The following is a 144,179-nucleotide window of genomic DNA, read 5'->3' as shown; positions in this document are numbered from 1 at the left end:
TAATAATAATAATATAAAATTTATTATTTTCCTTTTTTGTAATAAACAGAGATAATGATATCCTCACTGCGATCTCCCGTACTGAGGATTTCCTTTACATATAATTAAAATTTTGTGGTATGGATAATATGAAGTATATATAAATATGTATTATAAAAATGATGACGTGCTTAATAGCAATTTTCTGATTTTTCGACCAACAAAATAAACGTCATGTCTTCATGCTTCGTCACGCCGTTTCACAGAAAAAAAAGTCACACAAATCTGTTTTGGCATACACTGTTCGCTTCATGCATATTATATATCAAAATTTATATGTAGGTATATGGCCAATAAATGTGTTTTTCATAGTCTTCACAAAACCGGTTTATACAAATATAATTGTACGAGACAATATACCGTCCGTACAATGACTGTAGATACGAAGGTAGCTGGGTACACTTTTTAGCGTTTTCAGTCTTGGTAGATGCTGTAGAGGTTTTGTGGTAGAGTTTAAAGCCACGATCAGAGAGGAATTTATTTCCAGATCTGAACTGACGAAAAGAATTTATTACTGGCAATAACTGAATTTACTACTGAATGAAACACTTGAAAATATTTCTTGAGACTTTGGAGACTTGAAGATGGTTCTTCAGGAGAGAGGATTCTCTTTCAGAGGTAGTTGTTGAACTGACTTTGTATGGAATTCGGTTCTCTATTTATAGAACGTTTTCAAATCGAACCCTCTCGGAGGCGTTCTATCCTCTTTCGTGAGGAGTAAAGTGGTTAGGTATTTTTCCTCTCTGCAATTATCTTGTTGAGAGGAAAGTTATATTTTAATATGATACCTTTAACCAAGTCAGTTCAATCTACCAAAACCGTCTCCCCCAGTCTCGTTTATTTATTGTTTAATAAATTATACAAATTTTCATATTGGGTTTGAAGTTAAATATCTTTGGTTTGAACATTTCCCAAAGAGTAACAAACATATTTAGGTATGATTTTTCATGTCATTATATTAGCATATAATTATTTCTTCATGTTGATATTTATTCCGTGGTTGAATCTTCCATAATTTTCCTGTAAATTGAGCTTGATGTTATCACAAATAGTTGCATTGAATTTCGTTATCAGTGTTTGATAAGAACCTCAAAGAGATATGCCGTGCTGTGATTGGTCGAAAGTTCGGCGGCCATCATGGAATTTCTTCCGGGTGGTAGAGAGGGGGTCCACGTAAATACTGGCTTGCTTCCTAGGCGGAGGTCACTTCGTAGGTTGCTAGCTCCGAGTGAGGTGGTGGATGGTTATTTTTAGATGTGTTTCATGTTCTGCTATTATATTGCTATGTAATTATCTTGATTAATCACATATAATACATCATTTGATTGAGTTATTTTGATGTAAAGATTTCCAAATGTGTCGGCGACACGGTATCAAGCGGTTTCGGGGTTTGAGTGTTCTTGTGATTTTGGCGTAAAGGAGATAGAGAGACCATGAGATTGGTTGATTGATTGGGTTGAGAGCTTATGACTAGTTTGTATTTTCTGGTGGTTTGGCAAGTTTGGTTCTACGGCGGATTGGGACACTGTCAGCACAGAAAATAGACCAAGTTGAAAAGAAGATTTGTGAGGTGGCAAAAACCGACGCTATTTGGTGCCGCAAGGCGCCCGAGGCAATCGGTCCTGCCGACTTTCAAGTCGGCTTTAAGGATCTAACTGAGACTTGCGATTGTTGCGAACATTAAAAAATATTTGCGATTAGCCTGATTCTCTGGCGGATTAACAAGATCGGTTCCACGGCGGATTGGGACACTGTTAACACAGAGAATAGGAAAAATCAAAAGGAAGACCTGAATGGTGACAAACCGACGCTAACTGGAGCCGTAAGGCGCTAGGTGCAATCGGTCACTGCCGACATTCAGATCGGCCCAAATTATAATCTTACTGCATTTATTTCAGATATCCCCCCTACCCCTCCCACGTACGGCAAAATACTCATAAATATCGAATAATGACCGGTCACGCTAAGAGAGCCTTCTTGGACGCCTCAATCAAGGAACGCAGGAGCAAATGCACCAAGATCCTACCGACGATATTCCCGGAGGGAGCCACAGGCTATAGGATAAACATATTGACAAACAGGCCAGAATTTACATTCGCAACGTTGGGGGCCACTAGCGCCGGATCACGCTCTCCGTGGAGGCCAGGCACCAGCGCCGCCTCAAGATCACCGTCGAGGCCCGGCACCAGCGCCGGATCTCAAGCATCAAGACCAACGTCACCAATGGAGGTACAATGGACCAGGGCTACGGCCTCCAAGCGCCCTCATTCCCCTCCGAAGCCAGTATTTCGGCTGGTGCACCCGAACAAGTACGAAACGCTACACGAGGTAAGCGAGCCGAGCCATGAGACAGCGCCGCCAGCCCAAAAGAGACGCCCGACGCCACCAGGACCAGTGGCGTCCACCAGCCGTGAGCAAACGACAACGAGCACACTCAGAAAGAGTACTAGAGTGCCTCCAATTATCATGACAATTGGATCCATGACACATGGACAAATTACCAACGAAGTTCAGAAGCATAAAGGAAATGCCCACTTCAACTTCCGCTACAACAAAGGTGGCAAAATTAGCGTTGTGGTGAGCTCCGTAGAAGCCCACAAACAGCTGTCAACAGCTCTACGAGGCGAGGAAAGGTCTTTTCACACCTTTACCACCGAAGCTGACAAAGTCAAAAAGACCGTCATCAGGGGACTTCCGGATATGACTTCAGACGAAATTATGGAAGACCTGGAGGCCCAAGGCTTCCCTGCAAGGACAGTCGTCAGAATGACCACCCCGGGATTGGAATACCCGCTATACCTGGCCCACTTTGGCCAGGAAACAAATATGGGACACCTGAGAGCCGCAGTGGTCTACCTGTGCCATTGCAGGATCTCAATGCGTAAATACCGGAGCAACCACCTCCAATACGGCACACAGTGCCACAGGTGCCAAAATTTCGGACATGGGTCCAGAAATTGCGCCCACGTAGCCCGCTGCGTAAAATGTGAAGGAGCTCACGCCACACCGGAGTGCCCCAAAACGAATAGAGAAGAGCCGGCCGTCTGCTGCAATTGCGGTGGAGCACATCCCGCTAACTACAGTGAATGCCCCAACAGGGTGGCATATGTAGCTGCTCTCCAACGCAGACAGGAGTACACCAACGCCCAGAGGCGCAAAAAGGCAGAGCCTCGTGTACAGATACCCGCGGCCCGAGTAGACGGCCGGTCCTGGGCTGACGTAGCGGGCCGAAACAACCACCAGCAACAGGCTCCTGAACCTCAGGAACCACGAAGGGCCCCACCGCCCACACCGGAACAACGCCAAGCGCCTAACACACAACGCCAAGCGCCAAACACCGGAAACTCCTCTGATGACGAGGACATAATGTCATTACTCCGCAACCTCATCAGAGTACGCGGAAGACTGGCTTCTTGCTCATCCAAAGGAGAAAAGCTGATCATTCTCATGGAACTTCTCACCGACACCATCAATGGATAAAGAGGGCCCAGTGGTAAAAATCCTAATGTGGAATGCTTGGAGCATCCGAGCCAAGATAGAGGAATTAACTGAGCTCACTACCAGCTTACAGACTGACATTGTCCTACTCTGCGAAACGTACCTCAAAGAAGATGACCGACTCAGAGTGCCAGGATTCGACGTACACAGAAATGACAGATCCTCTACAACATCGACTCGTAAAGGAGGCGGAACTGCTATACTCACTCGCCAGGGTCTCCGGATAACGAGGATACCCACGCCAGTACTAGAGAATATGGAAGCCACCGTAATCAGGATGGAGATAAATAACCAGATGCACACTATTGTCTCGGCGTACTGCCCTTCAAACAAAAAAAACATCACGAGAGGCGATCTTAACAAACTACTGGCACTAGGTACGAGAGTACTCATAGCAGGTGATCTAAACTCCAAACATAGGTACTGGAATAATTTCAGAGCAAATAAGAACGGCAAAATCCTATATAATCACATGGAAAATCACGAATATAGATTACTCGCACCGGACAGGCCAACACGTTACGATAAAAGAAGCAAATATCCTTCAACTCTCGACATTGCACTGGCAAAAAATATTACAAATATTTCTCCCCTGATTACACAGGATAAACTAACTTCCGACCACCTACCTGTGAGCTTTTCGATAGGCGGAAGTCACGTGAGAATAACAAGGACTCAACTTGATTACAAAAACGCCGATTGGAATGGGTTCAAGAAATTTATTAATGAAAAAATTTATCTAACATCCGAGACACTATCAACTACGGAGGGCATAGAAAAAGCCGTGTCAATCCTCACAAAATGTATTCAAGAAGCTCGAGATAAATTCATCAAGAATAAGAAAATTGAACCCTTCCAAGTAGAGCTCACACCTCACATAAAATTCCTGATCACAGAAAAAAATAGACTACGCAGGATTTACCACAGTACCCGAGAGGCATGCTTCAAAGTAGCAGTAAATTCTCTCGGAAGGGAAATAAAGGAAGAAATTGCAACGTTGAAAAATACTCTGTGGTCAAAGAAAGTCGAATCTCTCAGTACTCAGGACAACTCAATATGGCGAATGTCCAAGGCCCTGCGACATCAAGATAACAGCATACCGCCCCTGAAGTGGCCAAACTCTCCGGTCCTGGCACTCTCAGATGAGGAAAAAGCAAATTTATTGGCAGACGGATTCGAAAAAGCATTTTCGACAACAGACGGGATGGAAGACCCGGAAACAAACACCCTGGTTGCAGAAACGGTAGAAGAACTAAACCAAAAAACGCAGACCAATACGGAGGATATAAAACTTTGCACCCCGAGAGAAGTGGCCCTTATCATAAAGTGCCTCAAACCAAATAAGGCCCCAGGCGAAGATCAAATAAATAATATCCTGCTAAAACACCTACCGCAGAGAGCAATAATTTATATTGTAAAATTATTCAACGCCTGCCTTCTACTCGGCCACTTCCCGACATCATGGAAAAATGCGTCAGTCCTACCGTTTCACAAGCCAAACAAAGATCGATCGAATCCGTCAAATTATCGACCTATCAGCTTATTACCAACACTGAGCAAAGTCCTTGAGCAAATCGTCATAAACAGGTACCTACCTCACCACGAGCAAAATAAGACCCTTCCTGACGAACAATTCGGTTTTCGAAAAAAGCATTCTACAACCCACCAACTTACGCGAGTCGCAGAACAAATTATTAGAGGATTTAATAATAAACGATACACCCAATGGCGCTATTGGACCTCGAAAAAGCCTTTGACACGGTGTGGATAGAAGGCCTCATATACAAAATGTATATTACCAACACGCCAACTTACATCATAAGAATTGCGCAATCGTACCTAGAAAACCGAACCTTCACGGTCAAAGTGGGCGATGCTACATCAACAAGACGAAATATACCTAAAGGAGTCCCGCAGGGAAGTTTACTCGGACCGCACTTTTTCAATCTGTATACCTACGATATACCTCCGCTAAATGAGAAATGTAACAAGGCAATTTATGCGGACGATGTGGGAGTCTACGCTACCTCAAGAAAGCCTGAAATGGCAGTGAAATACGTACAGAGAGGCCTCGACACGCTCACCGAATACTACAAAAAATGGCGGCTGAAACTAAACGAGACTAAAACTGAAGCGATAACATTCACGCGAAAACTCAAAAATAACATCCCGCAAGCCAAAATTCTCATGGGTGGAAAGCAACTAGATTGGAAATCCGAAGTCAAGTACCTGGGACTCACAATGGACTCAAAACTAAATTGGAAAGCTCACATCGCCATAGCAACGGCGAAAACACAAAAAGCAATAGGATCGATAAGCCCAATATTCAACAGAAAGAGCTCGCTAGCTAAAAGGAAGAAAATTCATCTGTACCTCAGCCTAATACGCCCTGCGCTAACATACGCTTTACCGGTTTGGAGTAACATTGCACACACTACATTCAACAAACTTCAAGTTACTCAAAACAAATGCATAAAAATTGCCTACAACACACCACGATACACAAACCTAAAAAGAATACACGAACGAGAAGATATACCTACATTACAGGAGCACGCATACCAACTCACATCACGATTCTACAACACTCTGAACCCGGATAATCCGTTAATTAAAGCGCTGGGTAATTATAACTCGCCAGCGGATCTCGCATTTAACTACAAACATAGGATGCCCAAACACCTAATCATGAAGTTCCATGAGAATGACGACAGCGCCAGTGAAGAATTAGAAGAAGAAGATGATAATTATTAGCGCAAAGTATCCTTTTTAACATAACAAAATGTTTTTATCCCACACGTTTTTTCCCTCAAATGCTTTTTCTCACTGCAGGTAGATGTACAGACCACCGAAGTGAAAAGGACGCAGCCAAATTATGAAAAAATGAAATATTTACATTCAGTAATTCACAAAGGTAAAACAGCGTAAAAAGTTCAGAACTTATTGTTTTTCTTTTTCTTGTCATTTGTATGAGGTTTTTTACCAGTTAAGAATTTTTCCTCATAAAACTCATTAATGTAATATAAAATCAGTCAAGTAAATACAACCATCTGATGGTGATAGTAATAAGGCCAAATGAGCCGCAGTACTAGTCAGCTAGAAACATGAAGGGTATTGTTATAAGCCCTAGCTAGTTAGAGGATTACGAAAGAATCCATAAAATCAAAAAAAAAAAAATTTTGGCGTAAATATGAATTCTCTTTAAATATTCTGGAGGTCTGGATACGTATGATACAATAATATTACCGAGATGATTACTTCTATTAAAAAATCGGTTGTACATGAGTGAACTCAAAATTTCTTTGAATTTAAGTGTCATATTCAAAATTGGAACTGCTTGTGTGAAGAACATTTTAGCTAACCGTGTAATGGGTACGTACCCATAACCCACATTATATTTGGAAAGAAAATTATTTAAATTAATTTTTCAAAGTTGGAATTATCTATGCTATTGAATTAATCTTAGATAGGCAGTCGAACTACAAATTTACTGAAATTAGATAGCTTTGCTTAAACTCAAACACGGTATTGTAATAATATTGTATAAGTCTTTACTTGAAAAGTTATTATAAAAACATAAGATTGTTCATTTTAATAGTAGATCTATTTTTATGGAAAGCATATATTTTTTTAAAGTTTTTAGATATAAATATTATTTAACAATGTTCCAAAACAAAACCGGTGACCGATTTTCATGTTTCGAATTTCGAAGATGATCCACCCCATCACTAACTAAACAGCTGACCAGAACTAAAACAAAATGGCCAACTTTACGTCATCATTCGTAAAAATTAAAAATGATGACTTAAATTCTTTGATGAAGCCCGTTGTTTTTCTTGAATAATGATTAATAATAAATACTTCTACGATATTTACATAAATATAAATCAAACACTGCAAAAACAAATGCAAAAACACTCACTTTTAAAACACTTTCGGGTGAATTTGAAAGACATTCACTTTTAACATACTATTATTGTACGATTATTTCATCAAAAGCAACCAAAAAGAACACACACAAGTCGTTCATATATTGAATTATATTAAAACAAGAGCTTACATTGACATTTTGTAGAAATAATCACCAAAAACACAATTTTATCACGGATCTGTTGCTTTAATGGTCAACGGAATAATTCAGCCAATTTATAATCATGCGCTTTGACATTTTTTTCCTTTAAATCGAGTATAAATATTCAAAAAGCAATAAGGAACATCATTTTGTTCTCTTTCAGACATGATGTGTGATTTCCCTTGATGTGATGTTTTACGAAAACGGCGATATAGAAATCGGCCAAATATTTTGAATGGCTTTGAAAAAAATGGCAAACGTCGGTTCCTTTAGCAAAAATAAATGTCTCCTGGATATCGACGAGTGGTACAAAGAATATCTCACATTATCTACTTGTTTTACGTATGAGGAGCAAAACGAGGCTGCCGGTTTTGGCTCAGTGTCATTGTCGCGAATTCAATTTGGGAGGCGGGTTTAGGAGCTGTCCCGGGAACCATATAGTCTCTGAAGGAAATTATTTTCCTTGCGGCATCCTGTGTGTGATTGGTGTAAAAAAAAAACAAAATTCACTTTAATTAACGGAAATGAAGTATTTTACAGGAAACGAGGATAATTCTTCTTTTCAAACCAAAATTGCTTGATATTTCAATGGTATTTTTATCATAATATTTGTACTAGCATTTGGGCCAAGCCAGGGGATAAAATTAGTAATCATTGAAAAAACATGAAACTATATATGAAAAAAGTCTAATTTTCACTTGTATTTTAATCGGTTACCTTCGGTAAATATTCGTTAAATGTTCAAGTATTCAATAACACTCAATTATGCTATGTATTATCACATGAACATAATAAATGGTTCATATAAAATAGCGTTTTATTTATAACGGAGTCAATTTCAGATGTACAACCAAACTGTTATCATGTTGGCTAATCTTTCAGTGGTTCTGGGATTTTTGGTTGCGGTGAGAAAAATATTTAAATACTCGCTGTCCGGAAACTACTGGTACGAGCGGGAAACGGGTGAACTTGTATGACAAAGTACTCAAAACAATTTTTGAACATTTCGATTACTTACCTTATTTCGTCGGGTTAAGAAATTATTAGAGCGGATGTCTACGCTTTAACGCATTAAAAAAGACAATAAAAAGTTCATGGTATCAATGTAGCAAACCGAATATTTTGAATTTAACCAACAAAATCCATCTTCGGACTCGAATTACTCTGAAACGAAAGTACAAAACCATAAAAAGAGTACCACTAAATCAACCCCAGATGTGATGTACATTTACCAGTTTCGTGCTTGTACAAATAGTTTCGGGACATCGTGTTTATTAGTTAATTAATTGGTTTATAACTCTTCAACGAAAACGGGTAGTTTTGTGTTTCTGGTTTAGAGTGATGCTGTTTAAAATCCTTGCGTTAAACATCTGAACGAATAACATAACTCAATTAGAATAAATTTGAAACATTATGTAGTGTACATGTGTTGTTTCTGCTATCGTGGTACGAGAACACGCCGTCAGATGGAATGCAGGAAAACACTTCTTCTTCTTGACATATAAATTTATTAATTCACAATATAATTGCAGAGGATCTTATTTTCCTCTGCTAAAACTTAAACTGAAAGAAATAAAGGTCTAGTTTCCTTTATTCTTCAGTTTTCCCTAGGTTTACATAAACCTAGTAATTATCTCACGACTGACTGCCTAGGTACGCATGTACCTACCAGTTATAGCAACACTCTAATACTGGTCTTTTTCTGGGAGGTATCTGTATTTAAACTAAATTCTGAAGGACATTTTACCAAAATAAAGATGTTCCACCCGCTCGTTAGCAAACAACATTCTTAACATAAAATAAAATGCACTAAACTATTCTTAATGATACAAACGTGACTTAAACAATACAAATATTTTAAAGGGATTATTTTAAGGGACATGAAACTTTATTTGGGGTTTTTATTACTATGGGACAGGGGTGGGAAAGGTATTGGCAAATATTTTTAGGCATAATGGTTTAACTAGGGTGATCATAAAATATAAAGCGAACAGCCCTATTTGAAAGCTGCCGCCGCTTGCAGTAAAATGTCACTAATTCTTAAATCATAAATGATACACAAACAAGACAATATCTTTATAAAAATACCAGGCCAAAGAATTGTTTTATTGTAGGGTCGAATCTGCAAATGTGGGAAGCTACACTATCTTTAAAAATACGAACTGTGAGAATTGGCCTGAAGGTTAAATTTTACTGAGCAATATGTAATAGTCGCATTCTGGAAGATACATACCTCCTCCCGTGAAGTACTTCACAAAATAGGCTAAGAATGCGACTGTTATCTTTATTAGGTACCTACTGCATGTCTACGAAAATTACCAGTTAAATTTATTAAAATGTCTAAAATACAAATATTTATGCTGCTTTTAAAACTAGAAATTCCGTGGAATATGTAAATCTTATGACTAAAAATTGTGTATTAGGTAATGTCTTAAAACTAGAAATTCCGTTAAAAATGTATATCTTATGACTAAAAATTGTGTAGTAGGTAATGTCTTAAAACTAGAAATTCCGTAAAAAATGTATATCTTACTGACTGACTAAATGGTTGTAGTAGGTAATTTCGCATTCACCTCCACCCTTAAACCCGCCTTGAGCATGTATGTATGTAATATCTTGTATTAATTTCTTCGCACTTTCTAATGAATTTACACTATCTAAATAGTCGTCCATGTAATGTTTTGTTTTTATTGCTTCGACGGCCTGGCAATACTGAAATAAAAATTGATCCGTGTTTTTATTTTTTACGAATTGCGCCGAACAAGGTGATGATTTTGCGCCAAAAATTATAAGAAGGGAAGAAACCGCGTCACGCGCCTCTCCTTTTAACGCTTTTTGTAATGTATATAAACTTTTGCTGTCAGATACTTTTAAGAAGTCTGTGGTATGATGGAATATTAATTTGAACGCAATCCATTCAATTGGATTGCCGTTAAATGTGGGAAGATCATTAACTTTGGGCCTGGTATTATATAAAGACATTGCCTTACCAATTGATTCCGCGAGACGGTCTTCAGTTATAGCAGGTGTTGGTCCCTGGAATCGGCCCTGCGACTCTGGCCACTGTTGCCCGTCGCATTGCTCTGCTAAGTTGAATGGCTGCTCTGATGTAGGCAGCTCCCAGCAGCTACTGCTTGGCTGCTGATGCTGCGTCGATTGCAGCTGAAGAGATTGCCCTACCAAGGGCGGCTGATGGGATGTTCCTCTGGGTGGGAATAGCTCGTACCGCCCGCCCTGCTGATGCTGCTCCAACCGCTGTCCCAAGTGCAGCGGAAGAGCCTGCTCTACCCGAGGTTCCATTTGCGACGGGAGAGTCTGCCCTGCCAAGGGCTGCTGCTCTGAGGATCCTTTTGGTGGGAGTAATGCGTGCCGCCCACCCTTGTGCTGCTCCAACCCCTGTTCCAATTGCAGCGGATGAGCCTGCTCTACCCGAGGTTCCATTTGCGACGGGAGAGTCTGCCCTGCCAAGGGCTGTTGCTGTGCAGTTCTTGTGGGCGGTTGTAGTGATAACCGCCCATCATGGAGCAGTTCCTGTTGCTGCTCCATTTGAACTCGAAGAGGCTGTTCATCGTGATCTCCAAGTTCTGATGATGAACTGTGATGTGACTGGTCCACCCAGTCATTGACTCTATCCTCGAGAGTCCGTTGCGAAGTCCTTGATGCAGCTTCTAAAACGAGCGCCGCATGTTGCTCCTCTGCTTCCAAGACTGACATTGCTGCAGTCATCTTTGCTTCGGAAGCCTTTGCTTCGGAAGCCTTTGCTTCCGCGGCCATCTTTGCTTCAGCCATCTCCGTAAGTAGGCGGGCCTTTTGTCTCGTGATGTGCACCTTGGTTGCTGAAGCTTTTATTTGAGCCTCCATCCAGCTGCTGCTGGTTCCCGCCTTGCTGCCGGAGACAGATGACGTCTTTGAGTGTTGTCCCGCTTCCATGATGCTGCTGTTCCCGATGCGGCTCGAAGGACCATATGTTTCTGCTATCGTGGTACGAGAACACGCCGTCAGATGGAATGCAGGAAAACACTTCTTCTTCTTGACATATAAATTTATTAATTCACAATATAATTGCAGAGGATCTTATTTTCCTCTGCTAAAACTTAAACTGAAAGAAATAAAGGTCTAGTTTCCTTTATTCTTCAGTTTTCCCTAGGTTTACATAAACCTAGTAATTATCTCACGACTGACTGCCTAGGTACGCATGTACCTACCAGTTATAGCAACACTCTAATACTGGTCTTTTTCTGGGAGGTATCTGTATTTAAACTAAATTCTGAAGGACATTTTACCAAAATAAAGATGTTCCACCCGCTCGTTGGCAAACAACATTCTTAACATAAAATAAAGGACTTTTTCTGGGAGGTATCTGTATTTAAACTAAATTCTGAAGGACATTTTACCAAAATAAAGATGTTCCACCCGCTCGTTGGCAAACAACATTCTTAACATAAAATAAAATGCACTAAACTATTCTTAATGATACAAACGTGACTTAAACAATACAAATATTTTAAAGGGATTATTTTAAGGGACATGAAACTTTATTTGGGGTTTTTATTACTATGGGACAGGGGTGGGAAAGGTATTGGCAAATATTTTTAGGCATAATGGTTTAACTAGGGTGATCATAAAATATAAAGCGAACAGCCCTATTTGAAAGCTGCCGCCGCTTGCAGTAAAATGTCACTAATTCTTAAATCATAAATGATACACAAACAAGACAATATCTTTATAAAAATACCAGGCCAAAGAATTGTTTTATTGTAGGGTCGAATCTGCAAATGTGGGAAGCTACACTATCTTTAAAAATACGAACTGTGAGAATTGGCCTGAAGGTTAAATTTTACTGAGCAATATGTAATAGTCGCATTCTGGAAGATACATGTGTATTGCTTATTACAAAGTCCTATTTAGCAGTTAGGGCAAAGCACTACATAGTAGGGTATTATTATTAATATTGGTATCAATTACCCTACTATGTAGTGCTATCGACAAGAAATCATTGCAGCTGTCATCCCATACAATGATATATTTGATTTACGTAATTAAAAATTAAAATGCTAAAATTAAAAATTTCGCAAAAGCAGGCAGATTCCTTTTATAGTAATTAAGGTAAATCAGGAGGTTTTATTTAAAAATATTTCGTATAATCCGTGTCCACCGATTTCGAATATTTACCCTTAGTAGTACATAGTTATGCAAAATCATGTGTGTTTGGTTTGAAAATTTGTTCTCTTGAAAATATTTTATGATTTAAATGATTTAAACAAATACTGTGAATAGAATACATATTGGCCTTTAAAATAATCGATAAATTTTTTGATAAGCTCTTTTTTAAGCCCAGCAAAGAATAAAATATCACACCTATTATAACTGCTTTTAAGTTTAAAATCTCCTACTTACGAACCAATCTTTGGTTACGGTTTCATTATGTAATGTGGCAAATTAGGTTTTTAGAAAATCATCGGAGAACATTGAATTATTTGTGCATAAACATCGCAAAATTCCAAAAAAAGAACGCAAGATTACATCCTATTCAACAAGATTTCAATAATTGCAACCATTACTTTGGCTGATTTCAGATGTCACTTGGGCAAGTTCCGGATTGCAAGAAGATTCCTAAGATGGTGAGTGCTTTCAAATTTATATTTTACGCGAAATCCTGAATTTAAAATATCAGGGTATCGAAACCTAAAACTGTACCTTCACGAACATTCACTTCAATCGTTAATAGGAGAAATAAAAGTATTTATTCACATATTTGTGGAAGCCCTTTATATTCCACTTTTACATAAAATTATTTTTTTTTACATGAAATTATTTATACTTAACTTCTTTATTATTGTGGACTAAGGTATATTCAGGATGCACCTACCCACTAGTTGCGTGGCGTGTCAGATCGGGAGAGGCTGGTTTGGTAGCTCCAACTGGTCTCTCGACCCATTGCCTGCGCCTCAGTGAGAGTGATGTATTAACATGTCCGTCACTCCTGGATACACTGATCCCTAGATTCCTCCACATAATATATTGTACCATTCCACATCTAAATACTAGTAGTGTTGCTGAGCCGTTCTTAGCATTGCATTGGGATATCTACTAAGCAATTTGTTTCTAATCTATTGAACAATAATATGCTATCTAATTTTATAAAATATTCCTTATAAATTTGATATGAGGCGTTTCTTTTATACAATTCTGTGATAGTTGGTAAATTACATTCATAATAATGCCATACTGCAATAGGGACTGTATTAATGCATAATAAACAATTTTTATAGTTTTATTGTTTTATAGGTATGTTGCGCATGTAATAGAAGCTATAGTTTTCCTATTATTTCCACAGTGAGATTGCCATGGTCTTTTTATTTAACATTTTTGTCTATTAAGATTCTAAGATATTTTACACTAGATTCACATGTAATGTTGATTATACAATTTTTAGAATGAATGGTTATTAATAATTACATTTTTTGGCACATCTTCTTTTAGATAGAGATTATGATAATACGTTTTTTTTTCTGTGCAGAGTGTTAATAGATTGATAACAAACCATTTTTCGATAACCTCCATGTCTTGATGGGCTGCATTGGTAATCTCGTTCCATGCCTTTTTTCGATAATTATTGCAGTGTCGTCACCAAAAGATATATGTTTACTATGAAGTGATAGTCTAAATATTTGATTAACATAAATTATAAATAAAATTGGTCCAATGACACTCCCTTGCGGAATACCAAATTCCATAATTTCATCTTTACTTCATCTGTGTGTTATTTAATTTAACCTTTTGACCTATTTGAGTTTTTGTACAATTTTGTAAAGTTCGGCGAGTATTTTTTCAATTTTTATTTTGAGTTCACTTTGAATGTCTTGATTGGTAGAACATTAGAATTATTGAAATTGAAGTTAAACGTTCTTAGATCCCTCTTTATTCGTGAGTTTTTCTTTTTTTATTGTATGTTTACTTTGGGTAAAAATATTTTTAGAGAGAAAGGTGCTGCGCATATTTCTTGGAGCTTGGCAATAATATCGACGAAGGGGATTGCACCCTTCAACGTAAACCAGGAGTTGACCGTATGCAGGATGAGGTAAGTACGAGTACAAGGACCTGTACAAATGTTACAATAATACAATAATATGTATGAGATACACATTTATTAAAAACACTTTTGATAATTCGACCTTCAAATTATTTATTTTTGGTGCACAACCGTTATTTAATTTAATTTCTTGATTTATAAATTGGACGTTAGCTAAAAAGTGCTGACACTTGAATAAACGAAATTTGATCTTACTTATCAAGATTAGCCAAAAAATTTAAGTAAATTAGAATATTTTTTTGTACTTTATTTCTTGAATTGAATTCTTGTCACATCTCAGTTTCAGCATCTTTCAGTTTTCAAAATGACAGTTAAAATAATTTGCTGTTAATTGTTATTTATCACATGTTGGTATTCTTGCCCCAATCAGTTTCAATTTTAAAATTGACTGTTTCAATCAAAATCGGTAGTCACAGAATTTCACCACAATTTTATTGTATTTTGCACACGTAGAAAACGGATCCGAATAAATTGACTAGAGTTTTAATAATTAATTAATTAATTAAATGAATATTTTTTCAATTTGGGAGGCGGGTTTCGGTAACAATTTTTTGGATAACCAACAACTCTGTCATAGGCCACCCCAAGTGGTTCGCTATTTTTGCCAACTTAGCAGGGGTGCCTGGATTCATCAGGTGAGGTGTGTTCAGGATGCGCCTGCCCACCAGCTGCGTGGCGTGCCAGATCGGACAGGCTGGTTTGGTGAGACCTTTCGACCTCACTAACTAGTCTCTCTTGACCCATCGCCTTGCGCTGCAGCGGGAGGAATAGATTTATACGCTAATTGATCCTAAGATTCCTACCCACCCTTCATATCTTTTTCTTTGCCAGAACTTCTTCCACTAACTTTCATTCAAAAAGAATTCCACACAGCATCCCTAAAGATGACACAGGCCCTTTAGAAATTATTTTCCTCGAGATCTCTTGTGTGGCGTAAACGTATTTTTTTATTTTATGCAACATAATGGCTTTCTGAAATATTTGATATGATCGTGTGAACGAATAAAAATTTCACTTTTACTTAGGATTTTCATGAACCAAAACTAAAAACAGTTTGTATAATTATGGTGTTTTTTCAGTGTAATTTCACAACCTGTATTATGAAGAGGAAGAACTATGTACTTTCTGACAACACGATCAACATAGCAGCCCTCCCAAATTTCGTTAAACAAAACTTGACAGATTATGCCCCAGATATAGAGACACATTTGGAAAAATGCTACACCGTTACTAAAATGTCAACGTGCGCACCACGGGATTTCCTTTTCTGCGTGGGGAATGTATTGATGAAGGTAAATCTATACCATTGATTTCATTTTAATATAATCAGATTGTTCAGGAACTATTTATTAGAAAACACCTCTGTCACAGGTCGACCCAAGTGGTTCGCTACGTTTGGTGATTTAACAGAGTTGCCCCGGTTTATCGGGTGAGTTGTGTTCAGGATGCGCCTGCACACCAGATGCATGGCGTGCCAGATCGGGAGAGTCTGGTTTGGTAGCTTTGGTCTCTCGATGCATCGCCTTGCGCCGCAGTGTGAGGATATATGCAAATGTCCGTCACTCCTGGACACACTGATCCCTAGATTCCTATCCAACCCTCATACCCTTTACCTTCCCAGAACGTCCTGTCCTTCATTTCCTTTAAAAATACCCTTCACACTATGACAAAATATGACATAGGCTCTGAAGGATTTATTTCCTGTAAGTGGTTAGTGTAAAAAAAACAGTTTGCGATATTTGCGAACAGAATGATTCCGTTGATTTGTATTTCAGAGTTCTATCAATATGTGTGTGGATTTGTTCGTATGATATGGTAAAGATGTGTACATTTTGTTGATTTCTTAATAATCTAACTTAATGTCTGTTTCTTCTTTGTGAATTAATTTTAATTTTATAGGAATGCCCTTCTGCCTTGTGGGAGAAATCTGAAGTTTGCAGAGTTCTCAAAAACTACTTCAATGACTGCCCAAACCATGCATTTTTTATATAGTTTGAAATATTTATTTTATGAAAATCTTCGAATGTTCAATAAAGCCCATGAATTGAAAGAAGTTTTTCTTAAACCGTGTTCCAAAGTTAATATTTCCTACTAAAACTTACCTAGTTTAATTTTCCTCCTTCAAAAGTTGCAGTTTTGATTAGTTCATTTTTCACTCAACTCCGGATAAAATTATGCCAAACCTTTTTTAGTTTTCGGCGACTATTATTTACAAATGAGAAGATTTATTTGTTTAAAACCACTTAATTTCATTTAAAACAAAAATAAAAGTTCAAAACCAATTAATTTTGGTTACCGTTATCCGGACAATACACGTATAAAACTAAAATTACAGTACAGAGAAAGCTTATAAGCTAAACAAAAGAGAAAGAGAAACCATATAAGAGAAGGAGACAGCATCAGAGAATGGTTGGTAGAGGGGAAGAAAAAGGGTAGAGGAAGGGTGTGGGTTACATGGGGAGAAAGGGAAAAAAAGGTTGACATGTTTAAATAAAATGTAGTTGTGTTGAACAAATAACTTTTTTCGTTTGTATAATGTGTTTACTTTCTTCGATAATTTTCTATTTTTATTTTTTTCACTTCTACTTTTCTTTCTTTGAAGACCTCATGCAGCTAGTTTATTCTTGTTACTATATAATGACGAAATGCGAAAATATAAGAATTTTTGCGAACACGTGTTCCAAAATCCTCATAACACATTCGTGTTTTACTAATAGTTTGTATCCTGCAGTCCCGTTTTTAACGGGGATACGAATAATTTGACTTGATTTTTAATAAATTAGCAATATTTGATAATCAGTAAGTTTTCTTTTTTGAATTTAAAAAAAAAAATTATATTAACCCAGCATTGGAGGCTCTGAGGAAAATAATTTTCCTCAGAGCCTATGTCTTCTTTTGGGATGTTGTGTGGAGGGTTTTTTTAAAGGAAGGAAAGAAAGGAAGTTCTGGGAAGGTAAAGGGAATGAGGGTTAGATAGGAATCTAGGGATCAGTGTTTCTAGGGTAAGGCGATGAGGGACTAGTTACAGAGGTCAAAGGGTCTCTCCAAACCAGCCTCTTCCGATCTGGGACGCCACACACACGGTGGGCAGGCGCATCCTGAGCACACCTCACCCAATGAACCCGGGCACCCCTACTAAATCACCAAACATGGCTAATCACTAGTGGTGACCTATGGCAGAGGTGTTGGTTGCACAATAAACAGTTCCCCGGGCGGCCTCTTGCCTCCCAAATTGAGAGTATTTATTAGAAGTTGAAAAGCAAAATCAGGATATTTCTTTAATTTATCAAAAAGAATAAATTAATAAAAAATATAATAGTAAAAATATGGAATTACCACAATTTAAAATAAAGCAATCAAGTAATATCATTGAGAAACATTTTCTTAATAAAAAATATAATAGTAATAATATGGAATCACCACAATTTAAAATAAAGCAATCAAATAATATCATTAAGAAACATTTTCTTAACAAAAAATATAATAGTAAAAATATGGAATCACCACAATTTAAAATATAGCAATCAAATAATATCATTGAGAAACATTTTCTTAATAAAAAATATAATAGTAAAAATATGGAATCACCACAATTTAAAATAAAGCAATCAAATAATATCATTGAGAAACATTTTCTTAATAAAAAATATAATAGTAATAATATGGAATCACCACAATTTAAAATACAGCAATCAAATAATATCATTGAGAAACATTTTCAATTTTAAAAATAAATTAATACAAATTCGCAACCCAGTGTGCTTATTAAATTTTTCTGAAACCCTTTGGAAGTCAGCGTTGCGATTTTGACTTGCAGGTATTAGTAAAAAGTAGAGGTGTTTTTCACTGCCAACCGAGTACACAGGATTTTTCTCACACATTTAAGTGAATATGTGATGTTAGATGTTTCATACAAAATATTGTTTGCCTTATGAAATGTATGGAATATATCTAGTTCGCTCTTGAGATATTAATATATTTTGAATATTATGTCTAGGAATCTAGGGATCAGTTTGTCCAGGAGTGACGGATATATGAAGATATCCCTGCCACTGCGGCGCAAGGCGATGGGCCGAGAGACCAGTAAGAGAGGTTAAAGGGTCTCCCCAACCAGTCTCTCACTAGAAAATAAAATAGAAGCAAAACGGTGACGGCTCAGTGTCACTATTCGTTCAACTTAATTAACGGAAATGGTGCATTTTACACGAAAAACTTTTTTACGGACGAAAATTGCACGATATTATTTCAATTTTTTTATCTATATTCAATGGCGGTTCGTAGCAAATGTCATTGGGAGTTAGAGAGAGAAAAACATTCTCTCAGATAATATTCAATGGCGGTTCGTAGCACATGTCATTGGGAGTTAGAGAGAGAAAAACATTCTCTAGGATAATATTCAAGAGCGGTTCTTAGCAAATCTCATTGGGAGTTAGAGAGAGAAAAACATTCTCCAGGATAATATTCAATGGCGGTTCTTAGCACATCTCATTGGGAGTTAGAGAGAGAAAAACATTCTCCAGGATAATATTCAAGAGCGGTTCTTAGCAAATCTCATTGGGAGTTAGAGAGAGAAAAACATTCTCTCAGATAATATTCAATTCCGTTTCGTAGCACATCTCATTGGGAGTCAGAGAATGAAAAAATTAGAACCTATGTCGTGTTTTCGATGTTATATAACATGTATTTTACCCTAGATATAAAGGAATTTCATCACATCATTGCACAGGAGATTAGCCACTTTAAATTACACAAATTACAGTTCGGCGAGTCAGTAAAACATTTTTCAGCTAACGAATAACTGTTAATTTCAATAGCTGTTGTTATTTGGCAGGTGGGTTTGGTACCGCCGCCCCGGGAAGCATTTATTTACCCCTTTACCTATTCAAATAGTCTCTCACTCCGTCACTTCTGGACACACTGATAGAGAGATAGAGGAAGTTCTTTTTCCTCAAAAGAACTTCCTCTACATCCTTTTCTTAAAAAGACCCTCCACACAGCACCTCCAAAGATGAAATAGGCCCTGAGTTAAATTATTTTTCTCAAGGCCTCCTGTGTGGGAATGATGTTATTTTTTAACAAAAAGTAGCATATTGTTTTCATAATTATTACATAAAAAACGATAGTCAAATTAAAAAAAAGTGTAAATTGTATTTAAAAATCTCTCGCTGTGCACACAGTATCTACAATCACCTAGTAAAATCCAAAGGTTTGAAGATATTCCGCTCTGGCGCTAGTAGTATGTTTTGTATGAACTATTTCTTAGAGCAGAAAGTCCCATAGTCGCTGATACTTATAACGCACATATGGGATTCATTTCGGACTCGCTCTTAGGCAGTATAATTCACAAGGGAGGATTTTTTAACACGAAATTAGTATGGTAAGCTGTTTAAAGGGTGTTAAAATTATAATACAAGTATTTTTATTTATTCAATTCATTTTTATTATTTTTTTTAAACTAGCTAAACACAGGAGGTGCAGGGGAAAATAATTCCCCTCGGGGACTATATCATCTTGTAGAGGGTCTTTTTAGGAAAAGAAGGGGAAAGGAAAAGGAAGGAAACGATACGATGGTTGGATAGGAATCTGGGAATCAGAGTGTCCGGGAGTGAAGGTTGCATTAAGACGTTACCGGGCGTTGATTTTTCCATACAAACGTAGTCCCCATTTATCTTTCTGGATTTTAACCCTAGAGCAAATATTTTTTTAACATAAAATAGATGTCGGCGACTTGCGTGTCGGTACGTTTTGTTTTTTTTTTTGATAAATTGCTTCTTATAGAAGTTATGACTTTCCAAAAATCAATAAAATTGCCTGATTTAAACGCAGTCAAAAGACGTTCAGTCTACAAACTAGACAATATATTTTGAAAAAAAGCAAAACGGTCCGACATAGAATAGTTTCTTTTTATGTAGTTGGTAAAAAAAATTGAAAATTGGTTAACTTTTGGAGGAGAAAAATGGGGAATACAAGATTTTGAAGATTTCATTTAGGTATTAGTAGAGCGAGCTGCATGTGTCCCTTTCGCTCAGTATTCAGGAGGTAAGGGTCGGGGGGACATGGTTTAGATAAATACGTATGTATTTGTGCGAAGTGATGTCACGTAGTCATAAATCGATATTCTAGTGTTGTTTTGTCCCGAGTAATCGATGTTTTTTTATTATTTTTTCCGTTTGGTCACTTTTGTGTTTGTTTGGTGAAGTATTCCGATATTCTTACTTGAATTTCATATGTTTACGTAAAATAATATCTGTAAAAAAAACATCCGTTACGGCCAGACCGACTCCGAGGTGATTTCGTTCCGTATTGCCAATATGGATACAAAACACTCAAATGGATAATTTTTTTAAAAATAACTTTTGGTTGACTAGCATAATATTATAATTCTTCAATAACCTATAATGTATATTGTTATTTTATTTATTTAACTTCTATTTCGACAAATAAATATACAGCAAAGTGATGTAGCGTAGTATATCGAATTGTGTCGGTGCACTAGTGTTGTCTTTTCCCGAGTTATTGATATATTTTATTAGTTTTTTTTTTAGTGACTTATTTCGAGTATACCATACTTGCCGATATTACTAAAATTGGACCAAATTCAACTTGTATACGTCAAGTATACAAATTGATTCAATAATTTTCAATTTGGGAGGTGGTTATGGGTACCGCCGCCCCGGGAACCATTTATTGGATAACCTCTGTCATAGGTCACCCCAAGTGGTTCGCTACGTTTGGTGACTTGAGCAGGGGTACCCGGGTTCATGGGGGTGAGGATTGTCCGGGTCTTGGCGATATATGCATCGGTCCGCCAGTTGTGTGGCAGGCCGGATCGGGAGACCAATCTAAACGCACGCTCAAGTCGCGACGAGACTGAAGATGAGTTAGCAGCAAGAAGCCACCTGACTATTGTATGTGCGCGCTCAAGTTGAGACGCGACTTATTTGGACGAGTATTATAACAAAACCCGATACAGAATTTGGTGGTAACACGGACATGTACCTAGCATGAAAGTAAAAAAATCCTCAACTTACAATGAATAAAGAATTTTTTTTTAAATATATATTTTTAAAAAGATGCCATTTGCGTGGTGATCTGTTATAACAAAACACAGTAGGAAAAGTTGCGCCGTTTAGTCATGACATTTTCTATTATTATCGAGTTACATGGATATTTAAATACTAGTTCATTTTTACTCATGATCCGATTTTCAGAACCCCGACATGTCTGGAGGTAGAGTGGAAATAAATGTAGGTTTCCTCCACACCACCCGATTTGCAGTGTGATTTGCAGATTGGCAAGGGTGTTATGGCTTTCATGTCATTTTCAAAATTTCAACGAATGGCATTGGCGTTGGCTCTATTAACAAAACACAATAATAAGATTCGTAAAACAAAATAGTCAACAAAAAATTGCAATATTATATCGAAAATTGGTCACTTGCGATGTTTATGTGGTAAAAATTGGTCATTTTAGCCAAATAAACATCGCAAGGGAATTAAAACCTGTTGATTTCAGGAATTTTACTAAAATAATAAATATTTTATTTTAATACTTTTCCCTGTCTAAAAACAACTTGAATGGTTTAGTTAAGTTTTGATAAACAAAAAAGATAACTATCTGTCCAAACAAGTATTTCATATTATTTTTAATTGATTAATTTAGCAAAACGACACAAATTAATTTTAAAAAATTTACTTGCGCACGCCGCGACCTGCGGATTCGTAGCCAAGAGCCTTACCCTTCAACCACGGAGGCAGTTCAAATGTACGCACCTACATATTTTAGTAGGTACCCGATATGGGTAGTAAGATTTTTTTTAATTTTTAAAAGAAAGACAAACATTCCCTGGTTACGAATAACCTAACATTTGAAAAACTACTACCACCACACTAAGCGGAAGGTATTGCTTGTGTTGTGATGGAGAACTTAGCCAGCCGAAGAATCGAACATGGGACGCCCGGGTGGGACCCAAACGCGATGCCCACTCAGCCACTGACCGGTCAAGTAATTAAGAGCAATACAATTAATTAGTAGTACATTATTTTGATGTATCTCACAAGGTTTAGACAGCGTTAGCAATTTAAGCGCCCGAAAAAATATTTTAAATCACTTGATTACACAATGACTTTCCTCTACTTTTTATAAATATAATACATATTTATAAATTACGTGTGTAAACCTTTCGGAAGAAAATCTATAAATGATAATGAAAATCCTATCAAAATCCATTTCGTAGTTTAGAAGAAAACAAAAACTAAGCACACAAACAGACAGACGCTGATACTTTGTTCGATACTATTTAGAGATTTTAGTAAGACCCAGTAAGTGCCCAGTAAACAAAAACATTATATGCCGAGACAAAAGGAGAAATAAGTCGGAAAAATAACCACAAACACCAGATATACCTACATGACGAAGAACGGAAGACGGGAGATGCGGGGCGGGAAGACGAGCGTAACATGCACACACTCTTAGTTGGGTGGGTACCTACACATCGATAGCGCGCTCGCTGAGCAGAGTGAAATAGCAAGTGATTTTTAAAATACCTATTGTTCAAATTTCTCAGCGCCTGGGTTTCCTCTTAATCCATCCCTCCCATTGCGGTGATCTGAAAAGGTTTCGATGGCAGAGGTACACGTACCAGTCTCCCAAATTATATAATTTTCTTATCTATTCTTATGGGTGTTTACTACACAAACGCATTCCAGGGAAAACCGCCACTATATTCAAAAGTAATTTTAACTCCCGAAATGAGTTTTATAAACTCACTGGGAATAATACATTATTACTTTGTTATCATTTTGTAATGTATTATTTGTAATAAAAAAATCAAAAAAAGCTTTTAAAAATGACGCCATATTTTTATATCATATTTTAAATAAGTGTTAAAAATATTGTTGATACTCGGGCGAAGCCATAGGCAAACATAATCATTAAAATCAACATTAATCTTTCCATATAAAAGCTAAATTTGCCCTTGTATTTTTGCAACTTAAAATAACATTTACCTACCGGTACGTGGTAAACTGTGAATATGTCATACAATACGTACAATCATTAAATATACTAGTAAATTGTTGATATAAAATAGCGTTTTATTTTCTCTTCTATTAGGTCACAATCACACTGCTGGGATGTTGTCTAAAATCTCACTCCTTTTGGGGATTTTTGTTGCGGTGAGAATTTTATAACATATATTTTATTCAAATTTATTCGAATACCCTTTGAAAGTTATACCCGTCAAAGTTATACTCATTGAAGAAGTAGAATATTTAAAAATTGAAAAGAAATGTGAAACAGAACAAGACGCAGAAAATATAAAAGGTATCGGTGGCAAATGGAAATTGAACCTCAGATCTCTGTCTTACAGGAACAAGGCCTTAAAGCACTCGGCCATTGAGACCTGATTATTTTACGTCAGTTTTGACTAATGACATATCTGAATCTCAGAATTACCAATATTTTAGCAGCTAATTTTTCCCATGATTTTGGCTGCTACCTTTTTATATGATTACAAAGTTCTACGCGAATTTATAATTTTTCATGTTTAGTTTTCATTTATTAATATTATCTTCTTAAAATAATAATATGTTAAATTAGATTAGTTAAATAATTTGATTACAACCATTTTACAACACTAAAATCAACGGGTGGTTTTATGCGTGTCGTACAGAAAGAATGTGAAAACGTCCTAGAAGTTGAAAGGTCGTGTTTATTAAATTAATTTATTTACTCCCGGTAAGGCTCCGTAGTAAACATTCAAAAAGAAGAACAAGACAATTAAGAAAATTTTGAAATTATTCAATAAAACACGACTCGTTTAAAATAGAGCAAAAATCTGCAGAGGAATGCCTCAGTTGCATTTATAATTGATTTTATTTATTTTGTAGTTCATTTATGCAGATTGATTATTATCTTTTTACATTCATTGGCATCTTACTAAATATAGAAAACGCAAGGTAAGTAAATGTTCGTTATTGCAACTATTACATTGTCTGTTCAAACTACTTTTATTTACAGTTTGTTTTGCATTGATTTACTTTGAATAGGACAGTAGAGCGTGTGGAGCGCGCAGGTATATTAAATTAATTATTATTTAGCAACTCTGTGCATCGCATAGTAAACAGAAATAATGCATCAATGTGATACCTTGGTATACTCAATGAATACATTTTAATTATATCTTTCAAATGACCCGTAACAAAGATGTTTTAAGAATATTGTTCTGAATTGCTTCGATTTTGGAAACGTGATATTTATAAATGGAGACTATATAAAAGACAAGCGAATCCGACATTTTTTTGTTTTCCATCTTCTCAATATTTAAAAAGTCAGCATGCATATGATTGCGCTCGCAAAACTTGAAAAGTAGTCAACCGACATCGCTGAAAAATTCTAAGTTTCTTCTTATTATAGCCAGAAGTGTTCAAAGAGGGGTTTGAATGGTAGGAGATGTCGGGGACGCCCGAGGAATACTTAACGCATTATGTCTGCACTCGAATGAGATACGGAGTCGAATTAAAGTAGCGTTCAAAGATGGTTTGAAAGGAAGATATGTAAATACGAATGTTAGAGGGAGCGCGCTAATATTAAAAAAAAACTATAATAATAAAGCGAAAATGGGAAAAATATGTAATAAAGCACGACTCGTTTGAAATAGAACAAAAATCTCTCAACAAATTCTTTAGTTGCATTTAAAGAAACACTGTGAATTTTTTCATGCCAATAACATATTAAATAACAGAAAAAACGTGTTTTTAATAATTTTCTTAGCTTACTTTGCGGTTTTTTTTCTATGGAGGGAATTTCATATAATTAGCGTTTCGGCAAAACAAATGTATAGATATTATCTTAAAAAATAACACATATTTTTTTGGAACTTAAAAACTTAAATAGTCGGTAGAAATTGGGTATGCAAGAGGTTAATAACAATAGCGAAGTATTGCGACGTCCACTAGTAGAATATAAACTTAAAACGAATAAATCTTAGTTCTTAAAAATGGTTATTTTCCAGGCTGGATTATTTCATCTAATTCAACAAATTTCTTACAAATAATCACGAAGTTATGTTGGTTGATTTCAGGCGTCACTTGGACAAGCTCTGGATTGCAAGACGGGACCTATGACGGTGAGTACTTTTTCAAAAAATGTGTTTTATTTTTTTTACGCGAGAAATGTAGCATCCAAAATATATGGGTATTGAATCTACACTCTTTGATTTTGGTCAAATGACCGCTGGGAAAACCGTTCTAAATAATAACGTATCATAGATGAATAAAAAATACAGGTTGTTTTTAATTTATTTGTTTAATTTATTATTTTTTTATGTTTTCTATAAAACGCACTAATAAATTTCAGAGAAGATTACAAATTTGAGGTACATGTAAGTACAAAAAAGTCACGGGGCAGATTTACTATTTTGTGACATGCGTCAGATATTTGCTGAGTCTGTGAGTGAAGTTGAAAATGTAGAGTTGCTCGTCGCTCTGTTGTTGATTCCATAGAAAAGTCTGTTCTCACGGTTAAAATATATAAACATAAATTCTACGAAATAAAATCAATTTAAACTTCAAAGTAGTAATAAAAAAATCATTCACGTTATTTTTTTTTTTCAAAACGTGTTTACTCGCTTGTACCTAGATTACGTGCAGTTGGCAACATTGTAGATGTGTTCAACTGCAAGGACTATTGTTACAAGAAGGCTATAATAATATATCTCCTAAGCAATTACAATTAATGTTAGCATAATAATATTCTTCTGCATGGGTTCTATATAATTTTAAAGGAAAATTATACTTTTGAATACTGTTCCACTGAATTATTATGTACATGTTTGTAAATGCACAAATAGGCGTATAATATATTTACATAAATAAATATACACTGAAGATATAGATTGATGGAAGTCTGTTGTATGTATGATAACTTAATTCTGGTGATATTAATCAAAACTATTTCAAAGATATATTATTCAAATAACAACGGAATTAACTGAGTATTTTTCGTCAAGATTCGTAGAGATGATTTATTACATTCTTATATTCACCTTCACACTAGAGCTTTTGATGTTATACATTCTTATATTCACCTTCACACTAGAGCTTTTGATGTTATACATTCTTATATTCACCTTCACACTAGAGCTTTTGATGTTATACATTCTTATATTCACCTTCACACTAGAGCTTTTGATGTTATACTTTCTTATATTCACCTTCATACTAGAGCTTTTGATGTTATACATTTTTATATTCACCTTCACACTAGAGCTTTTGATGTTATACATTCTTATATTCACCTTCATACTAGAGCTTTTGATGTTATACATTCTTATATTCAACTTCACACTAGAGCTTTTGATGTTATACATTCTTATATTCACCTTCACACAAGAGCTTTTGATGTTATACATTCTTATATTCACCTACTAGAGCTTTTGATGTTATACATTCTTATATTCACCTTCACACTAGAGCTTTTGATGTTATACATTCTTATATTCACCTTCATACTAGAGCTTTTGATGTTATACATTCTTATATTCACCTACACAGTAGAGCTTTTGATGTTATACATTCTTATATTCACCTTCACACTAGAGCTTTTGATGTTATACATTTTTATATTCACCTTCACACTAGCACTAGAGCTTTTGATGTTATACATTCTTATATTCACCTTCACACTAGAGCTTTTGATGTTATACATTCTTATATTCACCTTCACACTAGAGCTTTTGATGTTATACATTCTTATATTCACCTTCATACTAGAGCTTTTGATGTTATACATTCTTATATTCACCTTCACACTAGAGCTTTTGATGTTATACATTCTTATATTCACCTTCATACTAGAGCTTTTGATGTTATACATTCTTATATTCACCTTCATACTAGAGCTTTTGATGTTATACATTCTTATATTCACCTTCACACTAGAGCTTTTGATGTCATACATTCTTCTATTCACCTTCATACTAGAGCTTTTGACTACATGATTAAAATTTATTTGGCGTAATAATCTTTTCAGGATAAAAAATGCTGCGCAAATTTCCCCGATTATGGCAGTAGCGATGGCCCAGAGGAATGTATCGATATCTTTACAATTGGAATTAACCCAATGCAAGCTTTAGTAAGTACCTATGAAGACAATACATAGAAAAATATGGTTATTAATTATTATTCGAACTACAAATTATATTTTTATTGTTGCAGAAAAAATGTCGGTAATCTGGTTGAAAATGTGATTACTGGCCTTTAACGAATGAATTAACAGGTTTCCTGATAAACTTTTGGTAATTCACGAATGTATCACCATGTTGACACGAGTACGACATGTATTTCGACTTCGTGATAGTATATTCGTGATTTGTTAAAAATATATTAGAAAACCTGTTAATTCATTTGTTAAAGGCCTGCAATCTCGTTTATAACCGGATTACAAATAGTTTAAAAAGAGATTATTTAACTCTTCAGGTTTTAAAATAATTTATCAACAAGTCCCAACGACGTGGTGAAATTTCACGGATTTTCCGAATGCTCCCGAAGTATCTAAAATGTGCAATTGCTAATTTTTAAAGTTGTCTGTAAAAGAAATACCATTTGAGAAACTAGAAAAAAAAATATATATTTAATTTTTTTTTTTATTATTTTTTTTTCTATTTTCGTAGAAAGCAATCACTTTGTGGTTTAACATTTTAATGAAATAAAAACTATATTTTTTGTTTAAAACCACGAATTTTTATTAATTTAAGACCGAACGGTTTCGTAGCGAAACCGGTCGGTCTTAAAATTAATACAAATTCGTGGTTTTAAACAAAAAATATTGTTATTATTTCATTAGAAAAAATTATTTTATTTTTGAAATAAACATTGATAGTTATAAAAAATATTTTTATAATATCAAACATGAAAATTTTAACAAAAAAACTTACCGAGACATTTTGACTCGGGACGTGAATAATTTTGTAAGAATTCAATAATTTGAATAACATATTCTTTTTTTGTGGCTAATTAGTAAAAAAACTGTCACTTCGCTTTGTATGGCATTTATAAAATAATTTAAAAAATATTTTAACTTTCAACTGTCCATGAAAAAATCCTGCCGATTCGTAATCATGCACTTTGACATTTTTTTTATTTTATCCATGTAATTCTGTATAAATATTTGAAACACACTGAAAAGAATAATTATTTATCTTTCCAATGACGAACAAATCACCTATCTATGGACGCCCCGATCAGATCTGTCCTTCAGAGGCTCTAATGAAACATGATGTTTGTGGCTAGTAATGTCCTTCCGAGGCCTGAAAGGTTAATACATTAGCAATACTATTTTTTCTCCGCTTATTATGACTTTTATTAACTTTTCCAGTGCGACCGTATTACCTGCATCATGAAGCAGAACGACCACCTAATTTCTGACAGTAAGATCGACAGGGCAACCTTCACAAAATTCGCTAAAAAAAACTTTACACACTTCGCCCCGAATATGGAGATGGACACATCTTTCGAGAAATGCTACAGCGATACTCAAATGTCGACTTGTACACCACAGGCATTTCTTTACTGCGTAATGACCACATTAATGAAGGTAATAAGAATAAGGAATCTGAGTGAAAAATATTATGGCTTAAAAACATATATAGACAGCTTACTCTAAGGTCAACAGATCTAGATGTTAGTAATCGTCTAATCGAACTTTCTAGGTTAAATCGAGCCGTTTACTATGGTCGCTCTTTTCGTGTAACAGGCCCGCTCATCTGGAATAAACTTCCCTCAGTTCTTACTAAGTCCAGAATTTTGCTGAATTTAAACGGGCTTTAAAAACAAAATTATTTAAAAAATCTTACCATTCATAAATCCTTACTTCTTTTCAATATTTTTTATTAATAATCCATATTCTAAAACTTCCGGAAATTGTTTGGTTTTGGTTGCCTCCTTGTTGTACCTTTTTAAAATATCTGCTCAGAAGATTCTCATTTCAAAGCACAAAATGCCTCGTGTGTTATATTATGTTTTAGTGTTTAATGTTCTTGTTTGTCCTGTCCTGCTGTTATTCTTATTGATTACTTATAGTTATGTCATCACTTTGTATAAAAATTATGTTTAGTGTTACAAGATTAGATCTCTATTGGGTAAGGCACACTGTAGAAATAATTTTAAGAACATGACCACTAATACTAAATTACCATTCTTAAGTTTGTTATAGTAAAGCACACTTGAAGTGAAATGAAACTAACTGCGCTATATAAATGCCATGTTATTATTATTATATGTATATTATTCATATAGATCAACAAACTTAATTTGGGAAGCGGGTTTAGGAACTGCCGACCGAGAATTATCAAGTGGTTTACTTAAGTGGGTCCCCGGGTTCTTAGGGGTGAGGTTTTACCGGGTCTTGGCAGCGGATTTGTCTGCCCATGATATGCAGGATCGGGAAAGACTGGTTGAGGGAGACTTTTTGACCTCTCCAGTAGGATTTTTAACATTGCCTTGCATCGCAGTGGGAGGGATGAATTCATACGTTCGTCACTCCTGGACACACCGACCCTCAGATTCCGATCCATTCCTGATACCATTGTCCTTCCCAGAACTTTTTTGTCTTCTCCAACTAGTTTTTCTTGACCCATGGCCTTGCGCCGCAGCGGGAGGGATAGATTCATACGTCCGTCTCTCCTGGACACACTGATCCTATGATTCCTACCCACATCTCTTACCCAGAACGTCCTTACCAGATCGTCTTCTGCTTCCTTTCTTAAAAAGGCCAAGCACACAGCATCCTCAAAGATTATATAGGCCCGTATAAGAATTATTTTCGTAATTAAAAAAACGATGATCGGAATATGTATGTTTTATTCTGTTTAAATTAATATATCGTCTTTAAACGCTTTATTTCGTATTATTCACCGTAATTTGTCGGTTATTACAGGTTCTGACAGTTATTACACCGCTACCTCACGGGTCGGTCGGCCGCGTGCTTTAAAATGTAGACAATTTAATAGAAAGCTGCGCTGCGTAGACTCGCACAAAGGTTACCACTGTGGTGTACAAATTATTTGAAAAGAAACCAAATTTTTTTGGAAATCTAATTGAATATTTAAAATTAAGATTTTTTTATTTCATACCGACCCGAGAGGGATTGATCATGATGTCTGCAAACATGTTCATGAAAATCCGAATATTTTTGCATTTCGTCATGATAATGATGAAGTGCGAAAATATTTGGATTATTTTCATGAACACGCATTTCGACATTACGCTTCTTTATTAGTAATTTTCTAAAAGTTTATCAGGAAACCTGTTAATTAAATCGTAAGGCCTGCAATCCACTTTGAAACCGGAATTACCAATAATTTGAATAGATCCTTAATAAATTTTCAATATTAATATTTTTCCGTGCCATATTAAATGGAAGACGTCTTTGGGAATCTGGTGAGGAGGCACGAAATGAAAGATGTTGTGAAGGTCACAGTGTTTTATTTATGTCAGGTTGCCGTATATGAGATGACTTGAGGACCGATGATGAAGACTCCGGATACAGGCGGTGAAGTGTTGGTAAATGTGCGGGTCAGTGAGTCGACGCCCCTCCCGCTGACTCGTTGACGTATCAGGTACTGGTGAAGGCCATGGGCCTTCCGGGTGCTCCAGTGCTGAACTGGGAAGCTGAAATGTGCAGTGGACCTGGTCGGCGGTTGTGCGGGAGATGCATGGACCAGCGAGGATGCCGCGTGCTCTAGGTGCGTGGATGTAGCGCTGGTCAGATGTGCTGGAACCAGGGCGCTGTGTGATCCGATGTAGCGCTGGCCAGGAATGCTGGGGCCAGGGCGCTGTGATCCCGATGGAGTCCATGATTGAACCGTGCAAAGCCGGGTATATCGTCTTGCGCGCAGTGGAGGTGCGCGAGTTGTCACTGACTGACTGCTCGCTGCGTCGGGCCTATTTATATAGCCCAGCCGGTGGCGGTAGTAAGTACGCGAGAGTCAGTCTGGGTGCTTCTAGTACTTTTGTTGGCGCTGAAATTATGCCTAAGCAATGGGCTAGAACCTTCACAACATCTTTCATTTCACCAGATCCCCAAAGTGGAGGCCCCGACGAGATTGTTCTAGATGAATCTCGTAGCATCGCCACACTTCTATCACATAAAGAGTAGTGTCTGTGGCGGCACGGCGTGGCTTTCTTTTTTATACAAATCAATAGTTTTATTCCGAAATTGACGAAATTTTGTACATGATCTTCTTGTCTACATGAGATTTCTAAAGACCACTCCCATCCCCCTTTCACGCCTCTTAAAGACTGATATTGATTCTTTTTGATAAAATTTTGTAAACTTTGTGTTCAAAATAAGAGTAAAATTATTGTCTACATCTGATTCAGAAAACCCTTCGTAAAGTTCGCCCGGTTCTTTAGCACAGCTGGTTCTAATACAACATATATACATATAATTTTTTAATACTTATAAATTTGCTTTCATAGTGTCTGAAGGTAAGTACCCTAATAATGAAATTATTTTTACTTTTTAGGAATGCCCTTCAGCCTCATGGGTCAACACTGAAGAATGCAAAACTCTCAAAACCTACCTCGACAATTGCCCAAACGCTGCAATTCGTGAAAATTAGTATGACAGAACATTCAAAATACCTCTGTTTAAGTCTGTTTTATTGCGCTACAATCCTAAATATTTTCAATAAAACCCATTTAGGACGGGATGTTTTACAGATTTTTAACAATTCATCAAATTTCAAAGTTAAATTTTATAAAACAAAGGTAAAGTAGGTAATATCATATTTGTAATATTTAATATAGTAAACGTGAATAAAATAAAGAATTAAACAGTAGGCTTATATATAAATATGAATGAAATCATTGATGATATATAATGAGGAAAAAAAATATAAAATAGGTACAATGAATTGATTATACACAATTATGACTAAAAAAAAAATACGAAAAAGACAAAATACATAAAGAAACCATAATTATAACAAATAAATACAAACATACAAATGTGATCATTGAATGCCCTGAAGATACCTCTAAATAAACAAACATAACGAAATAGTAAAAATGATAAGTGATTCGGAGTGTTGTAATTTCTGGACACCACAAGGCACGATTTTGGGACCACCTTTGTTTGTATTGTATTGTAATTTTATTTTATTGCCTTTAGGAATCAAACAGTTATTTAGAAGATAATTACATCGTAAAATAAAAACATGTCAATAGTTAATTACCAATAATTATCTAAATATACAAACAAATAATTATTATATAAATTTACTCATCAATACTTGGTCGATGTATGTACTGCAATATAAATAAAAATAGATAAAATATTTTAAAAAATAAAGACAAGTACGTAATTGTATGGAGAAACCGTTTCGTGCCACATATCGAATATGAATAAACTAACTCACCAAACATAGCGAATCACTTTGGGTAACTTGTGGCAGAGATGCTGGTTATCCAATTAGTGGTACTAAGGGTGGTGGTCCCAAATTAAAATGACAGAAACTAACTAACGTCAAACAAAAAAAAACATGCTTAGTGCCATTTTATGCAGAACGTATAAAAAAATATTAAAAAACACCCTACGAGTCTACGAAATAGACATTTTAATATTCACACTATACCAAACAATCAATGTGATTCATTATCTACTAACATTGAGAGCAACACTTCACAATTACATTGGCATCACAATGAACCAACGCTCAATGGTCACCACATTAAACCATAAAATATTATTTTTTCATTCTCCAGTACATACACAATTCATATTATACTTTGTCATACCTTGATATAAAATACAGGATTATTTTAACTGCTGCTCAATTTTAGTTGAACAATCAAACTGCTAACATGTTGGCAAAACTTTCGGTGCTTTTGGGATTTTTCGTTGCGGTGAGAATAAAAAAGTCATTATTTAGTTTATAACTCAATCTTTGGGGAGTTTTGTGCTCATAGAATTAATAGAGAGAATGGCAAGAAAAATATTTTTCTTTATTTGAAAGAATAAAGTTATTTTTATATCAGCTAAAAAATAAAATAGGCACATATTTTAGTGTTAAATTAATACCAATATTTATTTATGTACAGAGTTGGCATTTAAATAAGATTACAATACACCTAGTAACAGTGGCTTATTGATTATTTAAATAATATTAAGTGCCCATGTGCGTAGTAAATAAAATAATCGTATTTAGGACAAGTAGGTACCTGGAAAATACAAAGAAACAATATTGTAATAAAAAATTGATCAGGATTTAAATGCACACAATATAATTGAAATACGTCTCTTCAAAAAATATAATTTCAACCAGTGGGTAAGAAAAACATAAAAAAATATTATTTATAGCGTACCTACGCATAATGAATAGCAGGGCCGGCCTTGAGCCAAGCGGCACCTGTCGCTAGTAAAAACCTCGAGGGCACTGTATTAGGTGTTTAGGTATTTTCAGTTCCTTGGGTCCTTGGCAAGTCGGCGCCCGGAGCGGACTGCTTCAATACAATACACCAGCAGGACCGACCCTCATGAATAATGAAGTTGAACCTTACCAAGGATCTTAATTTATCATACCAAATTGTTTCATAAATATTTTCCTTTTCATATCTACGTCTTGCATGAAAACGAAAATGTCAGAAAATACCAATAAGTCAAAAATTTCCAATAGAATACCCATAGAAATTAAAGAACGTGCGTTATTTCTGGAATAAATTATTTGGCTGATAGGTATTGAATATAATTGCAATCAAATGTCCTTGATAATTTTCGTAACCAAATTATATATCTAACGTAACTATTGAGATCTTCATACTATAAATATAATAATAATAAAAAATATTACCATTTGTTATTTCGGCTACTGGCATTATACCTAGCTCTCTCATTCAAAATTTAGGCGTATTAGATCTATCAAAAAATCTATATATAAAAATGCAAAAATCAGTCATTTTAAATACATATAGGATAACGAATGATTTTTTAAATATTTATTTCGAGGGATCAGTAGGATTTATAGGCCTTGTTTGCTTATATAATGCACTTGCATAATATTGATTGACTAGATGATCATTTGTGGAAAAGTTTGTGGAAGGGTTTAGTTTTTTTTTTTTTTTTTTTTTTTTTTTTTTTTTTTTTTTTTTTTTTTTTATATATACAATAATATTATTATTGGGTTTATAAAAACAGTTTATTTTTAAACAAGTTTTGCCAACAAGTTCTTTTAAAAATAAAAAAAATAAAAAAAAGGGTTTAGTTTTTCCTATCTGGAAGATTTAACCCGGACATAAAGTCTGAAATTTGGATGATTTGTACTGCACCGTTTTTGTGCAAAATCACCTCAAATATCTGTACATTTAAATAATCATATTATTACATCTAACATCACGTAGGTACTATACAACCGTTATGATACAAATTATTTTGTCAATTGTGTCATTTGTGAATCATTTTCGAGAGCGGATGTGTTTGTCCAATTCAACAATATTCCACAAAATAATTACTTAATTACTTTTCACCTATTTACTCATTTAATAGGTGTCGTTCGGGCAAGCGCTGGATTGCAAGATGCCTCCGCCGACCGTAAGTTGGTTTTAATGTTTGCAATTGTGTGTTTTACTTGCTGTACATCCTCTGTGTGTCGAAAGCTTAAAGCACGCCCTAACAATATGTGTGCTTAAAATATTAATTTCAATTAAACTATTATATGTTCAAAGAAAAATGTTTCAAAAAATCGTTAGTATTTTTAAATAATTTTACCATGGTTGCACATCCTAAGATTTCTTTCAATTGGTTTGATTTTATTTTCAGAGAGCAATATGCTGTGCGAATCTTCCAGATTATAATAGCAACGATGCTGCAGGGGAGTGCCTGGTCCAATATAAAGCAGGAGTTGAACCTTTTCAACCATCAGTAAGTACAAATCTTGAAGCAATAAATATAACAGACCTTCAAGGTACAACGATAATTTTTCTTAAAGCCTTGTATTTAATGAGAAAAAAAATTTTGTACTTTGGGCTCCTGATCTCGCTGTTTGTCTCCAGTCCTCGGTCCTTTCCGCCCTGCTTCAATTCTCTTCCACCTACTCTATTTATCCTTTCCATTTACCCTTTCCATGCATACTGTTCATCCTTTCCACGCAGTCTATTTACCCTTTTCATGCATGCTGCTCATCCTTTCCATGGAATTACGCATGCTACCACGCAGTTTATTCACCCTTTCCATGCATACTGTTCATCCATTCCATGGAATTACGCATGCTATCACGCAGTCTATTCACCCTTTCCATGCACACTGTTCATCCTTTCCATGGAATTACGCATGCTACCACGCAGTCTATTCACCCTTTCCATGCATACTGTTCATCCATTCCATGGAATTACGCATGCTATCACGCAGTCTATTCACCCTTTCCATGCATACTGTTCATCCATTCCATGGAATTACGCATGCTATCACGAAGTCTATTCACCCTTTCCATGCACACTGTTCATCCTTTCCATGGAATTATGCATGATATCACGCAGTCTATTCACCATTTCCATGTATACTGTTCATCCTTTCCATGGAATTATACATGATATCACGCAGTCTATTCACCCTTTCCATGTATACTGTTCATCCTTTCCACACAATCCATTCCATGATATTTACCTTTTCAACAACAAATCTATCCGCCTCTTCCAAAGCTCCGGAAACCAGCTTGGTCATAATTTTTGGTGTCTCATCTTCTGGCATTCTTTTAGCATATTTTGTATTGTTTGGCCGGTCGCAATATTAAGAATCTACTAAATCAGTGTAACCGCCTGATTGCTTTGCCTCCAAAGCGTAGGTTTCTTCATATTTTGATAAATACGGTGCCTCAACAATGCACTACTCATATAGATATTAGTCAGCATATTTTTCAGCATAAAACATTCTGATTGCAGGCTTCCAGGAACCAACGTGGGTTCTTATAAACCACAAAACAGTAAACACTGTAGAATAATATATTATAGTGTTTATTCGTTTTTCCAGTGTGACCACATTACCTGTATAATGAAGAGGAACGACCACATCATTTCTGACAACAAGATTGACAAGGCGGCTTTCACAAAATTTGCTCAACAAAACTTGACACAATTCGCCCCGAATATAGAGATGTCCTTGGAGAAATGTTACGCTGATACTGAAATATCTAAGTGCACACCACAAGCGTTTCTTTACTGTGTAATGACTATGTTGATGAAGGTAACTAGATAATTGATTTTATTTTTAAACTAATCAGAAATCTTGACTAATCGACTGCTAAAATAATATCTTTAAAAATATTATACAATAGATAAGTGAGTATTTTTCACACGATCAGTTCCAATTTTGAAAATCACACTAAAATTCATAGCAAATTCGAGTTTATTGAACCAGAGTTACGCTGGACACACAACCGAAGTTCTTTCTATCAAAGTTAAAATAATGTATTTTAGAATCAAATTTTGGAGCCTAATAATTTAGGACGGTTATTAAATAAAAAAAGTTTTATTTTACTCTTTTTATTTTTTTACTTGGTCGCTACAGCAAGCACTTAAATGATTTTTTTTAAATATTAACACGTTTAATCGCATTTAAAATTTTATTTAATTATTTATTTTTTTCAAGGATTGCCCTTCTGCTTCTTGGTCCAAAACTGAAGAATGCACAAATCTCAAAACCTACTACGATAACTGTCCAAATGCTGCGATTCTTACTTTCTAGTTGGAAAAAACGGCTCAAGTAAAAATTTATTTTTGAAATGGATGTTCAATAAAGCCTTTGAAGTGTTTTCATTGTTTTAATCAGTTTTGTTTCAAATAAAGGTGTTTTCCCCTCCAACCAAATTCTTAGTCATCTTCTCATTTGAAAATACAATCGTAGTATTTCTTGTATTAGCAATTTACTAAATGCGTATTTTATTGCTTTATTTTTATGTAGATGATACCAAATTGTTATATATACGTTAAAAAAATTGGTATATAATTGGTTTGACTATTGTAATCCCGATGAACTCATGACATCGGCAGTATAATAAACAGCGATAGTACTTACTATCTTAACACTTAACACGTTTTCAAGGCTGAAAAGAGTAACATATTTATAATCATATTTAGTGTAATAATTTAGAATAGTAAATCATCTTCATTACTACTAGATTTTTGGCAGGATGTGTGCAGTATAGTATTTCTTGGTATTTTCACAATATTACAAAAGATTATAATATAAAAAAGTATACAAAGTTCATAAACAGTCATCCAATAACGTAATGACGGGTTTTAAACAAATTGTTCATTCAATAAAAACTTTTGTTACATATTGTCAAAAAAGCGGAAACCGGTGGATATACTTCACAATGAGCATAAAAAATTACTTTTTTTTTTTTTGTTTAATTTTTTTAAGCAACTAAAGGGTTGAAAAAATTTAGAGTCAGGTCTAAAAACTACTTTTTTTAAATTTTACCTAAAAATTTCCAAGCTTCCGATGAATTAAATTCATTTGGAAATCAACTCGGAAATTAATTTCTGAAAAAATATTATTTGGTTGATAATTACAGTTATTATTTTAATTAGATCACTTCCGCAATTATTGACGTGCTTGGAGCAAATATATGTTTTTGTATATTTATCTAGTAACTAAGGAGATACATTTGGTTAACGGTCGTTAATTGTAATTGCTAAAATAATTCATTAAGGAGAAGCTTAATGCCAAATCACTATTTTGATTAATCTTTATAACGAATTGGTGTACATTATGAATACCAAAAAGTATGCTTTAGATAAATCAAAGGTTTTTCTATCGCTTCGTTTGAGTGGAATACAAATAAAAAAATTAATTACTCAGTAAAAAATATAAATGCAAAACAACTGAAAAAAATATTTTTTCAATAGAAATGTATGAACATATAAAGGAAACAACTTTTAAAAAATACATTATTATAGCTAAGATTATCTGTGACAGTTTCACTTAATTAACTTTTTGCTTTCTCATAAAATTATTTACAAAATAAATAAAAACCAGCTTTGTGCTTGAAATCGAACGTTTCTAGACTCAGTTTGTCAAGCGATTTTAATGCCTATTACTATTATATAAGGTATACCAAGAATTTACACATTTTTGGCTTTTAGCTTTTCTTAAATATTTTATACCTCGAAATCTGAGCAGGGGCAAGGTAGGTATATTGTAGTCCTGGGTCGATCGTGAATGACCCGATCATCAAAATCCGCTCTCAAGCATCCCTTTGGATCTTTTTAGCTAGCGGGTTATTTTTTTCGTTAGCACCCGGGTCTCGCGACCCACTCTAGCGACCTACTCTCGTAAGCTTATCTAACAATTTCACATTTATAAAAAAGTTACAGTACCCACTACGTACATAACTCAAACCAAAGTGAAGGTAGCGTAGGTAATAGTTTCGGGTCATACTTGACCTATGATAAAATAGAGTATTTTAGAGAGAGAAATATGCACATATTATTTAAATAACCCAAACTAAGAAACCAATAAGCTCCAAGTTTTTGTTGTTGTTAATTTATAAATGTTTATTTATTGTACGAATTAAGTTAAAAATAAGTGTTACTTCTATTAATTGTGGTTATTTTTTTATTGACATATTTTTTTGTGTTTTTGGTAATAATTGCGGGAATTGTACCAAGCTATGGAAAATTAGGATAAGAAATGCACTATATTAACAACATTAATTCAAAATTGTTTGAATTTAAAACAAAAGCATATTGTCAATATAAAAAAGGCAGACATTAAAAAAAAATAACCTTGGTCAATTTGTGCTGTGCTCTATGTAATAAAAATTACAGTAATAAGGTTTGGGTAATGTTTATAGTGATTCGCGGTTATAACCGTTACTTGCTAAACGGTTATAACGAATTACGAGTATAAATAGTATCGGTTATAAATTGTAGTTATTATAACTAGTAGCTGTTATGACGAGTAACGGATATAACGAACAATTTTAGTTGGTCACAATTGTAAATAAAATCTGAACGATTATATCAACTGGCTCAATCAGTCATCAATACCGAATCTTACGTCAAGACTCTGCACGTGGGAAGATCCAAGTTCCTTTTCGCAGAGGAAAATGGCCTTTTGGTTGCAGTCCACAACGGTCAGATTCCCGTTCCTCAGCATGCCGCCGCACTGAACGCCGGGGCCAATAGCTGCAGGCTGCCCGGGGGCCCAGACCTCGAATCCAGCCTTAGCCAAGCTATTTCCTGAAAGCAAAGAAATATAGAAACATAGATAATACATACATTTTGTGATGTAGAGATATACATATACATAGGGCTTCCTTGAAGTGATTTTATCACACAACTGTGAAAGATTGATTGGAACCCTGTGAAGAAGTTTTACGCTTAACTGTGCTTTCCACATAGATTATGAGACCAGAATATGCCCAATGGGCGATCGAAAATTACATGAAAGTTTAATGTAATACTGATAAAGTGAGCTCCTTTTACATATTAAAATATGTAACAGAATCATAAAACGAAATAGAAACTAATATAATAATCACTCAAATTACATTACCTGCGCTACCTTCATTTAAGGTTTAAGCAAACTGCTGCTATAGATAACGCTTACAACTATAAATGGAGTCACATCAATAGTATCCCCAAAATTGCTGCCCAAATCATGCATATTATTGCTTAGTGAGTGTGTCTGATAGTTGGTTGTGTACGTGCAATAATCAAATGGTAAGTAAAAATAATAATGGTTAATACAACAATACAACCAGATATGAAATAATTCTTCGGTTGGATATTTAAAAATGATGTGGAAAAGAGGATTTAACCAGTGTGTTCGACGCATTAGACTTGGCCGGCCTAAGTCTGAGTTTCCTCTGATTAAGATTGTTCCCGAATCCCTGATTAAGTTGGTGCCAGCCGGTTCAGTTCCTTGTACACATTTTTCAGTATACTCTGTATACTGGATTACTTACTTACCATTAATAGTGACAAATCCTTCCCCGCTCTTCAACAAATCCTTGTAGCCGAGATGAATCACTTCTTTATTGAAGTCTCCCCAGAGAGTGCTGGCTTCGTGAACTTTCAAGATATTCACTACGATTTCCGTTTCAGCGGGGCTATTGAGGACGACGAGATTGGCTCCTTCCAGATCACATAACCTCCGGGCTTGGTTCCAGATTCTGGGTCGGGTGTGCACTTTGTAACAACGGTCCGCGTCTATGGAGTAGAAGTATTCTGGAAAGAGATACATTTTTGTCTGTGTTATATATTGGGTACCTAACATCAATTCCGGAGGCAAATCAAAAGAAATAAATAAATAATTTTTGATTTCAAATCGAGAATGAGAACGTTGGAAACGAAAAAGGTTTTTCAGATAATGACGACCAATTAAAGGATACGATTATTTTTTGGAATCTTACTGGCCAAATGAGTAATCAACTGAGAGTTATTGTCAACAAATACTCAAAATGTAGATGTATATGGCTAATCACAACCTTTCTCTGGTTAATCGAAAATGATCAATTCTCTTTCGTTACATTGTGCGATAATACATTACACATTTCACCCTCCGAAAGTTGAAAGAGTTAGGATTTGTTGTTTCAGAGAATTCATCAAATTTCAAAGTTGATTTTCTTGTTTTGTTAAGGTTTTATTCAAGTAATTATTTCAGTTTTGTGAAACAACTGGCCAATACTGAAACAAAAACTGAACTTGAATAGAATCTTCACAAAACTTGAAAATCAATTTCAAAATTTTATGAATTGTTCAAAGTCTCCGAAACAACCCATCATTAGACTATGAAATATTGACTCATCTACACAATTAAATATTCATCCGTATCAATCATCAAACTTCTAGCCACAATTCTATCACTTGTTTAAGTATTTCGAAAAAATATTAGAGTGTTAAAGTCTTCAACAACCAACTATTACAACCACTGCTGCTGAAATCTTTTTTTTTATTAGAGGTCAGGTAGTTCTATTTGATGAAAAGCCATTCCTTACCCATGTCAAAGGTTTCGCAACCAGCATTGCTGGTCACACTGGCAACATGTTTTACGCAAACAAATTTCCGCCGAGTGTCACAATCGTAGGCGCTGTAGTCTCCATTCCTTAACATTCCAACGCAGCTTTTCTTGACTGGTCCGCTGTTTTCGAAGGCGAGTGCTGTTTTCGATCCTAGAAACATAATATCCACACCGATAAACTAAGTTATTCTCACAAAATATTGTTGCTTCTGTTATATCATAGTTATATTTTATGAACTAAGTCATTAGTTTTTTACAATAGATTCACATTTTGTATGGTGGTGTATCAGAGGGGAAATATAGGTCTTCGAGCCAGACTAGGGTCTTACGAGTTGCGCTGTGGACCACATCTATTCCGGCGGGGAATTAATGGAGCAGGCTACATGTTCGAAGACCAAGCAAAGAGCCAAACAAAAAAAAATCTGACATTAGTTCTAAAATAATAAACAATAAACACGTCGGCGATTTACATCGTATTATCTAATTGATTACAATCTTTGTTACTGTCTACTATACATGTAACTCCATTTATTACAAATGGACTCACTACTAAATATAGATTTTGAACCGCCCAATATTGAAGAACATGTATTTAAAAATACACAAGATTTCAAAGCATTTCACAACAAATAACTCGCTAAATATAATCTCCAAAAATATTAGGAGCATTCGTAAGAACTTCGACAGCTTTACAGTTCTTTTACAAGACCTCGACTCCCATTTTGACATTATAATTTTAAGTGAATGCTGGACAGATGACTTTTACACCTAAATCAACTTACCTGGATATTCGACATTCCATACTACTACCAAACTAAACCAACATGACGGGATAGTTATCTTCGTTACAGAATCGCTAGATCCCTTTATTTCTGAAATAAACCTAACGGAAGCAAATTGCACTAGGATCTGATCTATCTATTTTTGTGATTTATAGACCTCCACGCTTTAAAAATCTCACACCTTTTCCAACATCCCTTCAAAAACTTCTGGATGATAATTCACAACATCAACACACAACAACTCATTTTAGCCCGATATTTGAACATAAACATTCTCAATTACAATCCGAAAACCAATGAATGTCTTAGTCTCTTAAGTCATTATGGCCTCAAGTCAAATATAAATTCTGTCACAAGAACTTCCCTTGAGTCCAATTCATGCATTGATCATATTTTTGCTAAAACCAAAAAAATAACCATTTCATCCATTATTTATACTACGGTCACCGATCACTACACTACATCAATCGGCATTCGATCTAACATTGAAAAAAATTGACAAAAATGCCTATAAACACCACACACCACGTCATGGACTTCAAATCACTTAGGACAGAAATAAGTCATGAATCCTGGTTCACAACACTAAAAAAAGACCCGAACAAAGCTCTTAATGCTTTCTTACTAACTCTAGAAATATATATTACCAAACACACCACATCAAAAACTCACAAAAACAACGCTCACAAAACATTAAAACTTAAACCATGGATCACAACAGGGCTAGTAAAGAGTATTCACAATAGAAACACGACGCATATGAGAATAAACAAAAACCCATACGACAGTAAACTAAAACATGATTATTTATTAAATAGAAATCTCTGTAACAAATTAATTAAGCAAGCTAAATTCAAATTTTACAGGAATGAAATAGAAAATGCCAGAAAGGATCCAAAAAAACCTGGAAAGTCATTAATGAAGCAGCTTTTTTAAAAACCAAAAAAAATTACAATATTAATAAACTGTCAATTAATGGTGAAATACTTGAAACAAAAAACGATACACACAAAAGGGCTAATTATATTAATTCTCATTTATCCAACGTAGGCCCAAAACTAGCAAACAAAATCCTTATCATTAACCACACTACAGTACAACTATCATCCAATCACAGCCCAACCAAACAACCAATTCACTCGTTTAATATATATAAACTTAACAAAAAAGAAATTTCTGAACATATTTTATCTCTCAAACCACATTGCGCTCCGGGTCCTGACAAAATCTCAAACCAAATATTGATTAATCTGTATGAATATATTTAATATATTACCACATGTAGGAGATACATATATTCAATCAAAGTTTCAGATAAGGGATTGTTCCGGATAAACTAAAAATTGCCATTATAACGTCAATCCACAAATCTGGGGACAAAACTCTAATTGCTAACTAGAGACCTATCTCACTTTTAAATTCACTATCGAAAGTTCTGGAAAAAACAATGAAAAAAGACTATTAATCTACCTTATTAAACATAACTTACTCTCAGATTGTCAATTCGGTTTTCGAGCTAAAACGAGTACGGAACAGGCTATCTCTGAATTAAATAATTACATTGTTAAAAACACAGATGAAGGATCCAAGGTGATCGGAGTCTTTCTAGATCTTGCTAAGACTTTTGATACTATCTCTCATGACATTATGTACGAGAAACTAAAAAAACTTGGTATCAACGGACCGCCCTTCGACTGGTTCATTAGCTATATTAAAAACAGAAAACAAATAATTGAACTGAATAAATGTTATAGTGATCTGGAAGAACTCAAGTATGATGTCCTTTAAGGTAGCGTCCTTGGTCCCCTTCTATTTCTCATTTACATAATCGAACTTACTAAGATTAAAATGGCATCTATCGACTATAAGATAATCAGTTACGCAGATGATACGGTAATTTTAGTCAAAGGTCCATGTTGGGAAAAGGCCTTCAAAAATGCGGAAACTGGTATGTCAGAAATAAAAAATTGGCTCGACAAAAACTTACTTACCTTAAACATCTCCAAAACAAAATACCTAACTTTTAGCAAAACCATCACTGGGCAACCAAAAACCCTTCCGCTTTTATACCTACACCCATATACTCCCTCAAACCACCTCATCGAAAAAATAGAACATACTGACAACATCAAGTATCTAGGCCTAACAGTGGACCATAAATTTCACTGGGAACTTCACTTTAACTTCCGCATAAAGAAAATCCGTAAATTATCATTTATTTTTAAAACGATAAGAAACATCATGTCACAAAAACAAATAAAAAATGTTTATTTCGTGCTATGTCAAAGCCTTTTAACGTTCGGTTTATCAGCCTGGAGTTGAGCCGCTGACAAGTTTTTTAAGTCCCTCAACACAACTCATAAAACATTAATTAGGATTATGTTCAAAAAATCATATATGCATCCAACGGAAAATCGCCTTATTAAAATATAATATAATATACTAGATATTAGGAAACTATTTATTAAAAAGATCATTCAAATAAACTGCATAAAATCCTCACCATGCCACGTAACTCACTTACATAACACAAAGGCAAAATCACAGAATCAACTTAAAGTACAAAAAATTAATTCAACCTTTGCCAAAAAGCACAAATCCTTCCTAGCACCTTTCATCTTCAACACATTCCTAAAAGAAACCACTTATTGCAACACTCATAAACACCCAAAAAGTTTACTTAAACATTTCAACACATGGTTACTACACAAAAAAGGGCATGCATCAGCAAGTTACTAGCGATCCCTTTTCAGTCTAATTCTTATTCTTTATTTACATAAATGTGTTATTTACATTTATAGAGATTTACTCTTTCTTATTAAAACTGCTTATGTTTTACACATACCTAGTTTATCAATTGTAATGGTAAAGTTTGTTGGGGTGTAAAAAGTAATGTAGGTACATTCCAATGTATACAAAAACGGTAGAGCGAAGACCTCAATCTCATGATTGTGGGATTAATTTCCTGTCAAGTAAGTTGGGTGATCAGAAATAATAAGAGTAAATTCTTAACAGAAATTATATTGAAACCATCAAAAGTTACAACAAAGGAGTACAAAATAATAATCATGTAACAATAGGAATAAAAGTAAGGCACATACCAGATGGACTCCTGAACCAAACTAAACTAACTTTACGTGGTCGAGGAACGAAGGAATAACAACGAGTGGCGAACGAAAACTTGTTGTCGGTAGCGGGGAACGGACCCGGGACGAAGGCCAGGACATCCTTCTCTTAGTGGACACGGGAGGACGCAACTCCTACAACGGGCGCCTGCAGGAACATCAGGCCTGCAGCACGAGGCAAGCAACCAGACTCTTCTTACGGAGCCAGGACATCCTTCTCTTAGTGGAACGGGAGGACGCAACTCCTACAACGCGTGCCTGCAGGGACATCAGGTCTGCAGCACGTGGTAACCGACCAGACTCGTCTTACAGACTTCGGGAACAGCAATCCGTTCCTTCGCGACGCGGGGATACTCAGCCATCAACTACTAGCTATAGCTAGGACCGATCCATTTACGGTTTCAGTTCCGAAACACGAGTATACAAATATGACCAACGGCCAACACTGGATGAAAAGCGGGATTCCATAATCCCCACTAGAAATAATAACCAACACGAACTATTCGTGAAAGGATAAACACCCCGCGCCCTTTTTGAAAGAAAATAATAACTTCTATTCACATGATTAACTCAGATTAAAACCCCTTAAAAGGCGAGTGACTGGATCCACGACCCACTGGCCAAGCAGGACGGGGAGGAAGTGACCATAAACAAATCTTTCCTTCCTTCCTTAAAATTATTGCCAAAGTTCAAAAAAAAAACACCATAGACAAAATAACCCCAATTAAGCAAGAACTTCACTTGTCACAAAATATTTATGTGACACAATACCTAATACTGTTGTTTAAACTATTTTTTGATATGTTATTATTATTACGGAGATTAAGAATTCTCCTGAAAATCTGTGAAGAATTTGCTCACGAAACCAATATGATCTATAATAAAAAACAGCACTGTTGGTCATAAAACACGGGGAAGGCCCAAAAAACATTCCCCCAGTCTTTTTGAATGGTGAGATTCTGAAAACAGTAGAAACCACAAAATATTTAAAAGACATATAATCAACAACAAGTTAACGGATGATGAAGATATTGACAGGCAGAGGCGTGTACTGAGTATAAAATGTAACATGCTCAGTAGAAGATTTCGGCTCTGTAGTCCACGAGTGAAAAGGACGCTCTTCTTAGCCTTTGCACCACCCTGTACACATGCGAGCTCTGGACTAATTTCAAGAAAAGAACAATGGAAAGGCTTCGGGTGCAATATAACAACGCTTACCGATTGATGTTCGGACTCCCCAGGCACTGCAGTGCCTCCTCAATGTTTACAGAAGGGCGAGTTCCAGGATTTACAGCTCTGTTAAGAACTAGGATTGCAGGACTGAGGGAAAGGATAAACCATTCCAGAAACATTATTATCATAGAATCCCGTCTGACTTCAGGATAGAGCATTGAAGACCATTGGAGAAAGATACTTGATCCCACAATCTTAGATCCGATGGATTCCCGTGCTTCTCTGCTTTAATTTAATTTTTTAATATCTTTTTATTTATTTTAATATATGTAAATACTATTTGTACTTATATCCTCTATGGGATGTGTGGGATTGCACTAACCTCCCCACATCCTGGAATAAAGAATTTATTATTATTATTATTATGAGATTTAGACGCTACCATTTATGTAAATTTAAAGTTCCTACGAAATTCCTGTTTTTATGTAACTATATATGGAATGCTCCATGTATATATTTGTATAACTGTATGTGTATGTGTAAGCATATATATGTACCCGCCAACAGAAATCTTCTAGTGAGGCGGGTTACTTTCATGTTTGTAATTTTGACTATGGCATTGGAATAAACGCCCGGGTTGCCGGCAATTAAAAATAAATAAAAAAAATTACATACCATTGGCCATCCTGAATTTTCCGTCGGCCTTGGGGTCGTGAATGCCAAGCCAGACGTTGGCGGCGTCGCTCATGTGTCTCACTATGCCCAGCATTTCAGCCTCGCTGGAAGGGATGGCTAGCTCTGCACCCTCGCCCTCGCAGTGGAATACAGCGGCCTTCCATACCTTGGCCTCGGGGCCCTCCTTGTAGTAATATTTCGTCCGAATGTCATATGTATAGTCATTTCGGAATGAGGCGCCCCGGGATCGTAGATCTGGAAAGCAGAAATAAGTGGTAAAATTTATTTTCGAATAAATTAGTTAACTTCCGAATACATTTGTGATTTTGAAAATGTTTTCCTAGTCAAATATTAGTGACTCCTGGTTTGAGTACATCTTTTAGAGGGAGACATATTAAATTCCATGCTACGAAACTGTATGATTTTCTACCAAATCGTTGAGAAACGTGTAATTTAATTTCTCCATAAAATAAGCTGCATTATGCGTTACTCTAGAAATTTCCAAAGGAAGTTTCAATACTTTGAATTTTAACAATACCGATAGAATAATTAGCAATACTTTATTAAACTAGTGGACCATAATGTCTTTCTTGGGCGTCTAAAACTTCTTCCACCATTCACTATTGTATACCACAATGTTTCTGTTAAGAAACTACATTACATCGAATTTAATTCGACTCTGTATCTCTTTCCAGTGCAGAGATATTGTGTAAAATATTCCTCGGGCGTCACCGACTTCTTTTTCTATTCAAACTACTTTCTAAATACTCCTGGTACTAATAAGAAAAAACATTGAAATTCTTCGACTATTGCAAGCACGAAGCTAAGTCGGCTAAATTTACATATTAATTATATAATTTATACATTAGGATAGGTGTTGACTTTATCAATATTACATACCTTGACCAATGACGACGGCAATGGTTATAAAAAACAAGAAGAGCGCAACTTGTCCTTTCATTTTTATGGAAGGAATTAACTTTTAAACTATACTGGACAATTTTTCACAAAATTGTTTCTTCAAGAGCAATAATATTATCTACTTAAAAATGCTATCAAATCCAGGGAAGCTAAACCCTTGGCGCTAATCCATTTGGAGGAATGCAGTCATCTAGCGAGTTTCAGCTCGATCGGATGTCGGGAAGTGGGTTATTTTTTGAGATTTGCATTCATTAATTCATTCATTCATTCATTCATTCAGTCATTAATTAATTCATTCATTTATACATTAATTCATTTTTCATTCATTCATTCATTCATTCACGGAAAAAATCAAAATTCAAATAGATTTATTGAAAAACAGATTTAAATGGCTATTTCTTGTTTTACACAACAACATAAAGTTGTAGTTGAATTCGGCTAAATAAATAAACGCATTGTTCACAATCTCTGAACAAAGTAGGTTATTTGATAAACTATAACCTATTCAATAATAATGTAGCGTCACACAGTGGGCTGAAAATCGCCTTTCATAGACAAAGAGACTTGAATGTTCAAGGGTATTTTTTTTGGCTAGAAATGGATTCTGCTGATCATTACTATGCTATAAAATTTCGTATGAAGCAATTGCGTGTACAAATGAAGGAGTTATCATTTTTTTTAAGAAAAATTTGTAGGGCACTGACATTAAAAATGAGGCTATCTCTTGAATCACAAGGTTGGCCATTCTATCCTTACACACAGATATACTACTATTTATTTGTATTTTTTTGACATACTTCGTATTGTGGCGCAACTTGCGATTTTTTTTTTTTAAATATTCATGTTGAAAAAATTTTTTTTTATGTTGATGATTATTTTAATGCTTAAATGCTTTTCATATGAGTATGCTTTGTCTAGTTTACAATATTTTATTTACACTGGAAGCCTAAAAGCATTTAAGCATTAAAATGAATCATCAACATTAAAAAGTGTTTTTTTCAACTTTGAGGATATAATATATATATATATATATATATATATATATATATATATATATCCCGCTACATTTGTTGCGTCCGACCCCTAAAAACTCCATAGCATTGCAGCGTCCACCGACTTACAGCGTCCGATATACGGACGCTACAATGTTGGCCAGAACGATTCTTACCCCATGTAGAATCGTATGGCAAAAATTTTTGTGGAAGCAAAAAATGTCTCAGAATGTCTGGAAACGAATATTGAACGTTTGACATTTTGCCGACAGGTTCGCTACACGATGTATATATCGAGCAGTGTATGTTTTTATTCATTTCTACGATCTTGCCGCGTCCACGAAGTAATACAATTTTCGATACATAACGACGATCATGCTGCGTCTACGCATTACATCGTTAGTATTGCGTCCTCAAGACCGATTACGAGTAGATATTATTTTATATACATAACGACGGTCGTGCTGCGTCCACGCATTACGTCGATAGTACTGCGTCCCCGTAGCCGCTCATGAGAATATACTATTTTTAACTCATAATGACAATCATGATGCTTCCATGCATCACGTCGATAGTATTGCGTCCCAGTGAACGATCACAAGTAGATATTATTTTGAATATACAACGACGGTCATGCTGCATCCACGAATTACTTTGATAGTATTGCGTCCCCCTGGCCGATCACGTTGAAATATTATTATGAATACATAACGACGGTCTTGCTGCGTCTACGCATTACGTCGATAGTACTGCGTCCTCGTGGCCATTCGGAGTACATTGTTAAATATTATTTGAGCGTTTGGTTGAGTAAATCATCAGATTTGGCAACATTTGGTTAATTTACAACGATGCCGCTTGATACTCAGAACTAAGAATCGTCTTGCGTGGTTTTTAATGCATAACGACGATTTTGCTGCGTCCACGCATTATTTCGATAGTACTGCGTCCCCATGGCCATTCACGAGTACATTTTTATAAATTATTTGAGCGTTTGGTTGAGTAAATCATCAGATTTGGCAACGTTGGGTTAATTTACAACGATGCCGCTTGACACTAAGAACTAAGAAGCATCCTGCGTAGTTTTTAATGCATAACGACGATCGTGATGCGTTTACGCATTAAGTTGGTAGTATTGCGTCCGTTGTTGTTTTTTTTAAAAGAAAAAGCGTTTTTTTTTTGGGAGCGAAACCCGGTCGGCACAAAGTATAAAAAATAAAATTTGTGTTTACAAAGTTATTGTTTTATTTTACATTAAATATTGTTGTCAATTAAACAAACAATTTATAAGTTCCCGAATATTATCTGAATATAAAATAAATCTTATAGAATAAAATAAAAACCTCAAGATATGAATTGAAATCTAGCAAGAATATCGTAACACAAATTGTGAGGATTATTATTAATATATTTATAGAATTATAACTATATATTTTATCACACCTTCATAAATGCAATGAAAACTTTAACTTAAATGAAATCAACAAAAAATCAAAATATAGAAGAATACGTATGTGAAACATACAGCGAATGCACTAAAATCTAGAACAATATAATAAATCTACTAACAATCTTGCACTTAAACATAAGGAGTATAATTTGAAACATGGACGAACTTCTGGTATACCTATGTATTTAACATTATGTCCACAACCAGATTTTTTAATACTATCCGAGGCACACTCGCATGCAATACATAAAAATATACCAAGTATTCCAAACTACAAACAATATGTCACAAATTATCACAAAAATAAAAGTAGTGGAATTGTAGTCTATGCTAAAGAAAAATTTACTGATATCAATGTTAACGAAACACCAATATGTAACGCAAACTGTTTGTCAATTAATGAATCTAAATAATTAGCCAATTAATATAATCGCATGTATCGAATACATAGCTCTATTATACCCTTATAGTCCAGTAGGTACCCAAGCGATTCCCTCAGAAACTTGATCAGGGTGCTTAGGCTGTGAACATCTTGGAATAATTATCGATAATAACATCAAATGGAAAAGTCAAATAAACTCCACAGTAGACAGAATGAGAAAACTCATCTTTATGTTTTTTAGACTAAAAATACTCGTACATTAAGAACTTCAATTACATAAAGATTTATTTGATAAAAATAATATTCCATAATTAATTTAAAGCTAAATAATTATTTATATTGGAGGACTAACCGTACCACTAGTTTGAACTACAACAGCAAAACATCATTATTTATTTAACGGTATAAAATTATTCAATAAATTACTCCTGGATATATCTGAGGAAAATTATGACAGTTACAAAAAAAAACAATTTAAAATTCTCTAATACCACCTAATAAATTTTCTTATTGTTTTAAATTATTTATTTATTTATTTTATTTCAGGGAAATCAACAATGTGGTTCATTTATACACGTGTAATTTACCTAACTGAGAAACCAATTGCAGATTTCCGCAATATTATATTCTATTATGTATGTAAAAATATAAAAACTATACTTACAAGAACTAAAAAATATTAAATTTATCGAAGAAAGCAAACACTTAGTGGCTTGACATTATACAAAATGAAACAAATACTTTGTTTTAAACCATTTTATTTTTATTTTTATTTCGTCGACCGGTTTGGATTGAACCCAAATATTGTATAAAATAAATATAAAGTGGTTTAAAACATAGTATTGTTTCATTTTGTAAAAAATATAACGTTATTCAAGATGGAGATTATTATAACACGATATTATTTTAACTGGAGATTATTATAACAGGAGATTATTAAAACAGAAGATTATTATAACGTAATACTACATAATATATGTCATTACATAAAATAATAACATTTTATGCACTTTGGTACACGTTTAATACATTTTTAATATAGTTTTTGTATTTATTTTGGTTACATTGAAGATAGAATCAGAGAGAATGTTATTATACATATGTTGAACATATTCTTCTAAGACAAGCATTTTTATTTTACTAAATTACATGAGCGTGTGTGCCGTGTAGGTACTTTCAAATCAATTCTGCTTAATAAACTCCACATATTATGTTTCTGCTTATCATTCCTTGGTATTATTTATAACTAACCTGTTTTTATTACTTTTATTGTATTTTCTTGTAAGGCTATTAATAGTTTTGTAATAATATTTGAATATATTGTTGTCCTCTCCTAAGCACAAGCATCTTACTTATCAGAAAATTGATTTAAATATTATTTAATATTATGTTGTAAATATTGTAACACTAAAGATGTTAAGAAATAAAAATAAAAAAAATATTTTTATTTTGAACTTAATGGTATTAATAAGTTTAACTCATTAATTAAAATATTGCAATTTGAGGTTGAACTAATTAAATTAAATATAAAAACAGATATTATTATATTGAATACGTAACGACAGAAGTTCTGCGTCGATGGTATTGTATCCTCGTGACCAATCACGAGTAGATATTATTTTGTATACATAACGACGGCCGTGCTGCGTCCACGCATTTCGTCGATAGTATTGCGTCTCCATGGCCGTTGGCGAATTTGTACATTTTTTATGTATTTTTTGAGTCCTTGGTGAAGCAAAACGCCAGATTTGGCAACATTCAGTTCATTTACAACGTTGCCACTTAGCACTCAGAACTAAAAAGCGCCTTGCGCGGGTGGACATTTTTGTAAGATGGTTTACAGTGGACGGTAAATTGATATCCCGACCTAAAAATGTCCGACCGCCCTCTGCAATGGAGCGAACTGGCGCGTTATGAAATGATACATTTTTACTAAGGATATCGTTGTAAAAAAAATTGTCGCACGCCTGCGCCCAGTAGGTACGTTTGTATACAAGGTGCAACAAGATATTCATTCAAACTTCTCACTATCAATAGACAGTTTGTTGTCAGGTCTGGTGTGTTTCTGGATGTCAAAAAAATAAAACATATATTTTTTATATACCGCACAAGAGTCTCAATTGCTCCCGTCTGGAACAGCGAGACTGTGGCATCCCCAATCTGAGTACTAGGGTGAAGGTATTGGGGAGGGGAAGAAGATGAGGAAGAGAAATGTAGAAAAGTACCTGGCTATTTATATCTGGTCACCAAACACGGCAAAAGCTTGGAAATAACGTTTCCATTCGGAATGGTGGTCACACACCAGGGCGATACTGAGAGTATATTTCACTCTGGAACGTGCTGCAAACACACTTTACATTATGTTTAATGTATGAATTGTGAAATAACACAAACAAATAAAAATTTATTTGCGCACGCCGGGTTTGACCGTCAAATTACGGGCTTCGGATTGCGAGTCGAGAGTCTTATCTCTCAATCACAGATGCTGTAATTAATTAATTAATTCACTATGAACGTGAAAACTTCACTAGAAAAGTAAGAAATATTTTGTGTTGTTTATTTATTTGTTAATTTATTTATTACACCTAATAGACTTTTACATTCTAGTTTAATAGTTGAGTATCGCAGTTATTACAAATTCTTCAAAATTAAAACAATAGAGAAAACAAAATAGAATGAAAAAAAAATGTTACAACAAAAGCGTATAATAAAATAAGATACATTGGTAAAAATGATAAGAAGTCTCACATAAGTAGATATTCAAAATAAAGAAAAGATTGCAAAAATTATAGATGTCTATTTGTCTCGATATATAAAAGAATTAAAATAAACAATATTTATATTGATTATTTTTAAGGTGAAATATATCTCCCATATCAGAATAAGTCATGTAATCCTAAGGGGTTTTATAATATAAGGGGCATAACAACGGCCTAAATTTACCTTTTGAAACTCTCAAAACAAATCCAAGAGTCTTAAGGGCCTTATATACGGAAGACGTAAAAATTAAATCGACCTTCAAAACGCCATGTAACAAACAAATAATATACACTCGGACGCAAGAATATATTATTCAGTATGGACGTGAAACCTTTATTAGAATAGTCAGCAATATACGGCAGATGTAACAATTAAATTAGAGTGAACGGACGTGAAACCTATATTAAAAGGAACCTTCAATATACAAAAAATATACACCCGGACGTGAGTATGTACGTGACGCTAGAAATGTATGAAAGTGTAATAAACATCAAAACCTGCATTATTATGAATATTAAAAAAATATGATATTAGCGATTATCGTGAGTAAAACAAAGTGCAATATTCACAAAAACAATCTAAAAAAAAGAACTAGAAGTGCTGGACGCCCAAAGACGGATTTACGCACGGACGCAATAAATATAGTGGGACCTATATATATATATATATAAATAAAATATATATAAGTCAAATAAATAATATATATATAAGTCAAATCAATGTGAAGGTAGCGTAGGTAATAGTTTCGGGTCATACACGACCTATGATTAAAGAGAGTATTTTCGAGAGATAAATATGCACATATTAATAATCCATACTAAGAAACCAATAAGCTCCAATTTTTTTTTGTTTTTGTTAATTCATAAATGGTTATTTCTTGTACGAATTAAGTTGAAAATAAGTGTTACTTCAATTTATTGTGGTTATTTTTTTATTGGCATATTTTTTGTGATTTTGATAATAATTGCGGGTACTGAACAAAGCTATGGATAATTAGGATAAGAAATGCACTATATTTACAACATTCATTCAAAATTGTTTGAATTTAAAATAAAAGCATATTGCCATAATCAAAAAGGCAGACAATAATAAAACATATGAATGATAAATTTGTGCTGTGCTATATGGAATAAAAATGACAGTAATAGGGTTTGGGTAATGTTTATAGTGATTCGCGGATATATTGATTGCGCGGTTGTAACCGTTACTTGCTAAACGGGTATAAAAAGTATCGGTTATAAATTGCAGTTATTACAACTAGTAGCTGTTATGACGAGTAACGGATATAACGAAATATTTTAGTTGGTCACAATTGTAAATAAAATCTGAACGATTATATCAACTGGCTCAATCAGTCATCAATGCCGAATCTTGTGTCAAGACTCTGCACGTGGGAAGATCCAAGTTCCTTTTCGCAGAGGAAAATGGCCTTTTGGTTGCAGTCCACAACGGTCAGATTCCCGTTCCTCAGCATGCCGCCGCACTGAACGCCGGGGCCAATAGCTGCAGGCTGCCCGGGGGCCCAGACCTCGAATCCAGCCTTAGCCAAGCTATTTCCTGAAAGCAAAGAAATATAGAAACATAGATAATACATACATTTTGTGATGTAGAGATATACACATACATAGGGCTTCCTTGAAGTGATTTTATCACACAACTGTGAAAGATTGATTGGAACCCTGTGAAGAAGTTTTACGCTTAACTGTGCTTTCCACATAGATTATGAGACCAGAATATGCCCAATGGGCGATCGAAAATTACATAAAAGTTTAATGTAATACTGATAAAGTAAGCTCCTTTTACATATTAAAATATGTAACAGCATCATAAAACGAAATAGAAACTAATATAATAATCACTCAAATTACATTACCTGCGCTACCTTCATTTAAGGTTTGCAAACTGCTGCTATAGATAACGCTTACAACTATAAATGGAGTCACATCAATAGTATCCCCAAAATTGTCTCCCAGATCATGCACATTATTGCTTATTGAGTGTGTCTGATAGTTGGTTGTGTATGTACAATAATTAAATGATAAGTAATAATAATAATGGTAAATACAACAATACAACCAGATATGAAATAATTCTTCTGTCGGATATTTTAAAATGATGAGGAAACGAGGATTTAACCAGTGTGTTCGAAGCATCAGACTTGGTCGGCCTGAGTGTAAGTTTCCTCTGATTAAGACTGTTTTCGAATCCCTGATTAAGTTGGTGCCAGCCCTTTAAGTTGCTTATACACATTTTTCAGTATACTCAGTGGATTACTTACTTACCATTAATAGTCACAAATCCTTCCCTGTTCTTTAAAAAATCTTTGTAGCCGAGATGAATCACTTCTTTATTGAAGTCTCCCCAGAGAGTGTTGCCTTCATGAACTTTCAAGATATTCACTACGATTTCCGTTTCATCGGGGCTATTGAGGACGACGAGATTGGCTCCTTCCAGATCACATAACCTCCGGGCTTGGTTCCAGATTCTGGGTCGGGTGTGCACTTTGTAACAACGGTCCGCGTCTATGGAGTAGAAGTATTCTGGAAAGAGATACATTTTTGTCTGTGTTATATATTGGGTACCTAACAACAAATTCCGGAGGCAAATCAAAAGAAATAATAAAGATTTTTTAATTTTAAATCGAGAATGAGAGCGTTGGAAACGAAAAAGGTTTTTCAGATGATGACGACCAATTAATGGATACGATTATTTTTTGGAATCTTACTGGCCAAATGAGTAATCAACTGAGAGTTACTGTCAACAAATACTCAAAATGTAGATGTATATGGCTAATCAAAACCTTTCTTTGGTTAATCGAAAATGATCAATTCTCTTTCGTTACATTGTGCGATCATACATTACACAATTCACCCTTAAAAGTTGAATTTCATCAAATTTCAAAGTTGATTGTCTTGTTTTGTTAAGGTTCTATTCAAGTTATTATTTCAGTTTTTTGAAACAACTGGCCAATACTGAAATAAAAACTTAACTTGAATAGAACTTTCACAGAACTTGAAAATCAATTTCAAAATTTTATGAATTGTTCAAAGTCTCCGAAACAACCCATCATTAGACTATGAAATGTTGACTCATCTACACAATTAAATATTCATCAGTATCAATAATCAAGCTTCCAGCCACAATTCTATCACTTGTTTCAGTATTTAGAAAAAAATTTGAGTGTTAAAGTCTTCAACGACCAACTATTACAACTACTGCTGCTAAAAACTTTTTTTTTTGTTAGAGTTCAGGTAGTTCTAGTTGATGAAAAGCCTTTCCTTACCCATGTCAAAGGTTTCGCAACCAGCATTGCTGGTCACACTGGCAACATGTTTTACGCAAACAAATTTCCGCTGAGAGTCACAATCGTAGGCGCTGTAGTCTCCATTCCTCAACATTCCAACGCAGCTTTTCTTGACTGGTCCGCTGGTTTCGAAGGCGAGTGTTGTTTTCGATCCTAAAAACATAATACCCACACAGATAACCAAATTATTCTCACAAAATATTGTTAATACACAGTAGAGAAGAAAAGAGATAAAGAAATTTCTGAAGAGCTCTGTTTGTCTTGCAATTGTCAGATATTTTACAATCTGTAATTGATGTCCTGTTCTTCCAGAATGGATATGTTGATCTTTTGATGGTGCGTTTCTTTAGCAATCTATGCCAGCACCACAATTCGGTGCTATGTTTTATTTTCACAATTTATTCTTTTAAAATATAAAACATTTATAATATTGTTAAAAAATACATAGTGAATGGCACAGGAACAAAATAGTAAATAATGTGTTTTTTTATTATTTCTACACCAATGAAGAAAACTAGTTCTTGAGTTTGGTGTAGGAGTAAAAAGTAATATCATAGAGTGTATAGTATTATAGGATTTGGTAACATTATAAAATATAAATATGGTTTGAAATGAAGTTATTTTGATGACGTTCGGTTTTTTAAATATAATTTAAAAATTTTCTTCAATAATACCATATTCGTTATTTTTTTTAATTATTCGTGAAGACAATTAAAATATGTCATCCCTTTGTAAATATAATTATTGGGCATTTGTAATGTGGAAAATAGAGGAATTTGGATGTTATATTTATATGTCTTAATTATGAATTAAGTTTAATTGTTTCAATGTAGTATCTTTGAATACTTCTTTTTTATAGTTGTGAAATAATTTTCGGCACTTTAAAATTTTCAAAATTTTCAATCTAAAATTTTGAACAATGTTGGTGAATGGAATATAGGTTGTTTTTTCAAAATTACTTAGTTTTTCTACCTAGTTTGTACTAAGTTTTAAATAATCAGTTTTTGTACCACCTGTAAGGTCTTACAAATTTAATAATGCTCTTAACAAGTTCACATATGTGTTTGTTCCATTTCATTTGTTGGTCTATAATTACACCGAGGTACTTTATTTCAGTTGTTTGGTTTAAAATGGTACAAGAGCTATTAGAGATAGTTTTTCTACATTTTTCATCCTGTATACTCGTAATTATTTCAATGCTTGGGTATGTTTTGAGTTTATTTATTGAGAAGGGAATATATAAAGTCTTTTGGCAATAATTAAGAGAGGGTTTGTATCAAACAAGTATTTTAGGATTTTCATGTCATTATTTGCATTTTCCTTTACAATATTCCAGTCTTGACCCTTTACTACGATGGCAAAAAACAATGCTTACACATAGGTTTTGATAAAAAATATCGTTAAAATACAAGATGAAAAGTAATGGACCCCATAAAGAGCCTTGCGGTATTCCAAAATCACTTGTAAGGGTTAGACTCAAAGTATTGTTTATTTTCATAACTTGTGTTCTATTGTGAAGATAACTTTTTAGCCAGTTTAATGCTCTGTCATTAAATCCCACTAAATTTTTATTAGTTCGACATGAGATATGTTGTTGAAAGCTTTTTGGAGAGAAACAAAACAAATATACACTTCAAAGACTTATCTAAAGCGTCTTGTATTGTATTAGATAATTTAACAATGGCGTCTTTTGTGCTTCTGTTCTTCACAAATCAGGTAATTATATTTTATGAACTAAGTCATTCTTTTTTACAATAGATTCATATTTTGTTTGGTGGTGTAGCAGAGGGGAAATCTAGGTCTTCGAGCCAGTCTAGGGTCTTACGAGTTGCCCTGTGGACCACATCTATTCCGGTGGGGAATGAATGGAGCAAGCTGCATGTTCGGTAGTTTGGCTTGCATCGGATTAACATATTACCGACTCTTCAAGGCCCTACGTGTGTGCATCACTCTTGTCAGAGCGACATATCCTATTGATGGAGTACCAGGGTTTACGAAGCAGTAAAAACCCAGGCTGTCTGAAATTAAAAGCTATGCCTAATTTTTACATACCATTGGCCATCCTGAAATTCCCGTCGGCCTTGGGGTCGTGAATGCCAAGCCAGACGCTGGCGGCGTCAGCGCTCATGTGTTTCACTATGCCCAGCATTTCAGCCTCGCTGGAAGGAATAGCTAGCTCTGCACCCTCGCCCTCGCAGTGGAATACAGCGGCCTTCCATACCTTGGCCTTGAGGCCCTCCTTGTAGAAATATTTCGTCAGAATGTCATATGTATAGTCATTTCGGAATGAGGTGCGCTGGGATCGTACTGGAAAGCAGAAATAAGTTGTGAAATTTATTTTCGAATAAATTAGTTAACTTTCGAATACATTTTTGATTGTGAAAATGTTTTCCTAGTCAAATATTAGTAACTCCCGGTTTGAGTACATCTTTTAGACGGAGATATATTAAATTCCATGCTACGAAACTGTATTATGTTCTACCAAATCACACAAAAACTTTTTTTTTTAAATTTATTGTCGTACCTATTAATTCATTTTTTTTCGTTAGTTGAGAAATGCGTCATTTTATTTCTTCGAAAAATAAGCCGCATGATGCGTTACTCTAGAAATTTCCAAAGGATGTTTCAATACTTTGAATTCTAACAACACCGATAGAATAATTAGCAATACTTTAATAAACTAGTGGACCCCGCATTGCTTCGCTATTGCTAATGTCTTTATATATATATATAATTTATACATTATAAGTATTGCGTATACCATTATTACATACCTTGACCAATGAAGACGGCAATGGTTATAAAAAACCAGAAGAACGCAACTTGTCCTTTCATTTTGATGGAAGGAATTAACTTTTAAACTATACTGGAAAATTTTTCACAAAATTGTTTTTTGAAGAACAATAATATTATCTACTTAAAAATGCTATCAAATCCAGGGAAGCTAAACCCTTGGAGCTAATCCATTTGAAGGAATTCATTGTCATCTACCAAGTTTCATCTCGATCGGATGTCGGGAAGTATGTTAATTTTCGCTTGCGAGATTTTTTTATTATTATTTATTATTTTTAATTGACAGTTTATGCATGTAAGTGTATATAATACAAAAAAATAATCAAATGCTAATACTAAGATTAACATAAAATCCAAATAAAGTAGGTAATATTGTAAATAAAGCAATGTTTCAAGTATAAAGTAAGTATGTACATTGTACATGAGTATATGCATATAATTATTCATATTAAATGCAAAACCAGTAAGACTGAAAACAGTAAAATAATTTACTCGTCAGGTAAAAAGAAAATAAATATATATAAAATATTATATGTTTTATAAAACAAATTTTTAAAAAAAGAAGAAAAATAATGTCTGTTGCATCTATAGAGAAAAACTAATGAGTAATGGCGAAATACCAACGCCGTAATTAATATCGAATTTAAAATAATAGTACTTGAAAAGTTAAAGTAAATCAAAGTATAATATACATATCGAGTATGACCGTACATGCATACAATTAATATGCATCAATTCATTTATTCATTAATTCATTAATTACTCTATTCATTCATTCATTCATTAATTTATTCATTCATTCGTTCGATCATTCATTTATTCATTCATTCATTCATTTGTCCGATCATTCATTCATTCATTCATTTGTTCATTCATTCATTCATTCATTCAATCATTCATTAATTCATTCACAGTAATAAAATCAAAATTCAAAAAGATGTATTGAAAAATAGATTGAAATAGCATATTTCTTGTTTAACGCAACTGTATCTTCCAGAATGCGACGTTTACATATTGCTCAGTAAAATTTAGCCTTCAGGCGCATTCCCACAGTTCGTATTTTCAAAGTTAGTGCAGTTTCCCACATTTGCACATTCGACCCCACAATAAAACAATTCATTGGCCTGGTATTTTTATAAAGATATTGTCTTGTTTGTGTATCATTTATGATTTAAGAATTAGTGACATTTTACTGCAAGCAGCGGCAGCTTTCAAATAGAGCTGTTCGCTTTCTATTTTATGATGACCCTAGTTAAACCATTATGCCTAAAAATATTTGCCAATACCTTTCCCACCCCTGTCCCATAGTAATAAAAACCCCAAATAAAGTTTCATCTCCCTTAAAATAATTCCTTTAAAATATTTGTATTGTTTAAATCACGTCTGTATCATTAAGAATAGTTAAGTGCATTTTATTTTATGTTAAGAATGTTGTTTGCCAACGAGCGGGTGGAACATCTTTATTTTGGTAAAATGTCCTTCAGAATTTAGTTTAAATACAGATACCTCCCAGAAAAAGGACAGTATTAGAGTGTTGCTATAACTGGTAGGTACAGACGTACCTAGGCAGTCAGTCGTGAGATAATTACTAGGTTTATGTAAACCTAGGGAAAACTGAAGAATAGAGGAAACTAGACCTTTATTTCTTATAGTTTAAGTTTTAGCAAAGGAAAATAAGATCCTCTGCAAATATATTGTGAATTAATAAATTTATATGTCAAGAAGAAGAAGTGTTTTCCTGCATTCCATCTGACGGCGTGTTCTCGTACCACGATAGCAGAAACATATGGTCCTTCGAGCCGCATCGGGAACAGCAGCATCATGGAAGCGGGACAACACACAAAGACGTCATCTGTCTGTGGCAGCAAGGCGGGAACCAGCAGGAGCTGGATGGAGGCTCAAATAAAAGCTTCAGCAACCAAGGTGCACATCACGAGACAAAAGGCCCGCCTACTTACGGAGATGGCTGAAGCAAAGATGGCCGCGGAAGCAAAGGCTTCTGAAGCAAAGGCTTCTGAAGCAAAGATGACTGCAGCAATGTCAGTCTTGAAAGCAGAGGAGCAACATGCGGCGCTCGTTTTAGAAGCTGCATCAAGGACTTTGCAACGGACTCTCGAGGATAGAATCAATGACTGGGTGGACCAGTCACATCACAGTTCATCATCAGAACTTGGAGATCACGATGAACAGCCTCTTCGAGTTCAAATGGAGCAGCAACACGAACTGCTCGATGATGGGCGGTTATCACTACAACCGCCCACAAGAACTGCACAGCAACAGCCCTTGGCAGGGCAGACTCTCCCGTCGCAAATGGAACCTCGGGTAGAGCAGGCTCATCCGCTGCAATTGGAACAGCGGTTGGAGCAGAACAAGGGTGGGCGGTACGCATTACTCCCACCAAAAGGATCCTCAGAGCAGCAGCCCTTGGCAGGGCAGACTCTCCCATCGCAATTGGAGCCTCGGGCAGAGCAGACTCTTCCGCTGCACTTGGGACAGCGGTTGGAGCAGCAGCAGCAGGGCGGGCGGTACGAGCTACTCCCACCCAGAGGAACATCGGATCAGCAGCCCTCGGTAGGGCAATCTCTTCAGCTGCAGTCGACGCAGCCTCAGCAGCCAAGCAGTAGCTGCTGGGAGCTGCCTACTTCAGAGCAGCCATTCAACTTAGCAGAGCATCGCGACGGGCAACAGTGGCCAGAGTCGCAGGGCCGATTCCAGGGACCAACACCTGCTATAACTGAAGACAGTCTCGCGGAATCAATTGGTAAGGCAATGTCTTTATATAATACCAGACCCAAAGTTAATGATCTTCCCACATTTAACGGCAATCCAATTGAATGGATTGCGTTCAAATCAATATTCCATCATACCACAGACTCCTTAAAAGTATCTGACAGCGAAAATTTATATAAATTACAAAAAGCGTTAAAAGGAGAGGCGCGTGACGCGGTTTCTTCCCTTCTTATAATTTTTGGCGCAAAATTATCACCTTGTTCGGCGCAATTGGTAACAAATAAAAACGCGGATCAATTTTTATCTCAGTATCCCCAGGCCGTCGATGCAATAAAAACAAAACTTTACATGGACGACTATTTAGATAGTGTAAATTCAGTAGAAAGTGCGAAGAAATTAATACAAGATATTACATACATACATGCTCAAGGCGGGTTTAAAGGGGGAGGTGAATGCGAAATTACCTACTACAACTATTTAGTCATAAGATATACATTTTTACGGGATTTCTAGTTTTAATACATTACCTACTACACAATTTTTAGTCATAAGATTTACATTTTTTACGGAATTTCTAGTTTTAAGACATTACCTACTACACAATTTTTAGTCATAAGATTTACATATTTCACGGAATTTCTAGTTTTAAGAGTAGCATAAATATTTGTATTTTAGACATTTTAATAAATTTAACTGGTAATTTTCGTAGACAAGCAGTAGGTACCTAATAAAGATAACAGTCGCATTCTTTGCCTATTTTGTGAAGTATCTTCACGGGAGGAGGTATGTATCTTCCAGAATGCGACGTTAACATATTGCTCAGTAAAATTTAGCATTCAGGCGCATTCCCACAGTTCGTATTTTCAAAGTTAGTGCAGTTTCCCACATTTGCACATTCGACCCCACAATAAAACAATTCATTGGCCTGGTATTTTTATAAAGATATTGTCTTGTTTGTGTATCATTTATGATTTAAGAATTAGTGACATTTTACTGCAAGCAGCGGCAGCTTTCAAATAGAGCTGTTCGCTTTCTATTTTATGATGACCCTAGTTAAACCATTATGCCTAAAAATATTTGCCAATACCTTTCCCACCCCTGTCCCATAGTAATAAAAACCCCAAATAAAGTTTCATCTCCCTTAAAATAATTCCTTTAAAATATTTGTATTGTTTAAATCACGTCTGTATCATTAAGAATAGTTAAGTGCATTTTATTTTATGTTAAGAATGTTGTTTGCCAACGAGCGGGTGGAACATCTTTATTTTGTTAAAATGTCCTTCAGAATTTAGTTTAAATACAGATACCTCCCAGAAAAAGGACAGAATTAGAGTGTTGCTATAACTGGTAGGTACAGACGTACCTAGGCAGTCAGTCGTGAGATAATTACTAGGTTTATGTAAACCTAAGGAAAACTGAAGAATAGAGGAAACTAGACCTTTATTTCTTTTAGTTTAAGTTTTAGCAGAGGAAAATAAGATCCTCTGCAAATATATTGTGAATTAATAAATTTATATGTCAAGAAGAAGAAGTGTTTTCCTGCATTCCATCTGACGGCGTGTTCTTGTACCACGATAGCAGAAACAGCAACATTAATTGGTAGTTTAATTCGGCAAAATAAATAAACGCATTGTTCACAATCTCTGAACAAAGTGGTTATTTGATAAACTCTAACCTTTTCAATAATATTGTAGCGTCATACATAATACATATAAATAAATATAGCACTAAAGTTATAGTATTACTATCTGAATACATCAATTGACGTAATTTGTTTTATAACATACTAGCTGTACCCCGCCACGTTGCTGTGGCTCAGACTGTCGATGTAGATAGAGAAATAATAGCGCATGTTGTTTGTACGTCCAACAGATGGCGCTGTTTTTTTTTTTTTTTTTCAAAAAAAGTCTGTCCAAAACTTCGCTGTTCTTAAAAATACTAATGTTTTTGAAATGTCACAGGTGACCTCTATATAATATAGGTATATAAAAACATACGCGTATTCGATTGCAACGTTGTGTCAAAATTTTAAAGCAATCAATGAAGAACTTTCGGAGATTTAAGATTTTGAACAAACGAATATTTACATTTTTATTAATATAGATGTTCACAGATTTATTCCGTTCATATTGCAGTAAAATAGTAAATATTATTGTAAAACGCAATCACTTTGTGGTTTGACATATTTAATAAAATACAAAAATTATTGTTTTTAAAAACCACGATTTTTGATTAATTTACTGACCGACCGGTTTCGTTTAGCTCCAACATCATCAGAGGGCAGTACTATGAATCCGGAGGTGGTAGGTTCGAATCCCGTTGTGTAAAAATACATTTTATCACATTGAATTCATGTAAAATAATTTGTAGTGTTATTGCGACACGTTCCAGCGTTGTACATACCCTCAGTATCGCCCTGGTGTAAGACCACCATTCTGAATTCAAACTTTGCTTGAGATGGCTTTATTCGTGTTTGGTGTATAGATTTGAATATCTCGGTACTTACCTACTTTCCTCTTTCTCATCTCCTTCCCGCAGCACACGCTTCAGCCTCACAGGTGACTGAACTTCCTAACCAGGTAACCTGACTTCGGTTAGCATGGAGCAGATGAGACTATTGTGCGGTATTAAAATAAGTAAATAATAAAACGAAAACATTTTTTATTGATTTCAGGTATGCTGCAGATATGTACATCATCAGGTCTATTTTATTCCTCTCGTTTAATTTGTCACATTAGAAATTTTCAAAGTTTGATGTATTTAATTATTTTTTTTTTAAACTTTTTTTAACCCTTCATTTTCGTGTTGTTTTTAATTATTAGAAAAAATAACAAATCATTTTTGAAATAATAAAATTTCTGAAATATAAAACACACAAACATTTGATTAGAAACATTTTTTTTAAATGTTATTGTTATCTCACTTTTTGTCATTTCAAATAAAAATAATTCATAAAAAAAAGTTTCGTAATTTTTTTTCAAATTGCATTTGGAACCTATATTTTCATAAAAGTGTACATCCTAATATATTGTAGTTAACTTCTTGATTTGCATATACAGCGTGATTTGTTCGCTTTCTAACACCGTCAACGTTCACAACGGTGACCGGATAAATCATCAAAATGATAATTCATCACATCTTAAAAAAGTTATATAAAGTCATGGAACGTGATTAACTTTCCATGACTTTATGTAACTGGGTTAAATAGGTTAGGTTTGGTTAGGTTAGGTTAGGTTTAATTTTTTTTTCATCGTTTCTAATGACTTTATATCACTTTTTAAAGGTGTGTTGAATTGTCGATGGTTGATTTATCATTGAACCCTTTTTGATAGGTGGGTTTCAAAGTTTTTGATGATATTATATTTATAAATTTGGATAATTGCATTTTTCTTGAAGATATCCTCTACTCGTGGCACCCCGAAATCTGCAAATAGCGTTTTTGTTGGATATGTGAAGGGTTTTTTGAGGATTACTTTGATGCTTGGCTTCTGGAACACTTTCATCGGGGTTAGAATATTGTTGTATGACCCCCCATCCAATAATTCCATATTGAATTATCGACTGGATACGCACGATATTTATCTTAAAAATCAATTGATAGCTTAAATTTAAATTTAATGAATAACTTTAATTAAATTAAAGTTAAGCAAAATTGAGCGCGGTTAGTACTTGGATGGGTGACCGTTTGGGAAAATTAGCCATTTTTTGGCATTTAAAAAAATAATAATTGCATTGATTCTGAAAAATATGTTCAGAATAACATGATAATTTTGAAGAAAAACCCAGAAATTTGGATGCGTTCACTTAGATGATAAATGTACGCTCACTTTTTGACCTCTTAATTAAAAAAATAAAACTTATATCTGATTAATAATTTCTTGAAAAATATAACGAACGAAAAAAACTAGTAAAAACCCCAAGGTCGCTATATTATATAAGTGTTGGTTTTATCAGCGTCTTGACTCTTTGACTCTTTGGCTTCTTGGCAAAGACTGCTCTAATTGGGTATGCACAGAACCGGCATTGATAGCAACACTTTAAATTCTCCTCACTTTAAAATCCACTCCAATTCCAATGAAAAAAAAGCATAAATTTCTAAGATATGTTAACTGTAAACTCAGTCTACCAATAGAAACTAGAATGGAATTGTAGACAGCCCTGATTTACTGAGTATAATCACCTTCAATATGCCAACTAGAACTACTCGACCGAAAATTATTTTTAATTGCAGCAATAATATCAGGCTGCGTCATTTAGATACTTGCTTGTACCTAGATTGCATGTAGTTGGCCATACCTAGAAATAGTAGATGTTTTTAACTGCACAAAATTTTGTTACAAGAAGGCTATAAAAACATACCTTAAAAATAATTAAGGTTAACCATATATAATACAATGGGACGTACTTGACTTATTTTAATCGGTGATTTCTGACATTATTTGGAATAAAGGATGTGAATGAAATTGTGGTCTTTTGAAACAAAAAAAAAAACACAAACAAAATTGTCACCGGAGACCAAAATTTCATTTACGTTTTTTATTCCAAACAATGTCAGGAATCATTGGTTAAAGTAAGTCGAGTATGTCCCTTAACATCCCGTATAATTTAAATAGGAAATTTCACTTCATGATTAGTGTTTCACTAAATTATTATTTATACCGCACGTTTGCAAAAACCGCTTATAATAAATAAATAAAATATTATATATATGTAGTGGTACGCCACTACACCAAGCGCCAAGGTACCACGCCGTCATAGAAACATTCTGGAAAGTTTGGCCGTTATCAAGGTTTGTTCGGCAATATCTGCCATAGCAACCCAAATGTTTGAGATGCTTCTTTACTTTATAAAAGCGACAGCGGGAAGGAACTCGTCATCAATCATCAAGTCATCAATCAGTAATCCACTGCGCTACACGGACCTACCATACCTACGCCCCGGCTCTGCACGGATCACAAATCATTATGAACTCTTCGGGATCACATCAGCGCCCTGGCCCCGGCTATCATTCCTGGCCAGCGCTGACCACTTCGCCAGTCTGGGCCTCGGCCTCGCAGCGTCGTCGCCGGCCTGCATCTCCCGCTCATCTGCCGACAGGTCCATCGCACCTTTGGCTACTTCGTTCACACGGAGTACCAGGAGACACCACGTCTTCACCAGTGCTGCACACATCCACAAGTCCGGTCTCCATCAGTGCGGTGTGGACTCACTGACCCGCGCTTCGACCACACCATCGCTGTCATTGCCGTCTACACCTGGTGTCATCCTCATCGGTTCCAGTCATCTCCCAACTGCGCAATTCTACTGACTCAGAATAAATGCTGTGTCACAACAACCTATCATCTTTTATTGTCTCGCCACCTGATCCCCAAATATATATATCATGTTGTTCGTGGTTACGGGATTATAAGGATATTCTTTACTTATTTGATTAAATATACCTAAGTGTAAAGCTTTTCATCTCGACACAGGAATTCCCTAGTGAGATGAGCAGCCGAGAAAAACATTATATTTTTTTAAATAATTAAAACAAAGTCATGCTTTAACTCTTATATTATAAATTTTATTGTTACAAAAAATATTTAAAGTTTAATGTATAGATAAGCTTTTTTAATGCTTAGCAGAAATGAAAACAAATTATTATAAGCAATAGTTACTCGCCTGAAATATCCCTACAAATTGAAAATATCTCCCGAGTAAAAATAAATGACGCCGACGGGAATTGAAAAATATATAATAAGCAATAATTGTTGATTGAAGTAGGTACTAGTACATATTGAATTATTTGGCGGGTTGGGAATACTCGACGTAGCTCAGTTGTCCAGAGCACCTGACCGGACATCAGAAGGTGCGAGTTCAATTCCCGTCGGCGGCATTTATTTTTACTCGGGAGATATTTAAATTTTTATGGATATTTCAGGCGAGTAATTATTGCTTATAATAATTGCTTAATTGTTAATTTATACCAAATTAATGTACAAAAAGTTTTGTAAATAACGTTTAATAAGTTTAAGTTTAAGGCACTTTCAATATAATGTTTAATGTAAAGGCAATAGATACAAAAAAAACTGCTTAGTTTAGTTAATGTTTAATGTTTAGTAATGGAAAGTGATAAACTTAAATATTCTATTAAAAAAAAAAACAAAATAATTATTATTAATCACATTTTTCTAATGTAAAAAAGAAGGGTATAATTTGATTTGTTGAAAACTCACATATATAAAATATTGCTAATTTATTAAGAATCTCTTAAAATTATTTGTAATCCGGTTAAAAACGGGATTGTACGCCCTTAACAAATAAATTGATAGGTACGTATTATCGCGATGTCGGAACACGTGTTCATAAAACTCATTATATTTTCGCATTTCGTCATTATATATTTTCAGGTCCAATGCTGGCGCATGAACACGTGTTCCGGTACATTATGAATGTACTAAAAGTTTACAAGAAAACGGCCTGCAATCCCATTTTTAACCGAATTTTAATATTTAACATTTTTCTCCGTATGGGTACGTGACCGCGGTGAATTCAAAATTCCGAGTGTTCACGCCTACCGCACCACCATCGATGTTTTGTTTTAAGGTCACCTTACTAAAGATGTGTCTACTTAGGTTTTGAAAACACGAATTTAATGATGCCAAAATGCAAAGCAGTATTAATATTTACTGCTTATTCTATTACAATGTTAAAACACTTGTTTAAATCATTCAAACAGGTAATCATTTCATTCCTCACCTCGACAAGGCAATCACAGTGTCTGATAACATCTTCACTTCGCATTTGACATTCGCCAGTTTTGTTAAAAGTGTTTAAATGGTGATACAAAATCTGACGGAAATCAAAATCCATTGCTTCAACTTCTTCGTCACTCTCTTCCGGCTGATTTTCTGTTGTTGAAACCAGATTATCTACGTGTTTTTTTGGCACAACCTGAATCGTTTCATCATCATCCATTAAAAAAGTGATATTGGTTTTAAAAAGATATGACTCTGCTTGGAGAAGTTTTTCGTTGAGTTCATCAAATTTGTCATTTTCTGTCTCCCAGGCTTTTCTTTCTAATGGTCCATAATTGTAGCAATCGGCGGGTTGGTCGCCCTCGGGAATTGGTAGTCCTTTGAGTCTAAATTCACATCGCGGAAAGCGTTCATCTATGTCAGTCGTTTCTGATAAAGCAACAGCAAAAAAGATCAAAGAAGTAACTAAAACTCTCAAAACGGATGCCATTTTTGATTTTCTGAAAAAGGAAATTAAAAAAAAAAATATTAGTTTCATCAGAACTTTCAAAATAAACGCGTTATACATTGACAGCGCCTCTAACGGGAAATAAGTGGATAAATAAGTGAATTCATGTATTTTTTTTATAAGAGATAATATGTTTATAAGACAAGGTTTTTACGCAAAGCACAAAGGATTACAAATTATTATAAGCAATAATTATAAGCCTAAAACACAAATGTAAATTTAAAAAATCTTCCGAGAAATAATAAATGTCACCAACGGGAATTGAACCCTCACCCGTCTGATTGCCAGTCAGGTGCACCAAACAACTGTGCAACATCGATTTATTTTTAACCGCCAAATATTTCAATAAATACTAGTAATTTATATTTATTTTTCAGCTAACTAACTAACTAACAATCACGCCGTTTCACCGCAGGGGTAGGCAGAGAGGACGGACAGCAAAACAACTCGGTCTTGGCACACACTTCTTGCCTCATTCACATTCATCCATTCTCTTCTATTATTCTGACTCTTGACATGGCCCGACTCAATTATCTGATTCACTTGATCGTGCCATATCTTTCTCGGGCGTCCTCGACTTCTGCTACCATACACATTTGCGTCATACATTCTCCTTACACTCCTTTCTTCGCGCATTCGCTCTACATGCCCAATACAGGCTAATAATTATTGCGTTTAATAATTTGTTTTCATATATTTGGATTTTTTTTTACTTTTACTAATATTAAAGACCTATATTATGTATATGTAATAATAATAATGCATTTCATAAAGTATGTATAAGTAGTGCAATACAATGCAAGTATTGATAAATGTGAACGATAAAAAGAATAGGACGAAAAACGTTTATCTAAACTAAAGTAACAAAAAATCAACCCATAAAAATCTTTTTTTTTACATTAATAAATCTATTTTTAGATGTCTGTTAAAATTTATTAAATTGGTTTGACAGAGGATTGTACATTCCTTCCCAGGGACTGGATTCAACTGCGATAACAACCTCGCCAAATGCCGATCTGGAAAGACCGAAATTTATTTAGTTTTTTAACTGATGTAATGGGTGACAGGGTATCTCATCAAAATGACAGTTCAACACACCTACAAAAAGTGATATAAAGTCATGAAAAGTGATGAAACAAAAACTAGGTTAAATAGGTTTCATAGGTAACTATTTTACCAAGCTTTTGTTTGATCACTTTTAATGACTCTATATCACTTTTTAAAGGTGTGTTTAGTTACACATTGTTCACACACGTGTTCTATTACACAGTGTAAAATAGAAAAGGTATATACCTACCGAAATTAAGAATAAAACAAGAAGTGCCTTGTAGGCAGGTGTCATGATCAAAATATAAGCTCAAATTGTACCTATATTTCCACACAAAACTATGTTTCAACATAATTACGATATTCAAATGACCCAATACAATTGCAGGCAAGTGTAATGAAAACGTACCGAGCCACGAATTACGTGAATGGAACGTTTCGCGCCATTTGCGGTTGCTTTGTCCCTTTCCCATAAGTTGAGGTTCAGTTCGGCAGTTCGGCTCGCATATGTATACGTAGCATAAGGAATACAGACCGCGTGCTAAATATTCTAGAACAAAACGTTTCTTCGGTGGCACATTATTCAAATTTGTACTGAAGGCACTTGTAGTATTTTTCTTTATAATATGGTACCTTAAATTATCATAATAAATATCTTAAACAAAGAACTTTTTTCATTTGTATAATATCAGGCCACAAAGTGTTTGCTTTCTTCGATAGTAAATAATAAATTATGTTATATCGTATAAGATAAGAAAAGTTTATGCGTTAATAAACAAACATCCGCCATATTGTAAGAAATGGCTTCGGTTTTTAGGCATTTAAGTATTGGAATATTTGTTATGGAAATGCGCCATTATAGAAATTGTTTGACACCATTGACCAGCGACTGGAAAATAATGTTTATAACGGGTTTTCCAATAAGAGGTGTTATTTTGAATAGCCCGCTATTTCGGTAGATGTTACTTTTGAAGCTGTCATTTTTTGACATTTGACAAGTAGAAACTACGGAACGATACACGCTTCAACAACGCATTAAAATTATTAAAATTCACTTAAGTGATTCAAATGTTAATCATCTTGAGTGATGAGGCCCATTTCCACCTCGGTGGCTTCGTCAACAAGCAAAATTGTCGCATCTGGGGCTCGGAAAACCCAGGAGTTATTGTTGAAAAGCCTTTTTTTCTCAACATGTGACTGTTTGGTGCGGTTTATGGTCCGGCGGAGTCATTGGACCTTACTTTGTCGAAAATGAGGCTGGAGTAACAGTTACGGTGAATGGATTGCGCTATCGAGAGATGATTAATGATTTTTTATGGCCGGAATTGGATGGTATTTATCTGGACAACGTTTTTTCAACAAGACGGCGCTACGTGCCACACAACCAACGAAACCATTGATCTTTTACGATTGAATATCAAAATAACACCTCTTATTGGAAAACCCTGTAGGTAGTTGGAAACAGTGAGAAAGTTTGTCTTTATAGATTACTAAATAATATTAACTTACAATTAGAAGTTTAGCCTCCCGCTTAGTACTTATTATGGTTGTATGTGGTTACAAGAACATCGAATATTTTTTAATCGATGTTAATAATAATACAGAGTTTTATTTTGTTTGTTTATAACACTGTCTTCAACCATTTTCAATTACAAATTTTTCATTGTATATAAAAAATTTACACTGAACCTCTTTGTACGAAATTCACGAGGTAAATATGAAATTTTATCAACGTTATCAGCTAGCAGCTTGGAGGCAGATAATACAGTTGAGTCACTTGTTTGGAAATGTTATCTATAGGAATAAAAAAGGTTTTCCTCTAACATTCCTTGATAAGGTAAACCAGCGTTAAGTCATGCTCGTATAATCATCACAAAAGCCAAAACTAAAAATTGGCAAAAGAATAAATTACGAATAGTAACTACAATCAAGTTATCTTAAATGAATAAAGAAAATCCCATTTAAAAAATCCCATAAATGAAGATAATATATTTTTTAAGTGTCATCAATGTAATATATCATTGAAGAAGATATATCTAAACAAAACATAACACAGAACAATGAAAAGGTAACAGTCTCAACTGAAAATCGAAACTAGGATCTCCTTCTTACGGAACAACGCCAAGCAACTCGGCCATTGGGTCATAATTATTTTACGTCATTTTTGTAGATCTCACATTTCAAATTCAAATGTAACAATATTATCTTTAACTTTTTTTCCATATGTTGGGTGCCATCTATTTAAATGATTTCATATTACATTGTTTAATTATAAAACATATTATTTTATAAGAAGGAAAAAAGTGTTTAGATTGAATTCCTGTTAGAAGCTTTAGTTAAATATACAATTTTGTACTTATAAGAATAAGCGAAAAGAAAAATTAATATCTTAAAACACAAAATTACTATGGAATGCTTATGTTTAACAATGCTTGGTGTCTCTCATGACAGCAAGCTTTCTTTTCGGGAACATCTAAATGTGATTGTTAATAAATCTCTCAAACTATTTGGCTTCATCACTAGAACCACTTCCGACTTCAAAAGTATAAAAACCCTTAGAACTCTTTACTGCTCCTTGGTTCGCCCCAATTTTGAATATGCTTCTGTTATATGGTTTCCTTTTTATGCTATCCATATTCGTCATATTGAGTCCGTTCAACATCGGTTCCTAAAAGGGATTGCTTGAAGGCTAGGATTAGAAAGAGGCAATTACTCGTATTATGAAATTGAACAAATTCTAAACCTTTCTCCCTTAGAAGACCGTTGGAAAAAATCTGATCTCATTTGTTTCTTTAAAATTAACAACAATTTGATTGACTCACCTATATTACTAAAACTCATCAGTCTCATCACATTCAATATACCTACTAGACTCAGAAATAAAGAACTGCTCTTCCTCAATCAACACTCGAATAATTATGCTTACAATTCACCATTGTCTAGAATATGTAGAATGTCAACTCACGTCAAGACTTTGATTTTGTTGGTATAAGTCAGAATGTGTTTTGTCGCTCACTATGCAATTGAGGATATTTTGTATCACTTTAGTTTTAGCAAGGTCTTGACTTGACTTGACACTTTTTATATTTTCTTATGTTTTCCCTGTTTGCCTCTGCTTTTATATACCATCCTTTACTCTTGCATTGTACATTGTCCTAAATCTCGTATCGCTTTGTTATATATTGGACGAAGTCCGTTAATTAATTAATAAATAATAAACAATAGATGTATGTTCGGTTATTTAAATCGCTTGCAAAAATCTTCAAGCGTGATTACAAACTATTATACTTGAAGTGAATGACGTGTCCCCCAGCTTTAGGAGCCGGCAAACAAACTCAAAAGGATGCAGCAAATTTAATGATTAATAACAGATTGATATTTATCTTAAGTAATAACAGATTAGTATTTATCTTGAGTTAGTGCATAAAAAGCGACATGAGAAAATGATTGAAAAAAAAATAGTATCGAATAGTTCTAACGAATTTATATTCAACCTTGTTAGTGTCTCGCATATCCGATTTTAATTATATGGGATATATCCTGTGTTCAACTACCAGTTGATACCGATACTTTTTTATTTTTCTGTGTTTCATGTTCCGTTTAGATTTATCAATAGTATTTTATTCTTCAATCTCTAAATAGTATAAAATAAAGTCGCTCTCCACGTCTGTTTGTGCGCTTATTTCTTCTAAACTACACAACGGGTTTTGCTAGGGTGTTCACTATCATTAAGAGAATTTCTTCCGGAAGCATATTATTGAATATTATTTATATAAAATTTTATTATAAAAAAGTCGATGTTTTCTAAACAAATTGTAAAAAAAAATTTTCGGGTGCTAACATTGCTAAGGCTGGCTAAACCTTGTGATATTCATAAAAATAATGAACAGGATGGGGCAAAAGTAATCACCCGATGTTCTTTTGCTGTAATTTTTTTTATGATAAACTTTGGTACTGCTTGTTTTCCCGCGTTCTTGCGGAGTAAACCGATTCATGTGATGTTGATTTGTATTCTGCGTTTGTTTGCTTCACAAATATTAAAACTGAATTATTATTTGGTGCCATTTGCAAAAGTTATAGCGTTTTCCAATAGAGTGATTACTTTTGCCTCACATGTCTTGTCGATTTGTATTCTGCGTTTGTTTACTTCACAAATATCAAAACCGAATTGACATTTGGCGCCATTTGCAAAAGTTATAGCATTTTCCAATAGGGTGATTACTTTTGCCCCAACATGTATATCAAAAAAATGAAGAAAATGACGGAATTGTATATCAAAAAGGCCTATAGAATAGTCCATGACGGTATACTCGTATCTCGTATGTCTATCTCCTAAAAATGAATCCCAGCAACGCTAGAATATTTTATCAGCTGTAAGTAAATATATTTTGTATTCTACTTTACTTAAAGAGACATCTATAGTATTATACTAAAAGTAAAATAAAGGAATTTCGAATTTTCAAAGCCATAGAAAGGGTTTACATGAAATTTGTTAGAGGGCGATAATATAATTTTTATACTATGATGTGGATTCAATAATAAATGTTTTCTATCTAGAATAATTTGCCTGCCAACGACCATACCATGTTGAATACACCGGTTCTCGTCCGATCACCGAAGTTAAGCAACATTGGGCGCGGTCAGTACTTGGATGGGTGACCGCTTGGGAACACCGCGTGCCGTTGGCCTGTTTTTTTTGTTGCTGTAAATTTTAAATTATTTTGTAACCCCCAATTACGCCCGTATGGCCAGCAATGGGCCGCAATAAGCAACCTTTTTCAATATATTCCTGTCGCCATGCTCTGTATCCATGGCCTGTAATCTTGAGGATGATGTGTGGACTGCGGAGGGTCTTTTTGAGGGATAAAATGTACTGGCCGGCAATTCGTCTCACAGTCGAGCTCTTGAACTCAATGACCCGTTCCCAAGTACAGAAAATGTTGGGCGTGTTTCCCCAACGCACCGGTGTCGTTCGGATCAATGACGCTAGTTCCTCGGAGCATCTTTCATTAAAATGCCGGTAGAACAATCACAGAATTCCCACCTGACGACTCTGCTCAGGGGATTAAGTACAGCACGTTTCTGCACAGAGTCAAGGGTTTAATCTCGCTTCAGACCAAAGGTATGGGTATTTATTGACTGGGCGTCGCGAAGTCCCGATTTAATTCAACCGTTTGTATTACATCTCTCTGTAAATTTGTTTGTACTTTGGAGGATTGTGATTATCGCCAATTGAAATGGTTTGTTGGCTGAATTATTCTGTGGTTCTCCAATCCGCAGAATCCAAGGTTGCGTGATTGTTCTCCGTGTGTAAAAATGAGAATTCGAATATTTTCAATTTAGTTTTTATTTTAACCAAACTCTCGTTACAATAATTTTATGAACAAAACAGATCGTGTATAGAGGAGATTTATGGCTAAACCGGCTGCTAGACCACTGGAGAGAGAATGAAATATTTGCCGCCCGCAGGTTTACAGTGATACCAGTCTCACATAAATGTGGGTAAAAGTAATGTTGTTATTATTTTCGGGAGATGTGAACTCCCTATAATTTCCCCTACACTATTTTCCGTTTCCAGTTTCCAAAATCTGCTGCACTCACTTTATTATTCAAGCAAGTCTTACTTTGACCTACAAATTCACAGACGCGATGTGGGCATGCCGAGTCTATTCTACAGGTATTTTATCGGACCCTGCTCTAAGGAGCTACCAGCATTGATCCACGGTGCACCAGTGCACCTACGTAAGACTCGATGTACTCGAGTGGAACATCTGTTCACAGTTGATGTTGACTCGTATATATGCGGAACGAGTTACCGGCATATGTTTTCCTCCTTCATATAATCCGAGCCTCTTTAAGACCCGCAATAATAACTCCCTTCCTACAGACCCTACCTTAATCCGCCTCACAACGCTACCCAACCTGGTGGCGACATAGCTCCTCTGCCTTTACACTGTAGAGACAAGGACGCTCTTGTGAGGTGTCACATACATATATAGTATATGTATATATATAATTTTTTTTTCGTTAAGATGCCAAACTTTGACAACGTGACTAACTTTTACTGAGCTTTTCTGTGTACCTACCTGCCTAAAAAAGTTTTAAAAAGTTAGTGACGTTTCTTTGGACAATTGTATAATTCCTTATTAAAAATTAAAATAAATATAACTTGCTTATAATATTAAATGGTGGTTTGTAATTATGAAATTACTTTCAAATATTATGAGTTCAGAGGAAATTTTGGTTTTCATGTATTAAATAAGAGAAACTAAATATTTTTATGGACGTGAGGTCTGTTCATGTTCCTGTTAGATCTATTTTGAATGTGTTTTAACTTATAAAAGTTTTTTGTATTGACTGAGGATTAAACCTTGCTACTCAGGAAATGAAGTCGACATCTCTGCCAACCTTGCCAAACGACGATCGGATAGGACAGAAATTTATTTCGTTTATTAACTTCTATAATATTATCCAATTTCAGAAAAATGCTGAGGTATATGCACCGAGAAAAATGAGTAAAGGTAATTTATTAAAAATCTCTTCAAATTATTGGTAATCCGGCTAAAAACTTTTAGGCAACTCCTAATATATCGGAACCCGTGTTCATGCACCGGCGTTTGTCTAGATAATTTATAATGACGAACTCATATCTACATCGTCATATTCATTCGTCAAGGGCCAGAAATCCCGTTTTTAACTGGATTACAAATAATTTGAATAGATTCTTAATAAATTTACTCTACTCATTTTTCTTCGTGTGTACGTGATTGCTTCTATAGATGGAATTCATTGTCATCGACAACGAGTCTATCCGCCGAGATTCAGCTCGATTGAATATCGGGAAGTAGTTAATTTCCGCTTCCAAGATTTGCAATTATTCATAACCGAAAAATAATTACGTGAAATTCAAATAGGTACCCAGATATATTTAAAAATATGAAATGCAGCAACAATAAGGTTTAATAAAGAATAGTTTATTTATAATTAGTATAGTGTGTAGTCGGGTACCAATGCAAAAACCTTGGTGTACCCTACCCAAGGCAAAAACATGCACGCGTTGGATGTTTCTGCATCAGTTAACACCATAATGTCTGTAGGTATGTTCATTTAATTAATATTTTTTATCGTTTCCTATTGTATTTAATTCGTAAAACTTCATTTACGTAAAAATTTTAAAAAAATATATCGTTATAGTTTTTCATAATTTTAAAGTTTAAATGTAAAATTGAGAAAACATTATTTGTATATTTTGTCTACAATCTTATTTCAGTCATGTACAGTAAAATGAGCCAGGATTTCCATTTTTTGTCAATCAGTTTTTGTCGACCATGTTTATTGTTAGACGTATTCAAATTCATTTACGTAGAACCTTTTGGTTCTAGACCATTTAGCACGTGGTCTGTCTCTCTTACACTTGAATGAAATAGTATTGAGCCATGTATAATACATGTAAGGCCATCCCATTGAAATATCGTAATCATGGTGAATCACAGTTTTCTATGGAAATACAGATCCGGGGGTAAAGTGCACTAACTTCGGGAGATGATTCTACATGATGGTAGAAGTAAATAAGACAAATAACTTTTATAGAAATTCCAATTTTTTTTTCCCATACTAAAATATTTTACATTTAAGAATATTTATTTTTCTATTCAAACAATTCAACTATTTTAAAAACTACCTTAAAACGTTGAAATTTCAAAAAAGTTTAAAAATTATTTATCTTTTCTACACCCTGTATAGGCCCTTAATGTGTTATTCTTTATTCTATGGTGTCGAATTCCTCAAAAAAACTTTTACCATCACATAGTGTCTATCTATCTATCATCCATTTCCGAAATTTCTGTATTGATTTTTACAGGGTGTCCGGGGGTAAAGTGCAAAAACTTCGAGAGGTGATTCTACATGATGGTAGAAGTAAAAAAAGCTAAATTACTTCTTCGAAAATCAGTTTTTTTTTCTGACAAAAATATGTTTCTACAGAAGAATATATTTATTTATTCATTTTCGGGAAATCGACAGTTTACATTTAATCAGTTTGTACATAAGTATTACATAATAAAATAAAACCAATTATGAATTTCCTCCTTGTGACTTTAACTGAGACAGCATAATATGGAATAACTTATTTAAATTTGCGAGAAAGGAATACGAATTTAAAAAAACATACAAAACAAAAGATTATATAAAACCAAAAACTTACAATACAATACATTTATAGCCATGGAGAGAGGTTGTAGATATAAATCAAATCATAATAGAGATATAAACAATATAGACATAAACATTATTCAAAAACCATCAGAGAAATATTCTTTTATGGACCTCTTGTATTTGGTAAGTTTGCAACTGAAAATATCAACCTTGGATAATACGCTATTGTAATTATTGCATAGTCTGTTCAGGCAAGAATTCTGCTTATTTTTCCATTCAAACAATTCAACTTTTTTACCGTAAAACTTTCATAAAACGTTAGAATTTCGAAAAAAAACACTTCCCAAGTTTTGCAACTTACACTTTACGCTGATATCTCGTATTTATTGCACCTCAATATTTGTCTCATTGCTCTATTCTGGATGATTTGAACTTTTTTAAGCTACCTAAATTACTAACGTTGAAAATTCTAGAACTATCTCGAAAAATAAGTATAAAAATTAAATTTACATGGTGAAACGTGATCATCAAGGTGTTAAAAATAATATTGTATAGTTTTGTTGTCGCTCCGTGGAAAAACATTTGAAAATACCTACCTGCCGACTACAATGAATAGGTCGTAAAAATATCAACTAACCACTGACGTCGGAATAATTCTAATAATTCATTAATTACTGGCGAGCGAATAGCACTTTTATTGCGCTGGTAGCCCGGGACCAGAATGCCCTGAGTGCACACAGTGCACGGTGCACAGCGCAGTTAGATTTATGCATCTGCGAATATTCGATTGTTAATTCTTTTCAACAGACCTGTTATATTTAGTTAGTGTCATGTTTTGTGTTGTTTTTTTACAAATTGTTTAGTGAGTTAGTTACAAAATAACAGTTTAATATTTGTATAAGTAGCAATCAATATCTGTTTGTTTTTATCAAATCGAAAACATTATTATAAACAGAGTGAGTGCTATTGTGTTTTAGAATTTTAAGATGTTCCAAAAGTATTTTAAATTAAGGTACATATTCGTGATCACTGGCCACGCTTGTAAATGACCGTCACATGTTATTTCATACAACATGGTCGTTAGGCAAACTTATAAATGACCGTCATCCCATACAACGTGATCGCTGGCCAAGCTTGTAAATGGCTGTCATCCCATTCAACCAAAGCGAATTTTCATTTTACTCAATTAAAAATTAATTTTAAAATTAAAATTTACCAATTGCAGATAGTTGCCTAAAAGTTTTTCTTGTAAATCGTGGCAGCGATCTCGAATAATTACCAAAATTAATAATAACGTGTAAAAATGATAAACACTATTGTATTAACAATATTTTGAGGTAGAAAAAACTAATATTTTTTACATTCTAGGCTTAATAAAATGGGCGGTAACAACTCTAGCGAATATGGGGTGAGCAAAAAATGTACTTTTGTGTTCCATTATTATTGTACTTAACTATGCTAGTTATTATTATTCGAAACCTTCAATCTTTGTGTTCCAAACTTCGTGAAATTCAGCGCCATTTTTAATTTAGATAAATATGCAGAAAATATTGTGGACACGGTTAATATACACTGAAAAAAATCACTTTGTGATTAGATAATATTGCCAAGTGTTTAAGTTTCGGGCAATGGCAAATAATGCATCTGGCTAATTCGTTATAATGGGATAATTTGACGGCTTTTCCTCACGCCATGTTTTTGCAATAATGTTTATATAGTTGTTTTAGGCTAGTTTACTTTTTGGGAATAACAGAAGATACAACTAACCTTTAGCTTTCACATCAATAAAAATGGCCGCCAATTGAACAATTGATATTAATTTTAACAAAATGAGGATTACTTACATACTTACTTGTCATTTTTATCTGATACAAAGTATTGTTTACTAACCGTGTCACACTTTTCTGTATATTAACCTTATTTACCGGTACAGGTAAATCGACGATTCTCGGCCAATTTCAGCTTTTTATCTAGTTGTGGGCAGCTGTCAAGCACAACTACAATTTGGTTGGCGGGTGTTGGTACTGCCGCCCAGGAATCATTTATTGGTTAAACCAACATCCCTGTCATAGGTCACCCCGAGTGGTTCGCTACGTTTGGTGACTTAGCAGGGTGCCCGAGTCTGGTTGAGGGAGACCTTTCGGCCTCTCCAGCCAGACTCTCTTGACCCATCGTTTTGCACCGCAACGGATCCATACGTCCGTCACTCCTGGACACATTGACTCTCAGATTCCTACCTCATACTCTGCTTCCTTCCCAAGACTTCCTCTCCTCGCTTTCCCTAAAACGACCGTCCAGCATTCCCAAAGATGACATGGACTACTGATGAATACTGCAAGACTGCCCAAAACGTTGAGTCAAAGAAGTCGGAACCACAACCATATTTTATTGTCACAAAAATTAAATCTATCAATCACCTGTTTTGTTCAGTGGTTTACAGTTGTATTACCATAACCCTTTTCAAAATAATACTAATTGAATAATTTGCATAACGCCGATTTTGTGAAATATCACCTCAAGGGCGCTGTTCAAACACGACTTCCTAGGCTCAATTAAATTAGTTATATACAGATACAGACAACATACTTACCTGTTGGATGACTTCAGATAAACATACTTGTATAATATACTAGATGTTTTATTATTGCATAACGCCGATTTTGTGAAATATCACCTCAAGGGCGCTGTTCAAACACGACTTCCTAGGCTCAATTAAATTATTTATAAACAGATACAGACAACATACTTACCTGATAGATGACTTCAGGTAAACATACTTTTATTGGATACTACATGTATTATTATTTCATAACGCCGATTTTGTGAAATGTCACCTCAAGGGCGCTGTTCAAACACGACTTCCTAGGCTCAATTAAATTATTTATAAACAGATACAGACAACATACTTACCTGATAGATGACTTCAGGTAAACATACTTTTATTGGATACTACATGTATTATTATTGCATAACGCCGATTTTGTGAAATATCACCTCAAGGGCGCTGTTCAAACACGACTTCCTAGGCTCAATTAAATTATTTATAAACAGATACAGACAACATACTTACCTGATAGATGACTTCAGGTAAACATACTTTTATTGGATACTACATGTATTATTATTGCATAACGCCGATTTTGTGAAATGTCACCTCAAGGGCGCTGTTCAAACACGACTTCCTAGGCTCAATTAAATTATTTATAAACAGATACAGACAACATACTTACCTGATAGATGACTTCAGGTAAACATACTTTTATTGGATACTACATGTATTATTATTGCATAACGCCTGTAACGGACGTAGTTGACCATATTATTTAATTTCATAAAAATTGTTTATTTTTATAAAATGTCCCTACTCCACGCCACTGGCAAAATCACCACTCCCCGCCACTGGTCATTTTGTCCAATTTTCGGCCCAAGCGGCTTGAAAACTTTGACTCCGAATGGCTTCGATACCACATCGCCGGCTTACCTGCCGCGTGGATCAATGTCCAGCATTTTTTCTATGTAAATTTTACATAGAAAAATCAATTTTTAAACATTGCAAATATGTATATTTTACTTGTTCATCCCCTCGGCGGTAGTCAAATAAACACTATTTTCGATATACTACCGCTGAGGAGATATTAAAAAAGCTGTTTTTCACCCATATGTAAACCCATTTTTGAACAATATTTTTTACCCTTTTTGCGTGTACAAAAATCCAGGAACCTCGTAGCATAGTGAATCTTATCTCTTTCTGAGCGCTATGTTACGGGGGACCTCGGAAAAATACTAACTTAACATGTTTTACAAATTTGATCGCTTGAGATCATTTTTACACATTTATTTTACAAACATTTCTTATTTTTTGTCGTATCTTGACAAACAAAAAATCTAGTTGTCAAGATACACATTCCTATAACTACTATGCATTTAAACTATGTAATTATCATTCATGTAAGCGCTCAAAATCTTTTCTAACTCTCAAATTTAAGCGACTACTATCACCAGTACTACCGACAAAATGAATATGCAACAGTTTGTCGGAGGCTATAAACTCATTGTTGGCGCGGGTACAACCCCCCACCACTTTTGGGCTCCTAGCCCAATGTCGGGCGCGAGTCAGGCTAATTAAATATAAGCAGCCACATAATTAAAAATAAATCAGTTCATCTTTACCATCAAAACCAAGCGTTTTATTTATCAACAAGTGACTCCTGCTCAACATCTGCCTCACCTCGCCGAGTCTTCTGCTCCAAGATCTTCTGGTGTTACCTCTTCGAGACCAGCCGGCCCTCCTTTGGAAAACCGCCAACACCAGAAGCGAGCAGAGACGAAAGCACACCCAGTGCCCACCATTCACCAAGCCTGGGTGCGGGAGGCAGATTTCATCACCAATATCAACTACAATCATCATCATCGGCCGTAAAGGAGCATCTCATCGGTTGAAGACACGGTTTGGACCCGGCGCCTAAATCTACAGTCTTGTGCGGACTCCCGTCCAGTACAAGTGGTCCTTCGAGCCGGATTCTCACACGCCTTCAACCAGGATGTCTCCAACTTTACGGTCGAGCCGGATCCAAGACGATGGATCCTCAACACCATCTGCAGATGCCCTGGACGCTGGGTCTCAGGCCACGGCTGCGGTTCACGTCACGCCTGACGTAACCCCCATGCCCACGCCCAGCACTACTCCTGACATGGCACCACCTGCACATCATGACTCACCGCCCTCCACATCTCAAGAGGATGCGATGGAGTCATTGCGACAACAGCTTCGCAGTCAAACCGAGCACATTGAGAGACTTAAAGCAGCTCTTCAATCAGCTCCAACAGCAGCAGCCCCTGCCCCTCCTGGACCTTCGAAGCTCCTGGAGAGGTCACCACCATCATGGACGCAGCCCGGCCAATCGAGCCCGGTGCCTCTGGTGGACCAGAGGTACGAGGAACCAGCAGCAGCAGTGCCTGCCCGATCTGGACCCGTACTCCTGGAAGGGTATCCTGCCCAAGGAGGACCCTGGCGCTTCCAAGGGTACAGCCCTGGATGGGTGCAGCCCGGCCAACCGAGCCCGGTGCCTCTGGTGGACCAGAGGTACTCAGCAGCGGCGCAGCCAAGGCCAGCCGGTCCCCCGCCCTCGTCACCCTGGCCCAATGCAGGGTGGCCAAACATGATGCAGCCTGGACCCTCTGGCCCCGTACCGCCCGCCCCTCTGATAGAACAGAGGCAAGCCGTACCTGAAGTGCCAGCCGGACCTGTACCTCTGGTGGACCAGAGGTACGCATCACGAGCGCAGCAAGAGCCAGCAGGCCCTGCGCAACCAGCACCCTGGACCATTCAGGGATGCCCAGTACTGGTGCAGCCTGGACCTCATGGCCCTGTGCTGCCCGTACCTCTGCCCCACCCGGGGTACCCAGCGCCGACGCCAGGATCACCTGCCGGACTGCTGGAGCAGTGGGACGTGCCATGGACACAGCCTGGACCACCTGGACCCTCTGGACCATCTGGACCATCTGGACATGTGCCGCCCGTACCACTGCGCGAACAGGAGTATGGCGTGCCGGCACGGCCAGATGGCCCGCCCACAGCCAGTACCAGCTCCATGCCGAGATTCCCGCCCCAACCTACGGCGGATGAGACGGCCCAACATACCAGAGCCTGGGTTCAGCATGATGGCAGTCCCATGGCTCAGCTGGCCTCCGCCCTGACAGAAGCCATCAGAGCTTCAAGGGCTCAGGACAGCCCCCGTCCCACAATCGAGGACGATCCACGAATGGCGGCCCTTATTGCCAGACAATCTATGGCCAAGGACCTGCCTCCATTCTCTGGAGATCCACTGGAGTGGCCCACCTGGAGGGCACAGTTTAACCAGTCTACCTCCACATGTCGGATGACCTCCAGTGAAAACTTGATCCGCCTACAACGGGCCCTCAAGGGGAAAGCCCGAGAAGCCGTCGGCCCCCTTCTGATGGACCCTGCCCAGGTTCCGGAGATCCTGGCAGTCCTGGAGCAGAGATTTGGAGGGACTACCTCACTCGCTGCCCTGATGCTGGACAAGGTGAAGAAGCTGCCCCACCTCACAATTGAGGCCTCTCTGGAGGACATCGCAGACTTCTCTGGCACAGTTCAGAACCTGGTGGCATCACTCCGCTCCCTCAACAATGATGGCTACCTGACGAATCCAGCGCTGCTCAGTGACATCGCGGGGAAGATGCCGCCCACCTTGCGGTTGGCGTGGCTGATGGAAGTGCGGCACTACGAGGCCTCCGCTACCATCTGCCAGTTTGCCGCCTTCCTGAAAACCGTCGCGAACGCCATCCCAAAGTCCGGTTTGGTTGACCCCGCGAGGTCCCGCCCACGCCGTGAACATACGCTCGCCACAACGGAACAGTTTTCGCGCAAAAACGGTGCTAAAAAACGTGATACCTGTGAAAGTTCCCAAAATATGTCTGCCGCGTCAGAAAAGTTTTCGCGAAAAAACAATTCGAACAAAAGTGACACTTGTGACCACAGTTTAAACACGTCTGCCGCGTCAGAACGGTTTTTATCGCGGGAAAACAATGTTTACAACGACAATTCTAGTGAAAAACAACATTTCGCGCAAAATAATCGAAAGCCCCAAAATTTGTCTGGTAATAATCGAATGCCCCAAATTTTGTCTGGTAATAATCGAGAAAATAATCGAAGCGGGGAAAAAGTGCAAAACAGTTACAATGAAGTTCGCGAGTTCGACAACCGCGCCGGGTGTGTTCAGTGCGGTGAAAATGGCCACCAACTTAGCGAATGTCGTACTTTCACCGCGAAAGACATAAAAACCCGTTTTGTGACAGTTAAAAGTGCCGGATTGTGCCGAGTATGCCTCAATGGCAAACATTTTACCAAATTCTGCAAAGTTAGTGACTGGTGCGGAGTGGGGGAGTGCAGATACCCCCACCACCGACTTCTTCACAACCCGAACTATCGTGAAAATAACAATACAGTGGCAAACGTTCACAATATGTGACGCCATACCGAAAGTGCCGTGTTAAAAGTGGTGGGGGTCATATTGTCGGGCCCCAAGCGACAGATTAAAACCTTTGCGCTTCTGGACGAGGGCTCAACTGTCACCCTTATTGATGCCACCACAGCACAGAAAATCGGCACAACCGGACCTACCCGTGAGCTACGACTACACGGAGCAAAAAACATGTGCTCAACAGACTTGACGTCCCGCCGCGTGCCAATTACTCTACGCGGCGCCGGAATCTCTGATGAGTACGTCATCAAGGCCAACACCGTCCAGCAGCTCAGCCTTCCTGAACAGAGGATCCACGGCCGCTACATCACCCCCACACTTCTCATCGGGCAAGACAATGTACACCTTATTGTCTCGAGGGAAGTGCGCGACGTTCGTGACTCTACGCGAATATTGTCACGGACGGCGTTGGGGTGGATCACCCATGGCGGAGGGGCCCCTGAACACGAAGCTGAGGCTACAACACTGGCCCTGCGCGAGGAGAGCCACAAAGACGACCTCATGAGTGATCTCATCAAACACAATTTTGCGATTGACTCATTGGGGATCACGTCCGCCTCTCGTGTAACTGCGCACATAGTACGTGCAAATCAGCTGATGGAAGATACAACCCATCAACTGACATCTGGCCGATGGGAAACCGGCCTTCTGTGGAAGGAGAATAATATCACACTGCCTGACAATCGGCAATGTGCATTAAAACGACTGTGGTCTCTGGAGAGAAAATTATCGAAGGAAAAGGACTTGGCAACCGCCTATGCAGCTAAAATCAACGGACTTATAACACAAGGCCACGCACGTGAACTTACGGATCGAGAGGTAGAAAAACCCTCTGCCCGCAAATGGTACCTACCGCATTTTGCCGTAGTGAACCAAAACAAACCAAACAAGATCCGTGTGGTGTTTGATGCTGCCAGCCGCTGCCGAGGGACCTCCCTCAATGATCAGTTGCTGACTGGGCCTGACCTGCTGACTTCATTGTTAGGAAATATACTCCGGTTTCGAGAGGGAAAAATAGCTCTCGCCGCCGACATCAAGGAGATGTTTTTACAAGTGAAAATCAAAAGTGAAGATCAACAGTCACAATTGTTTTTATGGAGACCAACACCTCAACAAGAACCACGTACTTACATGATGTCATCAATGATGTTTGGCGCTACCTGTTCACCAAGCAGCGCCCAGTACGTGCGAAACAAAGTGGCCCAGGAGAATTCTGCACTATTCCCTGCTGCCGCAGCCGCCATCCAAACAAAGTTTTATATGGATGACTATTTGGATGCGGTCGATACCAAAACTGAAGCGACAGCACTCATCACTACTGTTGCCAAAGTACTGTCAACTGGAGGATTCCACCTAACAAACTGGGCCTCTAACGACACTTCAGTGATGGCTACTATCCCGCTTATAGACCGAGCCAGGTCAGCCATCACCATAAACAGCGGAGAAGCAGATACCGAGAGAATCCTCGGACTTCTGTGGGATCCTGTCACAGATCGATTTTTATATGCATTTCGCGATGCTGCCGATCCTGAACTGATCAGCAGGCCTACCAAACGCCAGCTGCTCAGCATTGTTATGAAAATCTTCGACCCTGTGGGCTTCGTCGCTTGCCTCACAGTCCGATCGAAGATACTACTACAAGCTGTCTGGCGATCCAACATCGGATGGGACGACATCATCACACCTGAACACAACGAAAGGTGGATGGACTGGCTGGGACTTCTGCAAGACTGCAAAGTTGCCATACCTCGGCGCTGCTTACAAAACAAAGAGAGCTTCGTCACCCTCCACCTCTTCTGTGATGCCTCAGAGCAGGCATGCTGTGCGGTCGCCTACCATACCGAGGAGATTGATGGGAACACCACAGCCACCTTCTTGGCCAGCAAGTGCAAAGTGGCTCCTCTGAAACCTCTTTCAATACCCCGCCTTGAGCTACAATCAGCGCTCATGGCGGCCAGACTGGCAGCAACCCTGAAGAAAGAATGTCGCAGCAACATTGCGCGAACAGTGTTCTGGACAGACTCGACAACAGTGTTGTGCTGGCTGCGCACAGATCCACGCACATACTCCGCCTTTGTGGCCAACAGACTCGGCGAAATCGACGAGCTCACCCGCATTGCAGATTGGAGATGGGTCCCTACCAAACTAAACCCGGCAGACATCGGCACCCGAGACGTCAACACTCCTGACCTCTCGCACTCTGGACGATGGTTCAGTGGACCAGCCTTCCTGACCTCAGACGAGGCAGAATGGCCGCGCGAACGGTGCAAACTGCCTCAGCCTGATGATGGCACCCTGGAAGTGAGGCCTCAATACGTTGGCATCACAACAACTGTGGCAGAGACACTGCCCGAAATCAACAGATTCTCTTCATGGCGTCGACTTATTCGAACTACTTGCTGGATACACCGTTTTATTAAAAGGTGTCGTGGAAAACATCACGAACAACCTGATAAATATTTAAGAAGCGATGAAATCAAAGAAGCAGAGGCCCGATGGGCAAAAATATGTCAAGAAGAGACATTTTATCATGACATAAATGCGCTCCAGAAAGGAGATCCACTACCAAGTGACAGCCGGCTCAAAGCCTTGAGCCCCTTCCTTGGACCTGATGGCCTACTGAGGATGAATTCCAGATTACAAGCCCTCAGTAAAGTGCCTCAAGCAGTGCGGACACCGATCATATTAGATGGTGATCACGCCTATACAAGACTTCTGGTGAGACATCATCACCAGGAAGCCAATCACCCAAGTACGGAGAGAACCATGGCTGAGGTGCGAGGCAGCTACCTTGTGCTGCGACTGCGAACAAATATTCGGATGATCGCCCACAACTGCCCCACCTGCAAGATGCGCAGGAGCAAGCCAGCCCCCCCACTTATGGGGCCCTTGCCGCCATCAAGGCTAGCCCACCATGTTCCTCCATTCACAAACTGTGGACTAGATTACTTTGGGCCGATGGAAGTCACCGTATGCAGACATCGGGAGAAAAGATATGGTGCAATCTTCACATGTCTGTCTACTCGTGCCATTCACCTTGAGCTGACAACTTCACTGACCACGGACTCCGCCATCATGGCTTTACAACGCATGACGGCGCGCCGAGGCCAACCAAAAGCTCTGTTCTCAGACAATGGTACGAACTTCCATGGTGCCGACAACGAGCTGAAGGATGCCATCGAATCACTCAAAAATGATACCCGGATGAGGGATCATTTGTCAACAAAGGGGATCGAATGGAACTTCATCCCTCCAATGTCTCCTCATATGGGGGGAGCTTGGGAGCGCCTGGTGCGTTCTGTAAAAACCGCCCTGAAGGCCATCTTGCTGGAACGAGCTCCACGCGAAGAGACCTTGAGGACAGCGTTTGCCGAGGCCGAGTGGACTGTAAACAACCGCCCCCTCACACACGTCTCGGTGGATCCCAGGGACGAAGAGCCCCTCACCCCCAACCACTTTTTACTGGGAAGAGCCGGAAACCGACCTCATCTGTCACTATACGACAGGCAGGATGAGGAGGTATGCCTCCGTCGCCAGTGGCGTATCAGCCAACAACTTGCTGATATGTTCTGGAGACGGTGGCTCCGCGAATATCTCCCCACCCTGGCTGCTCGCCAAAAATGGCAACAGCCAGTCATCCCCATCAAGAAGGATGACCTTGTGATCATCATGGACCCCGCTATGCCCCGCAACAGCTGGCCACGCGGTCGAGTCCTTGATGCCACCCCTGCTGCAGACGGCCAAGTGAGGACCGCCAGGATCCAGACGAGCACCGGAATTTACGTCCGCCCCGCTGTGAAGCTCGCTGTAATCTTGCCGGCCCCTCCTACCGATGCAAACTCAACAGTACCACCAGCCCAGCACCATCCCAGAGGGACTGGCCGCCGCGGACTGCGCCGTACCAACAAACGTCCTATTTTTTAGTTCAGCATAGCTAAACGGGGGGAGTGTAACGGACGTAGTTGACCATATTATTTAATTTCATAAAAATTGTTTATTTTTATAAAATGTCCCTACTCCACGCCACTGGCAAAATCACCACTCCCCGCCACTGGTCATTTTGTCCAATTTTCGGCCCAAGCGGCTTGAAAACTTTGACTCCGAATGGCTTCGATACCACATCGCCGGCTTACCTGCCGCGTGGATCAATGTCCAGCATTTTTTCTATGTAAATTTTACATAGAAAAATCAATTTTTAAACATTGCAAATATGTATATTTTACTTGTTCATCCCCTCGGCGGTAGTCAAATAAACACTATTTTCGATATACTACCGCTGAGGAGATATTAAAAAAGCTGTTTTTCACCCATATGTAAACCCATTTTTGAACAATATTTTTTACCCTTTTTGCGTGTACAAAAATCCAGGAACCTCGTAGCATAGTGAATCTTATCTCTTTCTGAGCGCTATGTTACGGGGGACCTCGGAAAAATACTAACTTAACATGTTTTACAAATTTGATCGCTTGAGATCATTTTTACACATTTATTTTACAAACATTTCTTATTTTTTGTCGTATCTTGACAAACAAAAAATCTAGTTGTCAAGATACACATTCCTATAACTACTATGCATTTAAACTATGTAATTATCATTCATGTAAGCGCTCAAAATCTTTTCTAACTCTCAAATTTAAGCGACTACTATCACCAGTACTACCGACAAAATGAATATGCACTTTGACTTTTGACTTTTGATTTACTTTATTTTACAGAGTTCCTAAACATGAGTTTACTGACTCTAACATAATTATAAATTGATTATCTTTAGATACTTTACTGTTATTTTTATTATTATAGTGGTGTGAAAAAGAGCTTAAAAACTATACTGCGGCTGTAGGCAGGTTATTATTCCTTCCGGAGGACTATCTTGGGTTTTTTAAATTTAAATTTATCGTTTTCGCTATATTTCGAAAGTGAATTTATTGTTGGATTAGTGTGGCTGGAAAGGCCGGCATAAAATTTGGTTGCTTGGGAAACAATTAAGTCTTTTATCAACGGAATGTTGGTGTCTTTATGGATAGAAGAGATTCTAATCCATTTGGGTGCATTTAAAGCAAGTTTAATGGCTTTATTTTGAAATAGTTGAATCTTTTGTATTAGACTTGGAGCGGCGTGCCCCCAAATGGGGCATCCGTAAGTGAAACCTGGTCTTATTGTTGTTTTATAAAGAAGTAATTTATTATCCGTTGATAAACGACTTTTCTTTCCCATCATTGGGTAAAGTGATGCTAGACATTTATTTGCTGCTGTTATTTTACTAGTTATATGTTTCTTCCAGGTGAGCTTGGAGTCAAGCGTTACACCTAGGTATTTAATTGACTTTTCCCATGGAACATTTTCCCCAAACAGTTTAATGAATGGGGGCCGTTTTGGCCGTCTCTTTGAGAAAACGGTCGCGGCGCTTTTAGTAGGGTTTATTGAAATTCTCCACTTTTTGCACCACTCTTCAGTTAGAGTGGCCTGTCTCTGAACACGCTTTGTGGCGATGCTCTCGACTGTTGAACTAGACATGATGTTAGTGTCATCCGCAAATTGAGTGATTTGAATGTTATGGTCCATGGGTTTAGGAATGTCACTAGAGTAGATGTTATACAAGGATGGAGAGAGTTGACTGCCTTGAGGGACCCCAGCTGATAAGGGGCGGGTTGTGGAGAAGACGTTTTCTGACTTGACTTTAAAGCATCTATCTCTCAGGTAGCTAGCTATCAATTGCGTAAGTCTCAAAGGATACCCGAGAGCGTTCATTTTATATAAAAGGCCGTTGTGCCAGACTTTATCGAAGGCTTTACTTACGTCGAGTGAGAGGATTACTGTTTTTTTCCTAGTATTAAATCCCTCCGTGATGTGTTCCACAACACGCAGGAGTTGGTGAGAGGTGGAATGACCTGCTCTGAAACCATGTTGGAAGTCTGGCAAGAATTTACTGTCCTGAGTGAATGAGTTTAATCTTGATAGTATAACTTTTTCCAGGATTTTACCTAGGCAAGGAAGGAGGCTAATAGGCCGATGATTCTCCGTTAATAGTGGGTCCTTGCCTGGTTTGGGAATTAAAATTACGTCAGCTTCTTTAAAATCCTTTGGAAAGCAACGTAGTCTCAGCGACGCGTTGCAGATGGCTGTAATAGCGCAGATGCCTTTCTTTGGCAGATATTTTAAGATTTTATTTGAGATGCCGTCAGGACCGGCTGCTTTTTTTTTCTTTAATTTTTTAATTATGTTATTTATTTCCTTAGGAGTTGTGAACCTGATTGGAGGGTCTTCAGGATCTAGACTTAAGATTGATTCTACTTTTGAATCCACCTTTGCTACGAAGGCTGGGTCGTCGTAGTCCGTGTTGGGAGAGAATTGACTTTGAAGGCTATCTGCGAAGGCTTCAGCCTTGTCTGCAGCGGAGTATACTAATCCGTTGGGGCCTTTAATCGGAGAGATTTTAGTTTTTGGGCGTCTGAGTGCTTTAGAGAGCTTCCAGTACGCTGCTCTATCGTCTTCGAGAGTTGAAATGAAGTCGTGCCATCGCTCGTTGCGGAATTTGCTGAGGGCCTCACGTACTTCTCTGTTAAGTCTATTAAAATGATGCTTTACTATTGGATTGCAAGATCTCTGCCACTCTTTCCTAACAAGATTTTTTTCCCTAATAAGATCTTTGATCTCTTCGGGTATTCCATGTCGTGTGGTGTCGGTAGGAATCTCAACGGACGCCTCGTTGATGCACGATTTTAATGTTTTAATTAAGACGGAGGTAGCAGCGTTAAGAGTGGCTTCGTCGGGAATTGATGTGGGAATTGTTATGTTTTTATTCATTAGTTCGTTAAGTTTATTCCATTTAATTTTAGTTGGTAGAGGATTAACGGGGACCAGAGGGTTAGAGCCTCCTGTTAGAGAGAGGAGAACTGGATCGTGGTCAGATGAAAGTTCGTTAAGTACTCGGAGGGAGTGCAGATGGCTGGTATTTTTAAGAATGACGATGTCAATCACGTCCGGATTACTGTTATGGTGATGAATCGTTGGTCTATCTGGAGCATCGACTACGATAGGATGGGTACTCGCGTAATTTGCGAGTACGTTACCTTTGGTGTTATTTTTTAGGCTGTGCCACGATCCGTGCTTTGCGTTCATGTCCCCAGCTATTATAGTGGGGACATTTTCAGACAAGAGATTGTCTAATTCTGCTGGAATTAATTTTCGGGTAGGGGGTGAGTAGACAGAAATAAATTTAAGTGGTCCTGAAGAGGTATTGATTATTACCGAGGTGGATTCAATGTTACTACTAGAGAATGAATGTGCTAGACGGTGGTCAATATTATTTTTAACCAAGATGGCGGTTCCGCCTCCTCTGTTGGCTAGTCTGTCGTCACGGTAAGTTATGTAATTAGGTATTCTGAATGTCCTGGAAGGCTTGAGCCAGGTCTCGTTTATGAGGAATACTTCAATACTATAATCGTGAAGGAATTCAATTATTTCCTCCTTGTGAGCTAGGATTGAGCCATTGGCGTTCCAAAAGGCCGTCTGTAGGTTGATTAAATTAACATTTTGTCTAGACATTGTGATTTCTTATCAGGGCTTGAATTTTTGCCAGCTCTTTGGTGGCATGTTGTATAGTAAACTGAAGCGCCGTGGCTTGTTCAATAAGTGCCTGGACATGTACGGGGTCCAGGAGTCGTGGAGGAGAGTCGGGAGAGGGGTCTTGGGGAGTTGGTTTTGGATCGGGCTGGCGCTCTAACCTGTGTTGTTGGCTGCTGCCCTGTGTGATGGGCGCCCTTTGTTCCCTCTGGGAATTTCGGGGATTGTAATAGTGTGGCTCGGGCCACCTGCGGTGAGAGGGAGGTAGGGGAGGGAAAGCAGCTAGCGAGGCTGCGGGAACAATGGGAGTTTGAGTTGGATTTATCTGAGTTTGATTAATCGGATTCCGCTTTTGCGGCTGACTTTGATGGCCCTGTCTCTCTTGGCGGTTGACATTAGATTTATTTATATTGTAGTTGCGATTATAATTGTTATTTTTATTTCTATTGAAGTTATGATTTCTTTGGGGCCTGGCGGGGCACCCACCGTAATTTGCCGTATGCGCTCCGTCGCACAGGGCACATTTAGCCGGGGTATCCCTCGGCTTCTTACAGTCTGAGGACCTGTGAGGTCCTCCACATTTGACGCATCTTTCACTGCCATGGCAGCAAGTGGCCGAATGGCCGTGAGCCTGGCAGCGGTAACACTGCCCTATCCTTCCCTTGTTGCGAAGGGACTCAACCTGAATTCTTAACCTGAATAGGGACGTTAAGTTATTGAAAATGTCTTTGCCCGCTTCGTTCTTAGTAAGCGTGACAAGTACTAGTGGGATCGGTTTTTTTGAGCGCCCGTCCTTCATCCTATGGACGGCAATAATGGGATATTTTCTTGAGAGTTCCTCCTTGATCTCCTCGGAAGAAATGTCCTCCGGAATGCCTCTGAGGACGACCCTCAGCGGCTTTTCTTCGGGGAGTCTAAAAGTGTGGAATTCTATGTTCCTAGCTAATAGATTTCTCGTGACGGCGTGGTGGTCACGCGGCGATTTTGTCAAGATATGGAGACCAGTCCCCATATTCTTCGCCGAGAAATCTATCCCTTTATCTTCAAGTGAGCGAAGAAGGGATGTTGTTTCACTTTTTTTGTGTAACACAATCGGGGGAATACGCGCGAATTTACGTGGCGCTGACTCTAAATCAGAAGTCCCTGCTTGTTGGGTAGCTGACGTAGGGGTCGGGGATGGCGATCTTAAGACTTCAAATTTATTATTAATATTGTTAATAGCCGCCTCGGCTCTAGGCGACTGAGAGCCAGTTTTTCTTTTAGGAATTGGGGATGAACGAGGGGAATTGACAGGAGTCAGTGACCCGCTCGAGTTGGTGTGCGATCTTTTGCGCCTGGATACAAGCTCATAGGCTGATTCATCAGACGATGAGGCACAGTCCTCCATCTCAACAAGATTGTGGTGTTCCCAACCACGAGAACTACTCGGTTGAGATGGGGTTAGCTGTCTGGGAGAGGCTTCAACGGCCTCCTCTAGATAAGTTTTTAGAACAATGCTGGCGAGGTGATCTTTCTCCTCCGAAGAAAGATCACGCCCGATGAAAGACCTGATGAAAGACCTGACCCGATGAAAGACCTGACGTCGGTCTCGAAGGGACCTTGGTGGGAAGACATAATTGGGTTTGTTAGATTTATTTGATTTTAATTAATGAAAAAATATTTACTTTGTATGCGCTTGGTTACTAAGTGGTGCTGAAGGCTAATTGATTTTTAATGTAAAAATACTGGGAAATGAAAGCGGTTCGGTGCGCGGCTAATTGGTTTTTAATGAGATATGTTGCCGGGCGAGCGGTTTCTAAGAAATGGGTAACTAAGCGGCTTGTTGCTAGCTGATGAATTATTAGGAATGAGTCACTGGAAAAAACGCGGCAATTGGCCGTAAAAATATTTGCAAATGTTGTACTTTAAAATAAAAGCAGGATTTTATCTAAAAACGGGCGAAAAAAAAAGAACTCTGTAACATACGAATTAAATAAATGAAGGAATCACTTAGCGTATATAAAAATGAAAAGACTTACGGGACCTTAGAGGGCCGACGTGAGCACTGAATGCACGTAAAAACTTGAAACTTCACCACAAACAAACAAAAAAATATTTGCAAATGCTGTACTTTAAAATAGAAAGCAGGATTTTATCTTAGAACTGGCAAAAACTCTGTAACGAATTGAATAAATGAATGAATCACTGAGCGGATATTAAAACGAAAAACTTGCGGGACCCTAGAGGGCCGCCGTGAAGCGCTGAGTACGCTTAAAAACTTTAAATTTCACCACAGACACACTGACACACACTGATCACTGAGTATTTACGACAACAGACTAGCCGGAAGTAGACAAAAGCTGAAAAAAGCTGATTTGACAATCGTGAACGATAATAAACTGTACATAGGACAGGAGATGTTATCGCTACCGATGGCAGAAGCAGAATGTTTTTTAGTTTTTTTTTTTTTTTTTTTTTTTTTGAAAATGAATATGCAACAGTTTGTCGGAGGCTATAAACTCATTGTTGGCGCGGGTACAACCCCCCACCACTTTTGGGCTCCTAGCCCAATGTCGGGCGCGAGTCAGGCTAATTAAATATAAGCAGCCACATAATTAAAAATAAATCAGTTCATCTTTACCATCAAAACCAAGCGTTTTATTTATCAACAAGTGACTCCTGCTCAACATCTGCCTCACCTCGCCGAGTCTTCTGCTCCAAGATCTTCTGGTGTTACCTCTTCGAGACCAGCCGGCCCTCCTTTGGAAAACCGCCAACACCAGAAGCGAGCAGAGACGAAAGCACACCCAGTGCCCACCATTCACCAAGCCTGGGTGCGGGAGGCAGATTTCATCACCAATATCAACTACAATCATCATCATCGGCCGTAAAGGAGCATCTCATCGGTTGAAGACACGGTTTGGACCCGGCGCCTAAATCTACAGTCTTGTGCGGACTCCCGTCCAGTACAACGCCGATTTTGTGAAATGTCACCTCAAGGGCGCTGTTCAAACACGACTTCCTAGGCTCAATTAAATTATTTATAAACAGATACAGACAACATACTTACCTGATAGATGACTTCAGGTAAACATACTTTTATTGGATACTACATGTATTATTATTGCATAACGCCGATTTTGTGAAATATCACCTCAAGGGCGCTGTTCAAACACGACTTCCTAGGCTCAATTAAATTATTTATAAACAGATACAGACAACATACTTACCTGATAGATGACTTCAGGTAAACATACTTTTATTGGATACTACATGTACGAGTATTATTATTGCATAACGCCGATTTTGTGAAATGTCACCTCAAGGGCGCTGTTCAAACACGACTTCCTAGGCTCAATTAAATTATTTATAAACAGATACAGACAACATACTTACCTGATAGATGACTTCAGGTAAACATACTTTTATTGGATACTACATGTATTATTATTGCATAACGCCGATTTTGTGAAATGTCACCTCAAGGGCGCTGTTCAAACACGACTTCCTAGGCTCAATTAAATTATTTATAAACAGATACAGACAACATACTTACCTGATAGATGACTTCAGGTAAACATACTTTTATTGGATACTACATGTATTATTATTGCATAACGCCGATTTTGTGAAATGTCACCTCAAGGGCGCTGTTCAAACACGACTTCCTAGGCTCAATTAAATTATTTATAAACAGATACAGACAACATACTTACCTGATAGATGACTTCAGGTAAACATACTTTTATTGGATACTACATGTATTATTATTGCATAACGCCGATTTTGTGAAATGTCACCTCAAGAGCGCTGTTTAAACACGACTTCCTAGGCTCAATTAAATTATTTATAAACAGATACAGACAACATACTTACCTGATAGATGACTTCAGATAAACATACTTATTAGATACTAGATGTTTTATTATTGCATATCGCCGATTTTGTGAAATATCACCTCAAGGGCGCTGTTCAAACACGACTTCCTAGGCTCAAATAAACATACTTTTATTAGATACTAGATGACTTCAGATAAACATACTTTTATTAGATACTAGATGACTTCAGATAAACATGCTTTTATTAGATACTTGATGGCTTCAGAAAAACATACTTTATTAGATACTAAATGACTTCAGATAAACATACTTTTATTAGATACTAGATGACTTTAGATAAACATACTTTTATTAGATACTAGATGACTTCAGATAAACATACTTTTATTAGATACTAGATGACTTCAGATAAACATAATTTTATTAGATACTAGATGACTTCAGATAAACATACTTTTATTAGATACTAGATGACTTCAGATAAACATACTTTTATTAGATACTAGATGACTTCAGATAAACATAATTTTATTAGATACTAGATGACTTCAGATAAACATACTTTTATTAGATACTTGATGACATCAGATAAACATACTTTTATTAGATACTAGATGACTTCAGATAAACATACTTTTATTAGATACTAGATGACGTGTACCCAGCGTTGCTTGGAGTTATGAATAGTTTAGAGTAAAGCGTTGATGTTGTAAATTTTAGCGATTCTGAACATTGGGTCTATTTTTAAGGTGGAAATAATATTTACCTAAGGAATTGAAAAGTTTGCTTTTTACAAGTTTTTAATTCATTTTTGCATGTTTTCCTCGGGCGTCCCCGACTTCCATCATTCACTACTATATATGTATTACTATTTATTCACCTCCACAGCTCATTCCAGCGAAGCTTAATGCTAAATCACTATTATCGATTAACTTTTGTAACAAATTGGCTTACATTTTCAATACCAAAAAATATGTTTTAGATAAATTGAAGCTTTTCCTATCGTTTCCCTTGACTAGAATGAAAATAACATTAATAATTACTCAATAAAAAAATTACAAAAAAAAACACTAGAAATGTATGAATGCATAAAGGAAGCAACTTAACAAATACTTTATTTTGGTTAAGATTATCTTTGACATTTTTTTCCCTTGATTGACTTTTTAACTTTCTGATAAAATTTTTCACAAAATAAATAAAAACTACTTTTGCGCTCGAAATCAAGCGTTTCTAAACTCTGTTCGCCAAGCTGTTTAAATGTCGGTTCCATGATAACTCAACACAGTGACAATTCAACACACTTTTAAAAAGTGATATAAAGTCATTAGAAACGACGAAAAAAATAAATTTTAACCTAACCTAACCTACTTAACCCAGTTAATAAAGTTTTTGTTTCATCACTTTCCATGACTTTATATAACTTTTTAAAGATGTGAATAATTATCATTGTGACGATTTGTCCGGTCACCTTAAATGTCTACTACCTACATTCGAGGCGATATAAGGCATACCAAAAATACACACATTTTGGCTTGTAGATTCCTTTTAAGACTTCCTCAGGCGTCCCCCACATCTTGTACCATCTAAACACTCTCTAAACACTCCTGACACTACTAATAACAAAAAATAATATTTTTGTCTTTCAATTTTACGATTTTAGATTTATTTAAAATAACTTTAAAAAGTTTCAATAAGGTTTAAATATAATATTATCAATAGATATTTACATTTTTTACACATTTACCGTCTTACTAATTAGATTCTTACACGCCCGTTCAACGTTGGTGTGGTAAAGCCGGCCTTGAGCCTGGTTTAAGACCGTTTTAACCAAACAAACGCCATTACAATTAGTAACAAGTTTTTCACTGTTCTGGCCTTACGCGCCACGTAATACTTATAGTGAGGCTATTACTTATTTACAATGTCGCGGACTGTGAAGGTGAAGGTTTCTAACTTTATGGATTGCCTCAAAAGATGAGTTTTAAGTTTAGCTCTAAATTCTGTCGACTCTGTGATCATTTTTTCTTATCTAAATGTACCTCTTTTTGGCTCATTGTGGTGTATTCTTGTTGTTGTTTTGTTAAGTAGCAAAACCCAGCCGCCAGGAGAAGAAGAGAAGCAGCGAGACGACAACAAAATCAAAGTAATATTTCTGGGAAGCTTCAGGAAGAAAGGGAAGAGAATATTCGCCTACAAGTTGAACTTTTGAAAAAAGAACTTCTGATAAACCAGCTCAAAACGCAGTCAGGCCAACCTAACACACAAAATATTCAAACCGAGAAGAAAAAAAAACGGCAAAATCTGGATGAACAAATAATCAGGTATATAAATAAAAATTCGATATGTTTAACCGAGACACTATCTAGGTTACAAATAAATTCTTTAGAATTTTGTAATCATTCAAAAAGGTAGCAGCCAAAAATATGGAAAAAAATGGTTGAAGATAATATTCATAAATCTGAATTTCGCAATAATGACGTTTAATAATTAGGTCCCAATGACTGAGTGGTTAGAGGCGTTTATTTGTTTATTTTATTTGGTAAAATATTTTTTACATTTCAAAGTTTTCCAGTAATGTTGGCCTCACTGGGTGGCTTGCTCGTGCTGAGACCTTCATTTTTTAATATTTAAATTTAATCTACATAATACATTTAAAGAGAAAATAATACATTTAAAATATGATATTGTGTGTTTGTGAGTGATGTGTGTATTGGTTTTGTGTCTTACGTGTAGGTTTTATTTTTATTTTATGCTATGACATTTTGGTAATATTGTATTTTTTGTTCTTTAATCCATTTTGTAATTTTGTGTGTGAATTTATTTTTATTTTCCTCAATTTTAATTTCAAGTTTTACACTGTTGAAAGCTTTTGTAGCATGGTATTGGTAGTGTCTTTGTCCAAAGCTTGAATTTACTGTCGGAATTTTTATGTTTTCTTTTTATGCTTGTCTAACTGGTCTGTTAGTGTTATTTTGTGTATGTTGAAATTTATTTTTTATCAAAAATGTACTTTAATAGTGTTTTTATTTATTTATTTATTTATTGACGCCCTATTGGGATTTTAAGTACATAAAAATTACAAATTTCATTTTTAGCAATAGTATAAAACAAACAATACAAAATTGAAATAAAATATAATGATTTCTCATACATTATTTACATTTAAAAAGTGGTGGACTAATTTAACGTATAATTGGCGTATATCTAGTACGTCACAACTGTTGAATATTTGGTCTGTATCAGTCAGTCTATGTTTTTTTAGTAGATTGTTTTCTGTGCGGTTTCTATGTAATAGCCGAGTTTGTTGCTCCTCCCCAAGCAATAATTCCATATTTTATTATTGTCCCGGTAAGACGTTTTTCTACTAGCTGCACCCCGCCACGCATTGCTGTGTGTGCGCTCAGTCTGTCTGTCCAGCTAGGGAAACAATAGTGCTTGTTATTTTTAAAAGCATGTTTGACAGAGGACATCTATATAATATAGGTAGATTAAAACACACGCGTATTCGAATCCAAGGTTATGTTAAAATTTCAAAGCAATCGTTGAAGAACTTTGTAGAAGATTTAAGATTTTTAACAAATGAACATTTACATTTTTATGTGCATAGATAGATATATAGATGGCTTGTTGTGTTTGATGTTTCGTTTAAATTTATTAGTATTATCTTATTCTTCAATAACATTATCAGGTATCATAATATTTATATTTTTAATTATTTAATATGTGATAAAGAGAAGGTTCTTGTGTTTGGTAAATAACAATAAGATTTGCAATTATCACTTGTTTACAGTATTCAGTTCTATTGATTAATGCATAATATTTTTACTTATTTGGTATACATGCCATTTTCGGCCTCCGTTGTTGAGCTGTTACGATCATTTGATACGAATCTGAAAGTCACGTGTTCAAATCTCATTTAATAATTAAACAATGAAAAAACATAATTTAATCTGAAATTACATTTTATTTGATTAAATTATGTTTTTTGATAAATAATGTATTAACCTTTTCCTTACTGTGCTAAAAAATTCACGCGTTCCGGTGCTGTGTAGTCAATACATATTTCAAAATAAGCGATTTATATTTGGAAAAATATGAATATTCATAGTTAATCGCTTATGTTTATTATATTTTATTTCAAAAGTGATAATAATTATAATTTAATTACTGAAAACATGAAAAAATCATCGGCAGATGCTAAACAAACGTGCGAGGAGTCCTTATCTAACGACGGCCCGCGACCGACTGGCTGCAGGTGCTGGATGGGCGCTGGACGCATACGCGGTATGCGGTCGTAGGTATCGATGGTTTAAATAAAACTGCGGACGTGTGGATTTCTCATGTTCCCGCATAGCGAACTAAAGCGGGACATCAATAGCGTGTCATTTCCTCGCACACTCTTCGCGTAGCAGTATCACACGGTTGATTGTATTGGTGTATTTGTTCCCGATTTTTAACAAAACACTCTAATTTTCAATTGAATTTGAAAACTATGTAAAATATTATTTTTTAATTCAGTGCATAAATGTATAACAGAGGAATACCTAAAAACTGAACCCAGAATTTATTATATTTATAGAGTTATTAAAGTTATTAGAAGCAACGTGTAGTAAATACACACTACAGATAATGAAAGATTAAAAATAATATGTATTGTATTTGTAGATACTTTAGGTATTCCCCTAGTGGAAGATCATCATTCAGAATCAAAACGTTACATGAAATGTAACGTTTTGATGTTTTATCCGTGTTTGGTGATCAGATTTGAATACCCAGGTACTTCCCCACCTTCCTCTTTCCAATCTCTTTCTCTTCCCCACTACCTTCAGCCCCACAGCATTCCAATGCTGCATTTTAGCGTGAGGTCCAAGAAAAGAAGAAGTAACAACTTTGATATGATACAACCAAAGATCAGAAAGTTTCTATACTAATAAAATATTTTTTGTTACCATTTTAGAAAGATGTGCCCTAATGCGAGGTTTAATTGTACCATCTTAGTGACAAATCGAGAACTGATCTCTCATAGAAAAGCTTGCCTCTACCGTCTCTACAAATGTCCGATGAAGCAATGCTCGTGGCGAGGTGAGTCCCATAACTATAATTTCCTATCATGGTCGTTGCGGGGTAAGTCTGAAAACTGTAATTCAATGTCTGACGAAGAAATACTTGTGGCGGGGTAAGTCTTAAAACTGTAATTCAATGTCTGACGAAGCCATAATGGTGGCGGGGCAAGCCTGAAAATTATAATTCAATACCTGACGAAGCCATAATCGTGGCGGGGTAGGTCTGAAAACTACGAGAATATAAACACCTGTCCGATGTGTCAACACGAACCCTTCACATTTTTTTTATTATCATTATCAACAGCTCACCATAAAGTTTAAAGATAAAATATCCGCCCTGATTATTGACTCTGTAGCGCTGGCTAAAGAAGGGGAATGCACAACTCGGCATAATAATCCAAATCTTGATAACGATAAATAAAATATCAATGTAATCCTTGTTTGTCTGGTCAGGAAACTACAGCCTGCTGTACCGCCACGCCGAAGCATTGCACCCATCCTGCACCGAGATGCGCTTCGGGCAACAGTGTCCGGTGCAGCTGGGGTCCGATGAGATGCTGCTGACCACCAAGGGGCTGGTTTTCATGTTCTACGCTCGTCCCACGCAGCCCCGCCTGGCCATGCGCTGGACCCTGCAACTCTTGGGCCCCCCTCCTGAGGCGGCCAAGTGGAAGTACCAAATCCGAATCAACAAAAAGGGCGATGGCATCAGGAGACTCCAGCTATCCGACATGTGTCTCCACGAGGACGACGATGTTGATCAACTCTTGGATGAGGGAGGGTGCCCTTCAGCGGCCTTCAAAGTATTGGAAAACTTTCTGCACAATAATCGCGTCAGTTTTAAAATCGATGTTATTTATTTCGAAGGTCAATCGCGGCAACCTTGCTAATTTATTAAGAATATCTTGAATTTAATCGCTATTTGGTTATAAACGGGATTGCAGGCCCTTAACGAATGAAGTGATAGGTTTCCTGATAAAATTTTAGTAAAATAGTACCAATGAATTGTCAAGATGTCAGAACACGCGTTCATAAAATTTTCACATTTCGTCATTATAATATAATTCCGAAATGCGAAAATGTTAGGTTTGGTTAATATATTATATTTTTAAGACAAACGCAGGTGCATGAACACGTGTTCCGATATTATTACGAACTTACTAATTTTATATCAGGAAGCGGCCTGCAGTCCCGTTTATAACTTGAAGATTTTTTTAATAAATCAGCAAAACTCGTTTTACTCCGTATTCTTTTTATTTTATGATGTTCGCAAGCAGTAGCGGCTCGTGACTTTGGAAAAATTGTAGAAAAATTCGACATTAGATATTGATATTGTTTAGTCCAAAACGATTTTTTTTATGCTTAATAACGCTATTTTCTTGTAACATTAGCACTCAAGCACACCCATAAGTCACGAGCCGCCACTGTTCGTAGGTACATCGATATACCTGCGTGTATCATTACAATGCCCATTGCTTTCTTACCAAGCCAAGTTATATAGGCCCACTGCTCTTTCAAAATAGTAGAAGGTTGTTGAAAATTGGACCGCAAAATGTTATTTTGGGCACAGGTTGTAATGTGTATCACAGTTCAAATAACACAGAGAAGACCAAGCAACATCTTACGGAGAAAAAATGATGCAGGGTTTTGTTTATCTCTCGTTAAGTTTATTTATGTAATCTTTGATTTGTTGGATTATTTGGAAAGGAATTTGCTGTCCGAAGCAGATTTAAAAATATGCAAAATTATATGTAAATTTTAAGCATTTCCTGAATAAAATTCTAACAAAGGAACAAAAAATGGGGGTGGAAAACGGTACGCAAATTTCTCATAAAATATCTATCAAATCATATGCTTAAAAATATATACTTATGTAGGTTGTATTGCGAAAGGAGATCGTCAACGACCATACCATGTTGAACACACCGGTTCTCGTCCGAACACCGAAGTTAAGCAACATGGGGCGCGGTCAGTACTTGGATGGGTGACCGCTTGGGAACACCGCGTGCCGTTGGCCATTCTTTTTGCTCCTATTTGTTCGCTCCGTTTATTGTATTTTTATGTGAAAAAAACGTCAATATTTAGATCAGTGGTTCTTAACCTTTTTGGAGGTACCGAACCCCACCAGTTACATATGCGCATTCACCGAACCCCTCCTAATTTGAAAAATAAAACTAGATTTTTACAAATTCAAAACATGGTACATATTTATATATAGGTGTGCAAAATGAAAAAAAACAAAGATCAAAACATTAAATTTTAATGGTTAAATTAAAACATGAAACATATTAATTATTATTTTTTTTAAATCGGTGTGACTTCTGCTGTTGCCTTTCAGAAACCTATTCAGAAATTCGCGGCTTTACCTCGGCAAGTGCCACTCTCATGTCATTTTCACAACAAAGTCTATTGTTCGTTTTTATATCCAGCATCTTCGAAAATGATTGCTCGTAAAGATATGTTGTAACAAACGGTATAAAAATCTTTCTTAGCAATAACAGGGTATTTTTCCATTTGTTCGACACCAAAACGTTGAGAGCGATGTTGTTCTGAAGAGTTGCTGTTGAACCTGGCTCTGCTGTAATCGCAAGCTCTACCGCTGCTTGATCAACTGCAGCCAATGATGGACAAGCGGGGCGTGTCACCACGAATCATATAAGTCGGGGGTCTTGACCTCCACCGAACCCCCGAGACTGACTCACCGAACCCCTGGGGTTCGATCGAACCCAGGTTAAGAACCACTGATTTAGATCATTACACAATTGTAAAATTTTATTATTATTAAACATTTTGTTACCCCGATTTGGTTTTTTTTGTTATCCAACGAAATTAGAAATTCTTTCGGATATACATGGATTTCCAATAAGAGGTGTTATTTTGAATAGCCCGCTATTTCGGTAGATGTTATTTTTGAAGCCGTCATTTTTTGACATTTGACAAGTAGAAACTACGTTATTAATAAAAATGGAACGATACACGTTTCAACAACGCATTGAAATGATTAAAATTCACTTGAGTGAATCAAATGCAAATCATCTTGAGTGATGAGGCCCATTTCCACCACGGTGGCTTCGTCAAAAAGCAAAATTGTCGCATCTGGGGCTCGGAAAACCCAAGAGTTATTATTGAAAAGCCTCTCTATCCTCAACGTGTGACTGTTTGGTGCGGTTTATGGTCCGGCGGAGTCATTGGACCTTTCTTTTTCGAAAATGAATCTGGAGCGACAGTTACGGTGTATGAATTGCGCTGATAGATGATTAATGATTTTTTTATGGCCGGAATTGTATGGTATTGATCTGGACAACGTTTACTTTCAACAAAACGGCGCTACGTGCCACACAAGCAACGAAACCATTGATCTTTTACAATTGAATATCAAAATAACACCTCTTACTGGAAAACCCTTTATTTTCTCATCGTTCCAAAATCGTCGAGATAATTATATTTTAGTTTTTAATTAAACACTGTAAAAATTTTAAAGACTGGAAATAATTTGTGTTTTTAGTAAACTACGTTGAGAACCAATCTATCATCTAGATCCATAAATTGAAACATTATAAAAGTATAATAAAAAATAAATATCATCTTCGAAAAATATTCGAATCGTTTTTGGAATCAGTAAATTGCATGGAACAGAACCTCTTCAAGTTTTGTTCGTTTATATACGTACAATTCGGTTGACATTTTAAAATAATTATAATAACTTAAATAGGTTAAATAAAAATACCTTTAAATCTAAACGAAACATGAAACAGAATAAGACACACAAAATAAAAATTGTAAGGTGTTAATATTACCAAATATGGACATAACCTTCAAAAGTTATTCCAATTAAATTGAAAATTATAAATGATTATTTATAATTTAATTATGTTCGGCCATAAGTAAAATGGCTCATGTCGCTAGTAAAAACCTCAAGGGCGCTGTATTAGGTGTAGTGATGGGCACAATCGATGAATCATCGATGATTTACTCGATATTTTTGATCATCGAAATATTTCGATTCAAATCGATTGTGTCAAAAATCATCACACAGTCTGAGACAATTTGTTTGAAACGTCATCGAAAAAGGAATCGATTCTGTCAAAAATCATCACACAGTCCGAGACAATCGTTTTGAAAATCATTGGAAACCACAGCCGTCACGTCACTTAACGTAAATTGATTCCAAACTCCGAGACATGACTGTCAAAAATATGTCGGATTGCTTGACAAGTGAGATGTTATTCCAGTGGTAAATTGTGTTACATACTACCTAATATGATTTGAAATCCACTGGGAACTGGGAACTGGGATTACGCTATTATTATTTGCCCGTTGTCAAATGTTTAATAATTAATTAACCGAAAAAAGCTACAAGTCTGTGAACATATTTAAGGTTGGGATTTACGACGCCGTGCATTTAGTGTATGTAAAAAATGGCATTTTGACTTTATAATAAGTTGGGAAGGTTATTAATAAACATATATTGATCATTTTCATAGTGCCGTTTTAGTGAAAAATCACCTCAAGAATAAGAAATAATGAAAATATATATCAAGAATAATGAGAAATGTGAGGAGATTTCAAACATCCAGCAGGAATATTCAAGTATGTAGTATTTCCTTATAATTAGAAGTAGGTATAAAACTTATATGTATTATTTAGGTATTCAGTTTAAATGTAGATATTTTAAATTTAATATCATGTGAAACTTAATGAAATTCGTAGTCATTCACATCATTATAATAATATTACGATGATTACGTTGTTATCTGCAAGTAAACAATAAACATCATTGCCAGTATTAAAATATATGTTTAGCCCATATTTTTGCAAATGCAGTACTTACCCATAGATATATAACACCCATAGTAGACTAGATCGCCAATCACCCTTCCTCCCGTATAGCAGTGCCCGTAGTGATTTGAAGAGCCGATCCGCCATCTTGAAAAGGTCAGCCGTGATTTGCCTGCTTGTGTACAGTGGAGAATTGATTGCAAGTTTATCAAGTTTAATTAAATACTTTAGATTGTTTGAACCATGGTTGTGGCGTGTGCAGCATGGGGTTGCACCAACAGACGCGACAAGAAGAGAAAATTAGAATTTAATTAGAAATATAGTATATATTTCATAAAAAGATGTTTAAACAAATATTTATTTATTTATTTATAAATATATATACGCCTAAAAAGGCTTTTACATAGATAGTGATACATGATGCAGTGTACATAGGAAAATATGTATTATACAGGAGATATTGACAGTAAATAGATATAATCCATTTTAAAGAAGGTACAAAATACACACTTGTAAAATTGTGATTACAAGTATAATAAGAAAATATAAAGCAATATTAGTAAAACGTAAGAGTAACATAAAGTAAAAAAGAAATTACAACAACACTACATATAAGACAAAACATTAAAACTAATTTACCAACGCTACTCTAATTTGTAGGATTCAACAGTGTTGGTGTAGATTATGCTTAGTTCTATATATGGAGTCAATAAATAAATCAATAGCGCCCCCATACTTGTTGCCCAGATCATGCATCCTATTGGTCAGTGAGTGTGTCTGATAGTTGGTCGAGTATGTATTACAGAAAAATGTTATATTTTGTCTTGTATTCCTAGTCGGCACATGTAGTTTAATAGTGGCAAGGATGGCAGGACTATCAATTAAGCTGTTAATGACTCTGTGTAACACAACCAGGTCTGAAATAATTCTCCTGTCAGACAGTGTTATTAGATGCAATTGATTCATCAAACTGACATGATTAATGTAATCAATAGGAATTCCGAGCTTAAAATTTACGTACTTAAGAAATTTGTGCTGAACTCTTTCTACATTATTGGAGTGAACTTTATATAAAGGGGACCAAATAGGTGAATTATACTCCAATTGACTTCTGACTAATGAAATATAGAGGGTTCTCATACAATCTATGGACTTAAAATTAAGTTAATATTAGTTAAAGTTCTGCAAAGGAAGCCAAGCATCTTTAAAGTCTTATTCGATATAGGTATAGTTGATGTGTTCAATGAATGACAAGTTTTCATCGAATATTACACCCAAGTCACGAATATGTGATACTGGTATTAATTTAATATTATTTAATGTATATTCATGTAGTATATTATAACTGATAATATACTACATTAATATAATAATATAATGTAGTATATTATAACTGATAACTATATAAAAAATATGTTCTTAATGTACGATAGAATGCATGTATTTTGAATTCCCGCCGTAATCTGACTCTTTCAAGATGGCTTCAAATTCCTACGGCAATGGCCGCCAGGTTGGCGATCTAGTCCACTATGGGTGTTATATATCATTGTACTTACCTACCAAAATGTTGCCATACCAATGTACCATGCTTTGTCTATGTGCCCTCCCCCCTCCCCTCCCCGACAAAAATATGCCACTGTCCGCAATTACTGCTCCCGCTGAAGTCCGAGCGATTAAATTAATTAATCACTCGATTCTTTTGATTTTTCGATCATGTAAATGTTTCGATCCTGCCGATCATTAATTAGATGATTTGTATTATCACACCATTAGCACCTTAGCGTGTTGACGGTGTAGTCTGCGCCCGAAGCGAACTGCTTCAATTTCACCTGCGGAGAGCCGGCCCTGTCTAGAAGTCAAAATACCGATTCAATGTCAAATTAAATATTTCAGAATTTTTTACGCCAAAATCGATATAGGCACTTCTAGCATTGCCCCAGAACTATAGTTTAAAGCTATTGTTTGGCTTTGTAAAAATGCAATAAAATGTCACAAAAGTGGCGCTAAGAACAACCAAAATCAAAAAACATATGTCAAAAAGTCAATGTTTCTACATATATATATAGAAAATGGAGTATTTATACGAAACAGGCTTTTACCCGCGGCTTCGCTCGTGTTGCATCTCTAAATTGTATAAAACAAAATCGCTATCCGCGTTCGTCTGTGCGCTTAATTCTTCTAGACGACCCAACAGATTTTGATAGGGTTTTCACCATCATTTAGAGAATTTCTTCCGGAAGGTTTATAAGTCGAGAAAAGTCGGTGTTTTGTAATCAAGTTGTAAAAACAATAATTTCATCAAAATAATGTACTACAGAATTGTATATCTTAAAAGACCTCCAACCTCAAAACTTTACCCCAAACCATTTATAACTCCCCGAGCAAAGCCAGGTACACGTCAGCTAGTTGGGGAGAAATTACTAAGCAAAGAATTTTCCTGAAAAAAATTAAATGTTTTTCCGGGATGAAAAGTAACCTTTTTAATATAATACTTCCCAGTCCTCCAACCATTCCTATGCAAAAAAACATGTCAATCGGTCGCTCCGTTCCGACGTGTAAGGACAAACAAAAATCATTATTTTATATTTATTTAGGAAGTAGAAAAAATAAGTAGGTATACAAACATAATACTTGTATATTTAATTCTTTCTTAATAATCGACAAAATCTATTGTCATCTTTGTTGTTATTACAAGTTTTATAATAAGCGAGTTACAATTTATGATTTTTTTCAGGCAGACTCAAACGAGTAGCAAGGGGTGCGAGTTTTCTTGATATCCTTAATTAGTTTTAAAACTCCCATTTGAAATTCTATAACCTCATCCTCTTCCAGTGTCTCTAGTGATGGCTGAATGCTTTGAAAAAAGGACATGTGACGGTTAGAGGTCTGCATACAGTCCAATAATTTGCACATTTTTTCTTCTAGCGGATTGGACCTTTCCGCATTATGCTGAATAGACCTCGAGGTGTTTGAAATTGTGACATCTTCAAGATTTACAAAAGCTTGTCGATCAGGTCTGGAGGTTTTAGTGGTAAGAATTTCATCAATGCTTATAGGATCAACTTCAGATTTGCATTTTAAATCAATCACTTCGATGATTTCGCTGTTTCTCCTTCTGTCCAAGCTTCTTGGAGCGGCATAACTTCGGATGGAAAGTTTTTTTAAGAAAGACAACTGAGCACTGTAGAGGTAAGGCCTGGGTTTCTTTCCATTGTTTGCTGAGCGTTTTTGGTACTGAGTCTTTTTTATAAATTTCATCCAACTGTCCCTTATGCAATTCCATTTTTTAACGACCAGCTTCACTGTGAACAAAAATATGCGGTTAGAAATAAGAATCCATACGAAATGAAACTTGCCAGTCATAAAATAAAGATCTTTGTTTCAGTGTTTAGTTAAACAAATATAATTCTCTAGTTATGAATAACCTGACAATAAAAATCTTTTTTTCAGTGTTTATTCAAACAAATATAATTCTCTAGTAATGAATAGCCTGACAATAAAGATCTTTGTTTCAGTGTTTAGTCAAACAAATATAATTCTCTGGTTATGAGTCACCTGATAATAAAAATCTTTGTTTCAGTGTTTAGTTAAACAAATATAATTCTCTGGTTATGAATAACCTGGCAATAAAGATCAAAAAGTCCTCCACAACACAGGTGAACTCCTAGCGTGGAGGACAATATACTATACCATTGTTTAACAAATATATTAAAGCATAAATAAAAAAAAAAAAAATAAAAAAAAAAAAAAAAAATTGTTTCAGTGTTTAGTTAAACAAATATAATTTACTGGTTATGAATAACCTGACAATAAAGTTATTTGTTTCAGTGTTTAGTTAAACAAATATAATTATCTGGCTATGAATAACCTAACAATATTTGAATTCCTCTTACTTCAATCATTACAAGCGGAAAATGCATGTGAAGTGATGGAGGACTTAACCAGCAGAGGGATTTTACGCTCGATCAACTAGCCGGACATCGTAACACTTTATTTAATGAAAATGTCAACCAGTTTCAGTTGGCGTACTCTTATGTAATTAATTCACAACAAAGTGAAATTTATACCTGCTATGTAATTTAATATTTTTATGAAGTGTCGTATCTAGTAGGTAAATTCTCTAATTTAGATAAATACTGAAGTAAAAAATATTGTTGACAAATCGTAGTTATTTTAGGTAATTATTCGGAATCGCTGGACAAGGATTATATGAAATCTTTTTAAATAAAACCTTCTGATTTACCTTAATTACTATAAAAGGAATCTGACTGCATTTTGGATATTTTTAATTTTAGCATTTTAATTTTTAATTACGTAAATCGAAAATTCACTCTCGTTGTATGGGATGACAGCTGGAATGGCTGGAACATGGCTGGAATGGTTTCTGTTGATAAAATTTTCTTTTGTTGGTATTCCTGATACGAGTAGCTAGATTTTTTACCATGTGCAAATACTAGGTAGGTACTATTTTAGCCAAACTCGAGAAATAAAATAAAGATATTTAGGTATGTTTTATAAAATAGAAAAATTAAAAAAGGTGAGGTTATTATAGGTTAGGTTGGATTATTATAGGTTAGGTTGGTTTATTATTAGGATTTAGGTTAGGTTAGGATAGATTGGATATTATAGGTTAGGTTGGATTATTATAGGTTAGGTTCGATTATTATAGGTTAGGTAGGATTATTATTAGGATATAGGTTAAGTTAGGTTAGGTTGGATTATTATAGGTTAGGTTGGATTATTATTAGGATATAGGTTAGGTTAGGTTAGGTTGGATTATTGTAGGTTAGGTTCGATTATTATAGGTTAGGTTGGATTATTATTAGGATGTAGGTTAGGTTAGGTTAGGTTGGATTATTGTAGGTTAGGTTTGATTATTATAGGTTAGGTTGGATTATTATTAGGATAAAGGTTAGGTTAGGTTAGGTTGGATTATTATTAGAATATATGTTAGGTTAGGTTAGTTTGGATTATTATTAGGATATAGGTTAGGTTTGATGAATATTAGGATATAGGTTAGGTTAGGTTAGGTTGTATTATTATTAGGATATAGGTTAGGTTGGATTACTATAGGTAAGGTTCGATTATTATAGGTTAGGTTGGATTTGCTTTTAGGTAAGTAAGTCACAAGGATAGAAAGTAATAATAAACATACGGTCGAATAATTTATATGACAGACATTAAAAATAATATGCAAGTACGTAAGAAAGTGTTACCACATTCCGATTGATCTCTCTTCGGCAGCTCATCAAAATCCGTTTTGAACGCCCTACAAACATCGGCCCAAGCACACACTGTCGTAATCCGGTCCTTATAGTTTGGCAATGTGTTATCCCACAGAACTGGCCTTTCTTCCACCAAAGAAATTAATACTTCACTGTCAACATTCATCATTTTAATGAAAACAAACTCAAAACTACGGCTTTAATGAAATGACGCTCCGGCTATACGGTTAAAAAATGGAATCGTCTCAACCGGACCGATCTGTCACGATTCGTTAACTTTGATCGATCCGTTTCACGTTGACGCGCACGTATTGCCAAATTCTTGATAATGCAATGCGTTTTTGACTATTTTTTTCGGTATGTCAACACTTGTTGCAGTAAACAAAATCAAAACAATAGATATTATTAAAACGTATGCCGACATAGGATCTCTTTTACCGTTCTCAGCGAAAGTACACGCGATTCGGGCCGGATGAACGTCAGAACTGTGACGTAGCACGGACCGTTGAACTGTTTACAGAAAATAAAAGAAAACGACAAGTGTGACATCTATGTTCAGTCGTCTAAAGTAATAAACCAAACATTGTTATTGTTCTGGGAATTTTACCAGGTTTCATTAAATGTCGATAGAGGACAATGAAAAATATCGTTTTTTGAGTGGTTTATATTTCTAGCATTTATGTTTGTCAACGACCATACCATGTTGAACACACCGGTTCTCGTCCGATCACCGAAGTTATGCGACATTGGGCGCGGTCAGTACTTGGATGGGTGACCGCTTGGGAACACCGCGTGCCGTTGGCCCTTATTTTTTGCTTTTTTTTAAAAATAAAATCGAATCCGTTTTTTTAATAATATTTGCAGTCTTTGTCACCTGCAGGCCCGGACTTGAAGACCCAGGGGCCTTATGTACTTACAGATTCGGCGCTGAAGAAAAATAAATTGTAATGATAAAAATATACCACATATTTATGTTCACGTTCAAATGTAGGTAGGTACTTACCAATCTGTCATGCAAAAAAATATTTTATAATCAAATTTCCGAATTCTATTTATCTTATATAATTGCAAAACAAGGTAAATTCAAGTACCTAGTATAATTTTAAAGGGATTCTTGCTTGTGTAGTGGTATACATGGCGGACCTATGAGGTAGCAATTGGCGCAGTCTGCTCCGGGTGGCGAATTGCCAAGGCGCTGATAATACCTAACAGTCCTAACACATCGCCCTCGGCATTATTTTTTATGCAAACGGCGTTTACCAAAAATACAAATCATCTAAATATTATTGATTACAGTGATCATCTACCTAGTGTACCTAGGCGTCAACTGGTTTTGACAAGGGGTGCCAAAATTATACTCGCGCTAGGCGCTGCTTGGCTCAGCGCCGGTTATAAATGAACCTACACCGGGCCGGTCCTAGTGGTGTGTACTATATATTAAGCCCCCGCTTACCCATTTTCTACCGATTTGCAACATTTTTAAATTACAAAAAAAGTTATTTTTGAAGATAAATAAGTAGGACAAATAAAAGATAAAAAATCAACACACCTACAAAAAGTGATATAAGGTCATGAAAAGTGATGAAACAAAAACTAGGTTAAATAGGTTACATAGGTAACTGTTAAACCTACTTTTTGTTTCATCACTTTTAATGACTCTATATCACTTTTAAAAGGTGTTTTGAATTTTGATTTTGATGAAATATCATGGAACATCTTATGAGATAGACATATACCATTACAGACTTTTCTGTAGAGCTTTTTAAGATATACAATTTCGTTGTACATTATTTTGATGTATCTCATAAGGAAGCCATCGTTAGAAATGCAAGCGCCCGAAAATATATTTTATTTACGATATGATTACAAAACATCAAAATGCGTTGCGTAATTTAGAAGAAATAAGCTCACAGACAGACGCGGATAGCGACTTTATTTTATACTATTAGGAGATTTATTTGAAATGTACCGCGAAATAGCAGGGCTGCGAGCGGCGGCGGCGAGTGACGAGCAGTGACATCTATTGTCTCTAATATAAGCTCTCATTCACAAGTCCACACAATTCGCTGGGTCAATTTAAATAATGTCCCCGGCTTTGACATCTTCTGTCCCTATGCACGCCATAGAATAAACTATATGGCACTATGTGTATGGTATATTTATACCGTTGATATTCAATAAATGTCTTTCATCTAAGTAAAAAAATAGGTACCGAAAAGAGCTTAGGGACGCTTAGGTCATGGCCATGGGGGAGACAGTACGTTGAATATTATATGTTTTAAAGAAATGGTGATATAAACATATGTTTTCATTTGGACAGTTCGGAAAAGGTTTGGAATAATTCTTTATGTTGTTATCGATGTAGAATGAAGCTGAAGATTGAAACAAAAGAAAAAACCTAAAAGATCATTGTCAAATAGAATCGCAAGTCTAAATTTTAATGGAATTGATAAACGTCGCGTGGCTTCGCACCACGGAACCACCGTACTCTTAGATTAGCACCCAGTATTTTTGGATACTGCGGACAGTGGTTTCAAACTCTTATTTTATTTACTTTAATGTTGTGCACAACAACATTAAAACGTAATCTCTCAAAAATAATTTGCGGTAAGTACATGGATTGTGTAGTTATTTCCAATTTACTTTATTAACATAACACGTATTTTGAGTCACGGAGTCATAACGTATCTACCTACAAATTGATATAGATAATCATATATGGGCATTTTTCACAATATCAAATAAAGATTAGTCACACATTCTTTTCAAATGACCTACCACGCCTGGAGAGTAGGGCTGCCACCTTTCAAAAACAGTAGACCCGGAGCTTTTAGAAATATAGTTTTTTTTATTAAAATAAAACCTTTTTAGTATGAATTATTTAATTAAGGCAAAATGTCATGGTAAATTACCATTGTTAATGTTTAAAAAAATATAAATGACCTAGCTAGTGCTAAGCTGACTTGGACCAGATTGAAACTTAAAACTATATTTTTCATTCTGAAGGGATTGTGCATCTTTTCTTGCTCAGGTTTCTTCAAAATTCTTAGCAATTCATATTGTAATTAATCTTCACAATTAACTCTGCCTTCACCATGTCCACTGACAAGCTGTTTTCGCACGTCTGTCCACAAATTTTCCATTAAAGAAAAAATCGCGTTCAACAAAAGCATTGCATATTTAAAAGTATTGACATTTTTTTTCCAATTATTTTTGGCAGTTCGGTGAAGGTTGAGGTGACTTTGAGTAACTGAACCCATCGTAAATCAACAGGCAATGTTAAATCACTAGATAGTACTGTGGAAATACTTGGTTTAATTTTCGGGTCTCGTCATAAAGTTTATCTTCGTCAACATTTTTCAAACCAAGTGATTCGACAGCTTCCACAGTATCTTTGTAACTTACTGCACTTGTTAGATTGAATTTGAAAGATTTTGAATACAGAATCCTCAAAATCATAATATTTCTGTATGTATTCAAGAGTTCTCCTGTAAACCTCATTGGCTTCTTTTTTTAATTGATCCTGATCAGAAGGCCTCAAAAAAGGCACCGTAAAAGTCACACGCTCCGCGCCGTGATGGTCGTCTGTCGCTTCGCTGCCATCGCCCGGTCTGACCCGGAGATATCCATGTTAAACCCGTAGCCCGGACATGCACCTTGCAAACCCGTAGACTCCGGGTCAAACCCGGAGAGGTGGCAGCCCTACTGGAGAGCCGCCTCTGTACAAGATGGCTGCTAAGCAATTTCCCCTCACCCTAGGCTTTAATGTCATGTATAGAAAATCGCACAAATGCTGTGTCCATGACTATTTAGATTCATGGAAAATAATGAGACTAAAAGAAAAAAAAACATCATGGGTCCCGATAAAGTTATATATTGAGATAGATATGAAAAAAGTATTGTGTGATGCAAGCAATGTTTCCATTCCTGGTGGTTCCACCAGGGTAACACAGGTCTTGTCACTCTGATAGGCTGGTAATTAACTACACAACATTATTTTAATATAAATATCGCACAAGAGTCCCAAATGCCCCCCTACTAACGGGACTGAGTGAGACTACGGCATCCCCAATTGGGGTATGTTGTGAGGCTGAGGGAAAGGAGACGGCAGAATAAGTAACTGGCTATTCAGTCTGGACACCAAACACGGCTAAAACCATTTCAAACATTTTATTTCTGAATGGTGGTCTTTCACCAGGACGATACTGTCAGTATCTACTTTTAAATTATTAATCTAGTTTCACGCACGTGCACCAGGGATTAATGCTGCTAGCTCCCTAAATCAGGCTTCATTAAAATACCTGTAGAACAGACTCAGCATGCCCACATGGCGTCTGTGCATTAGAGATGACAATCGGTCTGTTAACAATGGATTGTCAATCAGACGAACCGCTCTCCTTTGCACAGAATCAAAAGTGGCTGGCAAATTTAATTGTTGGGCATACTTGAGATTTGTGCAGGGTTAGCAGCTGGTTACTACGGACTTCACAAGTGGAAGGTGGCGGCTTGTCAAAAATATAACTCTAATGAGCGGTGCTAATTCAACGAGATCATTGATATGCAATAAATTCAGCGTCGGTGGCAGCACAGATCCTTGTGGCTCCGCCGCATTGATTTGGTTTGAATTGTTCTTCCTTTGAGAAAGTCCGCAATATAACTAACCACGTTTGGATGCATCCCATATGATGGTAACTTACAGACAAGCGCCCAGTGCCAAGTACCCCCTCCAAATATGCATCACATATCCAAGCAGATTGTAATACAATCGGATTCGACGACATCCATATTGCCAATTGCTTAGGATGTCGTTATTCTCTAGGTATGTGAGCGACTTGTTTAACCACCCTTCCAATACCTTTGAGAGTGATAACTATGGGGCGGTAATTGGAAGGATTGGAGTGGTCCCTCTTCTTAGGGGTTGGGTAGATGACCGCCCTTTTCCAAAGATCTGGCACCTTTCCACTTTTAAGTGTGAGTCTCTCCATTAGCTTGGAGGGACGAGTTTTTCACAAAAATTTTGCCTAATAATTCATCTTTACAGCGGGCCGAGTTAGCCAGCCGACTATCGGACTTGGTCAGAGGTGGTTCTGCAGAAATTTTTCCAAATTGAACCAGCGGCGACCAGAAAGAACGGCTTTTGGGCAATACTTTGGTTTAGGTTGCTCTTACTACTCTGATTTATAACCAAGGTCTGCAATGATTTTCTCATTGTAATGTTGCTGTCAAATGCAAGATTCTTTTGGATGCTGTGGTGGAGCCTTCTCTTTCGAGCCTGTTTATCAATTATAATCGGGAGGATATTGCGGTTTTAATTGAGCTAATTAACGAGAACAAATAATCAACACACAAAAGCTGACCACAATCATACAATAGGATGTCAATAATTACTTTTGAGTGGCACACAATGCAAATGATTGCAATAAAAAATGATTATTATTATGTAGGCAGCTGCGTTGGGCTATGTTATCATTTATGGTCGGTAAGCAATCGACATAAACCAAATGCGGCAAGACCCTGCACAGAAAAGTTCCGCACTGAACTGCACTGTAGACCGTTACTTTACTATAGCGAACTTAATTTTCTGTATTCGGTTTATGTCGATTGCTTACCAACCAGATGGGCTTACTTGAACCTAATTAGGTTAATGCTCACTTATAAGACCCAAGGAACTTGTTATAATATGGGATAGATAGGGACATTTTTGATTTCAGTCTACATGGACCAAAAATACAATACTTCTTGCATGGGAACCTTGCGTACGGCTCTCACTGTAATTACCCATTAGATATTGAAAACAAGACTTATCTTCAAAGCAAATAAAAATGAACCCTTTATGCATTATATTCAGAGATGTGCTTTATTTCAAATAAATCCATTTCAAATGGAAATGCAAAATGGGTATTTTCCATTTTGCATTTTAAATACTTTTCTCAATGCATTTTCCATTTTAAATGATTTTTTGCAACATTCTTCCTACTATCTCCACTCATCTTTTTTTCATAAGCCCCAAATATCAGTCGGTCCTCAACCTCGCTATGAGAGATAATTTACATTTGTCAAGTTGCTCCCTGGTAGGAGCCCTGGCAATTGAGTGATACCATTACAAAAAATACTGAACATGGGGCCATGACGCTGTAATATATGTTAGAATGCAGTTTCTATGTTTTTACGTAGGCAACATTAGTCCCGCGCAAGTTTTTAGTGGTTTCATAATCTGTAGTCGTGGTGTTTTTGGATTTACCACCATGTGATATGTTTGTTCTACATTGATGTCCATTATTAAATGACGAAATTGCTCAAAAATTCTATAATTATTTGACCTGAGAAACCATTTTGTATTTTCAAACGGAAAAGTTTTGACCCATTTCCATTTTGCATTTCAAATGGTTTTGGGTACCCATTTTGCACATCTCTGATTATATTGAGCAAAAACCTGTAAAATATGTTGATAGCTTATGAGCCATTTACCAGCCAGCTAATAAATAGTAATACAGCTAAAGCCCTTTCCATTAGTATTCCACTATTTATTAACTTACTTGTTAGTCGGGGATGGCTCATGCTCTGGCCGAAGCTATTGAATTTTATGTCAACTACACAAAGGCTCGCTCATTTATGACAATGCTGGGAGGAGTCAATTTGGTTCATGAAGAGACCCATCTCGTAAAAAAGGAAAAGTTGGCAAGTCATTCTGCAAACCAATGTAAAACAGCCCATTCTTATGTGGAAAATGACAGTGCCGAAAGGATCGATGACAGTCAATTTTTCATTCGAGACCTTTGTTACTGAAATTAGCTTAACCCTTAGGATGTGACCAACTACAATAGCAGTTCAATGAAATTATGACTACCATCAGTAGTCACTGCAATGTATAGAGCTAGGTTTTATAAGTTTTGAACGTATATCAATACTGTCCATGAAAATTCTTTAGTAAAACGTCGACATTGGATGCCTGTAATTATAATTTTATTAAATTTGGCTTCGAGATATTTACAAAATATTAGCCATCTTTTCTAAGGGTTAAACATATTTTTTTTTAATCTAAGATACAAACCATATACTGCAGGGAACTTGATTGGTCTTGAAAATATCACAGCAGAAACTCGTTACCATACCACAAAACTTAATTTAACACATTGTTTTCAGGAGTTTCTCAAAAGCGTCTTTGCTGTAGCGCAGGAGACACCAAAAGATGTTTCTGTACAAATTGTCATGTTAATTAATTTTTTAAATTGCCTGCTTTTCAGCTTGGATTGGCGAAAAACGCACGCAAACAATGTGTTAACAGTTTTCTGCAAATATTTTAATATCCACAGAAAGTACTATAAGATTTGCAGTTATAAACCACCTCATCCAGTTGCTTCTTGTTGTATGGTCAAAGTGGCGGTTACAATCAATTGAAACCCAGAATAAAACTGGTGTTATTTTGGCTAATTTACCATAGATTTTAACTGGTTCCAAGGCAAATCAGGGCAGTGTAAAAGTGACGAAGCTATTAAGTATCTTAAAACATCTTTTTCAGTTTGATCGAGGATTGTACCCTGATTTCAGAGTAATGCCTATTTGTCCACGTGAATGCGACCGAAAGTCGATAGAATGCATTGTCATCGACTAGTCTATCTGCTGAGTTTCAGCTCGATCGAAGGTCAGAAAGTGGGTTAATTTCCACACCCAAAATTTGCATTCACAAAAACAAGAGTGAAATTCAAATAGACATATTTAAAAAGGCCTATAAACCTAACCTACTTATTCTTTTGAATGTAGCTACACCTTTGCGGTTATCCGTTATAAATATAACCTACTTTTTTTCCATTACTTTTCAAAGGTGTTGAAATGTTACCGTTTTAGCAATAATAATATGTTAGGTTAGGTCTAGTACAGGTGTATCTGTTGCTGCCTGGTACAAGAGGAAGTAAAATAAAACGAGATAAGTTATTGACCTAAAAATGAAGAAACATTTATTTCAGTATGTCTTTTGTATAATTTATAAACAGAATGAATCAGTGTGGAAGTGGTTGGTTGGTTGTTAAGAGACACAAGACACGGCAGAGTAAGTACTAAGTAAAGTTACAACACTATCTGCATACACCAGATGGTAAGGTTGGGTCTCTTGGTCTCTCGGCCTGCTAGGAACCAGCCCACAAAACAGGTAATAGATAGGTGAGTTCTCCCATTCTTCAATCTTATTTTTTTCAAGTTTTTTTTTAATATTTTTTTTTTCTTAATTAGTCTATGTTTGGATATTATTTTAGAAAAACAAAAGAACATTTACAATAATCTTGCTTGAAGGCGATTGATTGGCCCACCATGTGGTTGATGATTGGGCAGCCCCATATAGATATAGGTAGGATATTAAAATTAACAATTAGAGAATTACGGGAATAAGCTGGGGGTGCCCCCTGCACCCCGGAAACACATTATATCTTACAAAAAATGTACACAATTAGGATGATACTGACGGTTACATCTCTCCTCCCTATTCGTACTTTCATTATACGTACATACTTAGTCATTAAAAGTGGTGTTAAAATAATTAAAATTATCTTTTACAATTATAATATTCTTTTAATAAAGTAGTTAAATCACTCATTCTGCACGTTCAGCAGTGGGGGGAGAAACGCACACACTTATATAAATACACTTACAGTTTGCACTCTAGAAACCAGTCAGAGTCTATGTATAGGAACAGTTCATAGGTGGTAGTGAACTGTTACTGTTACGGAACTTTACTGTACTGTACTGTAACGGTAACTGGCTTCCTCACAAACACTAGAGAAATGCAGGTCCAGCAAATGATGGTATTGTGTGTCATGAATTATATGTGTTTTTTTATTACAACAATCTACGCGTTGCTAACTCACTTTGACGTCATCATGGTGACGAATTCTGCAAAGAGAAGGAAACTCAAATTAGTACATTAAATCACTACATACGCATATACATTATTACATGACTCTAATACACTACGACACATGCCGCTACACACAGAACATGCCGGAGCACATTACTACACTTCCAAATTTCCTTGCTCAGTTCTCTAATGAAGAGGTGTTGTACTCTCACCACTCTGTGCCCACCACCCTCGGCAATATGTACAAGTGGTTGTGTTTTATGTGAGCGCCCAGTGTAGGAGAGAGGACAGTTAGATGACAGAAGTTATACCGCTAATCGGCGAAAGGAAATAATCAGCTTGTGTCATTCCCTTCAAAATGTACGCAACACAAACAGCCAAGAGTTGCAGAGTATAATAATCAGATCCAATGGCGGCGGCACTAGTTCATACAGCGGGTTTACTTTGAAGGGAATATACAAGAGGAGAAGTTGAGGACAGACATCTAGATGCACTTAGGAACATACACAATTGAAATGATGTATTAGTTACTGTAACGGGGGTGTGTTCTAACTCGGTGAACATCTCAAATGCAGAAAATGAAAATGTGACGAGTGCTGCAATGTTTGCGCAACGAGATTGCCATCAGAGATGATACAGAAAAGTGGTATTAGGTATTTATTTAATCACAAGGATTTCATTTGGTGCATCGGGTGGTCTCCAAGAGAGTTGATTGGTTGGTTGTTGAATAGTTGAGGCAACTAGGGGGGGTGAGTAACATAACTTGCAGCAATCCAACATATATGAATGGTGTCAGTACCTATGGTTGTTAATGCAGATTTATCTCCGTCATTAACTGAGCGCGATCTCTAAACCTTTTTAATACTGCCCTATATCTGGGCCTAGGCAGCGCTAGCTAGCACTCACTGTGGCTTCTCAAGAAAATTAATTTAGCTAGAGCATGGAAATCTGGAAGCAGAGGAGACCAGGTCACAAACTGCACCTTCTTACTTCACAAACAAATCATGTACCAACAGGTGTCACTAGAATTTTTTTGCATTCGTCACTATATTGCAGAGTGCCGGCGAACAAGTACATATTATGATAAAAACAACCTGGACAAACACAGTATGGAATCCAAATAACGGTGACACACAAAGAAAAACATACACAGAAGGTGGTGAAATATTTAATCATCATCGGCCAAAGTTTTTCCAGAAATTTCATCAATTAGCTTCTCAATGTTCCACTAACACATTAGTATTCTGATATACTAGCTAGTTATCTCTATAGATCACTACCATAGAATAGTGTTTTGTTAGATGGAAACTTTTTATTCCAAGTGCCACATGTCAGTTACCAAAGTTCACAGCAGGTAGAGGACCTTGGAGCAAGTGTCAAAGGGCACACAAAGCCCAAGCAGGAAGTGTAAGAATTGATATGCGCTTGTTGCGTGGAACCCACAAAGAATGCAATGAGCGGTTAGTACGGGACGAGTCTGACTGGAATAATATATTATATTAAGTTTTGGCTCACTGCCAGGCTTGGGACACAATGAAAGATATAATATGTACAACACACAGCAATGTGCATACTGCATTCGTATGTATTATTTTAGCTTGTGCCCATGTGCTAAACCATCGGTTCCAGATATTATTTACTTCATTGCCAAAATAAAAAGGATGATTTTTGAGCAAGTATTCGAGAACACCAACAAAAAACGGCAGATTGGGTTTGAGGCTAGCTGATATTTTATCAACTTAAAGATAAGCATAAATACTTCAATGACTTGCTTTTCCTTGCGTAAAAATTGATAAAATTTACAGATTATGTCATCTGTTTTGCTGGCAAATCTATAAAAGATTTATTAAAACTAAGCAGGGGGACAGGAAATAATTAATTAATTAAAAACGGGAGGTATTTGTCAATCTCTCCAGCTGTGTTTGGTGCAGAAACATGTACATAAATAATAAAACAGCAGTGAAATATGATCATTATACCAGTAATAGATACAAAAGCATACTACATTCCATCCGAGACTAACTATGAAGCACATTGTTCTAAATGAGTATGCAGACAAAACACATCTTTATTTGTTATTACATTCAATTGATATTTTTGCAAGACAAAAGAAATGCTCAGAAAAATGTGGTGGCACTGTGCCAGTAAACAGCAGATAATACATTATTACAAGAGAGAAAACAGTTTAAATTAAACTCTGTCAAAGTGATGATTGTGTATTTATATACCGCATCAATGTGGGACCTTTTCAAAGGAGTTGGGAATCACAGTGATTGTGACGTGTGACACTAGTCGTCATGAAATTGGTTGCTAAATATTGAAGTGACAGTTATCATCGTAAAGCTGACAAAAAGATTGACAGTTATTATTATGAAACTGGCTAATTAATATTCTGAAGTATAGACATTAGATATTGTGAAAGTGGAAAAGAGATATGTATTGTGAAGTTTGTTTGACACTTGTTCTTGCGAAGTTGGTTGGTGTTTCAAAGCCAGAGAGAATTGTTTCCCGCCAATGGTTTGGGTGAAATCATTCTATTATAGATGCAGACATTGAGAGTGGCTCGGGTGTTGTTGACACCAAATAGGAAATGGGAGGGGGCATCGGATGGCCAGTCAGTCTTACGCCATTTGAAAAGGGATCAATGGAAATGTTTATTGGACAGCTGGACTCAAATCAAAGGGATTGCGTTTATTGGCATTCCATAGGATTTATTTGCGATATTGCAAACAGTAAAATGTCGCTTAATGCACCGGCTTTGAAACATAACGTGTACAAATGCACCAATATTATGTAAATTCATTAATCTGAAAAATGTGACTATGTTTTGGTGAAATATTGGGATTTGGGCAGATTGATTGAGATTAGATGATTGGATTATTTGTATAGCGCCGGTTTTTGTGAGAAAATCGTCCTCAAGGGCGCATTCACGGATAATGGATTGGTGAGAAGTTGGTCTAAAATCAGCAGCACTGTTAACAGGACACTGCCACTTCAGGATACACGTGCAAGTTTTAGCAGTGGAAAGCACCAATAGCTGCAGAAATGCACACATAATGAAGAAACAAAAGAATAATCAATGGTGGCAATATTCCAACTCAACAGAACAACGCTCAGATACCAAATGACAACCCTAGAGAAATTATTCAAGGGATTAAGGTGAAAACGGAAAATAGCACAACAGATCTATGGCAAGAGTAGAAACATTAAGTTAATTATTGTCATCTTTATAAATATTTTAGACAACTTGATCAGGAATAGCAGCTGAAATAATCAAGAAAAGGATGCCTAGATGATTTGGACATGTAGAGCAAATGGATAGAGAATAGATGACGCAAAGTGAATGAAGGAAGAGTTGGGGGAGTCAGAGAGAGACACGGCATGATCAATACTTGAGTCGGATCATGTCAAGAGTCGGTACAACAGATATGTATGAAGCAAACAGAACAGTGACAAAAAAGAAAAGATTAAGTTAAGTGTTCTGTTTTGTCTTGGAAAAGAATAGGTTTGTTTTTAATGTTCTGTTTTTCCATGGAACCGAAGCAAGGCGTATTGTCCGTGTAAGTTAGTTGACAAGAGTAGCGGCTAGGAGAAGAGTATGTCTGCTAGTTGGGTTACCTTCATAATTAACTTGGCCGTCTCCATCAATGTCGGCCTCCCGGATCATCTCATCGACCTCCTCGTCGGTGAGCTTCTCCCCGAGGTTGGTCATGACGTGGCGCAGCTCGGCGGCAGAGATGAAGCCGTTGCCGTCCTTGTCGAACACGCGGAACGCCTCGCGGATCTCCTCCTCGCTGTCCGTGTCCTTCATCTTGCGCGCCATCATCGTGAGGAATTCGGGGAAGTCTATGGTGCCGTTACCTAAACAAACAAAATGGAAACTTTAAATATTGTACATTTTTTCAAAAGAATTTCTGAAACGGATATTTGACGAGTGGGTAGTTTAGTTAGAGTACCTCGAGAAGTTTGCAATCAAAAACTTGTTTCTGTAAAATTCATACTTTTACACATCCATTAGATTGTGATTTTTATCATAAAAAGTTGTTTATAATTATTTTCATTGACCTCTGCTGCAGAATGAAGGACGTTAAAGAGAAAATGCATCTTTAATCAACTGGGATACTTTATCACACAAATCTAGTTCATGGAGTTATTTATTTTATATCTCACAGCCTTGTCCATATAATAATTAATCATGCTGAAATCACGGTTATGTAACACGCTAGCTCACAATTCAATGATTGACGGAATAATAATTGTGCCTGCAACATAATACTGTATAATGTTTTCAATAAACTGAGCAATTGATGTGGTTGTGGCCTGTCATTAATAATTTAAATAAAAATAGACATAAAAGATGCACGTATTTATTTGCAACATTGAAAGTCTGCATCTATCAATTATCAAAGGACCAAGGTATTCTGTAGCAAGGCTTCGAAAAGTAGATTTTTTGCAAACAATACTTTTACAGATATCATAACAAATTAAGTCAATAGATTTACTGTTTAGGTTTTCAAATGTGAGGCTCTGTTATTCAAAATGTAAAGATATGGTGCCTACACAAGAGGCATTCATAGCCCGCAGCAGTGTTAAACGTTTCTCGGTGAAAAAAATATGCAAATCAGTGGCTTATCGGTTACAGCCTTGTCCCAGTTGGTACAGGGAAGATCTGTCGGAGTCTGTCACTGGTCACAATAGCCATTTTATTAACCTTTCCCTTACTGTGCTAAAAAAATACACGCGTTACGGTGCTGTGTTGTCAATACACATCTCAAAATAAGCGATTTAATATCGGAAAAATAAGAATATTCATAGCTAATCGATTATGTTTATTATATTTTATATCAAAAGTGATAATAATTGTAATTTAATTGCTGAAAACATGACAAAACCATCGGCAGATGCTAAAGAATCGTGCGAGGGGTCCACTTCTAAGGACGGTTCGCGGCCAACTGGCTAGCGGCGCGGCTGGCACAAACACAGCTGTGCGGTCGTAGGTATCGATGGTCTAAATCAAAAACTACAACTGCAGAAGTGTGGATGTCTCATGTTCCAGCATAGCGAATTAAAGCGGGACATCAATAGCGTGTCATTTCCTCGCACACTATTCGCGTATTTAGTATCACACGGTTGATTGTATTGGTGTATTTGTTCCCGATTTTTAACAAAAAAAACTCTGATTTTTAATTGAATTTCAAAACTATCTAAAATATATAGAGTTATTAAAGTTATTAGAAGCAATGTGTAGTAAATACACACCACAGATGAGGAAAGGTTAACAGAGTGACAGGGAAACACTAATGGCACACGGAGACAATTAAAATGTCTGCGCAAACATTGCATGAGAATTACCTTCTGTATGGTTAAATTGTATCTATGACATGTTAAAATATCTGGCTATTAATTAACAATGCATCCACGTCGACTTAATTGGCAAAAAAAGTATTTTAACTTCGCGACATGCATAGAAAATTCATGCCAATTTATTTTTGCACTCTGGTGGGAATAAAGCCTCAACTGAAATGAATCATGTTAAAGAGGTTGTGTGAATGGATTTTTTGTTAGTTAAGCAGAAATCTAACTTGCAAAACAGCAAAAACCTTCAAACAAGTGTTGAAATGGCACATTTCAACTGGGGTGGTGGTACTTGCTAGTTTATTTAAACGATTCGGAAGAATAAATAAAAATATCTTTCGTCTCATAAATATCGGTTAATTTAGAAAGCAGTGACGGCGTTCTAGAAACACACAGTGGGCGGTGGTCATTAGTTGGCGAGATTAATACGCTCGCCACAAATCTCCGTATCAGCTGGTCACAAATGGATTAAGTAAAAACTGACCAAGTGAGTAATGTTTTCAGATTAAAAAGTCGACCAGTAAAATATTTCATTGGTTTGTCACCTTTGTGGATATAGAACACACTAGACGCGGGTGCTCAATATGAAAAACAAATGTATCAAACAATTGGCACACAAACATATTTTAAAAATGAGTAAATTTTCCAAAATCATTTAGCAATTATTTTTGGCATACGACTTTATTATGTGAGTGATGAAGAGGAGTTTAACCCCTCAAGCTAATTTGTTCACATTGGAAACAGCTCATACTGTCTCCTTCACTTCCATGGTAAGAAATACAATCTGACAATTTGAATCTAGAAATTAACCACAGAAGAATTATTTTCATTAAAACCAAAGGTTCCAATCGTCATTTGAAAAAAAAAAATTGTGAAACTTCTGTGAATTTTTTATCAATAATTTTTGTATGAACGATAAAAACATTATGTGACAATAACGTTTGTAATACATTTGTCTAATAAAATGCATGTTTTTATTTATTTTTCATTATCAGTAATGTTAGTTACAAAAAGATGTAAAATGAGGCATTTTTTTTAAACCCTGTAAATATCTAGAATCAAAATTTAATATTGAAAATTAGAAAACGAATATACAAAATCGTTTTTTTTTTTTTACTTTAAACTTTTCATGGACAGTAACGAAATGCATTAAAACTTCTAAAACCTAGCTCAACGCGCTGCACACTGCAATGCAACTAAAGGTAGTGCCGGTTTCACTGGACTACAAATGTAGTCAGCCGCACAATAGGTGGATTAATATTAATATTTAAAATTTTAATATTTCAAAAAATTATATTTGAAAGCGTATTTCATCGCCTTACCTAAACAGCTTTTGTTTTCAGGTACATTCAGAAATTTTGCACTTATTTAGATTTTATTGCAAAGTGGAAAATTAAAGTAACAGAACAATTAAGTCGTCATTTTAGAATACTATACAGTTAGCAGGAAGTTACCTGTGAACACCATAAGTCCAGTTAATTTAAGACCAGTTTTGCATGGCTATATCTAATTAATCAAGCGATTCCACATCAATGAATTAATTAATAAAAACGTAACACATCCAAGTCATGAGTCACGTTGCATTAAACATGAGACGTGTTCACCGATGCAACGTTATTTAACAAGTACAGGGTTAAAACCAATGCAACTGTGAAACCTTATAAGGCTTTAAGATCGCATTATGTCAGCTAAGCCCACTGACATTATTAAGTGTTAATCTACAAGTGCATATCACAAATTACATTAAGTGCGAATGCACTTAAAATAAAATCATAGTAAACGCTTAAGAAGTAGGAATTATCAAGAAAGACATAAACAGTTATATTTATTTGATAGATATTGTGATTCTACGTTATTTCTTACGTCATTGTAAGGATAAATACGTGATAACATTCCTAACATAGGAAAGTGAATAAAATTGAAATTCAAACATGGTTAAAAACCCGTTTAACTGGTTTACACCAAATTCCTGACAAAATTAAAATTGACTATGAAATTAACCTTGAATCAGTGGTGACACAAGCGCCCACTGCACATTGGTGGTAACCCAAGACAATAAAAATTTCCTTCAATTAATTTAATGACGTTTTGCCTGCAGCGAATCAATAACAGTTAGTAATAATGGAAGAAATTAACCTTGACGAAATTGTGATGTTAATTGATTGGTATAAACACTTTGCAACGTTACAAACAAGGTCAGGAGACACTTGAAACACCTATTATTGATTTCCATGTTGTTTGCAAGGGAGCACATTGAAATACCTAAGACCAATGTGAGTATAATATTTATTTAATGTGTAGTTTTGTCTTGAGAAGAACACAAGGAAGCTCTAAATTATTGAATATCAAAATCAACAGTTCTATGGTGGTGGTTATCAGCGAAAATTGGACACCTAACACTGTTTCTTGGTTAGAAATATATGATAAAACGTTAGTTAAAAACATGAACAAACAGAATAGAGTATTCCAAGTGTTTTTGCTCTGGCTGCTGGCGGAAAGGCACATTTCACGAGAGAAAGTTAATTTGTCATTGCAATCAATTATATGACTTGGATACTAAATAAGAATGTGTATAAAACACTAAATAGAGTCGTGACTATTATACATTTGCCTGTTGGGAAACATCAGTCTTCCCGAGCAATATCAGTGAGGAAGTGGAGAACAGATCAAAAGGTTAGAAGTATATAAATAACAGCCGTATACACTTGAGATTGAAAGGTGTCAAATATTATCATTTTTAAACGTTTTGTTTACAAAGAAGCCGCCCATGCAGTAAACAAAGATAAACAACAAAAAGGAATGGAGGGAATGAACTGGTACATCAGTACACACTAATGACAATATTTTATTGATCAATTCAGTTTTAAATTGCCGAAAATGGTGTAGGTTGAATAGAGATACCTACATAATCAAATTCACGACAAGTGTGTAATTTAGAAAGAGATGAGTGGTCATTTTATAACCCCCTAATAATGGCGGCAATCTATCGGCACAACTAGACTCTTTAACCCTTCAGGCTTTTTATATTTTTCCCTGAATTTCAGAATGCTTCCAAGGTATTTTAAATGTGCTCTATATAGACAGGGTGTATCGGCATGTACCCGACAAACTTTAACCAGCTATTCCTTGGCACATTTGGAGTAAAACATGTTATGGATACTTTGCGGTCCAGTAACATTTTTTTATTAAAAAAATTATTATTCATATTTTCACCACATGTCTATGTGGTGAAAATAAGTTTGAAAACCCATCTGGCAATATTTTATTCGAGTTTCGTTGAATAATGTACGTACGTACCTACATTGGTGCACTTTTACAATCACAACGAAATGGCATGGCACCATTCGTCTCATTTTTAACTATTATTATTTAGTGTGTATGAAAGAGTGAGGATGCTTTATGACACACTTGCTAATAACAGCTGTTGAACACGAGAAACAAAGCCAATGACAGTGACGGAGTGTGGATTTTTTATATTTGTAATTAAAGAAAATGTTACCGGACAGCAAAGTGCCAATAACATTTTTTACTCCAAATGTGCTAAGGAATAGCTGGTTAAAGTTTGTCGGGTACGTATCGATACACCCTGTATAAACAAAATACCATTTTTGTTAGAAACTGCATAAGATTATCTTCCTTTGTAATAAACATTGCTATTTCTAAATAATAAAATGTTATTACCAAACATGAAAATGTTAACAAAAAACTAACCAAAACATTCTACTCGAAAAATCCATAATTTTCAAAGAATTAGATATGTAGAAAAACACATTCATTTTTTGTAACGAATTAGTAAGAAAACTTCAATTCATTTTTTATACCGTATGTACAATATATTTTTAAACCTTCAACCTGGCAATTTGTAATCACACACTTTCATAATTTCATACATGTATAAATATTTGAGACAAACTCAGAAGATTAATTATTTCTCTTTCCAACGATGAATAAATGACATATCTCCCTGCATCATAGAAAAATACTTTTATGATGTATGGGCACATATGGGTCAGATCCGTCCTTTAGTGGAATATGATGTTTGTGGCTAGTAGTCTTTTAAAGGGTTAGTCTTCACCCATCTGTAAAATTTCCTTGACGTTTCATATAAATATCAATGACGCATTGACAGCGTAAGTTAAATGGCTAAGACAAATATTATGATACAAAACGTAGTTATCAACAGATTATTTTACTAGTTTATTCCATTGCGCCGTAAGGAATATCTGTTCCCCAGTCTCTTATTGATTATCATATTAGTTAAATATAGAGTTGGACTGGAGAACAATACAAACCGAGAACAATGCCACAAAACCAGCGAAGACGGCAACTTACGTCACCTTCAGATCAATACCACACGTGAGCTGAAAAGATTGTCAAAGCAATACTAATCATCTCCCGGAGATAATCAATTAACTTACTTGGAAACAATGGACATTTTGTCTAGGACTATTAGCAAAGTAATCTTTTTCACGGAAATTTGAATAAATGCAAGTTAGATTTTGTGTTCAATATGTTCAATTTTAGCATGCAGCCCGCATTGGTATTTGCAATTAACAAACTATAATATAAACAGATTAGAGTATTTCCGCTTTGCAATAAAATCCAAATAAATGGAATATTTCTGAACTTATCTGAAAGCTAGAACTGGTTTTGAAAGGTGCTGGTGAAATACGTTTTCATATTTTATTAGTAGCAACTAACACATATTTTTTGAAATGTGAAATTTTTAATGCAAACATTAAAAAATGGCTCACTTTACGTTTTAGGTAACTAAAATTACTTATTAGACAAGTGTATTGCAAACGGTTTTCGCCGCCTCACTCTTTTGTTGTTTCATATAAAAAATAATTAAGTGGTTAATAATAGTTGTATGAATAATGCACTAGGAATATTTGCTTCGTTGATTTCTTCTTAGAGAAGAGACCGTAGGTTTATCATGATTAATTTTAGGGTTATAATGCAGTGTTGCGCTTCCTCCTTCTGCCTTGGCTTCGTCCCTGCCCTGATGATGGACACTGTAACGCTGTTCGAAACGTTGGCTAGAGATGCGGAAGTGCAATACGGAGTAATAAACCCAAGTTTTTTTTATCCATAATATAATACTTTTGTCATGAAAATCTCATCTCTTTATCAGACTGAAGTTTGTGTGAAGAGTAAAATTCTACATCCTTGTTGATTAATGAAAAATATTATGCTAAAATATAATTTCTCGTGTGGATAAGATTATAAAATTATCTTTAGGAATGAATTAATACATTTTCATTGTTGGCTTAGCTTACTAAATATGTAGTAACGTTTGCAAATATGAAAATGAACGTGCTGCCCAAATACGGCTTTGCAAACAGTTTCAGATGTTGTTAAAATTTCAACTTATTCAAAAGATATTTCCGTATTATGCGTCCTTGGGCGTGTTTACCTTAAAGATGCGTAGTCGGTTTGGTTAGCCAAAGATAAAAAGGTTTAGCAAGTTTGCGTTGGAAACAGGTGTCATTGCATATGTAAACAGATGGATATAAGAATATCTCTCTAAAACAATAACAGCACCTTTAAATTAAACAGTAGTGGAATTAGCTATACGCAGGTTTATCCTATTGTGTGTCAGAGATCTACACTATGCAGATAACAATAATTAACTGTAATCTCCTCTTACAAGGGTGTATTACTTCCTTCCAAGAAACCTGATGAGTTAATTTGAATAGATTTACATTTCTATTACCCTATTGTCTTTCAATAGACAGGATATTTATATACTTTGGCGCAATTTACATTTACGCAGAGCACTTAATGAGGCCGCATTTCAACTAATTGGACATTTTAAATATCCCTCGTCACATTACCAACATGACAAATTAATTATAATAGGCAGTTCTTTATTCAATTGCGGGGGTATAGCTATTAAGTAATTTAAACAATTATTATTCAAAGTTGGATATCCAAAGGCGCGATTAAATTGTCATATTTTGTACATTAATAGGAATCAAACTGGTTATCTCTGGATCAAAATCAGCTTTGACCACTGCTGGCTTGAGGGATATCTGCCTAGAATATGATTGTTTACCACAGAATTCAAATAAGTCATACTTATACAAGATAAAGAGGAATTCTGCTAACAACTTATCTTTGAATTTACAAAAAAGTATGCAAAATATTGGTACAGAAAGAATGAAGGGCAATCTACTAGCTAAATAACTAAGAGCACAAGGGGTTACGTACCCATGTCAAAATGTTAATTTTTAAATATTTAACAGATATTCCGTAGCTATTGGTGGAAATGGATCAAAGATCACAGACAGAAAAGGGTGTGCAAATATCAAGATGCCAGAGCTCACCATTTGAGAACTTTTATTGGGTCAGACAGATTTTTTTGTCAGAGTTGGAAGTCAAAAAAAAAAAAACATTCATGCATACCTAGACCGCAAGCAAAAGGTGTGCAAAAAGGGTGTGAATTATTGGTCATTCAATAGCGTTCATTGGTGGCTAGTATAATTTCATACATTCAAATTGTGTTGTGAAGTTTTGCAACATTTGCCTTTACGGAGGCAATATTTAGTGGCACCATTGTAAAAAGTGATAACTGTTCATAAGCAGATTTAATATCGCAGAATAAAATACTAAAAGACAGCAATGCGAGTCACCTGCAGACTGTTGGATACATTATTTGCAAATCATTGACAGGTAGATCATCCACAAACCATCCAACTATCTTGCACTCATCCTTAATGGCATATCTAGTGGTTTCTTTGATCTGTGGTAACGCTAATTGAAGACAGGAAGGTTTATGATCTAGGATATCTTACCGTCAGCATCTACTTCATTAATCATGTCCTGGAGCTCTGCCTCTGTGGGGTTCTGGCCGAGGGAGCGCATAACGGTGCCAAGTTCTTTGGTGGTGATGGTGCCATCTCCGTCTTTGTCGAACAATGAAAACGCCTCTTTGAATTCCGCGATTTGTTCTTCTGTTAGTTGGTCAGCCTGCAAACAGGAGAATACACTGTCATCAAAACATACAAAATACATTGATACAAGTCAAAAAATATCAGTCGAAACTACAAAACAAAGCAGTACCTTCTGAAGAACTGATAATCTTACCAAACTGTGGCTACCCATGTTTAGGTCTCATTGCTCTAGACCTTGAGTGATGGCTGCCTAAATTTAGGCAGATAATTTATTCAAATTTATTTTTAAATTGAAGAGCTCAGTTATTGTAAAACCTACAATCTAAGATAAACAATGAATTATAGGTAGATTCATTGGCTTTAAATCTCGGTAAGTAGTATATATGTTTCCATATTAATATTCAGAGGTATGTTTTTTTTTGAACAAGCGCTACTGAATACAAAACTGATTGCCGGGAAATCTCCTTTGCTCGAGGCATACATTTTGAGAAAACACCAGCACTGGAGTGGCTAAGAACTGATAGTGTAACCTAACCTCTGATCTCTTACTGCCATAGAAAAGGTCAAAGCTTTTCACAGTTTGACATTGTAAATGTAAGCAATGATTGATAATTTCAAGTTCAGTAACTTCAGGTAATATGTCTTTCTTGAGGAAATTTTTCATAAAAATGGCGCTACACAAATTATTATTATTCAATGGTAAAACAATGACCATCTTTTTTAATGAATACTACCCATGAGTCCCAGCATTCCCATTAATGACAGGGCGGGTTGAGAAATACCACCTGACTATTTAAATGTGGTCATTCAAGACAGTTAAAGCCATTTCAAGCTACGTTTTGATTGGTGATCTTTCACCAGGGCGTACTATAATATCAATTGAGCAAATGTGATGCGGATTTTAATAAGTAAATAAAAATGCACTAGGAGTTAAGTTCCCAATAAAATAATTGAAATTCTGAACAGCTATTATAATGTTGAGGTAAGAACTGGCTGGCTTACGTGTGACATGGATAAATAAATAATAAAAATGGCAACATCAGTTGCAGTGGAACACCCTCATTTCATGATTTGAATTCAAAATTATTCAAATCTGCAATTTTTCTCTGTATAATAACAAAATGGCCATTCATTTATTTGGTTGACATATTCATAGATATATTGCTTCTATAAATGGTTTAATACAATACATTGGAATGTTTTGTGTTTACAGAAACATAAGGGAAAAATTTCATCAACACAGAATACAAAGACAGACACAAAATTAGGGTGTTATAGGGTTTTTTTAGTTGGAAAAACTCTTGCGGGGCGTAACACACAATATTAAGAATGAATACAGTAAGCAACATTTTATCAATCTAATTATGTAATGTTCCTATATGCTCGTTATCACAGGATCCAATAATTATCATTACCAAACCCAAAGAGATAAATTTATAGCTGGTTTTAAGTCAGAATTTGAATTAATAACTTGGAATTAAATGGAAAAAGATTAGATAAGTTTTGCTTGTAAAATGATAATTCTTTATCAATGACACAGTTGCCACGAATTATAATTTCAAATACTTATCAAAAACTTACTATAAAGTTCAAGTTTAGACTTCCATTGGTGACGAGACAGACCAGTTGTAGGATAAAATGATAAATTCTAGAATATACTGAATGTATGTGTCATTTTTCACACAAGGTAAGGATTTTTACTGAAACTAAGCGAGGAAGGAAGTTACTACCCACTTCTGACAAGAATGATGTCAGTCATTTAATAGATTCATATAATAATCTACTACATAATAATTATTTTGTTAAGTCACAATGTAAAATGATTATTTTTGAGTCCGATGTGGAAATCAATGGTAGTTTTCCGTGTGTAACAATTAATCGACAATACTAATTTTCTTGTAAACACAAGAAGTCTTGAAGCGTTCGTTGGTAAATAAAGCAATTATTCCTGTTTTTGACACTGCCAATCTAGCTGGTCTCATAACAATCGGGCCAAATTTGAAATGTGTGGGCTATATCAACTGTTTAGTTGGCAATTTGAACCACACTTCCAAATATTCCAATTAGTAGGTGTTAACAGGATGTAGCCGCTATTTCAACAATTATTTTATTGTTGGTTTAAAAAAAACTGATGTCATTTCGTGTTTATACAAAGATTAGACTTGTGTTTAATATTACACTTAGATAAGGCGTCTGCCATAAATGTTCCAAGTCGTAAAACCCAAAACCACAATAATAAGCCAGACAGTAAAAAAAAATTATGCGTATATTATTATCGGGTCAACTTAATTAGTAATTTGTTTAAAATAAAACAGTTGGCAACATATTAATGTTAATATTGATGTTGGGGGACAAGGAAAACGCCCTTTTAAAAGATTTTCATAAAAAAAAATCCTGCGGTGTTAGACTTCCTGTGAAAAGCAAAATTGATTCCTTATCAATCTGTTACATGGTTAATTAAGACCGTTTGTGATAACGGCTTATGATTGTACAGAGAAAAACGCCTAATGATTATGTATCCACGTAGTAATATTCCCCAAGAATTGGCTTTCACATAAACCGGATTGTGCCAAGTGCTAACGGCCTTTTTGCCAAGGCGGCCGGCATCGGGCAAAGATTAAGCCGGCTAAATGGCGGGAAGCCTTTGAATAATAATGTAATACGTGTTTTGCGTATTGCGGAATGGCACAATAGCTATAATCAACGATGACTTAATTTCCGAAAACGCAAAGCCATTTCGACTTCGCAGAAAATCAATAAATAGAAACCTCCCAACAGTTGGTTACGTTTACAACAGAAGTGCGAAATGTTGAGTGAAGATGCCGACTTATTTAGACAAAAAATATTAAACATCGGAATGCGTAGGAATCAATCACTGCTGTTATTTGAAAAGAACAAATGTAGGGGAAAAAGAAAGAGTTGGTTGGTTGGGCAAATGGCGAAAACGATCGCAATTTTGACATAAGCACTTGATAATATAATCAGCGTGAATCCGCCAGTCTGCAGTCTGTAGAGTGTATGTTGATGCCTGCATTGCAGGGAAAGGGAGAGATATGCCAAGGAAGTGACATTAGATTACATATTTGTAGGATGCGTCATGGCGAAACAATGAGACGATCCGCCGAGCAACGTCATTTTGCCGGTACCACCTAACGATTCCAAGAATCCGTTAGTGATTCCCAAAGCGGACAATTCCATTTCGTGCAAATGTCAAAATATAGGTTCCGCCCCAAATAAAACAAGTTACATTACACACATAACAGATACGCGAACCGGGTTATTTGTGGATAACACAGTTTGAGAATGGAGACAGAAGAGCGGTATAATGCCCCGCATTGCGGCAAAGAGAAATGACCGTTGGGATAATGGTCTTCTCTGGGACACACACAAAATTCACAATAAACCCAGAAATAATCGTGTATTCCTCTAGCGGGGATCTCCTTGAACACTCTTTGAGCACGGATGGCGAAAAGAAACACTCACCATGGTAGATTAAGGTGGATAAACCGGAGCTACACTAAGTTCGCGAGACACGGCACTGAACCGAACGTACGGGCCGACGAGTAAAACACTACTGCCGCTCCGTAGCTCTGGCAGTCCCTGACACGACCGTCCGAGCCGAAACTGTATTACTCCGCGCGGACTACTTTACCCTTTATTCGGGATTTCGCGTCTTTTCGGGCTCGTTTCTGGATGAAACTTTTTCAAATTTCGCGTTTTATTTGCGTTGCACTTTCGCACGGGAGATTCGCGCGGGATTAATTTAATCCAGAGAAGTAAGGCTGGTTTTATAGTGTCTGGGTGCGGCTTGTTTACAAGACTTCCTCTGCGGATCCTGCTCGCTGATTGGCTGCCACGCACCTGCAATGCGTCAAGCTGGTAACCGGCACTGAGATGGCGGGCAAACGGTTCCGCGCAGCGCTCGGCGTTCGGCGCTCTGGCGGCCGACTGCTTCCCTAACCAACCTGCCACGTTAAATTATGCGGTAAATTCAACTGCTAAATAATAATTACGTGGGGCTGGCCCAATGTCATCGCCACTGCATCATCATCGCTGCTGTATTCTATACAGACTAAATACTGTTACCTGCAGTGCTACCCTCATAAATACGCTAAAATAATAAAACTAAATAGGTACTCAGTACCTACTACCCGAGGTAAACATTTGACGCAGTATTATAAAAAATTCGATATCTCTCATTATAATGCAACAATTTGTAAATCGATATAGTTTTTTTTGCTTGTATCTTTTTCGAAGAGCTTGAAAAAAAAATCAACACTATACAAGGGCTACTGGAGTAGGTATATTATATTTTCTTACCTGTTGATTTTCTTCGAGTAAACATTGGGTTAGCCACTTATAAAATAAATAATAAGGTATCGATCAGGTGTACTCTGTGTAACGGATGTCTCATTTTCCATGTTTGACTAGTAATTGACATGTCGAGGTACTTTGTGTAACTACCATTGTGTCAATAATAAACCTTTTTTTTCCTCCGCTGCTTTTTATATGTATATGTTTAATATATTTTATAAAAATATTTATTTCTTCTTATTTAGATGCATATATCAGAGGGAAGTTACCTAGAGAAAATTATATGTCGATTTTAAGTCAAAGTAAATTAAATTATGAAAACAATGGAATGCTTTCTTTCTTTGTTCTGTATGTACAAAAATCATTATTTTCTATTTCCTTCAACTTCTCGCATTGTTTAATGTTATTAGGGAGTTATAATTGGTATAATTGAATTGTAAATTATTATTCAGAGACATGCGATCAATAAATTCTGTAAAAGTGTATGTAATTGATTTTCTAAGATTGTAAATTTTAAGTATGCAATAACAATAAATTTCCTGAGGCACGGTGCAGTTTAACAAAAATGACTTTATAATTAATATCTGAACACCAAGCCTTAAAATTACCATAAATTCTTTTTTCATTAATATCACAAATGTTTACGCGTGATATTTGCTATTATTTGAGAGAATTTCAATGTCTAAACAAGGGAATGTCAATATAGATAGATACTAATAGTTAACTATTGTAGTGAGTTGCTATTAGATTCTTGTTAGAATATTGTAAGATTAAAATATTAAAGTCGTTAATTAATATTAAAGTACTTACCTACATTATAAATGCATACTCCTTACTTATTGTAAAGGGGTGATTTTATACCTTTTTTTCCTCCATCGTAATTAAAAAACACTTTTTAAATATGTTGACATACATAATTTTTACTTTAAGTAGATAATTATAATATATTTAGAGCGGTGACCGGATAAATCATCACAATGATAATTCATCACATCTTTAAAAAGTTATATAAAGTCATGGAAAGTGATGAAACAAAAACAATATTAACTGGGTTAAGTAGGTTAGGTTAGGTTAGGTTAGGTTTAAATTTTTCTTTTCATCGTTTTTCATGACTTTATATCACTTTTTAAAAGTGTGTTGAACTGTCATTGTTATTCATGGAACCATTTAGACCTATATTGCAGATTTGCTTACTTAAATTTAACTTTACAATGTGGGAGAAGGGTATGGGTACCACTGTTCCGTGACCATTTATTGGGTAACCAACACCTAGTCGCCCCAAGTGATTCGCTACGTTTGGTGACTTAGCAGCGGTCCCCGGGTTCATAGGGAGAGGCTTTGTCTTGGCAGCGGATGCGTTTGCTTACCTACTGGATAAATTGAGGAGTGTTTTCAAAAAGAGAAATGTCTGCTACAAACGTTTCATTTTTTATTCTTATTCTCTATGATATGTGTCTACGAAATGACTAATTCAGTTTTCAAAATTCAATATACTATTTACCTGCTTTATGTTTAATAGAAAATGATACATTTTCAGAAAACTAAATATTTACATACTAACATTTGTGTAAAAGTGAAATAACTAGGTAGGTATATAATGTAGCAGAGCAAGTGTTGTGTTCATTGATGTATTATAATAATTTAGTCTATGGTTGTGTTATTTCAATGTATGAAAAAAACTGATTTTAGCCAACGTTTATCCGAATTTTTTTTTCTTACCTTTTTTAAGAAAAAAATAACGATGAAATATTTAATTCTGATAAACGTTGGCTAAAATTTCAAATTTTTTTAAATGAATACTACGGGATTTTAATAATTCGTTACTGTGGGTAAGGTAATCTGGTGATTACCTTACAACTAATGTTATATTTAAAACACGTTTTCTAAATTATTAAACCGTTTTACTTTTTTTATTCATGTTATTTATTTATTTTAATGGAGATACACAGTTTTAATATTAATTTAATATACAAAGGAGGATGGAAAAACCCAAACCAATTATAAATGTTCACAGATGATTAAATTGGTAATATACAACTAAGTATTTAGTAAATGTAGACTAAAATATAAAAAGCAGGACTAAGTAGCAAATTTAAAAGCCGAACTAAGTAACAAGTATAAAAAACTTAAATTACTTACATCCGTAGATATAGATCTAAAAAAAAAGAAATTATAGTTACGAATTCGTCGGAATTAATTAAAAAGTAAGCATCTAACAAACCCAAGTTATTAGAGTTTTGTAACTGTCCAAAAATTATATAAGAAGCCATTACAAATTATTGTTTGCTTCACATTATTCAACAAGAAAAAAACAGTAAAAGGTTATGGCTGCTTGTTTTTTTAGGCTAATGTAAAAATATCTCAAGCTTGTACGATAATAATAATCATAATGAAAAGTGGTTTTATTAAAGATGTAACACTAATGAAACATACCGTAAAAGATTTTCTTTTTGGTTTCCACCGAAAACAAATACTGAAAACATAGGTACCAACTTAAGGGGAAACTTAATGCTAAATCACTATTTTGATTAATCTTTATAACGAATTGGTGTACATTATGAAAACCAAAAAATATGCTTTAGATAAATTGAAGGTTGTACTATCGCGTCGTTTGAGTAGAATACAAATAAAAAACAAATTACTCAATAAAAAATATAAATTTAAATTATTAAAAAAAACATTTTTTCTATAGAAATGTATGAACGAATAAAGGAAACAACTTTAAAAAATAAAATTTTAAAGCTAAGATTATTTGTAACAGTTTCACTTCATAAATTTTTTTGCTTTCTTAAAAAATTATTTACAAAATAAATAATAACCAGTTTTGTGCTTGAAATCGAACGTTTCAAGTCAAGCGATTTTAATGCATATTACCTACAATATAAGGTATACCAAGAATATACACATTTTTGGCTTGTAGCTTCCTCTTAAGAATTTTTATTAAAAAATCTCCATATATATTTACAAATTCCATACATTTTCGTTTATATGATATAGCACTCATACGTTATACGGCGAGCGTACGGATCAACAGTCAGCTGTAAATATATATGAACACCGAAACCATATTATAATGCTTTTGAAGTAAGTACCCAAGCATTATTAAAGTGAGAAAAAAAAACTCTTTTAAAAATTCACAAAGATTGTTTCAACAATGGAAACTTAACACTTTTTTCGAACAGCAAAAAATCAGCGATGATGTTTTTGGTTGTATCCTTGTTTAAGTACCACTAAAACTCAACAATTTTACAAATATAATAGAATGAAACGATTTAACCAAAACTCTTCCAATAGTATTTCTCAATAATTTTGCTTTGTAAAATTAATGAAATATTTCTCAATATTAATATTAAACAGAGAAAAAATAGCATTGCTAATTTATTACGAGTCTCTTCAAAGTATTGGTAATTATAGAGTTACAATTTATCTTCGAAACTTGTTCCACTATAAGAACGCGATAAGCGGTGCGCGTAGACCGGATTCGGTAGTTTTAGTCATAGCGTTGGGGAGTTGGAGGTCAGTTGGTGTTAAAAAATAGGTTCTAAATATAATACATCAATGTTGGTAATCCCATAAAATTTTAGTAAATTCCTAATTTACCGCAACACGTGTTCATCCACCTGCCTTGATAATATATATTATGATGAAATGTGAAAATTTTCCGACATCGCGATAATACAGGGTTTTCCAATTAGAGGTGGTATTTTGATATTCAAAGAAAAGTGCCATTTTTTAATATAAATGATCGAACGTTTATTTCATTATAAAGAGGAAGGTATGCCGTTAATAGTAAAAAAAACATTAGTCAAATAACCACCACGACCACGCCTACAGGACCAAATCCTTTTCATGAAATTTTCCATAACCAAATCGCAAAGTGGCTGCCTTATGTCTTCGATAGCCTCACGGATTCCATCTTTGGGGTCTTAAATCGACGCTGGGCTGTTGGCGTAGACCTTCTTTTTCACGTGGCCTCAAAGGAAGAAGTCGCAAGGTGTTGTTAAATCACAAGATCTCGGTGGCCAATTGGAACCACCTCTTCGAGAGATAACACGGTCCGGAAACTTTTTCCGTAAAAGATCAATGGTTTCGTTGCTTGTGTGGCACGTAGCGCCGTCTTGTTGAAATTAAACGTTGTCCAGATCAATACCATCCAATTCCGGCCATAAAATTTATTCTTCTTGACACAAATAGACCTATGTACGCATATAACTTCTCCGCTTCTACTATTTTGTTTTGTTGAATCTTTTAAATTCAATTACATGCGTGAGGATTCATTTTTGCCATTATGTTTACATTCTTCTGTATTGTATTAATTTTTAAGTGTTTACTCTGATTTAAAATGCTTGTATTTTTTTTAAAGAAAAGCCCACAAGGGCGTGTAATAAATAAATAAATAAAAAATCATTAATTCCTTAATTAATATTCAAAATAACACCTCTTATTGGAAAACCCTGTACTTTCGGAAAAAATAAATAAGGATGCTAATATTTTAATCATAATAAAAAAATCCACACGTGTATGTAGGTAGGTACCTATATCCGCCGTTATTATTTTAGGTTAAAATTTACATTAGAAACAATGGTTAGCTTACATCATCATATTATTTGCGCTTTTACTTATGATGTAGGTAATAATGTAATTATTAGAAATAACACTTTATCACGTTGATTTACGGGAAAACCAAATTGTTATGAATTTGTAATGTGTGTGTGCCAGTCTAATTTTGACCAGGATAAAAAACGTGTAATATAATTTATTTACAAATTTAAAAAATTACAATTTTGTTGATTTTCTCAACTACCGTGTTAGGCTCATGCCAGTATTATAGTAGTCTTACATGATTTATGTTATTTTAAATATTTTTATGTTAACACTGCACAAGAGTCCCAACTGCTCCCAACCGCTTGGAGAGAGACTATGGCATCCCCAATTGGGGTAAGTTGTGAGGCTGAATGTAGTGGGAAGGGGAAGGAGATGGGGAAGATGAAGGTGGGGGAGAATATTCTGATCTGGTCACCAAACATGGCTAAAGCCATTTCAATAAACGTTTCAATTGTTAAAGGTGGTCTTACACCAGGGCGATACTGAGAGTATCTTCCACTCTGTGTTGCAAATATACTATATATCATTTTAAATGAATAAATTGTGGAAAACAAATTAATCAAATATAATTTACTTGCGCACGCCGGGATTGAACCCGTGACCTTCGGCTTTCTAGTCGAGAGCCTTACCTTATCATGAAGGTAAAAATACATTTGAAAGCAAAATACATATCATATAAACCAAAATGGAGATTAGACTGTATAATTTAAAAAAAATTAACAGTTTATGTATTTCTTTAATGAGTGGTAAATCCACGGGAATTACGTAGGTACTGTATTCCTAAATAATAAATAATAACAATAGTGGGATAACTTGTATAGCGCCGTTTTTTTGAAAAAAACATGTAAAGGGCGCTCCAGTGAGTGGAAACAAGTCGGAAAAGTGTAAAAAGGTCTAGTAATTTGTAGATTTTATTTCCGAAAACCGAATGGTGATGGCAATATTCATTTAAGCCTTAGAAACATCACGCTACACGCATAATTTGGACGTGTTCTATACGTAGATATTATATGCTGAGGTGTAACACTACGCTATGATATTCCTCAAGAGAGGGGGTCACATGAATTGGGGAACTGCTCCGGAATATCATTTATTTGATGCGATTTGTCGCCGTTTTTTTTCTTTTTACGTTTTACTTTATTTTTTCTTTCGAGAAAATTTTGTATAGTTACCATTTTGGCATTACAAATGTATAGATATTATCATCAAAAATATCAATAAACGTGCTAAAGAAAAATATGTTATAAATCGGTAGAAATTGGGGATGCGGGGGCTTAAAGGCCTGCAGTCCCGTTTTTAACCGGAATACGAAAATGAAGAGATTTTTTAATAAATCAGCAATATTTTACATCAGCAAGTTTTCTCCATGTGGTAATCATATAATCAGGTAGCTACTAAACGAAAATGATAATATTTCAATAATCACGAAAGAGATGGCTAGAAAAATTTCGATGAT

The 144,179-nt window shown here is 35.9% G+C and overlaps 6 protein-coding genes and 3 non-coding genes across 9 annotated transcripts; 5 read left to right on the top strand and 4 right to left on the bottom strand.

Moving 5' to 3' along the window:
- Positions 1 to 37,395: 37,395 nt before the first annotated feature.
- Positions 37,396 to 48,512, bottom strand: LOC149419728 (C-type mannose receptor 2-like). The gene is made up of 5 exons (XM_089637238.1): positions 48,379 to 48,512; positions 47,479 to 47,733; positions 41,701 to 41,874; positions 40,673 to 40,930; positions 37,396 to 39,940 (listed from the first exon to the last, which is right to left on the bottom strand). The coding sequence occupies exons 1-5, from the start codon at positions 48,437 to 48,439 to the stop codon at positions 39,735 to 39,737; spliced, it is 954 nt and encodes a 317-aa protein (XP_089493364.1). The 5' UTR covers positions 48,440 to 48,512; the 3' UTR covers positions 37,396 to 39,734.
- Positions 48,513 to 53,997: 5,485 nt separating this feature from the next.
- On the bottom strand, positions 53,998 to 60,190 carry LOC149419727 (C-type mannose receptor 2-like). Its single transcript, XM_089637003.1, has 5 exons — positions 60,059 to 60,190; positions 59,337 to 59,591; positions 57,264 to 57,437; positions 56,263 to 56,520; positions 53,998 to 55,537 (listed from the first exon to the last, which is right to left on the bottom strand). Exons 1-5 carry the CDS (start codon positions 60,117 to 60,119, stop codon positions 55,332 to 55,334), a joined length of 954 nt encoding a protein of 317 aa, XP_089493129.1. The 5' UTR covers positions 60,120 to 60,190; the 3' UTR covers positions 53,998 to 55,331.
- Positions 60,191 to 75,668: 15,478 nt separating this feature from the next.
- On the top strand, positions 75,669 to 75,787 carry LOC149419726 (5S ribosomal RNA). Its single transcript, XR_016302810.1, has one exon. It is a non-coding gene; the product is annotated as a 5S ribosomal RNA (ribosomal RNA).
- Positions 75,788 to 83,794: 8,007 nt separating this feature from the next.
- Positions 83,795 to 92,588, top strand: LOC149419725 (uncharacterized). Its single transcript, XM_089637534.1, has 3 exons — positions 83,795 to 85,604; positions 86,442 to 90,155; positions 92,494 to 92,588. Exons 1-3 carry the CDS (start codon positions 83,795 to 83,797, stop codon positions 92,586 to 92,588), a joined length of 5,619 nt encoding a protein of 1,872 aa, XP_089493660.1.
- A 10,011-nt stretch (positions 92,589 to 102,599) lies between these two features.
- On the top strand, positions 102,600 to 103,591 carry LOC149419724 (uncharacterized). Its single transcript, XM_089637533.1, has 2 exons — positions 102,600 to 102,720; positions 103,155 to 103,591. The coding sequence occupies exons 1-2, from the start codon at positions 102,600 to 102,602 to the stop codon at positions 103,589 to 103,591; spliced, it is 558 nt and encodes a 185-aa protein (XP_089493659.1).
- A 1,008-nt stretch (positions 103,592 to 104,599) lies between these two features.
- On the top strand, positions 104,600 to 104,718 carry LOC149419723 (5S ribosomal RNA). Its single transcript, XR_016302845.1, has one exon. It is a non-coding gene; the product is annotated as a 5S ribosomal RNA (ribosomal RNA).
- Positions 104,719 to 110,127: 5,409 nt separating this feature from the next.
- On the bottom strand, positions 110,128 to 113,172 carry LOC149419722 (uncharacterized). The gene is made up of 2 exons (XM_089637002.1): positions 112,697 to 113,172; positions 110,128 to 110,782 (listed from the first exon to the last, which is right to left on the bottom strand). The coding sequence occupies exons 1-2, from the start codon at positions 112,872 to 112,874 to the stop codon at positions 110,211 to 110,213; spliced, it is 750 nt and encodes a 249-aa protein (XP_089493128.1). The 5' UTR covers positions 112,875 to 113,172; the 3' UTR covers positions 110,128 to 110,210.
- Positions 113,173 to 113,390: 218 nt separating this feature from the next.
- On the top strand, positions 113,391 to 113,509 carry LOC149419721 (5S ribosomal RNA). The gene has a single exon (XR_016302847.1). It is a non-coding gene; the product is annotated as a 5S ribosomal RNA (ribosomal RNA).
- A 7,125-nt stretch (positions 113,510 to 120,634) lies between these two features.
- LOC149419720 (calmodulin) lies at positions 120,635 to 137,656 on the bottom strand. Its single transcript, XM_089637237.1, has 4 exons — positions 137,288 to 137,656; positions 133,706 to 133,880; positions 125,172 to 125,414; positions 120,635 to 121,588 (listed from the first exon to the last, which is right to left on the bottom strand). Exons 1-4 carry the CDS (start codon positions 137,288 to 137,290, stop codon positions 121,560 to 121,562), a joined length of 450 nt encoding a protein of 149 aa, XP_089493363.1. The 5' UTR covers positions 137,291 to 137,656; the 3' UTR covers positions 120,635 to 121,559.
- Positions 137,657 to 144,179: the final 6,523 nt, after the last annotated feature.

This window comes from Hesperophylax consimilis, chromosome 11 (assembly GCF_061612785.1).
Source record: "Hesperophylax consimilis isolate HC1 chromosome 11, BYU_Hcon_1.0, whole genome shotgun sequence".
NCBI classification, from domain to species: domain Eukaryota; kingdom Metazoa; phylum Arthropoda; class Insecta; order Trichoptera; family Limnephilidae; genus Hesperophylax; species Hesperophylax consimilis.
Note: the sequence above shows the minus strand (reverse complement) of the source record. Positions and strands in the feature narration are given on the sequence as shown.

Coding starts and splice junctions, on each gene's coding strand:
- LOC149419727 (XM_089637003.1), bottom strand. CDS start 60,119: ATGAAAGGACAAGTTGCGTTCTTCTGGTTTTTTATAACCATTGCCGTC. Junction 59,592..60,058: donor TGCCGTCTTCATTGGTCAAG/GTATGTAATAAT, acceptor TCTGCTTTCCAG/TACGATCCCAGCGCACCTCA. Junction 57,438..59,336: donor GAATTTCAGGATGGCCAATG/GTATGTAAAAAT, acceptor TTATGTTTTTAG/GATCGAAAACAACACTCGCC.
- LOC149419728 (XM_089637238.1), bottom strand. CDS start 48,439: ATGAAAGGACAAGTTGCGCTCTTCTTGTTTTTTATAACCATTGCCGTC. Junction 40,931..41,700: donor TTGCGAAACCTTTGACATGG/GTAAGGAATGGC, acceptor ATCTCTTTCCAG/AATACTTCTACTCCATAGAC. Junction 39,941..40,672: donor AGGATTTGTCACTATTAATG/GTAAGTAAGTAA, acceptor CTTTGCTTTCAG/GAAATAGCTTGGCTAAGGCT.
- LOC149419722 (XM_089637002.1), bottom strand. CDS start 112,874: ATGATGAATGTTGACAGTGAAGTATTAATTTCTTTGGTGGAAGAAAGG. Junction 110,783..112,696: donor GAGAGATCAATCGGAATGTG/GTAACACTTTCT, acceptor TTTTGTTCACAG/TGAAGCTGGTCGTTAAAAAA.
- LOC149419724 (XM_089637533.1), top strand. CDS start 102,600: ATGTGCCCTAATGCGAGGTTTAATTGTACCATCTTAGTGACAAATCGA. Junction 102,721..103,154: donor GAAGCAATGCTCGTGGCGAG/GTGAGTCCCATA, acceptor TTGTCTGGTCAG/GAAACTACAGCCTGCTGTAC.
- LOC149419720 (XM_089637237.1), bottom strand. Junction 125,415..133,705: donor TAATGAAGTAGATGCTGACG/GTAAGATATCCT, acceptor TTGTTTGTTTAG/GTAACGGCACCATAGACTTC. Junction 121,589..125,171: donor CGGCCAAGTTAATTATGAAG/GTAACCCAACTA, acceptor TTCTCTTTGCAG/AATTCGTCACCATGATGACG.
- LOC149419725 (XM_089637534.1), top strand. CDS start 83,795: ATGTCTCCAACTTTACGGTCGAGCCGGATCCAAGACGATGGATCCTCA. Junction 85,605..86,441: donor CGCGAGGTCCCGCCCACGCC/GTGAACATACGC, acceptor TGTGCTCAACAG/ACTTGACGTCCCGCCGCGTG. Junction 90,156..92,493: donor TGGCCGCCGCGGACTGCGCC/GTACCAACAAAC, acceptor TTATTTCCTTAG/GAGTTGTGAACCTGATTGGA.